The sequence below is a fragment of the Hippopotamus amphibius genome, chromosome 4 (assembly GCF_030028045.1).
Source record: "Hippopotamus amphibius kiboko isolate mHipAmp2 chromosome 4, mHipAmp2.hap2, whole genome shotgun sequence".
Lineage (NCBI taxonomy): Eukaryota > Metazoa > Chordata > Mammalia > Artiodactyla > Hippopotamidae > Hippopotamus > Hippopotamus amphibius.
In genome coordinates, this window is record NC_080189.1 from 65,139,667 (window position 1) to 65,272,545 (window position 132,879).

A 132,879-nucleotide genomic window follows, 5' to 3' on the forward strand; every position below is an offset into this window, starting at 1 on the left:
GACATCCATGGCAAAAGCAGCAATTTGCTAGGAGCCGGGGCCAGAGCTACCTGCTGGTCTTGGAGAGTCCCCTGAAGAGGCGGAGCTCCCTGGGGCCGTGTCTGGGAGCTCTTTCTGCGCAGGCGGAAGCTGGAAGCCTGGACGCCGTGGTCGCCGCGCCAGGTGGGACCCTCCTTCTTGCTTATGAGCACCGAGACCGGGCCCCGCCCAACAGCCTGTAGGCACAGGTGCTGGGACGCCTGAGGCTAAACAACTAACTGGGTGGGGACAGAGCCTCATTCATCCTCAGACAGGCTGCCTCAAGCCTTCCTGAGCCCACGGCTGTCTGTAGACACGCCGCTACACACAGCTCTGCCCACCGGCGGGCCAAGACCCAGCTCTGTTCACCAGTGGGCAGACACCCACCCTCCCTCCAGGAAGCCTGCACAGGACTCTAGACCAGCCTCAGCCACGGGGGGGCAGACACCGGACGCGAGAAAACCACCATCCTTCAGACGACAACAGGCCAGACCCCACCCTGGGACCGGCTGGGCCCCGCCCGTCCCACTCGCAGGCCAACACAAGCTTTGGGACACCCCGGAACCCATTCCCAGCTGGGTCAGGAGCAGCCGCCGCTACCACCAGTGATCTGACACTAGCTCTGGGATTCCTGGGCCCTGCAGCCAGACTCCAGGACCCGGCTCTTCCTGCCAGTAGTCCCGCACTAACCCTAGGACCTAGCTTCACCCACCAGTGGGGGAGCAACAGCCCTGGAGTCTTCTGGACCCTGACCTCACCCACCAGTGAGCCAGCACTAGCCCCAGAGCCCCCTAGGGTTCTGCAGCCAGCTGCCCCGTGAGCAGACCCCACGAACCAGCAGCCAGCAGCATCCGCACAAGGCAGGGGCCTGGCAACCAACTGGGCTGGGGCCCACCAAGCCTACCAGACCACCCACACTGTCCGCCTGCCACAGCAGAAGGACCCACACAGACCTCTTAGGGGAATCCCCAGAGCGTATAGCTTGGGTGACAAGAGGGGAGTGCACTGCAGGCACGCACAGGACTTCTCCCACAGAGGCCACTTCTCCGAGGTGGAGAAAGGTAGCTAACCTGCTACATACATAAAAATACCCATAGGGACTTAGACAGAAATGAGGTTGCAGAGGAACATGTTCCAGACGAAGGAACAAGATAAAACCCCAGAAGAACTAAGTGGAGATAGGCAATCTACCCAAGAGAGTTCAGAGTAAAGATTGCCAGCATGAATTGTAATTAAAACGACAAAAATTAAGATAGAGAATATTAAAAGCAGCAAAAGAAAAGCAACAAATAACATACAAGGGAACACCCATAAGGCCATCAGGTGATTTTTCAAACGAAACTCTGCAGGCCAGAAGGGAGTGGCACAGTGTATTCGAAGTGATGAAAGGGAAAAACCTACAACTAAGAATATGCTACCCAGCAAGTCTCTGCAGGTTTGATGAAGAAATCAGAAGCTTTATAGACAAGTAAAAGCTAAAAGAGTTGAGTACCACCAAACCAGCTTTACAACAAATGCTAAAGGAAATTCTTTAGGTGGAAAAAGAAAAGGCCACAACTAAAAACAAGATAATTATGAAACGAAAAAGCTCACCAGAAAAGGCAAACATATGGTAAAGGTAAGAAATCATCTACACACAAATCTAGTATGGAGGTTAAAAGAGTAGTAAAATTATCTATATCCACAATAAGCAGTTAAGGGACACAAAATGATTAGATGTAAAATAAGATATCAAAAACAGTAATCATGACAGGAGGCGAGTACAAATGGAGGTTTTTTGTTTGTTTGTTTTTTTAAAGTGAAAGAAGGTTTATTCAGAGAGATACACACTCCATAGACAGACTGTCCAAATGGAGGGTTTTTAAAATGCCTTTGAAATTAAGAGGTCAGCAACTGAACCAATCATGTGTATATAAGCGCTGTGCAGTGTTCCAGAGAAGTCATACTTCCCTTGAAGTATTTGCATTATGATTTTTCAAGGCTTAGTCATGTTGTTAGCTGCCTCTTCTATATCTCAAATTTATTATGGAGAGTCTAGAATTAGAGAATTAAGCAAAAAATAACAAATCCCTGATTACTCTTTGGGCACTAATTGGGTTTCATATATCCATTTATCCTGGTAAGATGATGAACTAAATTTATTAAGTATTTTCATTACATTTTTATTATTCCTTGAAGATTTCCAAGCTGTTTGTTTGTGGGCATGCACAGGCTATCTGTTATTAACTACATTAGGCAAAAAGCAAAGAAAATGGTATGTTTACTTTTGATGTACAGGGTTTTAACATTTCAGGGAGATTATCTGCAAGCCTGATAAATGTAAAGCAACATTCTGAGTAAAGTGTGTAATTATTGCAAGTAAACTCTGAGAACCCTGCTATCATCTGCTGTGGTTAGCACCACAAAGCAAATTACCCTACCTTTTGTTTTACATAGTTTGTATCACAGATTGTAATGTAAGGTAACTACATGCTATATTCTTTGCCTGGAACAATTAATATAACCATCAATGGTAGTGGTTTACCTGGCTGTAATTATCTCCATCTTTTATATGGTTCTTCCTTTTTTTTTTTTGGCACACGGGCTTAGTTGCTCTGAGGCATGTGGGATCTTCCTGGAGCAGGGACTGAACCTGTGTCCTCTGCATTGGCAGGCGGATTCTTAACCACTGCATGACCTAGGAAGCCCATGTTCTTCCTTATTAAGTGTTTTAATCACGATGTTACTGAGTTTATCCTTTTGTTGATAATAGCGGAAAATTGACAGTTTTCTCTTTTAGCAGTCCTTAGAGCCCTAGGGATTTGTTTTTTCTACTATGTTGAAGTTGGTTCTTTAGTTTTAAATTGTATTATTTGCATGTAAAAGTCTTCTCATCCCTTCTGAAATCTGCAGTGGAGTTTAATGAGAAAATTGAAATGAATTCTACTAGTAGAATGATACTTAAAAAAATTTTTTCCCCCTACACTTCAAATCTCTCTTGAACTCAGCTACTCTCTGCATCTTACAACACTGCATCTGCCAATGCACCAGCAGTGGTCCTGGATATTTCTACCAGGGCTATGGCTGCAGCTTCCTAACTGTTTTTTCTCCCTCAGTTTTATTCTCCTTTATTCAAATTTCTGTTCAAATGCCACTTCCTCAGAGGGGAATTCTCTGGTCCCCCAGTGGGAAACAACATTCCATCACTCTTTCCATTTCCTTGCCTTCTTTTTCTTTGACATATGTATTTTCTTTGAAGTATATTTATTGACTCTTTCCCCTTTAGAATGTAAAGTCCATTGGTTCATGAACTTTGTTCCCTACTGTATCTACAGCATCTAGAACAGTCCCTGGCATACAGTACATACTTAATAAACATTCGTAATAAGAAAATGAATATTGGTATATGTCAGTGGCTTAACATATTTGTATTTTAAGTGAGAATTTCTAAAATACACTATGTATGGTTCTAATTACACATACAACAAAACTGTGGGGATTATGCTTGTGGGCCCCATAGGACTATAACCAAAGGAGAAAGAGTTCTTAAATGGCTACCATCCTCAGGACACAGCAAGAAGCAATAGACCCAGGAGCTCAATTTTTCTGTGAAAGAAGCCTATTAGCTTATCATCATAGCTGCAGCTTGAGGGGTAGGCTTCTAATTAAACACACATTTAAAGGCCAACTGTAATCCATTCCGGACACCTCAGAGGATGGGTGCTATCTTTACGCTCTTCCTTGGCCACACTCTAGAGTGCCAGTTTTTCCTGGAGGGGAGCTTCTACATGCGTCTGGTGCCTTGGTTTTTACTTTGGATGTCATGTCTTTGTGCCCACTGCCCAAGGGATGCCCTTTGATACTCTGGCTCTGGAAGCCAGGGGGCTTGCATTTCTGGGTCCTACAGGACTGTAATAATCAGAGAGATAGTTCTTGGCAGTCTGCCACTCCCAGGACACTGCACAGAGAGCAGATTGAGACACACCCCAGTCTTTCTGTCAGAGAGGTCCTGGAGCTTCAGCCTGAAGGGCAGGGTTCAGTTGAAGGGAATGTAGGCCAGTGCACACCATCTTTGTGCTCCCCTCTGCCTCATGACATCTCACTGGTATCTCCTAGACAGGAGAGTATACACTTTGTGATTGCCACCCAGGGGACACCTCCAGATCACCTGACACTGGTGGTCAGTGGGGCTTATATTTGCAGTCTTACAGGACTGTATATATTTGCATACTCTAAAAACTACTGCTTGAGGGTCTGAATTCCAACCGGTCTGAATCTAAGTGACCGAGATCCTCCCCTTTGGGACACTGACAGGTCTTGGCACACCCGCAACTACTGGGAGCCCATTCAAAATAAAATAGGTTGCATGGATAACAAAGGTTTGGGAAACAACTAAGGGCCAGGGGAGTGTTGATGATAAGTGTTCAGCCCCTATATGAAGCTACTCCTTCAAGACTGGGAGAGGTAGCTGTTTTATCTAATGCATAGAAAACAACACAGAGAGTCAAGCAAAATGAAGAAACAGAGGAATATGTTCCAAATGAAAGAACAAGATAAAACCTCAGGAAAAAACAAACAAACAAAAAGCAAAAAAAGCCTTAATGAAACAGAGATAATTTACTCGATAAAGAGTTCAAAATAATGATCATAACAATGTTCACCAAGCTCAGGAGAAGAATAGATGAACATAATGAGAATTTCAGCAAAGAGACAGAAAATATAGGAAAGTACCAAATAGAAGTCAAGAGCTGAAGAATGTAACTATACTGAAAAATTCACTAGAGGGGTTCAACAGAAGGCTAGATGAAGCAGAGAAAGGATCAGTCAACTCAAAGACAGAGCAGTGGAATTCACCCAATCAGAGCAGCAAAAAAGAAAAAGGAACTTTAAAAAGTGAAGATAGCTTAGGAGATTTATGGGACAGCATGAAGGTGACTAAGATTTGAATTATAGGGATTCTCAAGTAGAAGAGAGTGAAAAAGGGACAGAAAACTTATTTGAAGAAATAATGGCTAAAAACTTCCCTACCTTGGGGAAGGAAACAGACATCTGGATCTAAGAAGCCTTATCAAAATTCAACGGTGTTTTTCACAGAGAAAGAACAAACAATCCTAAAATTTGTATAGGACCACAAAAGACCCCTAATAACGCAATCTTGGAAAAGAAGAAAAAACTTGTAGGTATCAAACTCACTCATTTCAAACATTATTATGAAGCTATAGGAATTAAAACAATATGGTATTGGCATAAAAACAGACAGGTTAAGGGAATATGATAGAGAACCCAGAAATAAGCCCACACATTTATGGTTAATTAATTTACAACAAAGAAACCAAAAACATACAATGAAGAAAGGGCAATCTCTTCAATAAGTGATTTTGGGAAAACCAGACCCATACCTTATACCACATACAAAAATCAACTCAAAATGGATTAAAGACTTGTATGTAAAACCTAGGATCATAAAGCTCCTAGAATAAAACGGGCTGTAAACTCTTTGACACCAGTCTTGGCTATATATATATATATATATATATATATATATATATATTTTTTTTTTTTTTTTTTTTTTGCATTCGCCACCAAAGGCAAAGGCAACAAAAGTAAAAATAAACATGGGGGAGTACATCAAATTAAAGACCTTCTGCACAGTAAAGGAAACCATCAACAAAATGAAAAGTCCACCTACTGAAAGAGAGAAGTTATAATCATATAGCTGATAAGGGGTTAATATCCAAAATACATAAAGAGCTCATACAGCCCAATAGCAAAAAAATAAGAAAAAATGTGTAGAGTTCTCAATAGAGATTTTTCCAAAGAAGACATACAGATGGTCAACAGGTACATAAAAGATGCTCAACATCACTAATCATCAGGGAAATGAAGATCAAAATAATGATATATCAGTTTATACCCATTAGAATAGCCACTTTTTGATAGTGGAAAGTGAGGGTGTGGAAAAAAGGGAACCCTTGTGCACTATTGGCGGTCATGTAAATTGGTGCAGCCACTATGGAAAACAGTATGGAGAAATTAAAAATAGAACTGCCATGTAATCCAGTAATCCCTACATCCAAAAGAAATTAAAACAAGGTTGGAAAAGGTATCTGCACCCTCATGTTCATTGCAGCATTATTCACAATGGCCAAGACGTGGAAACAAACCTAAGTGTCTCTAGTGGATGAATGGCTAAAGAAGTTACCATTTGTGACAACATGGGTGGACCTTGAGGGCATCATGTTAAGTGAAATAAGTGAGAGAGAGACAAATACCATATGATGACACTTATATGTGGAATCTAAAAACAAAACAAAAAACTGAACTCATAGTTACAGAGAATAGATTAGTGGTTGTCGGAGGTGGGAGGTGGGCAAAATGGGTGAAGGGGTCAAAAGGTACAAACTTCCTGTTATACGATAAATGAGTCCTGGGCATGAAATTACAGCATGGTGACTGTAATTAATAATATTGTATTGTATATTTGAAATTTGCTAAGAGAAAAAATCTTAAAATTCTCATCACAAGAAAAAAAGCTTTTGTAATTATGTAGGATAATGGATGTAAATGAAAAAAAATTAATCAATAGCCAATCAAAACAAAAATGGAAAACTGTGAGCAAAACTGAGGATCGTAAGCCTGGAGTAGTCTCTCAATTAGCTCTGAGAACTGGTGTGAAGACGTGAGGGGGGACGTCAGTATATATGTGATTTTGGTGAAGAGAGTAGGTGCAATCAAATTAGGTTTCCACTGCCCACAAGCTTTGTTAATGATTTTAGTGCTTTTCTAAGTAGGGGAAGATGCAAGGATCCAAGTTTTCTCCTGAAAATATCCATCTGAAGGTTTCTTCTGCCGGTTTTCCCAGAGCACAGAGTGCCTCATTCTGATCTTCACCTTGAATTATTTTCAAGGTGTATTGTAGGTCAGAGACTGCAGTGGCTAATGGCTTGATTTTTGTAGAACTATATGGTGGGCAACATTCTTTATTTTACAATCCCTTCCCTGTCAGTCTTAATGTTGACCAAGGTTTGGGAGGCATTTCATGATCAGTTTGTCCCATGGCACTAGGAATGCTCATTCCCAGGTCAGGCAATGATTGTATTGATAGGCCACTCAATGTGCTATAATTGGACTAGCCCCTTGTTAACAGTAGCCAGATCCTCTGGACTGCTTGTTTTATTAGTCTATTACGGTCTGGTAAATGGTTCCCTCTTGTTGCTTTTTGCCATATCTAGAGTTACACTATTACAATCACTGATCTTCTAGAACTATATATTTGATCAATTGTTCCAAGTTGCCTAATCATCATTAATTGTATCTGAATTTCATCAGTCACACATTTGGTAATGCAAGAAACAATCTTGTAAAATCGGCAGAATACAAGTAGTATAGCTAGTAACATTAATAAGGTCATAAGTAAATATTAAGTTAAGAACTTCCAGAATCTCCCCAGGTCAGCTGACCAGTCTGTTCTGCACCAATCACTATGTTTAAGGGAAATGATATATTGGCCTTGTACATAAAATTCACCAAAGATCTCTACATAAGATGTCTGTATAAGGCAAGCCGTGGGTCATCATGACTCCTTATAGGATTGTGGAAGGAATGTTATCTTCTAAGGAGTTACATGGCTGGTGCCAGAAGGAGAAAAATTGATCTTTATAGTTGAGCAGGTATTTCTGCCGTTGAGAAGCTCTGGTTAACGTGTAGTGCAGATGCACAATGCACACTAGATGGAAGGGAGGTGGCCCAAGTGGGCAGAGAAAATTCTTATGCTTAAAGGTTTCTTATCTTGCCTTAAAATGTGAATTTTTATTTCATTATGGATGTTAACTAGACTTATTGTGGTTATCATTTTGCAATATACACAAATATCCAATCATTGCATTGTGTACCTAAAACTAATATAATGTAATATGTCAAAATATACGTCAAAAAAAAAAAAACCAAACCCAACAAAACAAAAACAATGGTTAGAGAGTTGTTTTACTGTGTTATCAAATGACAAAGGCCTTGTGAATAATGTATTTTAAATATGGATTATAATTTGCATTTAGGTAAACATTCTTATTAGTCCAGATAAGAGTGTATATAGGTTTATGCCTATAGTTCTATGTTAATTTTCTAGGCACTAAAATATTTATTGAGTTTCATAAGTCACATCATTTCTTCTAAGGATGTGGCACCTTCATCTTATGTTCTTCACCAACCTCATTGTCATTAATGAGAGGAGTGATCATACTTGCTTTTATTTCTAGAATTTGAATCTTCTCATGACTTAAGATATTTATTGAAATAATTTTTGTAGGGGAGGGAAAATTTTCTTTTTACTCTACCTATTTTAGGTTCTCCAGCTGGGTCCCTGTAAATCTGACAAAAGACAAATTAACAAGAGAAAAACAAATCAAAGTTTATTAACATGTGTGTCGCACATATGCATGGTTGAACTCAGTGATGAGTAACTCACTGGTGTGGTCAGAACTTGGGCTTATGTAGCATCTTAAAAAAGCAACAATACATTTTTAGAGAAGTAACAATTAAAGGGAAAAGGACTTTGAGTTTCTTAACAAAGCAACAATACATTTTTAGAGAAGTAACAATTAAAGGGAAAAGGACTTTGACAAATTGTGGGAAGGTAAATGTATGGGGGAACTAATGGACAATAAAGTCCAGTTAGTAATGTTTGATGTAAAGGTTCCTCTTGTGCATTTCTGGGCTGTTAAGGGTCTAGAGTTATCACTGATGATTAACTTCTGTCCTTCCTGGTAAAATGGGGGTGGGTGACACCTTTACAAATTCATGTCCTACTTTTAGAGAAATGGAGGAGGGCAGAGAGCTTTTCTTTTTCCTTTTTTTTTTCATTGAAGTATAGTTTATTTACAATTGTGCTAATTTCTGCTGTACAGCAAGTGATTCAATAATAATCATAATTGAATAAGGATTATTCAGTTGTATTATTACATGTCAATTACATTCAATTGTATTATTATTACATATCAATTATAATAATGTTATGTAATAATAATAATAAAAGTAATATTTTATTAATATTCTTTTATTATATATTATATATATAATATATATATTTAATATTCTTTTCCTTTATGGCTTATCATAGGATACTGAATATAGTTCTCTGTGCTGTATACTCATAGTAGGACCTTGTTGTTTATCCATTCTGTATATAATAGCTAATATCTGCTGACCCCAACCTCTCACTCCATCCCTCCCCCAACTCCCTCCTCCTTGGCAACCACCAGTCTGTTCTCTATGTCCATAAGTCTGTTTCTGTTTCATAGATAGGTTCACTTGTGCCATATTTTAAATTCCACATATAAGTGATATCATATGGTATTTGTCTTTCTCTTCTGACTTACTTCATTTAGTATGATAATCTCTAGTTGCATCCATGTGCTACAAACGGCATTATTTTGTTCTTTTTTTATGGCTGAGTAGTGTTCCATTATACATATGTACCATATCTTCTTTATCCATTCATCTATTGATGGACATTTAGGTTGCTTCCATGTCTTGGCTATTGTGAATAGTGCTGCTATGAACACAGGGGAGCACATATCTTTTTGGATTAGAGTTTTGTCTGGATGAGTGCCCAGGAATGGGATTGCTGGATCATATGGTAATTCTATTTTTAGTTTTCAGAGGAACCTCCATAGTGTTTTCCATAGTGGTTGTACCAAATTACATTTCCACCAACAGTGTAGGAGGGATCCTTTTCTCCACATCGCAGAGAGCTTTTCTTGTATCTATTTCTTCTCAATTACATTCATGCTAAAATTATCTTTATGCTAAATTATCTTTTTGCTACACTCCACCTATACATTATCTCAATTCATTTTTTATGAAACTACATAGCCCTTTGTCCTGAGATGACCACTTCCTCAGTTTTAACATTAATTTTCTCATTCATATGACTCTTTATGCTTTATGATTAGATCTATGAAATTTCCTACAAAAATCTTTAGAAAGTATGATTTAGTTTTTTATTATCCTTTAGTGATAATCCAAAAATAATACCTTAGTGGACAGCTATCTTGGCTTTCAGGAAGAATTACCTTCTTTGTTATTCATATAAATTTACCCTTTCTTTTCCGTTTTTTGGTTTTTTTTTTATACATTATTTATTTTATTGGCTGTGTTGGGTCTTCATTGCTGCACAAGGGCTTTCTCTAGTTGCGGTGAGCGTGGGCTACTCTTCGTTGTGGTGCACAGGCTCCTTATTATGGTGGCCTCTCTTGTTGGAAAGCAGGGGCTCTAGGTGTGTGGACTTCAGTAGTTGCAGCACACGGGCTCAATAGTTGTGGCTCACGGGCTCTAGAGCACAGGCTCAAAAGTTGTGGTGCATGGGCTTCGTTGCTCTGTGGCATGTGGTATCTTCCTGGGGCAGGGATCGAACCCGTGTCCCCTGAATTAGCAGGCAGATTCTTACCCACTGTGCCACCTAGGAAGTCCTACCCTTTATTTTCTAATTGCAACTTATTGCAGTTTTTAACTTCCAGCTACCCTTGGAATTTCTGGCCACCTTTTTTTTTTTTTTTTAAAGGATACCCATATTAATAGCAACTTGAATCTGTATAATTGGGCATAAGCAATTACTCAGAACAATATGAATATAAGCACTTTTCATTAGGAATTTCACTCAAAAGTATTTTTCCTCTAATAAAAGCTAGTGAAGAGATATTATGAGGAAGCAACAGCAAATAACTCTTAATCTTTTCTTATTCCCATGAATTATTACGTTACTTATTTAATCACATAATGTCTTGCTCAGTCTTTGAAGTATTATGCTTGAGGATAAAGGTTTTATAACAGCACTATTATCTGTAGTGTTGTCTTACCAAATTAAAAAGTTTTAGTGGGATATGGTGGGATTTTATCTGTACTGAGTGCTGTTACTTACCCTTTCTCTCTGTCCTCCTTTAGAATGTAAGTCAAATCATTATTCCCACTTAGATGCAAAGTAATGCAAATTGAGTTATTTGAAACAAAGCCACCCTAGTGAGCAAGTTCTAATGTTGCAACTGGGGCTGGACAGAATGCTTCCTTGGTCATTTACCTGTACGTCTAAGTCCAAAGTTAACATCCATAGAGGTTAGATACACCTCATCTCAAGTGCCCCAAATGAAATACTTTTATGTTAACCAAACTTTAGCTGGATATTAAAAAGTAAAATCAAATCACAAATTATTTCTTATTTATATTTTAGTTCCCTTCCTAATTTTCAACTCCTCGCCTGCTTTGTCACAAGTTATTCTCCTTTTCCTGTGAAAACCAGTGGAAATATTTTCCACAGTTCAATTTGCCTTTGGGACGACAGCCAGTACTTTTCTGAGAAAAGTGACCTGATGACAGTTTTACTGATCTTGTTTTATTTTTGAAACAGAAAAATAGCAAGTTCCCATCTTTCTTTAAATTTTCTTTTCATGAGTAAGAATGTTAAATGACAGCTGTGTGGACCAAGTTCAGCTTTTCAGAAAATTGACTAATGTATCATCTGATGAAAGTGCTGCTATCATTTGAGCATCACAATAGTTTCCCCCCTCCAAAAAACATTGAAATAAGCATGAAATTTGAAATCTGGAAAACGAAAGAAATCTTTGTCATTTTGTTTAACAGTTAAGTTAACCCTAAATTCTTAAGTATTTGTAACAACTGGACTGAGAAAGAAACCATCTATCAGAGTCCAAAAGGCATAATTGAAAATGGAGTCAGAGTTTATAAATAACCATAGCCACAATCTCACATACCTTGAGATTTGAGGTTTGTGAAAGACCTGAAGGTCCTTTTTCTCATATCGCCATAATACTTACTATCATGATTGTTCTCAGTGTGTTTTGTTATCAATGAGGACTAGTAATAATAAAAAGTATAAAAAGTAACAATTCTTTTTTTTTAATTTTGTTTTTGTTTTATAACAAAAAATATATTAGTTTCAGGTGTACAGCAGAGTGGGGTTTTTTTTAGTTTGCTTTTTTATTTTTATTTTTTATTTTAATTTTAATTTTATATTGGAGTATAGCAGATGTACAATGTTGTGTTAGTTTCAGATGTATAGAAAAGTGATTCAGTTATACATACACATTTTTCCATTCTTTTTCAGATTCTTTTCCCATATAGGTTATTACAGAATATTGAGTTGACTTCCCTGTGCTATACATTAGGTCCTTGCTGATTATCTGTTTTATATATTATACTGTGTACATGTTAATCCCAAACTCCTAATATACCCCTCTCCTTCACCTTTCCCCTTTGGTAAACATAAGTTTGTTTTCTATGTCTGTGAGTCTGTTTCTGTTTTGTAAGTAAGTAAGTTTTGTATCATTTTTTAGATCCCACATATAAGTGATATCACATGATATTTGTCTTTCTCTGTCTGACTTACTTCACTTATGATGCTAATCTCCAGGTCCATCCATGTTGCTGCAAATGGCATTATTTCATTCTTTTTAATGGCTGAGTTATATTCCATTGTGTATATGTACCATATCTTCTTTATCCATTCATCTGTTGATGGATATTTAGGTTGCTTCTATGTCTTGGCTATTGTAAACAGTGTTGCAATGAATATTGGGGTGCATGTATCCTTTTGAACCAAAAAAGTAATAATTCTTGATATTTACCTAATGCTAGGTACATTTTAATGTACTCTTAAATACGTGCCTTCATTTAATTCTTACATCAAACCTATTTGATAGATATCCCCATTTTACTGATGAATGGGTTGGGTCTTGGAGAAGTTAAATTTTCCCTCTGATCACTGAGCTGGTAAATGGCAGAGCTGATATTTGAGCTATGGTCAATCTGATTTCAGTCTTAGCCGAACAATTACATAGATAAATATATTATTTTAAAGAAGAAGAGTTGCCTGAAACTTGAAATCTATAGGATTAGGTTTGATTTTTTTTTTTTTTTTGATTTGGTAATATATTTATTTTAGCTCTGTTTGTTGAGTTTCATTGTACGTATCTAAAATGTTAATATTTGAAGAATCAAGAAAATTATATAAAGGAGATGCGTGAGTTGAATGTGCAAGTAGAAAATCCTATTTGTTTTTTGCAGAGATCTTGGCAAACATTTTAAGGAAAAATAACCTGATAACCTCTGTGACAAACAAAGGCAAGGCATATCATTTAACTCATAGAGTGAAAGTGTCCATTCCTATACATGGAGTCCTATGTTAGCATTTGAAATATGTACTTCAGTGGGGAGTAGAAGGCTCCTTTGTCTACTGCTTAGACATAACCCATGGAGTGGTTAGAAAAGCACAGATAATTTTGTGTCCATCTCTAAAATCTCCATTGTCATTCTCAGAAATGCAAAATTTCCCTCTAGAAAGTATATATTGGTCTTCTCTTTCCAGTAGGATATAGGACAATTCCAAAAAAAAAAAAAAATCACCCAAAATAAAGCTGTACATCTTAATCACACTTTCACTATTTGTTTTAAAGTTGTGATCAAATGCCTGTGGTTCAGAAAAGTAATCTAAAACCCCCAAGGTTCACTGAGATCACTGTTCCAAATGTACAAGAGCACTCTGACACACATTTAGAGGTATACATGAGTATTGTTAGGCTGCATGGCAATTAGGCATAAATGTAATTCTAGTGCCTCTTTTTCAACCATACCAAGATTTCTGAGCCTATGAAGTCAATTTTCCAGTATATGTATTTAAAGTTGTCAGTGTTGGTGGTTTCTTTGCATATCACAGTACTTGTTAGTAATCTCTGACCACCTAGAACTCCTGTGCATTTCAGAACTCCAGAGTTTGGTTTCCAAGAGTGAGAATTTCTTTTTCCAAAAAGTAAAGTTCTCTGTAGTCTCCCACTGAACGTTCCAACTCTATGTCTGTTTCCTTCTCTAACTCCAGGCTTCTAAATCCCAAAATTTCTGAAATGTGTATATATTAGCATCAATATCACCTGAGGTATTTTATAAAAACACATATACTCAGGTCTCTCTCCTGAACTACAGACCTAGAATCTCTATGCATGAGGGAAGTACTTAAACCAGCTTTCACATATTTCTTATGTAGACAGGAGTTCCCAAATCAGCTATGTTGTTTTGGAGATCTTGAAAGTGCAGGTGAATTATACCATGCACCTGAGATATTTGGATGTGTGATCAAGACATATTGGGAAGAGAGGATACCCAAACTGGTGAGGAAAATAGTGAGAAAAATCTCAGGATTTAGCTTTCCATAAGTCTTTCTGAAATCTGTAATGAAGAAATATGAGGCATGTTTGTGTATTATATGTGTAGTGGACATAAAGCACATGGCACAGAGTATTACCGGTAGTAAGTACTCATTAGTTTTTGCCTTGTGATAGTCACTCATTCATTCAACTAATTTCTAAGTGTCTACAATGGTCAAGCCCTGTGTTAAGCACTGAGACTATAAAGATGAGTGAAAGCAGACTTGATTTCTCCTCAAGGGGTATGCAATGCGTTGGAAAAGACAGACAATAATCAAATAAATACAACGTGAATATAGGATAACAACTAAGCCAAAACTAGAAGGGGAAGAGAGGGTGTTAAGAGAATATATCTGAGAGGGATTCTGACCTAAGCAGAGAAAGGGAACAGAATGTGTTTCCCAGAGGAATCCAAAGGAAGAGCGGAAGGGTGGGTGAGCTGGAGTATTTTAGGCAAAGGTATCAGCATATGGTTTACAACCCTGTGGTTATTGTAAATGCCCGTGTTCAGTGATTTGCTTCATAAGTGTTTAGACTTAAACCCTTTTATAGATTAGAAAACTGAGGATAATTAATGTAGACAAAGTCACACATGATTTAGCAGGTGATGAGCTTACCGTTAGATATCCATTTGGTTCCATTTGAAGCTTATGATCTTTCTTTTTCATTTGAACATGAATGTTTTTCAAAGGGTAAATGACAGTAACATCTTCTCAGGCTTTGCTTACAGGAGAGTGTATAAAGAATTAAGTGTATGAAGTTGGGAGTACAAGGGAAAGAAAAGAGAAATATAATTTCTTGCATCACAGTTTTGTTGTGGATTGAGAACCATTTTCCTGTGGGCTGTGAACCAATGGGTATGAATCCCATTGTGGTAGCAATGGCAATGTGGAAGCATCTGGAATTTCCATTCTCTCCCAAAAGAGTAAATCAAAGTCAGCTCTGTATCTCTGGAGAAATTGTAGGTGTTAATGTCACCACTAAAATCTTGAAAGATGAAGACTGATGATTCTTTTTTTTGATTAATTAATTTATTTATTGGCTGTGTTGAGCCTTCATTGCTGCACATGGGCTTTCTCTAGTTGTGTGAGCCAGGGCTACTCTTCGTTGTGGTGCACGGGCTTCTCATTGCGATGGCTTTTCTTGTTGTGGAGCAGGGGCTCTAGGCACGTGGGCTTCAGTAGGTGTGGCTCATGGGCTCTAGAGCACAGGCTCAGTAGTTGTGGCGCACAGGCTTAGTTGTTCTGTGGCATGTGGGATCTTCCTGGACCAGGGATCAAACCCATGTCCCCTGCATTGGCAGGCAGATTCTTAACCACTGTGCTACCAGGGAAGTCCCAGACTGGTGATTCTTATCACATCCCCAGTTAGATTAATGTAGAAGACAGATGAATCCTGGAAGGTGGTAGTGGGTTATTATAAATTTAATCAGGTAGTGAATCCAAGTATAGTTGCTTTTCTTGATAAGGTCTCTTTAGTCAAGAAAATCATTACAGCCCATTGAATCTCTTATGTAGCTATTATACTGGTAAATATTTCCCCCCTTTGTCCAGTAAATTAAAACAGACAAACAAAACAAAACAAAAAAACCAGAAGCAGTTTGTTTTTACCTGGAAGGGAAAACACTACACCCTTACTGTTTTACTTCAAGGTCTGATCAGTTTTCCAGTTTTGTGCTACAATTTTGTCTAAAGGAAATGTGGCTATGTCGCTATCCCACTGAATGTCATGTTGGTGCACCACATTTATCACACCCTGATAATATGAGAAGAAACAGAAGTAGAAGAAACCCTGGAAGTCTCGGTAAGATATCTTTCCAAGTACCAGGAGAAGAGATTAAAACTCTTGACAATATAGCATGCTGTCATTCCTTGAAGTACCTGGGGAATATCAAGATTTCTTCTTCAAAGTGAAAAACAAATAGCTCTTTGTTTAGCCTGTTACCACTAAGAAAGAGGTACAGTTCTTTGGAATTTGTGTGTGGGGCTATGCTTTAGAGGTAACACATTTTACACCTGCATGTGTTCTATGACTCTGAAGGTTTCTAGAGCAAGCAAAGAGCTCTCTAACTGGTCCGGGCAAGCAGTATGCCACTTTACTTTAATGAACTAGCAGATGTTGTGATGATAAAATTATCTGTGGCAGATTGGGAATTTGAATGAAAACAAGTCAAACTCCAAGAGGAGAATCCATAACAGAGAGGAACCAAAATAATTCTCTTTAGGCAAGGAACTATACTCATATTAAGAAGCAGATTCTATTTGTAACTAGTTTGGTAGAGACCTTAGAACCAGGGGATGAAGTGACCTGAGTTGTCCCTCATAAACTGCTACTCTCATACCTGCCTAGCCATGAAGCTGGGGGGTGCCCAGCAGCTTCCCATCATCACATGGGATGTCAAATCAGCAGATCTTGAAGGCACAAGAAAGTTGCCTGAATAGGTAGTTCAAGCTCTTAGCATGCCTACTTCTCATTGCCACCTCTTTGTGAACCTACATTTGTGGCCACTTGGGGAGTTGTTTTGACCTATTTATGGAGGAGAAGATTCAAGTCTGAATTGTGAATGGTGCTGCATGAGATATAGTGCTCTTGAAGGACAGTGGGAAGGAAAATTCTCTAGGTGGGCTTAATTTCATAGATACACTGTTCTTTTTGGCAGAAAGGCTGAGGATAAGGAACTATAAGACTCATGGGTAATGACTAAGATTGGCTGGATGAACAGAAAAATTCATTGATTGGTGACAAAAAGGTCTATGGGGAGGTAAATATTCAGGGGGTGGGGGGGATTTTACTAGAATGGTCCAGAGTAAGAGAATATTTGAGTCTCATGTGAATGCTCATCAAAAATGCCCTGCTCCACAGGACAAGATAACTGTTCTATGAATGACAACAAATCTCTTCTCCAGCCACTCCAGTGCTTGTTTATTGAATTAGTTCATTCAACAAGTCAACAAATACTTACCAAATTTGTATACATTCTGAGCATTGTTTCAGGAAAGAGGTATAACAATAACAAAAGAAAAAGAGTCCTCATTTTTATGGAACTTATAAACTCCTCTGGTGGGAAGAGAAATATCAAAAATGTACATAATATCTTCAGGAGGCAGTAAGTGCTAAGAGGAAAAAAATGAAGAAGTTTTGGTACGTAGAGATTAACGAGGTGAAATTTTAGATATTGTTTAGGGAATGTTGTACAAATAAGGGGTACATGCATTATAGACAGCTTGGAATAGTTAGCAAAAACATGCTTGTTTTGTTCGAGAAGCAGAAGGTGGCCAATTTGACAGCATGCAGGGGGAAAAGTAGAGGAGGCAGAGGCCTGATCATGTAGGGTCTTGTAAACCACGATGGAAGCTTTGGATTTAATTCTGAGATGGGAAGACACTAGAGGATTTCAATTAGAAAAGTAATGTGATATAACATGTTCTAAAAGGATCATTGGAATGCCATGCGGAATAGACTGTAGAGGGTAAAGGGGGGAAGAAGAAAACAGGCTAGAAGTTATCCAATGGTTCAGCAAAAGGGATGATGGATTAGAATAGGATGATTATGGGTAAGGTGGTAAGAAGTGTTTGGATTCTGAATATGTTTTGAAGATAGAACTGATAGAATTTGCTAATGACTTTGATGTGGGTATGAAAGAAACAGAGGTGTCAAGGATGACTCCAACATTTCTGGTCTGAGCAACAGAAAGATAAAATTGACATTTACTGAGATGAGGAGGACTTTATGAGGCACATTCTGTGGGACAGGAAGAAATCATTTTTAGATATATTATTTTTAAGATTCCTATTAAATAACTGGAGATATTGAGTAGGTAGGTAGTTGTATGTGTGTAGAATTCTGGTCTGACTTGGTGATTTAAGTATGGGAATTCCTAGCACATAGAGGAAATTTAAAGCTAGGGATTGGATGACATCTCTAAAGGGAGTGTAGGTAGGGAAATAATGTCTAAGAATAGAGGATAGAGTGCTGGGGCAACCCAGTGATTAGATGTTGGGAGATGAGAAGGATCTCACAAAGAGAAGAAGTTAATAGGAAGAAAATGGATAAAGCGGGGTTTCAGAGGTCAAAATCAGCAAAGTTTCAAGGAGGAGGGTTGATGGTTGAGCAGAATACGAATTGATTACTGACCACTGGGTTTGGCCAAATGAAGCCTTTTAGTTATCTTAAAAAAGAGCTATTTAATATTTCAGTCCAGTGGTGGGTATGGATGCCAGACTTGATGAAGTTCAAGAGTGAAGTTGAGATGAGAAAGTAGAAATAACAAACAATGAAAGCTCCTTTGAAGAGAATAAATAGACTAATGAAGAAAGTGATTATGATGTCAGGGATGGGGACTAAGCATGAGCCCAACAACATGTATGTTCCTGACTAGAAACAGAAGCATGGCTACCCTAATTGTTTAGTGCCATCTGCAATTAGAGGGGCTGACACTGAGCCCCCTATTTGGTACTAACTCTACAGAGACCTGTTATATACTTGTTACAGTTTGATTTTATTGGACTGCTTCCATCTTGAAGAAGGCAGCAATTTGCCCTCATTGGGATAGATCATTCCAGGTTCAGAGTACTTTTCTTCCTGCATCATGCTCTTGCTAGAACCACCCAAGGAATTACTAAATGTGTTTTACATAGTATCCTACACAACATTGTTTCTTTCTAAGGAGGGAAAGAAGTAAGGAGATGGAAATTCACTAGTGTTATCATACAGGTGATTGCCATACTGTTTTGTCAACAGTAGGATGCCCTACTGAAAACTCATGCCAAGCAGGAGAAAATCCTTCCTTTAACTATGTAGCGTGTGTCTGAATCAACAAGGACATATGGTGCTGTTTCTTTCATAACTGAAATTCATGCACCCAGAGTCAAAAGCATGGTTGCTTTCACTGTTTTAACTGTCTCACAAAATCTTTACTTTCCTTCTTGAGGACTCTGGTTTCTGAATCTAGCTTGAAGTGAGAGAATGCTTCCAGAGATACCAGTTGTTTATTTAACTGAAAGTAGAGACTGTCAGCTGCCCATTTCATGCTTCTCTGGTAATGAGGAGAAAAGAAAAAAGGGGGTTAAAATACTTAGCTAGGGTGATTAATTTCTGACCAAGAGGTGTAAAGAAAGTTGCTGCTATTCAGAGGGGAATCAGTCCTCTGGGGAATGCCTACTATCAGTGGTAAAATGTACAGGACAACTAGAACAACTCCATGTAGGATTTGTCTGAAATAAACATTTGGATTATCCTACTGGGTAAATCACAAAGTGAAAATAAATTTTCCCTTAGGTATATTTTGGTTAAAAATCCCAATTCTAAAGCGTTATGGATGACCTAAATCTGTTAGAAACAATGCATTTTCTACTGCTTAAGAGATAAAGGAGAATGTGAATTGTTTTAAAATTGTAAGTTAGGGAGCAAAAAGAAAATCACTTGCTAATGGAGAATGAAACTTAGGGTTTTCTGAAATGTCACTTACAGCATATCACAAAGCAAGGGGAGAAATTAGAAAAAATTGATTTATGATTTATTCCATGTTGGAGTTAATCAGAGAAGTGTCTGATTTGTTGAGTTGAAGCAGACTGATCAATATTTTCACCCTGAATCAATTTCTTTCAGGCATGGAGACACAAGGTTCAATGAGATCTCAAAATCAAAGTATACAGTTTCTCTGTGCTTTAATTTTCCATAAATAAAATAAGGGCAAGCCTTATCTTCGTTATTTGTCATACCCACAATTATGTGCATTAACCCAAATTTTGCAATTAAAAGAAAATTCCAGTTTTGTGACTAGGAATATCTAACTTGAAATCGGTCACATATTTTTTCTTTAAAAAAGTAAAGTATGAGATTAGAAGTCAACAAAAAGTAATTGTTCTCTTTTCAGGTTTCACGTACGTCTTTCCATAAGGCTTACCTGCAACATTTTCAGTGAAGGAAATGTTGCATCTTTTCAGTTATGGTTGGAAGGATTAGAACAGGGATGAGTAGATAAATGTATTGCATTACGGCACGGTAGTACCTTTGGTTTTCCCTTCTAATTTCACTGCCTCTTAGTAGAGCATCACTGTACTGATTAGACAGATAAGTTAGAAACTGATTAAATGATTTAGGAAGAATACAAAGATGCTTTGGAATATTTTATTGCCTTACTAAAAAACTTAGGGAGATTACATGATGAGGTGAAAGGAAGGTGGGGATGAGACGAAGTGACAGAATTTGGGGAAGGAGCACCTGTAGAGTAATTCCTATAAATAAGTTTTGCTAACCCTCTATTACAAATGTTCTCATTTAATCTCATGGACACTCTGCAAGAGCAGTATTACTATTCTCAATATAAGTGAGAAAGTGGAGACTAACAAAGATGAAATAATTTGCCCAACTTACACAGTAAGCGATAATGATAGAAGTTGAACTTAACTTTTCTGGTTTGAATAATCAAAGGTAAAGAAGGATGATGAAAGAGATTATGAGTTTAAGCACATTGCTGGATCTTATAGAGCTGATAAATGGCGCTGGTATTCATTCTTGGTACATTAACTAGGAGGAAGGTGAGAGACCAACTCATTAAAAAGATCCTGCCAAGTAAGGAACTGCAAAATCCTGAATGGTTAATTCTCCAAAGAAGATAAATGAAGTTTACTGATTTTGTGTGTGTATGTGTGTGTGTGTGTGAGAATGCAGTGTGTTAGTCAGAAGGACTGAACGTTAAAATAGTATGTTCATTGGACACAGATTCTCAACAATGGGGCTTTTGGAAACTCTAAGTCCTCAGCTTTGGAGCCGAAAGAAAGAAATTACTTGTCAAGTATAGTTCTGCAAAGATACATTTTCTATAGAAAAATGGACATTCAAAAGCATAGCTTTATTTCACTGTGCTGGTGTAAAAGGATAGGAAAATATAATGAATTTAAGGTTCCCTAGAAATTTCTATTTATACAGTTGTATGCATTGAAAAGTATCTAAGCTGTCTGTACAAAGAAACCCATTTAATTGTCCTAAACCCTCTTTTTACCTAGGCTATTTGATGAAAGAACCCATTTAACATGGAGCATGCATAAGCATTTTGAGAAAAACCAAGTCAAGGGAGCACAATTTGAGGGATTATCCTTCTCTCTAGGATAATTACTTTTTTCAAATTCTTTAAGAATTTCCTGTTAGTTATGTTTTAAAGCCAAGTTCATATAGGAAACTAGATACTTAGTATAATAACCAGAAGGGAGTCAGACAGAATCTCTCTCCTGATATGTACACCATAGTTTAGGGTATACTAGTCAATCTTGAAGTTTCTTTTTTTCTCTCCATTATTCCCTCCTTGTGCCTAACTTCTGCCTATTGTGTCGCAGTTGGTGACCAATACATCAAAGGAAAAAAATAGTTTTCAGTGTACATGTCTACATGAAATGGTGAATTTTGTGAATTTTATGTTTGGTATCAGATTTCTCTGACCTGTTCCTATAATCTGTGAGCCTGGATTCTGGACAGTGTGGAAGACACTAGGGAGCAGTGAGGAATTCATGTGTAATAGGGTTATTAGGCAACTGAATTTCTTCCCATGAACTCAGGGAGAGCTTCCTCTCAGGATGCTCAAGGGTACACATGAGGCTTCAGGACATGATACCAAATGGCTAAACAGCATGGGGGAGGTCTGAAGAGGATATAGTGCAATAGATACTGACAAACTATTTCTTGGGCAAAATACACAGCCAAATGTTTTCAGAGCACATTGGTATACATTAACAGTTGACAAAGACTATATTTGAACTTTTCAGACAAAGAAACTAACAGTTTTTGAAATGTGTATTAAAAACCTTTTTAAACTTTTTAATAAAAAGAGTATCTAGTTCAGATGTTATGAGTGACAATGATAAATCAGAAGTAATGGAGAGCTTGAGTTCATTCATTTGTTCCACAAGTATTTATTAAGAATTAATTATGTTTCTGGCATGGTGCTGGGTGTTGACTTGATCTTTGCCCTCAAGGCATTTTCAGGGTACAACAGACAGAATGGAACAGCCTAGATAGGTGAGGGACATTTCCTTTTGCTATACATTGCCGAAGGAACTGGAAATTAAAATTAGACAGACACTGTATATTATTTATAGATTAATTAATTAATCAAGAATAAACAAATGGGACCTAATGAAACTTAAAAGCTTTTGCATAGCAAAAGAAACCATAAACAAGACAAGAAGACAACCCTCAGAATGGGAGAAAATACTTGCCAATGAAGCAATGGACAAAGGATTCATCTCCAAAATATACAAGCAGCTCATGCAGCTTAATACCAAAAAAGCAAATAACCCAATCCACAAATGGGCAGATGACCTAAATAGACATTTCTCCAAAGAAGACATACAGGTGGCCAACAAACACATGAAAAGATGTTCAACATCACTAATCATTAGAGAAATGCAAGTCAAAGCCACAATGAGGTATCACCTCACACCAGTCAGAATGGCCATCATCAAAAAATCTAGAAACAATAAATGTTGGAGAGGGTGTGGAGAAAAGGGATCTCTCCTGCACTGTTGGTGGGAATGTAAGTTGGTACAGCCACTATGGAACACAGTTTGAAGGTTCCTTAAAAAACTACAAATAGAACTACCATATGATCCAGTAATCCCACTCCTGGGCATATACCCAGAGAAAACCATAATCCAAAATGAAACATGTACCATAATGTTTATTGCAGCACTATTTACAATAGCCAGGACATGGAAGCAACCTAAATGCCCATCAACAGATGAATGGATAAAGAAGATGTGGCATATATATTCAATGGAATATTACTCAGCTATAAAAAGGAATGAAATGGAGCTATATGTAATGAGGTGGATAGACCTAGAGTCTGTCATACAGAGTGAAGTAAACCAGAAAGAGAAAAACAAATACTGTATGCTAAGTCATATATGTGGAATCTAAAAAAAAAAAAAAAAAGGTACTGATGAACCCAGTGACAGGGCAAGAATAAAGATGCAAATGCAGAGAATGGACTGGAGGACATGGTGTTGGGGGGGGCGGGGGGCGAAGGGGAGGCTGGGACGAAGTGAAAGAGAAGCATGGACGTATATACACCACCAACTGTGAAATAGATAGCTAGTGGGAAGTTGCGGTATGACAAAGGGAGATCAACTCAATGATATGTGATGCCTCAGAGGGCCAGGACAGGGAGAGCGGGAGGGAGTTGTAGGAGGAAGGGGATATGGGGATATATGTATAAATACAGCTGATTCACTTTGGTGTACCTCAAAAGCTGGTAGAAGAATGTAAAGCAATTATATTCCAATAAAGAGCTTAAAAAAAAAGAATTAACTGTGTTGCTGGCATGGTGCTGGGTGTTGGCTTGATCTTTGCCCTCAAGGCATTTACAGGGTACAACAGACAGAATGGAACAACCTAGATAGGTCAGGGACATTTCCTTTTGCTATACTTTGCCGAAGGAACTGGAAATTAAAATTAGACACTATATATTAATTATAGATAGTTGTGTGTATTACTTCATACTTAGATTAACAGGTAAATGAAGTTCTCACATGTAGTGCAGTGGTTTAAGATGGCAGGGATTGAGTGCAGACTACATAGCCAGAGTGTCCAAGTTCAAATCTTAGATCTACTACTTAATAGCTGTGTGGCTCAAGTTTGCTTGCACGATGAATTACTGAGTAATGTTTTCAGCCTAATATTTGGTTGTATTCAACCACATATGGTGTCCCTCTCTCTATGCAACACTGGTCAGTCAGTTGCACTCAGGCCCTATGTCTGGATATAGTGTAAAAATGTGTGAGAACCAGAATACCTTCTCTCCTCATTCTGTCAAATATTGTCACTATTATCTCAGTCCAGTTAAAAAGCCATTGACTGAACACATGTTATGTGTCAGGGACTATATTAGGTGGCTATTAGAATAAACTTCTGGTGTTAAGGAAGTAATTCTTAGGAAGCCTGGGATGAGGTACATGTTTTTTGGACTCAAAAGAATAATGAGTGAAATGGTCAACATTTCCCTTTTTCATAGCACAGTTAGTCGCTGGGTGTGGCTGTACTCTTTTTTTTTTTTTTTTAATTTATTTATTTATTTATTTATTTATTTATTTTTTTGGGGGGTACACCAGGTTCAATCATCCGTTTTTATACACATATCCCCATCTTCCCTCCCTTCCTTGACGCCCCCCCCAAGCCCCCCCCACCCTCCCCGCCCCAGTCCTCAAAGGCATCCTCGAGTTGGACTCCCTTTGTTATACAACAACTTCCCACTGACTATTTTACAGTTGGTAGTATATATATGTCTGTGTTACTCTCTCGCTTCGTCTCAGTTTCCCCTTCACCCCCCGCCCCCTCCCATACCTCGAGTTCTCCAGTCCATTCTCTGTATCTGCATCCTTGTTCTGGTCACTGAGTCCAACAGTACCATTTTTAGATTCCGTATATGTGAGTTAGCATACAATATTTGTCCTTCTCTTTCTGACTTACTTCACTCTGTATGACAGACTGTAGTTCTATCCACCTCATTACATATAGCTCCATCTCATCCCTTTTTATAGCTGAGTAATATTCCATTGTATATATATGCCACATCTTCTGTATCCATTCATTTGTTGATGGGCATTTAGGTTGCTTCCATGTCCTGGCTATTGTAAAGAGTGCTGCAATAAACATTATGGTACACGTTTCTTTTGGGATTATGGTTTTCTTTGGGTATATGCCCAGGAGTGGGATTACTGGATCATATGGTAGTTCTATTTTTAGTTTTTTAAGGAACTTCCAAATTGTTTTCCATAGTGGCTGTACCAATTTACAGTCCCACCAACAGTGCAGGAGAGTTCCTTTTTCTCCACACCCTCTCTAACATTTGTTGTTTCCAGACTTTGTGATGATGGCCATTCTGACTGGTGTGAGGTGATACCTCATTGTGGCTTTGACTTGCATTTCTCTGATGATGAGTGATGTGGAGCATCTTTTCATGTGTTTGTTGGCCATCTGTATGTCTTCTTTGGAGAAATGTCTATTTAGGTCTTCTGCCCATTTGTGGATTCGGTTATTTGCTTTTTTGGTATTAAGCTTCATGAGCTGCTTGTATATTTTGGAGGTTAATCCTTTGTCCGTTGTTTCATAGGCAATTATTTTTTCCCATTCTGAGGGTTGCCTTTTAGTCTTGTTTATGGTTTCTTTTGCTGTGCAAAAGCTTTTAAGTTTCATGAGGTCCCATTCATTTATTCTTGATTTTATTTCCATGATTCTAGGAGGTGGGTCAAAAAGGATGGCGCTTTGATGGATGTCATATAGTGTTCTGCCTATGTTTTCCTCTAGGAGTTTGATAGTGTCTGGCCTTACATGCAGGTCTTTAATCCATTTGGAGTTTACTTTTGTGTATGGTGTTAGGAAGTGTTCTAATTTCATTCTTTTGCATGTTGCTGCCCAGTTCTCCCAGCACCACTTATGGAAGAGGCTGTCTTTTTTCCATTGTATATTCTTGCCTCCTTTGTCAAAGATAAGGTGCCCATATGTGTTTGGGCTTACTTCTGAGTTCTCTATTCTATTCCATTGATCTTCCTTTCTATTTTTGTGCCAGTACCATACTGTCTTGATCACTATGGCCTTGTAGTATAGTTTGAAGTCAGGAAGCCTGATTCCACCAACTCCATTTTTCCTTCTCAAGATTGCTTTGGCTATTCGGGGTCTTTTGCGTTTCCATACAAATCGTAAGATTTCTTGCTCTAGTTCTGTGAAAAATGCCATCGGTAATTTGATCGGGATTGCATTGAATCTGTAAATTGCTTTGGGTAGTACAGACATTTTCACGATGTTGATTCTTCCAATCCAGGAACATGGTATGTCCCTCCATCTGTTTGTGTCGTCTTTGATTTCTTTCATCAATGTCTTAAAGTTTTCTGCATACAGATCTTTTGCCTCCTTAGGCAGGTTTATTCCTAGGTATTTTATTCTTTTTGTTGCAATGGTGAATGGGAGAGTTTCCTTAATTTCTCTTTCTGCTCTTCCGTTGTTCGTGTATAGGAATGCAAGAGATTTCTGTGCATTAATTTTGTATCCTGCTACTTTACTAAACTCATCAATTAGTGCTAGCAGTTTTCTGGTAGAGTCTTTAGGGTTTTCTATATATAATATCATGTCATCTGCAAAGAGTGACAATTTTACTTCTTCTTTTCCAATTTGGATTCCTTTGATTTCTTTTTCTTCTCTGATTGCTGTGGCTAAAACTTCCAAAACTATGTTGAATAACAGTGGTGAGAGTGGACACCCTTGTCTTGTTCCTGTTTTTAGGGGGAATTCTTCCAGTTTTTCTCCATTGAGAACAATGTTGGCTTTTGGTTTTGCATATATGGCTTTTATTATGTTGAGGTAATTTCCTTCTATGCCCATTTTCTGGAGAGCTTTTATCATAAATGGATGTTGAACTTTGTCAAAAGCTTTTTCTGCATCTATTGAAATGATCATATGGTTTTTATCCTTCAATTTGTTGATATGATGTATCACATTGATTGATTTGCGTATATTGAAGAATCCTTGCATCCCAGGGATAAACCCCACTTGATCATGGTGTATGATTTTTTTAATGCGCTGTTGCAGTCTGTTAGCTAGTATTTTGTTGAGGATTTTTGCATCTATATTCATCAGTGATATTGGTCTATAGTTTTCTTTTTTTGTGACATCTTTGCCTGGTTTTGGTATCAGGGTGATGGTAGCCTCGTAGAATGAGTTTGGGAGTGCTCCGCCTTCTGCAATATTTTGGAAGAGTTTGAGAAGGATAGGTGTTAACTCTTCTTGAAATGTTTGATAGAATTCGCCCGTGAACCCATCTGGTCCTGGGCTTTTGTGTGTTGGGAGATTTTTAATCACTGCCTCAATTTCCGTACTTGTGATTGGTCTGTTCATGGTTTCTATTTCTTCCTGGTTCAGTCTTGGAAGATTGTATTTTTTTAAGAATGTATCCATTTCTTCCAGGTTATCCAATTGATTGGCATATAGTTGTTTGTAGTAGTCTCTCATGATGTTTTGTATTTCTGAGGTGTCCGTTGTGACTTCTCCTTTTTCATTTCTAATTCTGTTGATTTGCATCTTCTCCCTTTTTTTCTTGATGAGTCTGGCTAATGGTTTATCAATTTTGTTAATCTTCTCAAAGAACCAGCTTTTAGTTTTATTTATTTTTCTTATGGTTTCTTTCCTTTCTTTTTCATTTATTTCTGCTCTGATCTTTATGATTTCTTTTCTTCTGCTCACTTTAGGGTTTCTTTGTTCTTCTTTCTCTAGTTGTTTTAGGTGTAAGGTTAGGTTGTTTATTCGATCATTTTCTTGTTTCTTAAGGTAGGACTGTATTGCTATAAACTTCCCTGTTAGAACTGCTTTTGCTGCATCCCATAGGTTTTGGGTTGTTGTGTTTTCATTGTCATTTGTTTCTAGATATTTTTTGATTTCCTCTTTGATTTCTTTAGTGATTCCTTGGTTGTTTAAGAGTGAATTGTTTAGCCTCCATGTGTTTGTCTTTTTTGCAGTTTTTTTCCTGTAATTGATATGTAGTCTCATGGCGTTGTGGTCTGAGAAGATGCTTGATATGATTTCAATTTTCTTGAATTTGCTGAGGTTTGATTTGTGACCCAAGATGTGATCTATCCTGGAAAATGTTCCGTGTGCACTTGAGAAGAAAGTGTAGTCTGTCGTTTTTGGATGGAATGTCCTATAAATATCAATGAAGTCGAGATGGTCTAATGTGTCATTTAAAGCTTGTGTGTCTTTATTTATTTTCTGTTTGGATGATCTGTCCATTGATGTAAGTGGGGTGTTCAAGTCTCCCACTATTATTGTGTTCCTGTTGATGTCCCCTTTTATAGCTGTTAGCATTTGCCTTATGTATTGAGGTGCTCCTATATTGGGGGCATAGATATTTACCATTGTGATATGTTCTTCTTGGATGGATCCCTTGATCATTATGTAGTGTCCTTCCTTGTCTCTTTTAATAGTCTTTACTTTCAAGTCTAATTTGTCTGATATGAGTATTGCTACTCCAGCTTTCTTTTGACTTCCAATTGCATGGAGTATCTTTTTCCATCCCTTAACTTTCAGTCTCTATGTATCCCTTGGTCTGAAGTGGGTTTCTTGTAGGCAGCATATAGAAGGGTCTTGTTTTTGTATCCATTCAGCCAGTCTGTGTCTTTTGGTTGGAGCATTTAATCCATTTACATTTAAGGTGATTATTGACATGTGTGTTCCAATTACCATTTTCTTAATTGTTTTGAGTTTGTATTTGTAGGTGTTTTCCTTTTCTTGTGTTTCCTACTTAGAGAAGTTCCTTTAGCACTTGTTGTAAGGCTGGTTTGGTGGTGCTGAATTCTCTTAACTTTTGCTTGTCTGCAAAGCTTTTGATTTCTCCCTCAAATCTGAATGAGATTCTTGCTGGGTAGAGTATTCTTGGCTGTAGGTTTCTCTCTTTCAGGACTTTCAGGATATCCTGCCATTCCCTTCTGGCCTGCAGAGTTTCTGTAGAAAGGTCAGCTGTTATCCTGATGGGTTTTCCCTTATATGTTGTTTGTTGCTTTTCTCTTGCTGCTTTTAATATTTTTTCTTTGTGTTTAGTTGTCGTTAGTTTGATTAATATGTGTCTTGGTGTATTTCTCCTTGGGTTTATTCTGTATGGGACTCTCTGTGCTTCTTGGACTTGGTGAATTATTTCCTTTCCCATGTTGGGGAAGTTTTCCACTAGAACCTCTTCAAATATTTTCTCAGACCCTTTCTTGTTTTCTTCTTCTTCTGGGATGCCTATAATTCGAATGTTGGTACGCTTAATGTTATCAGTGAGGTCTCTGAGACTGTCTTCTAATCTTTTTATTATTTTTTCTTTTTCCTGCTCTGTGGCAGTTATTTCCCCCATTCTATCTTCCAACTCACTTATTCGTTCTTCTGCCTCAGTCATTCTGCTGGGTATAGCATCTAGAGTATTTTTAATTTCAGTTATTTTGTTGTCCATTGCTGTTTGTTTTTCTGAGTTCTTATGAACTGTTTCTTGTACTTTCTCTATTTTGTTATCGAGATTTTGTATCATTTTTACTATCATTACTCTAAATTCCTTTTCAGGCATTTTTCCTATTTCCTCCTCATTTATTTGGTCTTGTGGGTTTTTTTCCTGCTCCTTTGCCTGCATGGGGTTTCTTTGTTTCCTCATGGTTGTCCAAACTTTTGGGGTTGCTTGTCCTTGGGTTTTTTTGCGTTATTCTGTGACCAGCAGAGGTTCCTTTATTGTTCGTCTGTAAGCGTCGGTGTGTGTGGAGGGAGAGGGTACAACAGTGGCTCCTTCTCCTGGGAGGGAGTGAGCAGTGGCGCACTGATGTCTCAGTCAGGCTTGGAGGTGCCTGTTGCAGAGGGCGCCGGTGGCTCAGGTGTAAACAGAAAGTCTTAGAGTTGGGCATCTCTCGGGGTTTTTTTTCTTTTCTTTTTTTTTTTTTTTTTCTCTTGGCAGCCTCCCTGCTGCTGGCGTTGCAAGGGGTTTTAATCTAGCCCCACCCGAGTGCCTGAGGGTACTTGTTATCCCTGAGTGCCTTAGGTGGCCCGCAGGGCGTCTCTCCACTGCCTGTTGCAGAGGCGCGGAAAGAGAGAGAGAGGCTATGCGCGTGGCTCCTACCAGCCGCCAGTGAGCCTGCAGCCTCCAGCCGCCATCATGGCCGGGCAGCTCTCAGGAACGGGCACTCCTCTCCGCGGGCCTCCTCCCTCCTGTCCTCTCGGTCCGGCAACAATGTTTCCCACACTGAACCAGCTCTCCTGCTCCCACACTCCCGCTCCTGGACCCTCCGTTCAGCCGCGGATCGATGTCTTGGTCCGGGAACGCTGAGCTGTGCTGCGGACCCTCTGAATGTTTCTCACTCCCTCCCGTCTGCCACAGCTCCGCCGCTTCACCCTCTTTGAGCCCTCGTAGATGCCTCCCTACCGGCTATGTCGGGCTCCCCGCAGTCCCATCCGGTGTCCGAGGCCGTCTGCTGGTGTTCAGCTGGATCTCTGTGAGAATGACTGCGTCCTTCCATGCATTCCCAATGCATCTGTGGGGAGGGATGCACTCCACGTCTCTCTACTTCGCCGCCATCTTTTTCTCCTACTCGTGGCTGTACTCTTGAAGCCTGGGCTTGAGGACTGGAGAGCAGGGTAGTTGTGGGGCCTTGGCAGCCAACGAGGAGCTTGGGGTTGAGCATCTGACTTAGGTTTGGCAGGAAGTGGGCAAGAAAAACTTCATTGATATCCAAGTTTAGGTCTTATTGAAGGGAGAGGAAAGAAACTTGTAGAATGTGTTTTATAAACCTGTTACTTTAATCACCTTTTATACTTTGATTAAAGGTTTTAGGATAAGAGGATCAAGGATGTCAGAAAAACATCATAATACAAGCTTTTTGTTCCTGCCATTTTTCATCCCTTTTAGAAGTCATAATAGCCCATTTCTAGAAGCTGATAATTCTTGAAAGAAAAAAAAAAGTTTAAACTGCTGTTGATTACGCTGACCTAGAAATCTCCTAACATCTAATTCTTGCATGAAAATGTAACTAGCAAGATGACTCCTGCTGGCTTATAATATGCTTATTTAAAAAAAAAGCCCACTTATCAGGCATAGAGCCTTGATATGGATATTTGAACATGTTTAAAATGAATTAATAAGCCAGCTCAGTCTGTCAGATGTCTTCAATTTAAGTGTTCTGATGGGTGATGAGACACAGCATGAGGGCATCCAAAATTGTCTTGTGAAATTTTAAAAAGTCAGCAAAAGAGGCTAGAAAAATTTTGACATTTAGTTCATAATTACTGGTTATTTGGAATTTAAATTTTCAGGTCAAAAAAGTTTTGATTTTCTAAATTTGGATTTTACTACTTAAAAATCAAATATTCCATTGGCTTTTTTTTTTAAATGACAGAGGTTATGTATTTTATCACAGATCACCTGTGGAATGCTCGAGAGGTCAATTCAGTAATAATATAAGCACTTTTACCTGAGGGTGAACAACACTACAAATTTCTCCTTCTAAATACATACAGATAGCTTGAGGCCATTCTAATGTCAGACTTTTAAAATGTGCATTTTTTTCCCCAAATGCACGTTTCAGTTTTCCTGTGGCACAGTGCTCTGGTGCCTGACCTTCTACTTGGCAGCAGTGTTCCATGTAGCTCCTGCACAGGGCCATTACACAGGCTTATTGCTAAAGCCAAAATGGCCTGTAGCTATTTGCAGGTCCATAGCCAGGAGATTGCTAACCCAACCTTGCCTCAGTTTCAAGGCTTATAGGAGCTCTGTGTTGCCGCCTTCGCCTTCCTAGTTCCTGCAGTCCAACTGTACTGTCACCAAGGCTGTGGCATCCTTAATGCTATCAAGCAAGCATATAAGAGAAGTAAATAATTCACAGGAGATGGCAAAGATGATTGTGATGTAGGCTCTTCGCAAATTAGGCAGTACCTAATATGCAGCAGAGATTTAGAAATCAGGTCTGGAGATAGGTTCTTAATGATTCTGTCACCTTTTCTGGATCTTTCCCTAGCATTCTGGGTTTAACCTTGTTCTTAACTTTAAGCCAATGCCCAATTTCTCAATAATTTTTCCTTCCTTGTTTATTGTCTTTCCTAAACTTCTTCTATAGCCTCTTCGCCTGTCCATTTTTGTTTTGTCTCTCAAAATACATCGAAGCATCATTCGATGAGATTTTTCATGGAGCTGGAGCTATATACAGAGCTAGGTATTGAATGAAAGAATCCACTGTGTGATCTAGTTGGAGATACTAGATTTACATGTGTGAAATGTTTAAATAAAAAGGCAGTATCAACAACTGTGAAGGGTCTGAGACTTTACCATACTTATAAGCTTACAAGTTGCCCTGTCACAGTTAGTGTCATGAATACTGCCAGAAGACCTGAGACTCTTAGGTCAGAGAACAAGGACTTCATTACTCACAGAAAGGAAAGTTACATGACCGTTAGTGTATTTGAGTCAGTTCCCCTTACCTTTATGTCCAAAGATACAAATGGGCCAGATGAATGCTTGCACACTCACTGGGTTTTGATACAGGAAAGTAACCCTATGTTTAGGGAATCTGAATTTTTTTTTTAATAATAGGCTGTAAGCATGCCTGCTGATTGCTTCAGAGAGAGACACTCTATTTTCCAGAGCTGTTCGCTGTACAATCATCTTTGAAAGGATAGTCCAGAACAAAGAACAGTCAGTGTCTCTGCTTATAAGATATGTAAAAAATGCAAAAGATCTATGAAGGGTTGCCCCCCAACAGGCAGCATCTCTCAAGATGAGTCACCTAAGCAGTACTTGCTAGAGAAATTCAGAGAAGGGGGCAATGAATTTGATCTTTGATACTAAACTCACACTACTTTAGTTAGTTCAGAAAAGTTTTAGAGAGAAAGTTAGCATTTAGAAATCTTTGAAAGGTGGGTAATATTCGGAAGGATAAAGAAAGGGGCAGTGGTACTTCTTTTGAAGAACACAGTATGAGTATGAGGCTGACATGTTACGAGGATGCATTGAATCAGCCTTATTGCTTGTTAATCATCTGCAGCCATTCTGATTGATCAGTGTCCATTCTGTACTCATTGTTTAGAATTTTAAATAGTAACAGCCATAGTAGATTTATGGTGTGGGTGTAGCATGGTCTCACTGTTGCAGCTGGTTATCCCTCAATTAAGGTTGACAGATAAAGTCCTCTATCTTTATTTGCTAAATCTGGTAACCTTATCTCCAGTATAGTAAGGCTAGGTCTCTATAGTGCAGGAGCTCAAATCCAAACTGTCAATTACTCTTGTACATAAAGGGCAGCCATTAAAGGTACTTGGGCAAGGCATTATATAAGAAGAATTGTGTTTTAGCAGAATAAAAGTGATATTGGTGTGCTGGGATAGATGATGAATCAGATCTTCCTGATTACCTAGAGAATTCCTGTATCTCTACTTTGGGGCATGCAGGGAAAAAAGTGTATCCTAAGTTTAGGAGATGAGTGATTTAAGGTTGGGTTTCATAGAGACAGAGAATAGATTCCATGGGTGTGCACTAATAACATGTAGGGGAACTATGTCCCAAAGCATGGTTATGACCTGTAATTTTTCTACGAGTGTTGATGTGGAATGTGTCACTAGTGATCTAACTGAGCAGTAGAGAAGGATGGAGATGGCTCATACCCTTTTATTCTCTAGACTGCCCTGAATTGAAAGAGTCAGAGGCAGGGAAACTTTTACCAGAGTGGCCAGTAAGGTCTATGATTTCTGTGCATTGTTTAATTTCTGTTAGGATGTGAGCAAAAAAACCAAAACCCAAAAAACCAAAAAAAAAAAGAAAAAAAAAAAAGAAAAAAAGAAAAGAAAATGGGGAAAAAAGGAGTTTCCACACATTAGGATGTAGATTTGGATGAACTTTCATTTACATAAGGGCCATGGGTTTTGGTGCCAGGGGTATTGATGAGGAGAACCAGGATGAATAAAACTGGTAGGAAATTGAGCATGGGGATACATTCACGGCAGAGGGTAGGAGCTGAGGAAGGGAGTGATGAGAAATCAGGATGTCTTACCAGGATGAGGTAATGTACACAGAAATATAACAAGAATACTGAAGGGATAGAGAAGCAAAAGCAAGTAGGCAGGGATAGCTCTATTATTCTAAATATTAGAATGGTGGGGCTTTACTAAAATACCTTTGTCTTCTCTGGGTTTCAGTGGGGGCCATGCAAATGGAATTTAGGTCTTTTGTTGTCTCCATTTGGAGAAAGCTTATGAGCCTTCATGGTAAGTAGAAGATAAAACAAATAATAAGGCAGTTTTATTTTTTCTGAAAAGTGAAAAAAAATAAATCTGTTGACACACGAGATTTGGTTTATTTTTCATTTGACATAGCGAACAGGTGCTGTAAAATATACTAACAGGTAATATTGGGGGTATTCTAGTATAACTGCTAAAAGTTATAAGCAAAAGCAGAGAAAGCGATACTTATGAAAGATGTTGTCATAGAAGTTTTGGCTGAAGCACTGAGAAAATTAATACCATATTTCACAGTGAGGTACAAAACCATGATGCAAAAATTTCAAAGGAGGTATTTGTTCTAACTTTAAAGCAAGATCGAATTTTGGCCATTATATAAGAATAAATAATTACTTTACTGAAACTGTATTGGGAGACTTGACATAGAGCTTTTTATTATTTAAGAGGCACCAGAAAATGTCAGTGGGCCCGACAGAAAAGATCTGGCCCATAGCGTGTACTTTTTTTTTTTTAATTTTTTAATTTTATTTATTTATTTACTCTTTTTTGGGGGGTACACCAAGTTCAATCATCTGTTTTTATACACATATCCCCGTATTCCCTCCCTCCCTTGACTCCCCCCCACCCTCCCTCAAGTCCCCCCCACCCTCCCCGTCCCAGTCCTCTAAGGCATCTTCCATCCTCGAGTTGAACTCCCTTTTTATACAACAACTTCCCACTGGCTATCTATTTTACAGTTGGTAGTATATGTATGTCTGTGCTACTCTCTCGCTTTGTCTCAGCTTCCCCTTCACCCCCTGCCCCCTCCCAAACCTCGAGTTCTCCAGTCCATTCTCTGTACCTGCGTCCTTGTTCTTGTCACTGAGTTCATCAGTACCATTTTTAGATTCCGTATATGTGAGTTAGCATACAATATTTGTCTTTCTCATTCTGACTTACTTCACTCTGTATGACAGACTGTAGGTCTATCCACCTCATTACATATAGCTCCATCTCATCCCTTTTTAGAGCTGAGTAATATTCCATTGTATATATATGCCACATCTTTATCCATTCATTTGTTGATGGGCATTTAGGTTGCTTCCATGTCCTGGCTATTGTAAATAGTGCTGCAATAAACATTATGGTACACGTTTCATTTGGGATTAAGGTTTTCTTTGGGTATATGCCCAGGAGTGGGATGACTGGATCATATGGTAGTTCTATTTGTAGTTTTTTAAGGAACCTCCAAACTGTGTTCCATAGTGGCTGTACCAACTTACATTCCCACCAACAGTGCAGGAGAGTTCCCTTTTCTCCACACCCTCTCCAACATGTGTTGTTTCCAGATTTTGTGATGATGGCCATTCTGACTGGTGTGAGGTGATACCTCATTGTGGCTTTGACTTGCATTTCTCTGATGATGAGTGATGGTGAGCATCTTTTCATGTGTTTGTTGGCCATCTGTATGTCTTTGGAGAAATGTCTATTTAGGTCATCTGCCCATTTGTGGATTGGGTTATTTGCTTTTTTGATATTAAGCTTCATGAGCTGCTTGTATATTTTGGAGGTTAATCCTTTGTCCATTGTTTCATAGGCAATTATTTTTTCCCATTCTGAGGGGTGCCTTCTAGTCTTGTTTATGGTTTCTTTCGCTGTGCAAAAGCTTTTAAGTTTCATGAGGTCCCATTCATTTATTCTTGATTTTATTTCCATGATTCTAGGAGGTGGGTCCAAAAGGATCTTGCTTTGATGGATGTCATAGAGTGTCCTGCCTATGTTTTCCTCTAGGAGTTTGATAGTGTCTGGCCTTACATGTAGGTCTTTAATCCATTTGGAGTTGATTTTTGTGTATGGTGTTAGGAAGTGTTCTAATTTCATTCTTTTACATGTTGCTGTCCAATTTTCCCAGCACCACTTATTGAAGAGGCTGTCTTTTTTTCCATTGTATACTCGTGCCTCCTTTGTCAAAGATAAGGTGCCCATATGTGTTTGGGCTTACTTCTGAGTTCTCTATTCTGTTCCATTGATCGTCCTTTCTATTTTTGTGCCAGTACCATACTGTCTTGATCACTATGGGCTTGTAGTGTAGTTTGAAGTCAGGAAGCCTGATTCCACCAACTCCATTTTTCCTTCTCAAGATTGCTTTGGCTATTCGGGGTCTTTTGCGTTTCCATACGAATCATAAGATTTCTTGCTCTAGTTCTGTGAAAAATGCCATTGGTAATTTGATCGGGATTGCATTGAATCTGTAAATTGCTTTGGGTAGTACAGTCATTTTCACGATGTTGATTCTTCCAATCCAGGAACATGGTATGTCCCTCCATCTGTTTGTGTCGTCTTTGATTTCTTTCATCAATGTCTTAAAGTTTTCTGCATACAGATCTTTTGCCTCCTTAGGCAGGTTTATTCCTAGGTATTTTATTCTTTTTGTTGCAATGGTGAATGGGAGAGTTTCCTTAATTTCTCCTTCTGCTCTTTCGTTGTTAGTGTATAGGAATGCAAGCAATTTCTGTGCATTAATTTTGTATCCTGCTACTTTACTAAATTCATCAATTAGTGCTAGCAGTTTTCTGGTAGAGTCTTTAGGGTTTTCTATATATAATATCATATCATCTGCAAAGAGTGACAATTTTACTTCTTCTTTTCCAATTTGGATTCCTTTAATTTCTTTTTCTTCTCTGATTGCTGTGGCTAAGACTTCCAAAACTATGTTGAATAATAATGGTGAGAGTGGACACCCTTGTCTTGTTCCTGTTCTTAGAGGGAATTCTTTCAGTTTTTTCCCATTGAGAACAATGTTGGCTTTTGGTTTTGCATATATGGCTTTTATGATGTTGAGGTAATTTCCTTCTATGCCCATTTTCTGGAGAGCTTTTATCATAAATGGATGTTGAACTTTGTCAAAAGCTTTTTCTGCATCTATTGAGATGATCATATGGTTTTTATCCTTCAAGTTGTTGATATGATGTATCACGTTGATTGATTTGCATATATTGAAGAATCCTTGCATCCCAGGGATAAACCCCACTTGATCATGGTGTATGATTTTTTTAATGTACTGTTGGAGTCTGTTAGCTAGTATTTTGTTGAGGATTTTTGCATCTATATTCATCAGTGATATTGGCCTGTAATTTTCTTTTTTTGTGACCTCTTTGCCTGGTTTTGGTATCAGGGTGATGGTGGCCTCGTAGAATGAGTTTGGGAGTGTTCCTCCTTCTGCGATATTTTGGAAGAGTTTGAGAAGGATAGGTGTTAGCTCTTCTCTAAATGTTTGATGGAATTCACCTGTGAACCCATCTGGTCCTGGGCTTTTTTGTGTTGGGAGATTTTTAATCACAGCCTCAATTTCCATACTTGTGATTGGTCTCTTCATGGTTTCTATTTCTTCCTAGTTCAGTCTTGGAAGATTGTATTTTTTTAAGAATGTATCCATTTCTTCCATGTTATCCAATTGATTGGCATATAGTTGTTTGTAGTAGTCTCTCATGATCTTTTGTATTTCTGAGGTGTCCGTTGTTACTTCTTTTTCATTTCTAATTCTGTTGATTTGCATCTTCTCCCTTTTTTTCTTGATGAGTCTGGCTAATGGTTTATCAATTTTTTTAATCTTCTCAAAGAACCAGCTTTTAGTTTTATTAATTTTTGCTATGACTTCCTTCCTTTCTTTTTCATTTATTTCTGCTCTGATCTTTATGATTTCTTTCCTTCTGCTCACTTTGGGGTTTCTTTGTTCTTCTTTTTCTAATTGTTTTAGGTGTAAGTTTAGGTTGTTTATTTGATAATTTTCTTGTTTCTTAAGGTAGGACTGTATTGCTATAAACTTCCCTCTTGGAACTGCTTTTGCTGCGTCCCATAAGTTTTGGGTAGTTGTGTTTTCATTGTCGTTTGTTTCTAGATATTTTTTGATTTCCTCTTTGATTTCTTTAATGATTTCTTGGTTGTTTAAGAGTGAATTGTTGGGGCTTCCTAGGTGGTGCAATGGTTAAGAATCCGCCTGCCAATGCAGAGGTCACGGGTTTGATCCCAGCTGCAGGAAGATCCCACATGCCGTGGAGCAACTAAGCCCGTGTGCCAAAAAAAAAAAAAAAAAAAAAAAAAAAGAGTGAATTCTTTAGCCTCCATGCGTTTGTATTTTTTGCAGTTTTTTTCCTGTAATTGATATCTAGTCTCATGGCGTTCTGGTCAGAGAAGATGCTTGATATGATTTCAATTTTCTTGAATTTGCTGAGGTTTGATTTGTGACCCAAGATGTGATCTATCCTGGAAAATGTTCCGTGTGCACTTGAGAAGAAAGTGTAGTCTGTCGTTTTTGGATGGAATGTCCTATAAATATCAATGAAGTCGAGATGGTCTAATGTATCATTTAAAGCTTGTGTGTCTTTATTTATTTTCTGTTTGGATGATCTGTCCATTGATGTAAGTGGGGTGTTCAAGTCTCCCACTATTATTGTGTTCCTGTTGATGTCCCCTTTTATAGCTGTTAGCATTTGCCTTATGTATTGAGGTGCTCCTATGTTGGGAGCATAGATATTTACCATTGTGATATGTTCTTCTTGGATGGATCCCTTGATCATTATGTAGTGTCCTTCCTTGTCTCTTTTAATAGTCTTTACTTTCAAGTCTAATTTGTCTGATATGAGTATTGCTACTCCAGCTTTCTTTTGACTTCCATTTGCATGGAATATCTTTTTCCATCCCTTAACTTTCAGTCTCTATGTATCCCTTGGTCTGAAGTGGGTTTCTTGTAGGCAGCATATAGAAGGGTCTTGTTTTTGTATCCATTCAGCCAGTCTGTGTCTTTTGGTTGGAGCATTTAATCCATTGACATTTAAAGTGATTATTGACATGTGTGTTCCAATGACCATTTTCTTAATTGTTTTGGGTTTGTATTTGTAGGTGTTTTCCTTTTCTTGTGTGTCCTCCTTAGAGAAGTTCCTTTAGCACTTGTTGTAAGGCTGGTTTGGTGGTGCTGAATTCTCTGAACTTTTGCTTGTCTGGAAAGCTTTTGATTTCTCCCTCAAATCTGAATGAGATTCTTGCTGGGTAGAGTATTCTTGGCTGTAGGTTTCTCTCTTTCAGGACTTTCAGGATATCCTGCCATTCCCTTCTGGCCTGCAGAGTTTCTGTAGAAAGGTCAGCTGTTATCCTGATGGGTTTTCCCTTATATGTTATTTGTTGCTTTTCTCTTGCTGCTTTTAATATTTTTTCTTTGTGTTTAATTGTCGTTAGTTTGATTAATATGTGTCTCGGTGTATTTCTCCTTGGGTTTATTCTGTATGGGACTCTCTGTGCTTCTTGGACTTGGTTTACTATTTCCTTTCCCATGTTGGGGAAGTTTTCCACTATAACCTCTTCAAATATTTTCTCAGACCCTTTCTTTTTTTCTTCTTCTTCTGGGATGCCTATAATTCGAATGTTGGTATGCTTAATATTATCACTGAGGACTCTGAGACTGTCTTCTATTCTTTTTATTCTTTTCTCTTTTTCCTGCTCTGTGGCGTTTATTTCCACCCTTCTATCTTCCAACTCACTTATTCATTCTTCTGCCTCAGTCATTCTGCTGGTTCTAGCATCTAGAGTATTTTTAATTTTAGTTATTTTGTGATCCATTGCTGTTTGTTTTTCTGAGTTCTTATGAACTGTTTCTTGTACTTTCTCTATTTTGTTATCGAGATTTTGTATCATTTTTACTATCATTACTCTGAATTCTTTTTCAGGCATTTTTCCTACTTCCTCCTCATTGATTTGGTCTTGTGGGTTTTTTTCCTGCTCCTTTGCCTGCATGGTGTTTCTTTGTTTCCTCATGGTTGTGCAGACCTTTGGGGTTGCTTGTCCTGGCGATAGAGGTGTTTATAGAAGACTGTCCAAGCCTCAGACTAATGTCCAAGTATTGGATTAAACAAATACTAAGTCTAGGAAACACATACATGTATAAGACACACAATTACTGAATCCATTAGGACATAAGGCTCTGGAAAGACCTGACAGAACCCCAATGTGCTATCAGATATTCAAAGCAAAACCCAACAGAAATTGACAACTGAAACAGAACAAATCAGAGACAAAAGCAAAAGCAAACAAACAAACAAATAACACCTTACACATACAAACACTAATCCAGCGAGATTTTGTAAGCTAGGATCAAATATAGAAAAGAGCTAGAGTACCACCAGAGAGCATGGAGATTCTCAGAATGAAATTAGACAATTGTACGAAGAACTAAGATAGAGACAAAAACCTAATTTTAAATACCAAGGTGGTGCGTCATCTGGAGAATAGAGCAAGGAATCTGAGCAGATCGATAGTGTTGCTTATAAGTATGTTAAGATAAAATAAACTTAAAATGGATGGAAGAAAGGGGAACAGAAGAGCATAGTGTGGTTGGAAATATGGAAATAAAAAGAAAGGAATAGAAATGTATAAAAGATAGGGATGAAAGGAAAGTATGAGAGATATATTGTCCATACTACCAAAAACTTAGCTAGATATAGAAGTATATAAAAAGGCAAAAAAATAAAAATAGAATAAAAAATATCATTAAAAAATTATGTTATAAATCTTGTAGATCCCTTAGGGCTAAGATCATATTTAATAAAGAAAAAGAAAAGAGAGAGAGAAAAAAAAATCCAGAACTGCTCCTAGAATGGACCAGTTCAATAGGATTGATACTAATATTTCTGTTTCCTTAGAGTCTCAGCTGTAAGTGTCCTTCTCCTTGACTTGGGTTTTTTTGCATTATTCTGTGACCAGCAGAGGTTCCTTTATTCTTCGTCTGTAAGCGTCAGTGTGTGGGGAGGGAGAGGGTACGATAGTGGCTCCTTCCCCTGGGAGTGAGTGAGCAGTGGTGCACTGTTGTTTCAGTCGGGCTTGGAGGTGCCTGTTGCAGAGAGACGCAGGTGGCTCAGGTGTAAACAGAAAGTCTTAGATTTGGGCCTCTCTCGGTTTTTTTTTTTTTTTTTCTCTGCAGCCTCCCTGCTGCCAGCATTCCAAGGGGTTTTAATCTAGCCCCACCCGTGCGCCTGAGGGTGCTTGTTATCCCTGAGCGCCTTAGGTGGCCCACAGTGCATCTCTCCACTGCCTGTTGCAGAGGCACTGAAAGAGAGAGCGAGTCTATGCCCGTTGCTCCTCCCCCCCGCCCGTGAGCCTGCAGCATCCAGCCGCCATCATGGTCAGGCAGCTCTCAGGGGCAGGCACTCCTTGCCGTGGACCTCTTCCCTCCTGTCCTCTCTGTCCGTCACCTTACTGGCAACAATGTTTCTCACCCTGAACCAGCTCTCCGGTTCCCACGCTCCCACTCCCGAACCCTCTGTTCAGCTGTGGATTGACGTCTTGGTCTGGGAACGCTGAGCTGCGGTGCGGACCCTCCGTATGTTTCTCACTCCCTCCCATCTGCCACAGCTCCGCCACTTCACCCTCTTTGAGCCGTCATAGATGCCTCCCTACTGGTTATGTCGGGCTCCTTGCGGTCCTTTCTGGTGTCCGAGGCCGTCTGCTGTTGTTCAGCTGGTTCTCTGTGGGAATTATTGCATCCTTCGGTGCATTCCCAATGCATCTGTGGAGAGGGATGCATTCCATGTCCCTCTACTACGCCGCCATCTTTTTCACCACCCATAGCGTGTACTTTAAGAGATAGTAAGAGACAAAAATAACTTTTGTTATATGTTGTAAATCATGATTGTTGAATATAATGATTACACAGTTAATCTGGCAATCTGAAAGGTAGAATCTATGAAAGAGAATTGATAGAGTTCTGGAAGTTTGGTGGACAAAACATATGGTATAAGAGTAACATTTGTAGAGTCCAGCATGTCTGAAAAGTCTGATTTAAATAGGCAAAAAGGAAGGCAGTTTTTCTCAAGCACCCTAATACTTTCCAAACTTATCAATGAGTGAAGCTTAATTTTTATAAAGAAAAAAATAAAATTGGTGATTTATCTTTATGTTATATTGGAATTCAGGGTTCAAAATAGCTGAATTGAACTCAAGAATATGTTAATCAAAATGAAAAATATAAAAAATATCATTGGCCGCCATTTGCCCCAGGCATATAAAGTATAAAAATAAGGAAAAAACTTTTTTTTCCTCTATGTATGATATATATCAAGGACTTCACCAAATATAGGACATGGAGAACCTTTAAAATAATTCATCTAACAGACCAGAAAGTGTATTCCAGTTATTTATTTTCTTCTTAAAAACGTTATGTGTTTTCAACTCTTCTAAAATGAAAATATATTACTTTAAATATTAAAAATTCTAGGTTTCTTCTCCAACATGAGGAATCAGATGGTTTGTGGGGAATTGGAAATACTGACTGACATGGTAGCTCTGAATTACCGAGACAGTGACTAGTCCCAAAGAGCAAGTACTCTCTTTGCAGGGTCAGTGCTTTCTGTCCAAAGTATCTTATGTGGCTTATAATGAAAGGAAGGGTGGGAAAATTTCTCCGGGATTGATCTCCTTTTCTCCTGTGTGTCTTGATAGACTGTGACAAATAAGACTGTGTTTTAGCCACAGGAAATGAAGGAAAAGGCCAGTAAGAGGGACAGCAAGCTGGGGAAGTCAGAAAACTAGGTTAAGTCACAGTGGTTTGCCCAAACAGGTTTCAAGCAAGCCACCCACCAAGTAGCACTGCATGGCTGTGGTGAAATCTTCAGAGTAGAACATCAGCATCACGCCCGGAACAGAGAGCCTTTTTCAGTTGGAGGCCAAACGCAGAGCATCTGTCACAAAGTCACTTATAATTAATTCTGCCTTTAAATTAGCAGCTGTCTCAGGACATTCTGCTGGTGGGTGGGTTGGGGATGAAGACATATTTAGAGTGTGACGGATTTGAGGTTGTCAATTTTAGGGTCACCACAGTATCCAAGATTGTGCCTGTCTGAGGGCTGCTCATGTTTATAGCAGTGGTTGTGACCTGTTTTTGACATCTTTAATATTTTTTTGGCAAAGACTAGAGAGACTGCTCTTTCAGTGAAGAATTTAGCCCATCAAATTCATCTAATCCCTCTTTATTTTTCTCCTACTTATATGCACGTAATTTGAAGGGAACCTGATTCCATTTAGAAAAATCATTGTCTAGCTATTCTGGCAATTCCTGAGGTGATGGGTAGTATTTTTCTTTCCCCCACATCACTGTTTAGCTTACTATAGAGAGGGATAGCAACACTACTTAATTCAGGTGTCCTCTGTTGCAGAGTAGAAGACTCTGGTGGCCATGGTGAGAGCAGGCACCACTTTTACAAGTTTTCAGAGGGGATAGATGATGCTAACCCTCCTCACAGCCTTTTGCTTCTGACTGTCTCTCTCCTTTTTTGATACAAATGATTTCTAAGATTGTGTGTTCAGATGTAACTTGCTGGATTCGCACTTGGTGACTTGAGTTTCATACTTGGGTATATCCCATTTTATTTGTTCTTTAGGACATTATTTGAAACAGGTAGTACCTCATTTATCCACTAACCATAAATAAAGAGCTGTTTTGTGAGTTTTCCAGAAGGTAATAATCATAGAAGCTAGCATATACTGAGCTCTTATTACATGCTAGCACTTTGCTGAACGCAAGTGTGGCAGGCAGCCTCAAAGATAACTCCCAATGATCCTGTCTCTGGAATTCATGCCTTGTGTAATCCCTTCTTCCAGGTGCGGTCTGGATTTAGTGACTATGACATGATAAATGTTTGTTGTTTTTAGCCACCAAATTTTGGGGTAATTTGTTACACAGCAATCCATAACTAATAGAACTTTAGATATATTATTTCACCTTTCTAATAATCCAATTAAGTAGATATTGTTATTGCTATTATGAAGAAACACTTTGAGAGTTAACTATCTTGTCCAAAGTAACACAACCAAGGTGAAACAGGGACTTAAAGGTAGACTCCAAAGTTGATTCTTAGAACTGTTAAGCTATTCTGTCTCAGGTGACAGGAGTTTTAAACAGTAAAACTGAAATAAAACTTAGGTTTTTCTCATTAATCAGGATGTTGATGTCATTGATATCCTCTCTGCCTTTCAGAAATATAGGTGCACATTGTTCTGAACTTTGATTCTGGTTGTAGCTAGAAAGGGATGACCGTTCAAGTGGGGTCCATGGCATTATTTCAACCCCCAGGCCCTCTGGTTCCTTCTCTGCCTCCTCCCAAGTCTGCACTCCTGATCCTACCTCCCTATTACGGGCCCCACTCCTATCCTGCTTTGCTCTTGGGAATCAGCCTCACTTTGCTATTGACCATCTGTAGCTCTCAAGAACTCTGGAGAAAACACGTTTTCCCTCTTGTTGAATTGTAAATGTAATCAAACTCATCTTAATGATTATGTTAGATTAAGATGTTCCGTAGAGGTATTGCTATGCTTTGGGTCATATTTTCCCCACATCAAGGACATTAGATTGTTGCTTTTATAATAGTTTTTCTGCTTTGGTGTATTTTTTTTACTCTCATTCATCTTAAAACCCTTTATAACTTGGGATGAATTATATGATTTGTATGGGAAAATAGGGAATATAGATAGACTCTGAGTAAGGGCTAAGGGATGTTTTCTATTGCATGTGCTTGTGGACATATTTTTTTTTTTTCCAGCAGAGGGTACAGGTTCACAGCTTTGTTTTGAACTATAGGACAGCCAAAAATTCATTTGCACCTAAATGGGGTATTTCTCCATTTTTCATTGCATTTCACATTATTTGCAAATATGAACACATTCTTTCTCGTGTTATTCCTGAATAACTCCAGCAGGCTCCTAACTATTCTTTCTGCCAACATTGTATTCCTCTCCAGTCCAACCCCACTATGGCTATCTGAAGAGCTTCTCCAAAACTCCATTTACATCATAGTGTAAACTGATGATGGCCTCCAGCCTATCTTCATGAAATAACCTGAGAACTCTTCCTGTGGTTACATGTAGTTTGTTTAAATAAACTAAAATAGAATGTTTAGATTGAAGACTTGGCTAATTAAAGTTGGGCTTTGTCTATTAGAAATTATCAAATAGGTTTATGATGACTGCACCACTAATTCTGATGTATATTAAATTATGTTCAAGTGTGAAAATGAGCAGGAAAAAATGATTTCTAATTGAATAATAACCTCTAATATAATGAAAGTCATTTAAATGTCAGTATAAATATTTTAATTAATAGTATATTACGTAGCTTGAGGTATGTGAGTAGTCATGAAAGTAACACTGGTGGTAGTGATAGTAGGTAGCTTGATGGAATACCTACAGTGGGACACTGATTGTGACAAGAACCTTATATAGATTGTCTCTTTTGATCCCCCAAAGCCTATGATGTAGGCACTAATACCCTCCTACAATTTATAGCTTATCTTAATTTCATAAATTAGCTTATTGCTTTTTTCAAATTCTAAGTAACTATCGGTCTTATTTTTATCAGTCAATAAAAATTTCGTGTTTCTTACTTATCTCTTACAGTCATGTGCAATACAGTACTTTAGGGAAATGAAATATCTTCTATCATGAAATATTATACCTCTCTAAATCAAGATTTATTATAGCTGTTTGAAGCTTCCACCTGGGGGAATTTTCTGTCATACAAGTCAAAGAACTTCTATTTGTTCTGCCTAGTTTAGCTGTTCTCTCTACTTTGGTGGATAAAATAAAAAGATGTGACAAAAGGAGACATTAATATCCACAAATCCATCTCTACAAAAGTGAAAATCGGTAGCTTTTATGATTCCTTTGGCAAAGGGCTCCTTTTAAAAGGGAGTAGCAATTATAAATAATACTAATAGCTGTGGCTCTAGTAATAGTAGTCCATTTGTCTTAGCACCTTTTTTATGTACTTTTATTTTTCCAAGTGAACCAAGATAGAATAAAGTTCCCAGTGTCTCTATTATAGTTGCAGTGTAAAGATGGGTTGGAAAGAAAAAAAATGTAAATAGTTTTCTTGCCTATTAAAATATACGCTAAAGAGTCATTAAGCATGAGTCATTATAATGCTCTTAAAGTTCCCAAATCTCTGTTATTTCTGAACTTGTTTGATTTAGAACAACGACTTTGAGAGATAACTGTAGATAACAAACAGCAGCAAGATAAACAGACCCCAACCTGTTATAAACAATTACTTTTAGGTATGTGGTCAAATAAAAATCAATCCTTCCAAATACATCCTCCCCCCAAACAAGTCCCTCTTATAGAATCATGTGATTGAAATAATTCAGAGAAAACTCAAAATTAATCTTGGTTAAACATATAAAATGTATTAAAGAAAAAGAATTTTTTTTGCTGCACCTTGTGGTATGTGGGATCTCAGTTCCCTGACCAGGGATTGAACCATCACACTCTGCAGTGGAAATGCGGAGTCTTAACTACTGGACCTTCAGGGAAGTCCCAGTTCTCTCAAATTCTATGTTTGGGTGCACAGTATAAAAGTAATATGAAATAAAAATGTCAAATCGAGTGATGCATTCCCGTGAATGAAAAAATAGTAAAACAACTACTAATTTAGGTACTTTATATCTCCCAAGGATGAATGCCTTTAGTAGTCTCTTTGCTTGTGCGTGCATATGTTTATTTGCCCAATTACTCTTGAATAATCACTGTGTTGTGTTATTTCAACTAAAATCAAGCAGTGACTCAAGGTAGTAGGAAAATAATTCTAATAAATAATAAACAATTTTTGAGTGATTTTGACTGTATTGCACTCAATTAATTTGGTAAATTTAGTAAATCAAAAGGCTCACACCCCTCCAGCCCGTACACAGTCCTGAGAGGCTTATGTGTTTTGCTAATAGTGTGTATTATCAACTCAGAATTAATGGAATTATGCAACATATTTTTCCAACTTAGCCTACTCTTGCAATATCCATATTATCTGTATTTTTATCCGTACTTCAGTCCCTCTCCTAAGCTTCTAGCCTTGGTACCTTAGTTTCAATTTGGATTAACCCTTCATCCTTACTCCCCACCTAGAGCCACAGTGCTGTCAGTGCTTGCTTTATCATGTGTCTCACAGCCACTTTTCATTATTTTGATCTCTCAGAATCTTATCAAACCATGTTCTCAACATTTTGCATAAAATTGCTTAATATAACCCCATAATAAATAGGATAATATCCCAAATCTTTAGGATGGCATTTAAGGTATTTATAAACTAAAGCAAAAATGTTCTGACTTCCCTTTCATTTCTTTCACATTCTACTCCAACTAACTTTACATTTTAGTTGTCTTGGAAAATGCAATCTCTGTCCTGCCTCTGTATTTTTACTTCGGAGATTCTCTTTGTCCTTTCTGAGACCTCATAACCTCCTCAGATCATTTCAGTTTATAATAATCATTCCTGCATTTGAAGTCAGAGAATCTGTTATTCTCAACTTCACTGTTACTCTGTGCTCTTCTTTAGGACAGGACCATACATATATTTCTTTATGTCTCTCCTTTGAGCATATTTTAGGAGCCTTTAAATATCATCAACATTTTTAAAAAGTATTCAGTTGAAACTATTTAGGAGAATTCTATACACTGAATTTTATTATTTCAAAAGACATGCTGTGACACCCTTTCTACCCTTCTCAGACCCCAGTCCCCTACCAATACAGAGGTATATCACTTAGGCTCCCTTATATGTGGATTATGGCACTCAGAGGTTGTGAGGATTTCTGTTAATGGAACATTTCAATAGAGCCCTTGATTCTATAAGCACGTTATTTTGTCTATGTCCATCACAGAATGAATAGCAAGGATAGTACTGTTTTGGTTGAATATGTGTATGGGACAGATTTATCTACAATTAACTAACGTTCAGAGGCTAAAAAAGAACAAGATTTTTGGGAAAATTAGTCTAAAGTCTAAATTAATGAACTTCTTTTGGTATTTATTTTGAACCTTTAAATAGTGGCATTACATTTTTTCCTGGACCTTTGTGTATGGTTTCAAATACTCTGGATATTCTCGTACCTACTAATAAAAAATAGTCTTTCCAAATGTCTCCATAAGTTATCAAAATGTCCCCAAATTTTTCAATATTTCAGAAGTCAAAAATGTATCTTCTAAACAACCTCTTGCACACAGAAAATAATTTGACTACCTGTACACACATAGAGAAAATAGTCGTTGCTCATACTGGCTCAAGGGTTCCAAACGGACCAGATAGATAGTTGATTAAAACAGAAAGTTTAAAAATAGCTTATGTTTAAAATAGGTCTAAGTTCAACTAGACCTAAGAACCTGGACCTAGAAGATAGAAGAAATAGAGTACTGTTTTTGGTTCAGAAATTGTATTGGGTAAGAATGTTCATTCCAGTAAGTTTGTCTGCGTTAGCTATTGAATTTGACAATTTGAAACAGTAAGTCATAATATAACTTAGCAGAAATACTATAATTTTCTAAAATGAAAAAATAGAGGGGATGTGATATATAGATTAAAACAAAGAGTTTCTGTTGGTCCATAGGCTGTAGATTTATTTTGAAATCTTTCCTCTGAATAGTTAATGTGGTGAAGGTGGAAGGGAGGGGGTATGTCACACCGGGTAATGGAAAAGTAGTTCTTGGAAGACAAACTGATCTATGTTCCAAGACCTACCTCTGCCACGTAATAGATAAACATCCCTAGGAAAACTACCTAACTTCTTAGTATATATCCTCATTAGTAAAGTAAGGGTTCTGATATCTCCTTCACGGAGTGATAATGAGGAGTCATTGAAATAACATATGCAAATTACATAGCACTGCACCAGGCACCTGGGCACTTTTGTTACATTAGCTCTTTGTTCTTCCCTTAGTAATAAAAATAATCTGGTTATCAAATAATATTGTGGAAAAAAAGAATTTTATTGTTTTTAAGGACTAGGTATTTATGTACATTACTGTCAACAAAATCATGATATACCATATAAATGTATGAGTTTTTGCTCCCCCATAAGCCTATCCAGTAAGAATATAATGTGAGCCACATACATAATTAAAAGTTTTCTAGTAGCTGTATTTAAAAAAGACCAAAAAAAACCCAAATGAAATTAATTTTAATATATTTAATAAAATATATTTTATTTTAATATATTTTAACCTAATATTTTCAAAATATAATTTCAATGTATAATTAATAAACATTATTAAGGACATATTCTACATCCCTTTTTTGTAATAGGTCTTTGAAATCCAGTTGTTTTTCACACTTACAGCACATCTCAAATCAGAATAACTACATTTCAGGTGCTCAATAGCCCCTATGACTAGTGGCTGCTCTATTGGACTATGCAGACTTAAGTACTTTTTGTGGAAGAGAAAGAGAAAAGGAAAAAACTCTGTAAAACTGAGGACTTACTCCAAAAGAGGTTGTTTTAAACTGATAGAAGACTGTTCATACTGCTAGAAGCTGATAGTGTTAACTGAACAGGGTATCCATCAGGACTTTTACTTTCAAGTGACGGAACCACTTCTGGTTAATTTAAGCAGAAAATTAGATTTATCAAGGCTATTAGTTAGTTAACAACCTCTGTGATTGCTAGAAAACTAGGCTTGGAGGTTACTTAGTCAGAGACAAAGTCCAAATCATTCTGCAGAAAGGGTACATCACGACAGCACTGCTGAGGGACTTCCTAGGTGGCACAGTGGGTAAGAATCCGCCTGCCAATTCAGGGGACATGGGTTCGATCCCTGCCCCCGGAAGCTATGACATGCCGCAGAGCAACTAAACCCGTGCTCCACAACTATTGAGCCTGAGCTCTAGAGCCCATGAGCCACAACTGTTGAGCCCATGTGCTGCAACTACTGAAGCCCACGTGCCTAGAGCCTGTGCTCTGCAACAAGAGAGGCCACCACAATGAGAAGCCCGTGCACCACAATGAAGAGTAGCTCCCGCTTGCCGCAACTAGAGAAAGCCTGTGTGCAGCAATGAAGACCCAACACAGGCAATAAAATAAATAAATAAATAAATAAATAAATAAATAAATAAATTTATTTTAAAAAAAAGACAGCACTGCTGAAAATGAGTATCTCCACTGGAACTGCCTCCATGATCAATGCTAGACAATAGAGATAATGCTAGAACTCTTTCCATTGCTGTTGAAAATGAAACTTTTTCCATTTTCCACCTTTGGGAAATGGATGCAACTGCTGATTTTATTGCCAATATTGAGAGAATGGATTGTGCACATTCCCTGCTTCTTTGCATCCCAGACTCTAAGCCAAGGTCTAATGTGTGTATATCTTATTGGTAGAGCCTAGGTCCTCTGAAAGCTGGGGAAAAAAATTCAGTTCCCAGAGTGAGCAGTAGTCACTGCCTCTCATCAAGATTCACGGAGTAGGGGATTCCCCATGAACAGAGTTGGGTGGGGCAGGGTGATTGTTATAGTCCAAAGAAAGACAATGTCCATCTAACAAGCTTGGGTTTTTCAGCTATTGAGTGGGATAGGATGAGGGCTCATGAAGAAGTTTTTTTTAATGAATACTAAAATATTATATATATGTGACACCTTTTCTTTCCAATGTAAATGTAATACCCATGAAATTTGTGACTTTGTTTCATGCCAAAAATATAACATGAGGGGATTTTAAAAAGCTATGAAATTATGTTTACTTGACCTTCATTTTTTTCTGGAAAGATGAAGTTCTAACATAGCATTTAGAAACCAGAGTAAATGTCTAAGAGTGAATGTTCTTATTTTGATATTGAAAGTAATTTAAATACTTAAGACATTTAGAATGTATAGGAATCTGAGTAGGCTCATAACACCCTTATTCTCTGCCTGAGAATAGAACTGTTGGAGATATAGCTACAGGCAAGATGAAGATGAAAATGTCATTACTTTTATTGCTAGTGTGACGAATGTGGCTTAAATAAAAACAATTAGGTTGCTGATGCTTCCCAGATGGAGACCTACCCACTATCACTGCCTCCCACTCACTGGTTTGGGTGGTTATTGGAGACTCCATCCGACTTGGAAAGCTGATCTACTAATTTCTTCCCACAAAATAGTGGGTGAACAGTGGCTGTGAGCAGTGAGGAATTAGTAGTGCAAAGGCCTAGGAGAATTACTCAACTTAAAATCTCTCTCTATAGGGAATCATGAAGAGTGAGGGACAAATATTCCCCATAACATTTCCAACTTTTTGTTCTCCTAAGCCATTTGGCTTAGCAATTAGCCTAAGGTTTCCTGGGGATGTGACTATGAGTCCCAGAGGAGATCACCACTTATACAGATGTACTCTGACCTTCAGGAAGGCATTCTCTTAACTCTAGCAGGGCTCTGCTGTGCAGCTTCCTGGAACCACTGGTGAGCAGTGTAGACTTTGGTCCAGAAGGCTCTAAAAATGAGTGCGAATGGTACTTTATTTAAATTAATTCCAGGACCTTGCTCTACCCATTTCTTAGAGGTCACCTTATTCTATTTCTCCTCTTATGTAATACCTAGACACATGGCCTACTAAAGCTCACCAGAGGGTATGCAATGAGATTATATAATAACATAAAGATATTCCAATAACAAAATGCCACCAATGTAGAGGGGCCCCAAGTTTGAATATCTGTGCTATGCTATCATCAAATTGCCAGGGGAAAATTAAAGTTCAAAGATTGAAAACACAAAGAAATTAAATTCCAGAATTCTCAAGTTAAATTCCAAAACAATTAAAGTCCCAAATCAAATTCTCTTGTCCTTGTGAGTTTTAAATCCAATGAATTAAAGTACATTATTTTCCCTCTACCGCTTCTTATATAATAGGAATTTTTAAAAAAACATGGCCTTGAGGCCCACTTAGTGGCTGTCTCTTTATACATCTGTCCTGGGTCCAGAAACATTGGCCTATAGTACAGTCCCCAACATAAAGTCATGTATTCCTTTCAGGAAAAAAATCTGTGGCCAGTGACATGATAAACAGTAAGTGGGTTCAAACAACTCCCAGTTAACACCTTATAGATAAGTTTTTTTGGATTACACATTGTTACATTTTCCCAGTTAGAATGAGGAATCAATCTCTCATAAAAATGAGGGTGCCACGATCCCAGGGCAGTGTCTGTAGCCTTTTGCTTCAGAATTTGCCTGGCATACCAAGGATGCTTAGGTCATTTACCGTACAACTGGCACAAGGGACAGCAGTTGAAAGATTGAAATTCTAGCCTGAACTTCCTTGGGTAACGGTTATATTGCAGATAATAACACACCTACACAAAAAAAATGGTACAAATCCAGCAAAATTTCCCAGGCCTCCAGATATCTGAAGGATGTTTAATAAGGCAGTCTCCTCAAATCCTGGGTGTTCTTTTATGCATCCCAGTATCTATCATTGAATTTGAGGGATTATCCAAATCAAGTCCTCCTCCAGTGCAGTGATCTCATCCTTTTGGATCGAAGTCCCATATGGAGTCATTTAAGAGCACCCCATTGCACCGCTGTGAGGCTCATATGCTCCAAGCCACCAGTAAACCCTGCGGAGTACTATGATGTATGAAACAGTCTATATCACATGGGTGGGTCCTAAAGATTATGTGATTGCACATTCTGTACCTGTATTTCTCAGTCTGATAAATTTTCATGGCTGCAGTTCAATATGATCAAACAACTATTACTAAGAAACACATTTCATAATATTTGTGTTATGCTTTCTTTCCTCTTTTTGTAGAGGTAGAAGTCAAACTCTGGAATATTTGAGGCATTATTTTAATGATAACTGAGTATTTTTTTAATTAATTAATTAATTAGCTGCGTTGCATCTTTGTTGCTGCACTCAGGCTTTCTCTAGTTGCGGAGTGAGGGGGCTACTCTTTGTTGTGGTGCAGGGGCTTCTCTTCTCATTGCGGTAGCTTCTCTCCTTGTGGAGCATGGGCTCTAGGTGCGCGGGCTTCAGTAGTTGGGGCACGTGGACTCAGTAGTTGTGGCCCACAGGCTCTAGAGCTGAGGCTCAGTAGTTGTGGCACACGGGCTTGGTTGCTCCACAGCATGTGGGATCTTCCCAGACCAGGGATTGAACCCGTGTCCCCTGCATTGGCAGGCGGATTCTTAGCCACTGCACCACCAGGGAAGACTAACTAAGGAGTGTTATAGGAAACACACTAACTTATGATCCTCTCCCTTTTAAGATAGAAAGAAACGTCAGCTACAGTTTTTGCTCATATATTTGATACAAGGAGAGCTGATGAAATCACACTCACACATACTATCAAAAAGTGTACCTATCTTGAGAGAAGACCAAGTAGAAGGCCCTGAAGACTTGAATATCTTCTCTGAACAGGTGTCAACCAATCTGGGGGCACATTTACAAATGGCATCCTGCTGTCAGCCCCTAACGCCTGGTTGTTTTTTCTAATCTTCATGGGAAAGGGTTCCATCCATTGGGATAATTGTAGCTTTTTAACACATTTCACTGTAATTAGTGAATCTGCATGTCAGTGTTTTTTAGTGTATTCCCTGATTGAATTGGAGACCATTTTAGTTCTCCCCATGACCCGTCAAGGATAAAGAATTTGTTTACTGTAAATTGCACACCACTCATTCCTATATGCCATCTGCCACACTTAACGACACAGAGCTACAATTTTCTAATAATAGCTCTTCGAGCTCAAGAAAAATCGTCAGAGGTGTTAATCATACATGCTAGGGGAATATTTACCTCTATCTATCAACCTTTTACTTCTTGGTGGGATTTTCATTTTAGTGTATTAAGGTGAGATGACATTGTGCTTCTATTAAATAGCGCACAGCCAAACAGGGTTCAGAGATCCCCCTAAGTGGTAGTCATTTAACATAATTTTGAGAGGTGCACTTCCAAGAAAGACAAGTTCCAAACTTAAGAAAGGAATTTAGATTTTTACCATGGCTCTTATTGTCAGGTCACAGGTCAAATCTGGGAAGTTCGCCTCTCGAGCTGTCTCACCTCCTGCTTTACTGTTTCCCCCCCACCCCGCTTTCTTCCCATCTTTTATGGAAATCTTGGGTAACCATGAAATCTATATGTCATGTTCTTAACTTACTCCTCACATTTTTTATTATTCCCAATGGCTCGCCTTAGCTGCCACATTGGAAGGAGTAATCAACAAACTTAATGCATTATTAACCAATAGACCTTGAATGTTAACAAGGTCTTCTTTCAAAGAAATGAGTTGCTGAAATATATCTCTCAGTGGCAACATTGGATAGATACTGGAAGGCTTTATTTGGTTAGGAGTGCTCACAGCCCCTTATACTGAAACGGCAGCCCCCAAATGAGGTATCTGTTTCTGTGGAGTCAGAACGATTAAATTTTTTATTCATAAAAATGAAATAAATAACAACTAAACCACTAGTTCACTACCTCTTTACAAAGTACTATAGTCCATTGCTCCTTGAGAGTTTTGTTTTTTCACTTGGATAATCTTAGAGGACACTGCATGATGGAGGAAAGCCAGCTGGCTGGACTTGAAGGGCAGGTTGAATCCCTTTTTCAACATTTAATATTTATGTTCTCAAATATATCCCCAAACATTTGAGGATATTGATGTTATGACTTTATTTTGTTATCTCTGAGTCATTGCACTGCCAGAGGCCTCATTTAACTAACTGTGATGAAAGAGCAGCATAGATAGTCTGTCCTGCAGAGGACAAGCTGTAAACTTTTCCTTTGAAATTTATCTTTTGTACTTTGATATTTTTGTTACCAAATGTCTCCTGTGCTTCACAAGCTTGTGGATAAAATGAAATTGCATTTGTATTTACGACCACATTTCAATGGCTTTAAAATCTCTCCCAGTTTACTAGCAAGGTTCCCCTCCCCAAATTTTTCTAAGACTCCCCGGGGATGCTTACTCATGACCATGAATCAGTTATCTTAGAATAAATAGAAATTCAGATCTTTTGTTTGGACCCCACTGAGACTGACATCCAGATAACTTTACCTGTTCAGGTACATCCAATCTATCAGGTGCCTCCAGGTTTAACGGAGCCCCATCTCCTTAAGTCCATGAGAACAACCTCAAGGGCCCCAGGAGATTCACAGAGATATGGTTTAGTTAAATTTTCTGTTCCTCCTGGTTCTAATGCCTCACTTGCTGATCCCATTGCTGTCACTGAATCTTTCACTTCTTTGGATGCTTTGTTCAGCCTTGAGGTTTCCCTCAATGAGGAGGAGGACATTACTTCCCTTTGTATCACATTCCAAAGGAAGACACCCACAACTAACTTACTTGGGTTCCAATTTTTATTAGTTATGATGCTTCAACTCTTTGACTGCTCATACACAGAGTCATTTCACCGGACACACCCACAGTGCAAGAATGGCTGAATGGGAATGGGTTCCAAAGTCAACCAAAAATGAAATCCAGAAGCAAAATTTCCATCTGTAATACAGGTCCAAATCCCTTCTTCCTTGTGTTATATTTTCAATCAGAAGCCCTCATTGTTCTTTATTGAAAAAGACATGATTTTATATTTTGAACTTTAATGTTGATGGTGGGTTGGTGAGTGGGAAAAGAAGAATCATGGTCCAAGTTTTTCATCTTCCATGAGACTCCTATTCCTCTACATAAACTTGTGGCATCAAATATATGGGTTGAGGGAGGGTTTTTTCCTCATTTCCTCTCTAGACAAGCCATTGAGGAAAGAATGACATCTCATTTCTATCATTGATTACAGCTAAGCACAGATTTTTTACTCAAGCAAAACTTCTTATAAATTTTTATATTGTTTGTGATAAAATGTTTTGGATTCTTAGAATTAATGTATTAATTTTGAGATATGCCAAATACTTATGATATGAGGATGGAATGACAGTATGAGGGTGGGGGTTGTAATTGGAACATGAAGAATATGTACAAACAACAGTCTCATTTTTTTCTAACTTGGAATAATAGCATTAGCTCATCTTAATGAAAAGCAGCATGAATTTAAGTGATGAAAAGATCTGTAAATTACATGGTAGGTTTTTCCCTTTTCCTTTTTCTAATTACCCATGTTCTCATATTTTTATTCAGCTAACATCTATTTTAATTTTAATTAGGTTATGACTTGAAAATACCTGTGTAAATTAAATACAATCCTTACTCTTAAGGAATTCATGGTCAGAAGAAACCGAATAGCATAAACACACACACGTGCGCGCGTGCCCACACACACACACACAGACACTGCACTTTATCCAGAACTCAAAAATGGTGTGAGATTTCACTTTACTTAAATGCTTACGAAGTGAGCCTGCTGCAGTTTCATTGATGCTGGCATAAGACATGAGATTCCTGGCTCAAAGAAAAGGACTTTATTACTCACGGCATAGCAGGCAGCATGAACTTCATGCTCATGGATTTCCTGCCCACCCCCACCAAATTCCATAGTGGTGATATAAAGTGGCCCAGGTAGATGTGCATATAGTAAGTTGGTATCAAAGTTGAGCAACCTTAAGCTTAGGGTGCTCCCCATGTTATAAAGGATGCTGCTCTTGAACTTGCCTAACCTTCACCTTTTCTTCAGTATTAACAGAGGTTAGGAAAAAAAACCTGCTTTCTCCCCCCATGAAGGGAGACAGTATCTCTGTCTTCAATGGCAGTTTGCCATACAAATATCCTTGGAAAGATAGTTGGAAGCAAAAGCTGTCAACATCATTGCTCAAATGGGCAGAAATGCAAGAGCCCTATGGAAAATTGTTTCTCACCACTTATCTAATAACAATAACAACAGTGTGATAAATTCTGTAGAAGAGTTATGGGTATGCCACAGAGAATGGCACAACCAAGTCTGACTCCTGGAGTCTAGGAAAATGGAGAAATACATTTTAACCTGATAAGAAGGGAAGAAAAACCCATACAAAAAACTTCACATGCATGGAAACACTTACTGCTGCTCCAAGACTGCCCTCTAGTGTGTGAAAAGGCTTCACCTCCCTGGCATTTGGCTTTGATGTCTCTGCAGGATGGGAAAATACCCATGCATCTCTGAGCACTGTTTTTGTTTTAATTTAATTTTTATTTTATATTGGAGTATAGTTGATTTACAATGTTGTGTTAGTTTCAGGTGTACGGCAAAGTGATACAGTTATACATATACATTTATCCTTTCCTTTTCTGATTCTTTTTTTTTTTTTTTAATTTTTTTGGCTGCACCATGCACATGGCATGCAGGATCTTAGTTCCCTGACCAGGGGTCGAACCTGCGCCCCCTGCAGGGAAAGTGTAGATCCTTAACCACTGGACTGCCAGGGAAGTCTCCCTTTTCAGATTCTTTTCTCAAATAGGGTATTATGGAATATTGAGTAGATTTCCCTGTGCTATACAGTAGGTCCTTGTTGTTTATCTATTTTATATATAGTAGTGTGTATATGTTAATCCCAAACCCTAATTTACCCATCCGCCCCCACACCTTTCGCCTTTGGTAACCATAAGTTTGTTTTCTATGTCTGTGAGTCTGTTTCTGTTTTACAAATAAGTTTATTTGTATCATTTTTTTTTAGATTCCACATATAAGTGATATCATATGATATTTGTCTTTCTGACTTAATTCACTTAGTATGATAATCTCTAGGTCCATTCATGTTGCTACAAATGGCATTATTTCATTTTTTTTCATGGCTGAGTAATATTCCATCGTATATATGTACCACATCTTCTTTATTCATTCATCTGTCAATGGACATTTAGGTTGCTTCTATGTCTTAGCTATTGTAAACAGTGCTGCAATGAACATTGGGGTGCGTTAACCAAAAAGTTCATTTGGGTTTTTCCATAAGATGTTATGGAAAACATAACTTCATACTTGTATTTATACTCCAATATAAAATACAAATTAAATTAAAACAAAAATGAGCAAGGGATACGAGGGATAGAATGGTAAGATGTGATGGAAAAACCTGAACGAACTTTTTGGCCAACCCAATATCTTTTTGAATTTTGGTTTTCTCTGGATATATGCCCCGGAATGGGATTGCTGGATCATATGGTCTATTTTTTCTATTTTTAGTTTTTTAAGGAACCTCCATAATCTTCTCCATAGTGATTGTACCTTGTTACATTCCCACCGAGAGTGTAGGAGGGTTCCCTTTTCTCCACACCCTCTCCAGCATTTGTTGTTTGTAGATTTTTTAATGATGGACACTCTGAGAGTGAGAGGTGATACCTCACTGCAGTTTTGATTTGCACTTCTCTAGTAATTAATGATGTTGAGTATATTTTCATGTGCTTTTTGGCCATCTGTTTGTCTTCTTTGGTGAAATGTCTATTTAGATCTTCTGCCCATATTTTGATTGGGTTGTTAGTTTTTTTTAATATTGTTGCATGAGCTGTTTGTATATTCTGAGCATTGTTGCTTTGGAGGTAAAAACCAGCTCTCTGGTATACCACATGGGGATCTATTTTTCTTGGTATTCCTATGAATTTATACTACTACAAGTTTCTCTCACCTGAAAGCTTCCTTGATGCCTTTATGTGGTGAGTTTAAGGGAACATTTTCTCTTGGGACTGAAGAGCAGAGAATACCTTATTGGTTTCGATAGTTACCCCTCACTGCCTATAGATTATAAGTGTATGGCATAAGAGTCTGGCCAAAATAAATGGAATCATGGAGACAGAATTTTAGAGCTAAAAAGTTCCTAGAGTTGTCTACTTGATCCCCTCTTTTTTTTTTTTCTTCTCTATTTTCTTTCTTCCTCAAACACTTTATTGCTTATTATGTATTTATGTTCCATGCTGGGGATACAAAAATGAAGAACAATGGCTTTTTTCCTTAATGTCCTTGCAGAATAGTATAGATAAAGAGACATGGTCAGTCAATTATAAAAAACTAAGATAAGTTCTAAGACAAAGGAAATGGCAAGGTGCTGTGGTTAGGGAGCCTGATTCAGATAAGGGTATCATGAATGCATATTCACAGAACATAATTATTGAGTTGGGTTTGGAGCTGGGGATATGAGGGAAAGAATGGGTAGGGAGGAGGTCAGTCCCTATCAGAGGCTTTTTATGTCATGCTGAGGAGTTTGGATTTTATCCCAGTTGGTACCAAGGAACTTTTGGAAGATATTTTTCAAGGAAGTGATATGATCAGATTTGCATTTCAGAATGATTACTTTGGCAGCAATGTGGAGAATTGATTGAAAGGAGAAACACTGGGGACATTGGAGAGCAATTAAGATATTGTTACATTGACCTAGGCAAGAGATTGATGAGGCTCTGACTCAGTCATTAACAAACAGAATGAAAGGAGTGTCTAGACACTAGCAATGAAATCAATAGAACTGGGAAAAGATGGGGAGAAATTGGAGTGAGCAAGGATTCAAAGATGACCCTGAGGTATGTGGTTGTGTAACTGGGTAAGTGGGCTATCATCAAACAACATTTGGAGAAAGAAAATTTAGAAGCAGTCGAGGTTATCTGAAGTTTTGATATACTGTGACTTCATCATGTCTGGATCACCCACACAGAAGTAATATCTGGACTCGGGTATACAGGTGTGGGAGTTCACCTTTACTCTGCTCTTTCATTACTTGATCAGTATTTATTCCAAGGTTTCATTTCTTTCTGCAGCCCCTTTTGAAGTCATCATGCTTGACCAATGGACAGGCTATTGCAAAGCATCGTGGGTTCTCTACTTCACTGAGCACATTTCTCTCCTCTGAATGCTCATACATCTAAAGGTAGTTCTTTCATGTAAATCTTTGCTTCATATTGAATGTGACTTGAAATTACTGTACGGTTCTCACATCTATTTGAAAGTCACTTAATTCAGTGGTTCTGTGTCATGAAAATGTTTTTCAGTAGAATCTGCTTTTCTTTCCTCTTCTCTGTTGGAAGTGTTTTGATTGTTCCACAAATGCGCATAGCATTCTCAGAACTCTATTCAGCTCGCCCAATACTTTTCGAATCTGTTGTATCTGGAAATTGTAGATTTATATGATGAAAAAAAATAGTTTCAATTCTTTTGTTACTATTTGCTGTTTGTGGAATTTGGTTTCTACATTATATTTATTCAGTGTGAATAATTTAAGAATAGGGCATTTCAATGAGGCATTTTACATACTTAATAAAAACCCAATGATTTTTGCTTTTCATTTCAAAATCATCCTTTGCTCCATGCTGTACAATCAACCTCTTAACAGTTGCAATCTTAATTTTATTGGTAACTTAAGATCTACCTCATCTTTTGTATTATGCTGAATAGCAGCTATAGCCTTACTTTTTAAAAGATTTTTTATCTTTTTGTAAACAGAGTGAGTCTACGAACACATAAAGAAATGATTTATTTCCATCAGAGAGATGAAACTTGATAAGAAAAGGATCAGCCTGAGGTGTATACTTAAGTTTCTCTCAGATATTTTCTGAGTCTGTTCCTTTTCCTGGGCATGTATGGTCATTTTCTAATTTTCCCTATATATGCAGTTGCTTTAGGATGTCCTAATCTTTAATTTCTAGCTTCCAAAACAGGAGAAAGAGAAAAATCAAGTGGGGAGAAAGAGAGCTAACCCTTTAAGTTCCACTTCAGCCCTGGAGCCTGGGGCTTGCCACAATAGAGGGAGATGCAACAGCGGCCACCCAACTCTATGTCTGCACTTCTGTGATTAGAAGCAGCAATCAGCAGTCAGAACACAGACCTCGTATATTTGGAGGACAGGGTCCTTTTTGCCCACCCTGTCTCCTCTAAGTTTTGTGCAGGTTGCTCCAGGAACATGTACACAGCTGCCTGCCATGGGGTTGGTTTTGGGAGATGGGTAACTTCTACTGTACTAAGAGCTGAAACTGACCAAAATTAACTGCAATTTACTGTCCAAGCCTTCCCATGAAATGTCCAGGCCTTCAAGAGACTCCAGAGTTCTAAAATAGTTATATCAGACAGATTCTGCCAGCACAATTATTTTCTTGGTGAGGAGATGGATTCCTGGTGCTTCCTAATCTGCCATTTTGCTTTTTCTCTCTTCCTCCCTTCCTCCTTCCCTCCCTGCCTCCTTCCCTCCCTCCCATCCTTCCTAATTTTTCTGGAGAGCCAGTTCACTAGCATACCACTGGAAAGGCTGCAGATGTGTGTTCCTTGGTATAGGCTGGGTTGGGATCAACTGGGCCAACTGCTCTGACGGCAGTTCTCTAATTAATCTTCTGCACACTGCCCCGTAGCCATTTCCCATTGCTGCTTCAATTCACTGACTCTGGGAGTTATTTTCAGTGAAAGTGTTTTCATTCTGTGGTCCCTAATTATTTTCAAAATCTGGATCTCATTCTTTCCTCGCATAGGGTTTTCATATGTGTCCTCTTTTTTGCAGACACCTGTCCTACCTAAGCACAGAATTGCTTTCTCCCACCCTACTTAGACTCTCTAGTGTTGATCTGTGTCATCAATTTCTCATTATTGACTGGGCCATTTCTATGAGTATGCGTACATACCATAGAGCCTTCCTTCTACCAAAAAACAACAGCAAAAAACTTTGTCTTGACCCATCATCCAGTCTGGCTACCATTCCAACAGCTTATCTTCCTTTTCACATTTCCTACTTATTCTTAATCCTACTTCATTGCTTCAATTAAACTGTTCTTGTCGGTCACCAATGACCTCCATTTCCCCAAATTCAGTGGAGTACTATTGGTTGCATTGCTTCAGAGCTTATTCTTGATATATCTTCTGCCTATTCCACTCTCCCCACGGTGAAGTTCATCTAGACATCTAGACCTATTTTTAAAATACAACTTATATGCTTATGATTATCAGATGTATTTATCTCAACCTGACATTTGCTCTGAGAATCTCCTATAGACAAATATTTAAATGACATCTTTATTTGGAGGTCTAATAAGATTTTCAAACGCTACATATTTAAATCTGAACTCTTAACTTCACTCCCAAACCTATTAGTCTCTTAATCTATCTCAGATCAATTATTTTCCCAGTGACCCAAATAAAACATAAGGGAATTATTTTTATTTTCCCCTTTCTTTCATCTCCCATAAGCAAACCACATGAATTATTCTTCATTCCTCTGTAATATATCTCAAATCTGTCTACTTCTATTCTTCTTCACTGTATTCTAAGCCACTGCTATTTCTTATCTAGAGTGCAGCAAAAGTATCCCAGTTGGCCTCTCCATAATTCCTGCTTTACTAACCAGTGTTTAAAGAACACAAGGGACTTCCCTGGCAGTCCAGTGGTTAAGACTTCACCTTCCAGTGCAGGAAGTGCGGGTGCAATCCCTGGTTGGGGAGCTAAGTTCCCACATGCCTCCCGGCCAAAAAACCAAAACATAAAACATAAAACAGAAGCAATATTGTAACAAATTCAATAAAGACTTTAAAAATGGTCCACATCAAAAAAAAAAAAAAATCTTTAAAGAACAATAGACCTTGCCAATTTGCAATCTCAAAACCTTCAGTGGCTTCCCTGCGCTCTTAGAATAAAGTTACAGCTCTACAGTATGACCTAAAGATCCATACCGGCTGCTTACTTAAATTTCAGTGTTTTTTGTTCCCTCCCTTTTCTCTAGTCAGGTTCTTTTCTGATTTAGTGTAACTATTCTAAGGACAAGTAACATATTGAAAGGGTTACATGATATGTGATTTGGAGCTGAGAACCAAGAGGTAATTTTTTTACCCTGTTGCTGAGGTTACAAACAGCTATGCATTGGGTATGTAGATTAGCAGGAATAGTCAGATTTACCTTTTCCCTTACTTTTTGACCCTCCCTTTCATCATCTGGCTCCCCAAATGCCTATGAAGACCTCTCTGCTGCTCTCTCCTCCATGGCTTACAAGAGACAGAAAGAATGAAGACATGGCGCACGTGTTGGGACGGCCACACCTGACCCCCCACCCTCTTGGTGTGGAGGTAAGATTTCATCACCTGTATCAGTATCTCTTGTCTGTACTCTTAACTAGCACCTGGCTTATTTTTTATACCTTGAAGTTAACCATTCTATCGTTTCACGTACATTCTCTGCTTTTTTCATGTGGTATGCGTTGTCTGTTTTTGGACCGCCTAGGATTTTAAAAAATCCTGAGGAGGAAAAATCTAGGTGCTTATATCAAGTGTTTGTTTGTTTTGTTGTCATTGAAAATAAATTTTGGATAATCTTAGTTACTGACAGTCTAAGTAGATTTTTACGTCCCCTAAGTAGGGCCAGGATTGCTGAATACTTCATAAATATCTGTGCATATCATTCAGCCCTTTCAGGCAAATCGTAATCTCTATGCCGTAGAAGAGGGAGTAGCAGCAGTCATACTTCTTTCATTCTCTTTTACTAAGAATTCTCTCTTCCCTAGCAATCGCTATGCTTATGTGACATGCTCTCTCGTGACTACCTCCCTGACACCCATAATCCATTTGTGATAGTGAATCCTGCTCAGAATCTTAGGCAGCAGCCGGTTTTCCTAATTTCCAGGAATTATTCACTGTTCTTATTCCCCCAGTTTAGGCATATGTCCCATGTCACCCCAGAAGTGGTTGTCATGTCACACGATACGTTGTTACTGACAGTTCTGGAGTTATTTTCCCCTCAAACTAGTGTCTCATGTAGTGATAATTTTGGTATGTTTTTTCTTAAGGTAGAGCAATACAATTTGTCTTTAACACGGTCGTCTTTAAACGTCTGTTAGTAATTTACCATTTACTATTTCTTTTGCACAAAATGCTATTAAGTAACATTGAGTAATTAGCTTTGTACACATGCCAAGGATTTTACAGACTTGTAAAATGGCAGGTCATTTCAAGGATTTCTTTCTTGGTAGAGACATTTATAGGGAAAAGAGAAGTAAGATTAAAAAAATGAATTTAGTTCAAGGCCTAATGACAGTCACCTGGGTTACTAGTTTCTTCAAAGAGGTTTTAATCCATTTTAAGTCCATCAGAAATTGCTTAAACAGTATATCAGTAATGCCAATTTTTTTTCTTCAGATGAGGTTGTATATTACATTACAAAAAAAAAAAAACGATTCTGTCTCGGAACAGATTTGGGACAGTTTTTGAAGTCCTCCTTTTGACTCAAAGATCTCTCTCAGTCAAAACACAGGTTCTCATCGCATATTTGTGCTAAGATCAGTTATTGGATTTTTTAGCCCATTCTCTTACATTTTTAAATAAATGGCAAAAATTAGACATGGGCTAAATTTACACAGTATATATGGAGTCATGCTTACCAGGTCTTGCACAATGTTTTTATTATATATTGATTTCCTTTTCCCACATAATAGGAATATTTCCAAACAGTCTTCTGGCAACTCAGGATCAACATTAGCTGTTTTATGCAGTCTGTGGACCAAAGCTTTAATATTATCTGTGTTCTTTTCAACATGGCCGACTTTTTCCACCTAAGTCCAGTTAAAAGTATTGATTAATGCTCTTGCTCTTGCTTAACAAAACTAGAGCTATTTCTTTCTAAGGACAGAGAATTAACTTCTATTCAGAGATTTCCAAAAAAATCCAGGCTGCGTTATTGTTCCACAACTTCCTTTTCTCTCCTCCCATCCATGCCCTCTCTTCTCCTCTCCTCTCCCTCTCCTCCTCATTCATCTCCTTCTTTCCTCAACTCTTTCTTTCTCTCCTTCCTCACTTCAGTCCTCTACTTTTCACTTCCCTTCCCTACCTTTTATTTCTTTAATTTTTCCTTCTTTCCTTCTCCCTTCCTTCTGTGTTTCCTTACTTGTATCTGCTCTTGTCACCTTGTCTACTCTGAGGCAAGGGACCAAAGAACAGGTAGCTGTTTTTTCTAGGATTACCCACCATCCCTAAATGTAGAGCTATTGTTTTTCAGCTCTAAGAGCTCAAATTCATGATTGTATCTGGCCTGCCAGGAATGATGATATATATATTCTTGTAAGGCTAGAATCCTATTTTTACAAAATCATTATAAATACCATCAGTGGTTTGATTACTTACAGATATTATGTGGTTAGAATCAGTGAACTTTATACTGACATCTTTTATCTAAAATAATTATGATTTTTTTTCTGAGCTCAACTCATTTTAAAACACTCCTGAATTCCAAACATTAGAGGCATTATACTTAAATTCTTTTGAGAATCCAGTAGTCACATTACAGTTCTCATATGAAGAATTCATAAACTCACAGCTTTTTTTTTCAGATTCCATTGGATTTTCTACATAGATAATTATATCATCTGTGAATAATGACAGTATTACTTCTTCCTTTCCTATATGGATTTCTCTTATTTTTTGTTCTTGCTTTGTTGATCTGGCTAAAATCCCTGGTGCAATGTTGAATAGGAATAGTGGGAGCAGACATCATTGTCTTGTTCTGAAATTAAGGTGAAAACATTCACCATAAAGTCTAATGTTACTTACAGGTTTTTCAAAAATGCCCTATATCAGGTTGAGGAAGTTCCTTCTATCCTCAGTTTGTCGAGAGACTTTTTATTAGGAAAGGATGTTGGATTTTGTCCAATGCTCTTCCTGCATCCATTGACATATCGTATGTTTTTTCTTCTCTTGTTGTTTAATATGGTGAATTACATTGATTGATTTTCAAATGATAAACCAATCTTACATTCCTGGAATAAAACTGTTATTCATGATGTATTATACATTTTTTATATTGTCGGATCTGGTTTGCTAAAATTTTGTTTCGATTTTTTGCATGTATAGGTGAATGAGGGATACTTATCTGTGGTCTTCTTTTCTTGTAGTATCTTTGGTTTTAGTATTATGGTAATGCTCTTTCTTTTAGAATGAATTGGGAAGTGTTCTCTCCTTTTCAATTTTCTTGAAGTGTTTCTGAGGAACTGATACTATTGTTCTCTAGATATTTGGTAGAATTCACCATTGAAGCCACCAGGGCTTAGAGTTTCCTTTGTCGGAGGGTTTCTACCTAAAAACTTATTTTCTTTAATACCTGGAAGTAAATAACCTGGATATAGGGCTATCCAGGTTATTTACTTCTTCTTGAGTGAGCTTTGGTAGTTTATGCCTTTCAAGGAATTCTAAGTCTTTGAACTTGTTCAGTTTATTGATTCTTTCCTCTGAACTCTGGTCTGGAAACTCCATCAAAGTACTCGGTTGGGGCAATCATAGGGCTTGCCTCATTCATTTTTCATCTCTCAAGGATCATTGTCTTCCATTGCCTGATGTCCAGTATCTTGAAAATTCTTATGTATTTTGTATATATTTTGTTTTTTCAGGCAGGAGAGAAAATCCAAAATTCTTCATTTTGGCTAGAACCAAAGTTCTTGACCCAGGTGTATTTTTTTTTTTTTTACAAATGTATTGAAAATTTTTAATGAGAAAAACTATTAAAAAACTGATAATTAAAAATTTTAAATTGTGCCAGATAGTAAAATATGTTTTAAAATTTCTGATAAAAATGTTTGCTTTTACTTTGCAAGATATAATTCAGGAGGACCTCAAAGAAAAATGTAGCAATTATGTTTGGAAAATCTATAAAAGAGACTTTTACTTTTAAAATGGACATTTTCTCCCTTTCCTAAAATGTGTACTCAAGGAGCATGTTTATAAATTTCACTGAAGAAAGTATTATATTTTTAATAATGTGACAGATCCACTCCATCAAGTGGTTCTCTTTTAAAGGTAATGTTATATCACACTGCAGTCAACTACAAAACCAAAGATAGCAAAATTCAAATTTAGAGAAGCACGCTTTCTAAAGGAAGGCTATTTAAAGCCTATGACATTTAGAAGGTTCTCACTGTCTCAAATACATTTTACAAAAATATAGTTTCATCGGTTTCATGAAATGTAAACAAACCTACTATTTTCTAACATTTACAGCAAATGATTGAACAGTCGATGCAAAGTTGGATTACTAAATAAACTGAAAGTCAAGGAGTCAATATTCCTCATAAAAATAAATTACATTACAGTACATCATGGTCTTGGTTGTCCAATTCTATTGTTAGTTCCATATTTACTTGGTATATTTGTAAAACCAGTCCTGAATCCTTGGGTTGCTCCAATTCCTGGAACTCCAAGTCCTTGATTAAGCATGCTGCTATAAGGTGTGTGTCCATGATTAAGACCCAAACCATAAGGTCTTTGTGTATTTAGAAGAATAACTGGGCTCACATGTTTTCCAGGGGTGTTAAATGAAAATTCTGGAGGTGGGCTGCTAGGTTTAGCTGGAGTCAACGTGACAGGGTTTGAATCGTCACTCTTTAAAGGAGGCAGTGGGATTATGTGATGATCTGAAAAGTTTAGGACATTGGCTGCAACAGGCCCAGACAGTAAGGCAGCCCTGATCCAATCATCCTTGAAAATCTGAACAGTCAGAGTAGATGCTAGTGTGTACAGCCTGTTGGTCACATGAGCAAGAACCATTTGTTCATTTGCATCTCGTCGAAATCTCACATGAACTGATCCAGCCAATGAGCCAAAACCTAGGATCCAAAAATGCTCATTTCAGACTTCCAAAGCTCCATCCAAGGTAGATACCTCTCTGATAAGTTTGCCCAGCTGACCAATAACATGGGGTGGTATAGTCTGGAGTAATACTTTCCCACAATCATGGGATACACGGTGCCAAATGTCATCAGAGCAATGGCTATGGCTGACGCAGTGTCTACAGCAAAATAATTATTAATTTCAATTAGCATATAAGTAATACAAAGAGCAAATGCTCCACCAAGATCAATCAAAACAAATGGATTCATTTGGGGAAGGAAGATACTGCTAAGTCCTGGAATAATTCCACACAAGCTTCGGCTAAGATCTGCAACATGCTCTTGAAGCCAACTTGTACTAGCAGCTTTAGAAACATAAGCAAGAGATTTATTCCAAATAGAAAGCATCGTGAACAGGTTGAAAGAAAGAGCCACAAAAGTACCAACTAATAATCTTCCCGTGTGTATCTCAGGCTGCTCCAAAAAGCGTTCTGCACTTTCTTTTAATATAAAGAGAATTCCAAGTTGTGCCAAGACTTTGGAGGCAAATACAGCCAGGACTTCTAATATTTCAAATTTTAACATCTAGAAGATATACATAAAAATCCTTTGTACTTTCTCTAACCAAATGAATAGGCAGGGCTAGGTTTCCTCATCATTACCCAGTAACTTATTAAACATGTCGTTAAACTAAAAAGATCAAAAATGGTCAGGTAAGTATAGGCAGTTAAAGCTATACTATTAGTGGAACTGCACCACATTAGCAGGAAGCCAGTACATGTTAAGTTTATTGCACCAAAGAGCAGTATCTTCCAGAACCTTCGATCAGCTGCTACAAGTCTAAATTCCTGCAATAACTTGCCAAAAAAAGATCTTTGTGGTTTTCTAAAGAGACGAATTGTCCCCATGATAAGGAGCAGCAGAGCTCACGCTGGAAGACGCTCTCGACCCAGGTGTATTTTTAAACCCAGGAATAAATTTTCTTAGAAGTCAATTTGTTGGAAGTGACTCTGTCAGCCCAAGTTCATGAACGTGAATATACTTCTATCCATCCTCAAAGGCAATACATTTACTAAATTATGTTCATATTAATAATACTTTACCCAACTGAGGCTAATTTAGGTTTGGTTGAACTTCTCTTTTTCACTAAGAAAATGTGGAGCCTATCTATCCTAACTCACTATTACTAGTATCCCTCCTTTCCAAGGGCCCACCCTCTGTTACAGGGAGAGGGAATCTACAGATTGAAGTACACTTCAAAGGAGTACCAGAGGAAGGGAGGGAATATGGGGGTATGTGTATAAAAACAGTTGATTGAACTTGGTGTACCCCCCAAAAAATAATAAATAAACAAATAAAATTTAAAAACACACACACACACACACACACAAAAGGAGTACCAGAGATGACTGAGTATGAAAAACACTTGGGCAGTTTATTATTTGGAGTTTGGGGACTTATCTTGGATAGATCAACAATGGAATTGTTGTTGTAAAATTATAAGTTTCCAAGAAAAAGAAATAGCCACAGTGTTGGCTAAGTTATTAACCATAGGAGAAATGCATAGTAACTACCAAAGGAATGTTAACTTTATAGAAGAGAGAAATCCCTTATTTTCTGGTGGATTTGCTTATGATTGTATATAGTTATGAAGTACGCCAAAGGAGCTCAATTCTCAATAAACCTTTTTCATAGTACATACATGCAGCAGTTAGGCAAAATCCTGACATCTGGGTAGGATATGAAGAAAACAAAAATATTTTTGTACCGCCTTATATTCAAAACAGACTGTACACTTGAAGACCAGTTTTATGTGTGAGCTACCAGAGCCCACTTTCTCCACTATACATAGCTTCTTTTAAAATTTAATCTTATTACCTCCAAATGTTTTTATTTTATATATATACATGTACTACCTAATAATGAGCTATCACTTAAGCTTAAACCATTAGTTTTAAAATGCAGTTATTCTTTCAAGCACATTTCAAGGCAATATTTCACTCCACTAATTTTATCCTCTTAAAATGAGTATTAAGAAGAACAAATGTGTTTATGAATAAACGAGAGTATATAAGAAAAAATTATTGTGTGGTGACCACGTATTTTTGATACTACTGCTTGTGTCTCTATTTGCCAAGTACTATATCCTCTGTCCAAGGAGAGGTTTCTATTTATTTTAATTACTTGAACATTTCTAAGCCTTAGGTCTTAAAGTTAATTAAGTCTGAAGTCATAAAGTTAATTAAGGGTCTTAGAAATACAATTTAAGTTGACCTTAAAGAACAATAAATCTACTTTGTATTGAACACTTATCCCTAAAATTTTACTCAGATAATACAAATAAGGTAACTCTGTGGATTTAGGTAATTTGTAGTGTTGCTCGAGTTTACAAGAACAGTGCTTAAGATGTTCATTACTTTAACTCAATATAGTTTTAGATACATATTTACATCTCTGCAATCTTAAAAGCTCAGTATAATTAATGATTACTTATCCATCTATAAGACAGATACAATATACGTTGTTTCCAATAAATTGGCTCCCTGTCAGAAAAGAAATAAGGGTCATGCATGAACCAAAATGTTTGCATTTTATCCCACACTGTGACAGTATTTAATCTGTCCAAGTATTACCATAATTAGGAGTGTTAAATATTATAACTTTATATAAAATATTTATTTACAAGTACTTATTTATCAATAATTAAATCTTTTTTATACCAATAGTTTAAAATTTTTTTGAGTAATGGTAAAATCTCAATACAGAAATTTTTCTTAAGGATAGCCTGATGCCTATCTGTTTTTCTTTTGGGGTTTTTAAAATCTTAATCACCAGGGAACCTAACCATTAAATGGAATACATTTACTCCCTTTTTGGAGACTCTTTTGCCTTTCTGTAAGGGGAACATAATTACTTTTCGAACTGTATGTTTGGGCCACCTAAGTTGGGTGTTCTTTTGCTGTTGGTACATCCTCTGCTTGACCACTGCCTGATTCACCTACACCAACTCACATACTGACCTTTCTATATACTTATCCCTGCCTCAGCAAATGATTTTTCTAACCTTTAAATCAGAACATCTCCACCTGTTAGCTTATCAAAGAGGTGGTGACGGGTGTGCCTCTCTGCTGGTTTCCCTGGTAACCAATGAGCCAACCTGACATCAATTCCCCCTATAAGTGGTAACCTCCCCCTCCCCCTGGGAGCGTGGACTACTGCCATGTTCTGCCCACCATCCACTCACATTGGGATGTTGCTCCAGGGCGTTGCTTCAGAAATGTAAGTAAGATCCCCCATCCATTACACCATGATGTTTCTGTCACCACTAACTCCCCTGCTCTTTCTTTAGTCTTGGACCTGGGCAGGTACAGGGCTTGAAGGCCTGTGGGATGCAGCCCAACAACCATTTTACAGTCTAATCACCAATATATGTGCATTCCAGTTGCTCTGCATACTCACCAATATTTGGTGAGTTTGAAACAGATTTATAATTCTAGCCTTTTAGTGTATGTGTGATGGGATTTTATTGTGGTTTTAATTTGCATTTCCCTAATGTGTTATGTTGAGCACCTTTTCATGTGCTCATTGGCATTCTTATGTCTTTGTGAAGGTTTATCCCTGCCTGTTGCCCATTTACTTTTATTTGGATTGCTTTCTTTTTCATATTGAATTTTAGCAGTTATTTATAGATTCTAGAAACCAGAAATTTGAAATGGGTTTGGACTAATTCGAACATCTCTGAGATCTCTGTGTTTACACGAGTTTTCCTAATTGCTGTATGTCTCAAACCAACTCTTATTTTTGCAGATTTTAAAAATTGTCTTCTAAGATGTTATGTTGGCAATGTTCTGATGCACCTTGAATCTCATCCAAAATGGCTCTTTGACAATTGAACTTTCAGTTTTCACTAAGCTTTGAATTTCAGAATTTAGTCTTAAAAAGTAGTAGCCAAAATTTTCCTATTTTTTTGTTAGGATATGTGATACCAGAATGTTGTAAAAATGACTAATACAGGCAGACTTAGTAATTTGCTACTGGTTCTCCAATGTTTTGTATACAGTTTTATATTTTGGCTCAAAAGATAATTTAAATTCTCTATTTTTGAAGAGTGATTTCTAAATTGATTCTGTTACCAAACCAAACTTGGATCTGCTCACCGGTGCAGTAAAGCCAATCTACTGAAACCGGGTCATGGTGAAGGAAAGTGCAAAATTTATTGCAGGGTGCCAAGCAGGGAGTCCAGGCAGCTAGGTCTCTAAAGGTCTGAACTCCCCAATGGCTTTCAGGGAAAGGTTTTTAAAGACAGGGTGAGGTAGAGGGTCACAGAATGTGTGATCATTCTTCTGATTGGTTGGTGGTGAGAATCGGGAGTCAACATCATCAACCTTCTGGTCCCAATTGGTCTGGAGTTTACTTGCTTGTGGTCAGCATACAGTTAACTTCTTCCACCTGGAAGGGGTTTCAGTATCTGCAAAACAGCTCAAAGGAGATGGCTCAGAATATTATCTATAGCCCTTAAGGAGGAACTAAAGGTCCTTGCCTTTTTTAATGGCTAAACTATTATTATTTTATCTTGCCTGACTGTTTTCCTTTGTTTCTGCATTTTCTCACTTCTTTGGTTAAATGTATTCTTTGCAGCTTGCAGAAGGCCTAGGAGGCTACAGTTTTTCTACAAACAAGAGGCAGGCAGAGGACATAGTGGGTCTGTCCCAGGAAGGCCCCATGAGGTCTTTATTTATTTAATTATATTTATTTAATTTAAACTTTAAAATTTCCTGAAATAATTTATTTCAGGAATAGTTGAAAAAACTATATATGAAGAATTCTGTGTGAATTACCCTTCATACTGATGCTGCAAATGTTAACACTTTAATCACACTTACCTTATGTTTTCTCTTGTATTAGGTAAATATGTAAGAAAGTATTATAATTTTTGAAGCATTTGAGAATAAGCTGCAGATCTGTAACACTTTATAACTCCATAAACACTTCAGTGTATATTTCCTATTAACGAAAATGTTTGCTTTTATAACCGTGGCACAATTATCAAAATCAGGAAATTAACACCAGTACAATATTATTATCTAGTCCAAAGACCTGATTCAAATTTCACTAATTGTTCTGCTAATGTCCTTTAAAGAACACTTTAGTGTATAGGATCCAATCCAGAAACACATTGCATTTAGCTTTCCTATCTTTTTAGTTTCCTTGAATCTGGACCAGTTCCTAAATGATTCTTTTTCTTTTATACCCATGATATGTTTGAAGAGTGTAGTTAATTTATTTAGTAGAATCTTCCTCAGTTTAGGATTGTCTGAGGTATCATCTTGATTAAATTTGGGCTATGCAGTTTTGGCAAGAATATTACAAAAGTGATGTTATGTTCTCAGTGTGCACTCTCAGAAGCTCATGACATTTATTTTTTTCCTTACTGGTAAAGTTAACTTTGATCATTTGGTTAAGGTCATATTTGCCAGGTTTCTTCTTTCTATAATTAAAATGTCTTTTGTGGGAAATTACTTTGAGATCTTGTAAATATTCTTCTTGTTAGTGAGTCCAAGCTCTTACTGCTGGCCACATGACAGGCCAATAAATGGAGAGATGAGTTGTTGGGGGCAAGGAATAGCAACTTTATTCAGAAAGCCAGCAGATGCAGAAGATGGTGGACTAATGTCCCAAAGAGCCATCTTACCCAGGTTAGAATTCAGGTTTCTTTTATACTAAAAGGGGTGGGGTGTGGTGGGTGCAGTTGGTTGCCACACACTTGGTGCCAGAATCCTTTGTTCTTGCAGTTTTCTATGTAGGTCCAGTCACAATGTTCCTATAAACCTCCAGCAAGACAGATATTATTCTCTGTTCTGCAACTTTTTACTTCTACATGAGTGGAAAAGTGTTATACATTTAAAGGTCAAGGCCTTGAGAATGAGCTATCCAGGCTATAGGCAACATTCTTAACTTGTAGCAAAAGCAATAGAATACAAAGGTCAAAGTAAAAGAAACAGATCCAATGTGGAGTCAGATGTGTGCTTCCCTATTACATTCTCCGCAACCTTACACCTACCGGCTTTAGTGTCTTGGATGATTCTTGCCTGGAGAAATTATTAATAGGTGGTTGTCAAATGGTGATTTTTCGAATTCCAGTATTCCTTCTACATTTCTTACTTGGCATTCTACTGTAAGGAAGAGCAGTCTTCTTTCCCTCTGTTTATTTATTTGTATTAGTATGGACTCATGGAGCCTTACTTTATTTAATAGGACATAATCCATTACTATCATTATTTATTTTGATACTGAAATTTTCCCTATTTGGCCACTGGGAACTCTTGGGCCCTTTTGCCATGTCCCCGTCCTTCTTTGAGCACTTCCTTACAGAACAATGGAACAGTATTTTAAAGAACCCACACTTGAGACTCATCTTGTGTTTTTGAGAATACTTTATCCCCATTGTCTAAGGCAGACACTGACTATGAGAAATTTTGTTGCTGTTTGATTTGAGCAGTTTTCTAAGGTGATTTGTTTTAATTACATTAAAAGAGACCTTCAGTGGCCATTTATGATAGATTAAATATGGCCGTAGAGTCTTTGTAAGCCCTTCTATCAAGCTCTATCAAGCTTTGATTAATGGGATGTGGCAAGTTCCATTTTCATCTTCTTGAAATTTTGTCCTGAGATCACCATGTAAGGAAGCCATGAAAGGACACCTAGAGAAAAACCAAGGTTCCCAGTGATAATCAGTACTGCCTCACACGTGAGTGAGATCATCACGGATCTTCTGGAATAGCTGACTTTCCAAATGAACTGGCTGCATCAGTGAGCTCAGGTAGAACCAGCAGAAGAATCATTTGGCCAAACCACAGTATTATGAAGCATAATAAATCTTTTCCTTTAATGCTTTAAATATTGGGATTGTTTGTTACTCAGCAATAATTAATGTGCCATTATAAATTCAAATTATCTCCAGTTTAATAATTCCATGCTTTAAAGTATTTTTGGGCTTTTCTCAATAATATACGATTAGGCAAAAAGTCCTTTGGGGTCCCCTTGGCTAGAAGATCTATTTGGCTTGTATTAGATAGCCCCATGGTCACACAAATGATGAACCTTGCAACTAGCAGCATTTTCCCATGGAATACTATTTTTATGTGAAGGAAAAACTTGGGTTATTCAGTCTTGGGTAGTTGGCAGACATGTTTCTGAAGATGAATGGAGTGTCACTTCAAGAAAAATATTTCATAGTACTTTTTTGCCAGTGATAAAATTTGAACTCTCAAGTAAAAAATTTGCATTTTGGAATTGTATCTGCCACTAGAAGCTTCACAGCTTCATAATACTCTTTTGATTTTGGTGATATCAACTAAAATGATGTTTTGATTGTTGGTTTATAATGTAATTTGTCAGAATTTGGAAGATCCCCATAACTCAGTGAATCTGTATTTTCCAAATGACAAATGTGTGATGTTACAAAATTATATATGTGTTAAAGAGATCCATTCAAGCAAATTAAAACCATGGATTTTAATGTGATGAGGTACAAAAAGTTTGTTCATATGGTATCAAATTCCACATGCCAACTAACCTTTTTAAAAACTACCGCTTGTAGACTTTTACAAGTGGTATGCGCTTGTAAGAGTATTCACAATTATACGAAAGGCTATTAAATAATTCCCCCTTTTTCAAATATTTACCTGTGTAAATCCATTACTTAAACCAAAGCAACATATTGCAGCATTTCTAGGCTGAACATAGAGATGGGTATGAGAACACAGCTTATCTTCTATTAAGTCAGATGATAAAGAGCTTTGCAAAACAGTAAAACAATACTAATATTATAACTAAATTTTTGTTCTGGAAAACTTTAGGTCTTCATAAAAAATGGCACTTATACTATATGAAATTGTTTTATTTAGAAAAGAATTATTAAATATTTTAATTTTTTTTGGTTTTTAATTTGCAATATATTAAAAATCAATGGATGTAACTCCCATATTTGGAGTCCTCAGTTCTTTTTAGGAGCATAAAGGATCCTCAGACCAAAAGTTTGAGAACAGCTGCTCTCAGCAAATGGGTAGCTGTGTATCTAAAAGATTCCCAGAGAATTTCCACTGAATGTAAACACAAAGGCCTACAAGTAGCTTCTTAAATATATAGGCAAACATATAGAGAATCCTGAGTCAAATACAGTAATCTAGCCAAAAGGCAGAGAGAAACGTGTCCAAAAATAAACTCTGCAGGAAGAAGACAATATACACTCACGAATTCCTCAAATGTCTCTAAAAGTTCTCAACATAAAGCATTTACCAGAACCTTGAGGTACCATATCTAGTTCCCTTTCCTAGGGGAATCTGATATCCCCTGCACGTCAAATCACATCTCCTATTCTGGAGGAGGTCACTGATAGGACCCAAACTGAAAACCTAAACTAACTTTCTAAGCTCTTACCTGAGATGGCAAAATGTCTTAAAAGCAATCATCTTTTAAAATGGCTGATGGACAATCATCCTTTAAAATGCCTAATTAATAGCCCCCCAAATATGCCAATGCTCTAATCTCTGGAAACTACAAATCCCATGGAACCTATGTTACATGGCAAAAGGGACTTTGCACATGTAATTAAGGTTATAAACATTAAAAGAGAGATTATCCTGGATTATCTGGGTAATAGAATCACATGCGCCTGTAAAAGTAGAGAGTTCCTCTGGCTGAAGATAGAAGAGGTGGGGCCTAAAGGGAAGTCAGAAAGATATGAAGTGTGACCAGGACCTGATGCACTGTTGCTGGTTTGAAGATGGATGGCGAAATATGACAAAGGAAGGAAGCAGAATTAAAGAGCCAAGAGAGGCTTCCAGCTGATAGCCAGCAAATAACAGGCATATCGGTCCTATAATTACATGAACTGAATTTATTCATCAACTTGAGCGAGTTTAGAAGATTCATCCCCAGAGCCTCCAGAAAGGAACACAGCCCAGCTGACACCTTGATCTCAGTCTGTGAGACTCTAAGGCAGAGGAACCAACTGAGCCACACTGTACCGGGACTTCTGATCTAAAGCGTCGTGAGAATATAGATTGGTATTGTTTTAAGGTAATAATTTATGGTAATTTTTTATGATAGCAATAGAAATCTCACACAATGGCCATTGGACTTTGACATGTGAACACTCTGAGAATGAGCCCACGTTTTGACATCTCAGCAGAAACTTCCAGTCCAAGTTCAGATACTGGAAGTTTGGGGCAACACGCAGGATCTCACCAGCACATTTGTGCTGCTGTTCTTTGATCCTACTCACCTGCGGGGTCTTTGTGAGAAAAGCTCGTCTTGATGGGTCCTCCAAAACTGTAGTAAATACTTTCCTGGTATTAATTATGGGCTTGTTTACTTTTAGTTAATAAAATAAAATCAGCATTTTATTACAATGTTGCTGCAACTGAAAAGGTCTCTAGCAGACGATTCAGAGATTTCTCTCGGTAATGATATGTATAGGGGAAAAAACGGGGCAGGGGTTCAATAATCATAATCACAGAGGACCGGACAGAAAGGGAAATAAATACCTAGTTACAGATCAACGGGGAGTCGACTAGGTTACTATTTTCCCAGACTCCTAAAACCAAATAAAATCCATCAGATTATTGCTTACACATTTTATCAGGAATAATAATTCCTTCCCAGATATACACTGTGAATTATATTACACTGAAGGTTCTGTCCAAGTCAAGGGTGGGACACATTTTTTGTGTGCAATGTTTTTGCTCCCCTCTTTACTGAATTAACTCCTACTCACACTTTGTATCTCGTATCGTGTATTACTTCCTCACAGATACTTACAGTGACCTCTCTAACTCCTAGCTCCTTATTATGCTCCCATAAGGTACTTTGCGCCTCCATGAGTCTTTTTACACTTGCAATTTTGCGTTTGTTTTGTTGATTCTTTAAATAATGCTTCTTTCATTTGCTAGACTTTAAGCTCCCAGGGGCAGGGGCTGTAACTATTTCTGTTCCTCATTAGATCCTCAGAGTTCAGTAATGCTGGCCACATAATAAGGGCTCAGTAAATATTTTTAAATGAAGAAATGAGTACGAGACCATTTAAATGTGGTGAAATATATGAATATCCTTAATAGGAAAATCGAGCTGCTTCTTTCTTTCACAGTGTTTTACACCACTTCCGAGGGCCAGTGAGATGTTTGAGAACAATTGCTCTGGTTCACAGTATTCAGAAAATTTGTTGGCCTGATTTAGACAAATTTTGTTCTGGTGAGAAACTGGCCCATTTTACAGCTGGAGAAAATTTGGTCTTTACCAAGCTTACTGAAGTCCAATAGAGGATCAGAGGTGAGATTATTTTCTTAGATTTCTCATCTATTATTTTAATAAATAGAAAAGCATCCTTAGGAAAATAACTTTTTCACCACCAAGTAGCAACGGCAGGATCGTAACAGGAATGAGAGTATGTCTGTAAACTCAATATTTAGTTCTCTTGATTACAAACAGGGTAGCATCCCTGGGTGCTCCACAAAGCTCATATATGCAGGGAGGATGTTGTAAAGCTCTTTGTTTTAGTGGCTTTCTTTTCAGGATATGAAATATTCATTGAGCCCACCATGCCTTCTCCTTTTCTTCTCCGCACTCCATTCTTCTGGTCACCTACTTATTCTTTTAGTGAATAGCTGTAAAATATCATGGTGCTTAGAAAAATCTCTTTGTAAATGTTTTCTTTGCTTCTTTAACCAGGAGCCAAAAATATCATGTGTTTCTGTTTTGGGAGTGTAACAAAAAGAGCTTCTGAAAAATACGTATGGTGTAGCTGAGATAGGATGGCAATATTTTTTAGAGACACGTTTTTATAGAACCAGATGGTCTAGTATATTCTCAAACAAATATGTCACCTATAATTTGATGAATACCTTCCAAAGGAAAATAATTTTTTCAGAGGATAACAGATGGTATCAGTCAAAAACATATCGAGATGCTTTAAGAAAAACTTGATGGCTCAAGTGATTTAACCAACAAGATTTTCTCCAATGTACCGAGCATGTTTCAGGGTATAAAATTTGTCATCTGCAAATAATTCAGCCTCATTTCCAAACTTTACTCCATGGAGAATTGAATGCAACCTGCTTTATATGATACCTATAAAAATGATGAAAATTCCAAAGTTGTTTTCTGGCTTTGTTTTTTAAGTATCTATTATATTATGGTTAAAAGAAAAAAAATACATATATGAGTGTCTTAAAACAATAAACAGTCTATATTAAAATATAAAAATATTTTAATAGGATTGAGCTCCATTTTACCTATGGGAGCATAAAGTTGTGTTAATCACGAAATTTTGTTAGTGTTTTTCTTAAAGCAGCAGCATATGAACATAATAGAAAAAAAAAAGAATTCTGAGGCAGGTATGGATTATGAAGGGATACTTAGAATATGAGTCATTTATTTTGCCCTGGTTTTTGGCAAATAATACTGTAACAGGGTCATGGTTCAGAAACCCCACGATACTGGTATGTTGATAGTAAGTCTAATGACACACACAAGCTTGAGGGGAAGGAGGTACAATGAAAATCAGAATGTTATGTTTCTTCATGTCTCATATCCATATGTAAATTGAGGTGGGACCATATAATTTATCATTTTACTTGTGATATGTTTGTGAAGAAAAGAGGCACTGATTGTAGATATAAAATGAGACTGTCTGGGGAAAATTGGGATATATATTCATCCCAAGAGTACACAACTGGTGTCAGAATGAATAAGTCTATTGCCTTTTGACTGGCATGTTTTGGAGAGTGCTCATACCTTGGCGACTTTAGCCATTGGTAGGTGGGTAACGCCAATGATTGTGTGTTGTCTGGAGTATCATTACCGTTTTTAGACGTTTGTCAAAATTATAGGTAAAGACTTGTTTTTAAGGCCATTTGCAATTCTGTTTCTTAGCATGGACCTCAAATAATTAAATATATATTTGTTTCTTTAAAAATAATGGGATGAAATTCTGCTTATAAGCGTGCTATCATAGACCATGGAAGAGCAGCAATCCCACTATAGGTAATACATTTAAAAAATAAAATAAATTATAAAGTTATGTTTTTAAAGAAATTGCTATATTAGTAAGGAGAGTAGATGAACTGAAACTTCAGAGCGGGAAGAGCTTTTCCTAAATGGGTTCATGATTGCCAGCCATCTTCTTCTCTAGGGGCATTTCTTACTGGGTCCAGGAGGAAGATCAGCCTTAGTCTAAATAGAGGAGTACTGCTGAGGGAAAAACTGGAGCTTTAAAAAAACTGAGATGCAATTGACATATAACATTGTGCAAGTTTAAGGTGTACAGTGTATTTAATTGATACATTTATAGTAATAAGATTGCCATTGTATCACTAGCTAACACCTCTGTCAAGCCATGTAATTATCATGTCTTCTAGTGGTGGAAGTAAGTATGATCTAATCTCTCAGCAAGCTTAGTGTGTATAATATAGTTTTGTTGTCTAAAATCATGTACTGTGTATTAGATATCTAGGACTTATTTATCTACTAGTTGCAAGTGTATACTCTTTTAGAAAATTTTTACTGTAGTTGATTTACAATGTCGTGTTTAATTGCTGCTGTAGAGCAAAGTGACCCGTACATATACATATACACATACATATACACATACACATATACATTCTTCTCATATTCTTTTCCATTATGGTTTATTATAGGATATTGAATATAGTTCCCTATGCTATACAATAGGACTTTGTTATTTGCAAGTACACACTACTAAACAGTATCTCTCCTATCCTTCCCCCCCACCCCCAGCCCCTGGTAACTACTGTTTTCTCAAGTTTGGTTCTTTTTTTTTTTTAGTTTGGTTCTTTTGAAAATTGTATAAGATAGTAAGATTGCTTGAATCCAGAGGGGACTCAAAAGTACAGTTCCTTTTTCCTATGAGACTGCTTGGTGACTGGGTCAACATATCTAACAGGTGAAATTTCCTGAAGTTTCCTCATGCTTAGAGATAGGTAGTGCTAAAGAGAGAAGGCTTAATATGGCCAGTCTCCACATCAAAATACTTGACACATCACTATATTTGATAAATATTTGAAATAGTGTGGAGCAGGAAACTATAGAGCCCAACTCAAAATCCATAAAGGACAGAACAGAATCTCCCATAGTTTTTCAGGATTAAAGAGACAAAGACCTTCCAGAGCCTAAAGCAAAAGTCTAGAATGCCCATGCCCAAGGAACATTTTTGAACTAATGGTAAACTGCATTTTACTGAAACTGCAACCTAGACCTGACCTTGTTAAATCACTGGATTTAAATCAACTTTTTGACTTATCTGCCTAAGAAGAGAAAAGAATAACATTTCTTTGGGGGAAAACAACTCAGGAGGTGCTACAATTATTTTTTGTACCATATAAAACATGCAATAAAAATTATGAGACTATGAAAAGATAGGATAGTATAACCAATAAGCAAGAGCAAACATAGACAATAAATGCCGACCTTTAATATTTCTTGTAAGGCCAGTTTAGTGGTAATAAATACGTTTAGCTTTTGCTTGTCTGTAAAACTCTTTATTTCTCCTGCAATTCAGAATGATAACCTGGCTGGGTAGATAATTTTTGGTCATGGGTTTTTTCCTTTCAGCGTTTTGAGTATATTGTGCCACTCCTTTCTGGCCTGCAAAGTTTCTGCTGAAAAGCCAGCTGGCAGAAATACAGGAGCATCTTTATGACCATTACCTTGAACTCTTTAGTGGGTAGATTGCTTATCTCTGTTTTGTTTAGTTCTTTTCCTAGTTCTTTTGTTTTGTTCTTTACTTGGAACATATTCCTCTGTCTCCTCATTTTACCTAATTCTCTGTGCTCATTTCTTTGTATCAGGTAGGTTTGTTACATGTCTCATTCTTGGTGATGTGACCTTATATAGGAGACGTTTTATGGGGCCCAGCAGCACACTGCCCTCTGCCCGTCAGAGCCAGATGCTTCAGGGGTTTTCCCTATGTGTGCTGTATGAGCCTTTCTGTTGGGTTGGGGCCAATTGCTGCAGGTGCACTGGTGGGTGGGACAGCCTCCAACATAGGTGGCTGTGGGGCTGTTGGTGTTTGACTGCTGTGGGCAGGCAGGTGGGTAGGGTAGGCCCCCAGCACAGCTGACCTGGTGGCACGTGACTGCTGTAGGTATGCTGGTTGTTGGTAGAATGCCATCTTTAAAAAAATGAGAGGAAAATAATGACCAATACAGAATTTTATACACAGTAAAATATCCTTGAAAAATAAAGGTGCTAGATGTTATCTATTATCTCAGTATGTATTCTGGGAGAGAAAAAGGACATTAGAAATGGAAAATATGGTGAAACATGAATAAAGTCGGTAGTTTAGTCAATAGCAGTATCAATGTTTTAGTTTGGAAGTGCACCATAATTATTTCAAATGCTGAGACTGGGGGATCTGGGTGAAGGCTATAAAGAACTCTCAGCCCCATCTTTACAACTTTTGTGTAAATTTAAAATCATTCCAAAAATAAAAATGAAATAAATAAGTTTTTAGATGAAATCTGAGGGCATTTGTCCCCAGTAGAAGCAGACTATAAGATATGCTAATAGAAATTCTTTACACTGAAGGAAAATAATTCCAGATGGATGCATAAAACTAGAGGGAGAAATAAAGGGCAATGGAAAATATAAATATATGAGTAAATATGAAAGGATATGGTGTTTAAAACAACAATAGTAATATCTTTGTGGTTTATAAAGTGAGTGTAAAATATATGACTATAGTGTCATAAATATCAAGAGGCATGTAAATGGAGTTAAACTGCTATTTGTTATTCCAAATATTGCATTATTTGGAAATGATAATAGTACTAATATTAGGAGGATTGCATGATGGAAAAGATGGATATTATAACCTCTAGGGTAACTTCTAAAAAGTAATAAAAATGTAAACAAACAGGCTAAAAGAAGGAGTAAAAGGAAGTAAATAAAAATTTATTGAATTCTACAGAAGGCAGGAGAAGATTTAAAAAGGAGCAGATGGAGCAAAGAGAAACAGTTACTGAGATATTGTTAAATGCAGCTGCATTGGTTATTACATATAATGGAGTAAGCACTATTTAAAAAGGCAAATGGATTTAAAAAATGAAATTTAAATATATGCTTTCTAAAGAGATTTATTTTAAATACATAGATTAAAAATAAAAGAACCAAAGAAGGGTATACCATATAAACTATAACAAAAAGAAATTCAATATGGCTATAATAATATCAGGCATAGAAGACTTTAGTGAAAAAAATATTGAAAGATATAAAAAGGATACTTCATAATGAAAAAGGATCAATGAAACAAGAAGCCAAAACAATCCTAAATATGTCAGCTCTTAGTCACACAGCTTCAAAAATATATAAAAATTGACATGATTAATTATGATTGTGGATTTGCCTATTTCTCATTTTAATCCTGTCAATTATATTCTAGATCTTGATCTGGGTAGTGATTGCATTTAACATTTGTGTCCTGTATATATGTTATACTTCAATAAAATGTGTATGAAAATACACTATGGGGCTTCCTAGGTGGCGCAGTGGTTAAGAATCCACCTGCCAATGCAGGGGACACGGGTTGGATCCCTGCTCCAGGAAGATCCCACATGCCGCGGAGCAACTAAGCCCGTGTGCCACAACCATTGAGCCTGCGCTTTAGAGCCTGTGAGCCACAACTATCGAGCCCATGTGCTGCAACTACTGAAGCCCACGCGCCTAGAGCCCATGCTCTGCAACAAGAGAAGCTAGGGCAATGAGGAACCCACGCACCACAACGAAGAGTAGCCCCCACTCACCGCAACTAAAAGAAAGCCCACGCACAGCAAAAAAGACCCAACACAGCCAATAAAATAAATAAATAAATAAATAAATTTATATAAAAAAATACACTATGGGCCATTTATCCAGAAAAAAATGTTTAATATGGTATATTTCTTTTATATTTTACCAAATTCCTGAAACCAAATAATAAGTAGTCTTATGTAAGAGGTTGCTAGCATGTGCAAATTATGTTTAATAGATAGGAGAGGTCACAAAGCTCATCATAGTCATAAAGACTTTGTGACACACAGTACATGTAAAGGTTCCATTATCCTAAAAACATAGTGAGAAACATGGGTTAAATTGTATTTTAAGATATTCCTCAAAAAATGATCTTCTTTATAAATATTATGGAAACAAGATATTACCATCAATATTGTCAGATCTATGAGGACCCATAAATAGTGGCTAAACTTTGAGGAACTTTTAGATAAGCAAGTTCTGAAATGAGTATTTATTTTGTGGCATCCTGTTAGGCAATGCTATTAGGATAGCTGTTCTAGTATACTTTATATTCTTTAAGTTACTTCAATTTCATTCAGTTCTCTTAACAACTTTCTAAGATATCAATGACCTATATTTTCTGTATGAAACATTTGCATTGGCTGGTGGTTAATAGCTGCCATATGTTTTTCATGGTTGTTGCTAATGATAATTTAGACAAGAATTTGGGAAAGTGCTATGAGAAATTCTTGTCGTGTGTACAGACGGTCCCTGATTTATGATGGTCTGACTTAAGATTTTTCGACTTTGCAATGGTGTGAAATGTTACACGACATATTCAACATTTTATCATAAAATAGATTTTTGTTAGATGATTTTGCCCAACTGTAAGCTAATATAAGTATTCTGAACATATTTAAGCTAGGCTAGGCTAAACTGTGATGTTTCGTAGATTGGGTCTACTAAATGCATTTTTAGGTTACAGTATTTTCAACTTACAATGGGTTTATTGGGATGGAACCCCATTGTAATTTGAGGAAGATCTGTACTTTGTTCTAAGAGCTCTATAAAGTGATTATGAGTCTTATAATCTTTAAAATATTTATATAGTTTTTGTTTAGTATGTTTTGTGACAATTATTACATACTCAGGAAATGACCGGAGTTCACGTTAGTGCTGTACTAGTGAAGCATTTGCAGAATTGGAGTTGGACTTAAAGGAGGTAGGATTTAGACAAAGACAAAGTTACCTGACACAGGAAGAAGAACCAATCATAGTATTATACTGAGAAAGAAAAAATACAATGAAATTCCCTGGCTAAAACTTAGATATTTGTGTAGAAGGTGCCATTTGCTGCCTAGATTCTTCTTCCGGAATGAAGAATTTATTCCCCCAGCTACAGATTATGCTGCTGACAGACGACTCTCAGCTCTCAGCTCCTTTCAGGATTGCCTCAATTGAAGAGAATCAGGCAGCCGAAGTTCATACCCCCTTCCAGGAAAATCTGTATCCAAAGACTGAATGATGACTTTGTTATAAAGGCTTGGCCCCTTGCCCCAACTTTGCACACCTCTGAGAAGTCATCCCAGCTCCAGAATATAGGGCTGACTGAGTTCTTCACTGAGATTACATTGCATTCAAACTTCTCTTTCTGTCCAATCCTTCTTTCTTTCCTTTCCTCCAAGTATGTTGCCTTGAGGAGAAAAGCTAATGTCAGTCTCAGAGTTTGCTTTGCATGAGTAGTTATTTTCATAACTTTCAGCCTGGTTTGTTACTAAATTATGGGGTTATAGGAGAAGGTTATTCACTGCTTGGAACAGAGTCAAAAACTGGAGGACTGTGTCTCTGCCCTGAAGTGGGAGTAGTTGCTATTGGAGGCCACTGGTGGTCACTGTAGACCATTAATAGCAGAGCCAGGGGCATCAAAACTTAACAAGAAGGCCAGGAAGAAAAGGGCATGAGAGAGCTGCTTCAGATATGTGACAGTGCAGCTCAATCCTTAGAAGACATTGGTAGATGCTTTAGGGTAGATGAGCTCCTGCAGGAGTGGGTAAGAATTGACATATTGCAACCTGACCTTATGATCAGAGGCTAGTGATGCCAGATATTCACAGTTTATCAAAGTCTTGGTGAAGACACAGGTTTAGAAGATATGAGGAGGTAGAAGAATGATAAGTGGTATGTCAGAAGTTTCATTGAATATTCAAGAATGACCCACAGATTTTATTTTTCTCTTTAAATAGTTTATTGGCAGTGGGTTGGAAAGGGCAATGGGTTAAAATATACTGACCACACCAGGCATGAAGGAGGCAAGAATGATGGGAAAGAGCTGTGGAGCTCTGAATGAGGCCCCCTCTCCAAGAGTGAGTGTGTGAGGAGGCAGAGGCTTGGAAAGTTTCAGGGAGTATGATGGTCATGTTATATTTCTTTTTTCCTAGCAAACAGAGGACATAAACCATTGAAGATGAGTAGAATTACTAAAAAAAGAATTACGATAATTAGAGGTAGGAAATTCCTTGAAAAGTTAAAAGGAGAAAGTTGAGAGTCTCATAGTAAAAATGACCCATGTCATTTTTTTTTCACAGATAAATATTGGCTTTTTTCTCAACCAGGAAAATTTTAACTGCAAACATGATATTGAGCATCTTGAAAATGACCACGAAATTGTTTAATGAGTCCAGTAGGTCCCGAGCAATGTGTTTGGTATACGGAGGAAGTAAAGCTACAGTCTTCGCCCTTGAGAAGAATTAAGATTTTCTTTTATAGAAAGAGTTATAAAAGAACACAATCCAAGCCAGCACACTTATTGAAAGATGAACAGTATGATGATGTGTCACTGTAATTTCCTAGGTTCATAGACACTTACACTGGAGATTCAATGCTGCCATTGTGTTTCCCATAAATGCTTTACACTTCTTTCTGGGAATTTGAGGGCAAAAAGATGGGTGTTAGTAGTTTGAGCCCTTCTCAAAGTATATGAAACTCCATTCATATTGGATGATTTGCTAGGTTATAATCTTACTTTCCACCATATGTCATGGAAAATTACTCTTTCTCAAGTGAAATGTAGATGTCAAGAGTTTATCTTTCCTTCTCATTTTGAAGAGACAGATGTTGAATTTGTATGATTCCTGAATGCTATTGATTAGGAAGGCTTCCTCTGTTTCTTGTTTTTAGTCTACCACATTCTCTGGTGATTCTTCACACCTCTTGTTATTTGCAAATCAGTGGGGTCTGATTGCTCTGGCATCCTAGGGAGCTTGGTGTTTTAAGTCTGTCAGCATGTTCTCTAAGAAGTTGATTCACACTCTTGACATCTACTTCCTTTTTATTATTCATCTCTAGAGGGCTATCACTGTGGTAGTAGTAGAATTAACACTGTCTGTAGATCTGGTTTTATAGGAATTTTTTGATCTCTCTCGAATTCTTGAGAGAAACAATGTTCTGTATATTCTACTATGTTCTATATATTGGTCAAAACTGTAGACCACTAACTTTTCATAGCTCAGGATGTCTTTCTAGGGATTGCAGGGGATAAATATTGTTTTTCAGAAGTCTTCCAGGTTTGGTATCCCACTGACTTGGCATCCATCATCAAATAGTTTCATTGAATATTCATTCATTAGAGGAGTACATGAATATTGAGGTTCCGGAATAAGCTTGGGCGTCCCATCTCTCTTTAGCATAGTGGGCTGGAAAGGGTGTAAACCTGAATCACAGGATAATAAGAAAACTTACCTTATTGACTGTAATAAGAATAACCTGGACATTAAAAAGGAATCAGAATAAATTTGTAAGCCTGTTCTCTTTTTGTATTACTTGATATCATATCTTAAACAAATTTGTATTTTCTTGCCCACAATTCCCAGTGTGTGATCATTCCCCCAGTGACCAGACATTTCCACATTTCCTTGAGAAGAGTTAGCATTGTTGTGATTGGAATGCAAAGAGAAAGAATCAATGGCTGTTCAGTCTTTGACTTCTATAGTAGGCTTTTGAAACTCACATCAAAATCAATATTTTCAAAAGCCAGAAATTGCATTATGAGAATTGAGTTTGATTAAAAGAAAAACAGTCCCTTGAGAGTCAAAAGGGAAGACTCTGAAAGAAGTAGGCACAGACACTAGGACATAACCAACAAATAGAAAAGAGAGCAGAGAAGGGTCCAACCACCCCACCCACTAGGACACTAGATGAACAACAACTGGGGTATCAGTTAGGAATTTTGTTCGGTTGCATGTAACAGAAATCAGCCAAAGGTGCCTTAACCAAGCATGGCTTTATTTAAAAAGAAGTCCAGACAAAGGCATTCCAGGCTGGCACAGCAGTCCCGTGACATCAACATCCAGGGCTTTATCCTTCTGTTCTGTTATCCAGTTATCTCTGTCTGGCTCTCATTTACATAGTGATTTCATGGTCACAGTATGGCTGCTCCAGCCCCACATCTGTGTCCTAGGTAGACAGAAAATGAGGAGGACAGGGAAAGCAAAACACTCCCAGAAGTATGCTGAGGTATTAAAGGCTGGTTTTGCTACACTTAGTTGCAAAGGAGTCTAGGAAGTGCCTTTTTTATAAAGTGCAGTTTCCTCAAAGAAAAATTATATTGGGTTGGAGGTAATAGAATGAAGGGTGTGATGGGAAATACATTAGGGGGATGTTGGTGAGACCTGGAGACATACGTCCTCCCTGAGGGTACCATATGGAGAGAAACTGAGTGGATATCATTGTGCCAATGCTGTGAGCTTTAGGTAGTCTGTGCAAAGAATCCTCATTTATTTTGGAAGGGGAGGAGCCAGGGAGGACTTTCCATTGACATCTGCCTGAACCTTTTACAGGATATATTTGAATTGCCTCCTTTGGAACTGGCTTTTCCGTGGTTAGAAATTCATAGCCTCAGAAATAGAGGGTGGGTTTAATGACACATAAAGACAAGATGCAGGCCAGGCTAAAAGGGAGAATTGTTCTTCCTTTTCAGCAGAACTCCATGGGGACAAAATTTCCTCCCATTCACCCCTATGAACAAATGTTATATAGACTATATCCTTTGTGACTTAACATATTTTCTTAAACTCTTTAATAGCTCAAGTTTCAGTTTTGAGAAAATTTCAGAGATGGAAAACTGTGGAGAAGGAATGGGGAAAAACTCAAGAGAAATTTTCAAATAAAGCTGTGTCTGAGCTTAATACTGCAATAAATTTAAGAGACTTTCACCAACTATTTGCACTAGAAAAGCACTTAGAAATATTCTTGGACAACTGTTGGGAATGACCTTCATCATTGCTTTTAACCTTTGTGTCTGTGTGTGTGCTTCCCATTACCTTTGTTTGATTTATATTGTTACCAAAGTTGTTAACACTTCTATTGCAGGGACTTGTAGTAATGGATTTTCGTGTGCTCACCATTTTTTTAAAGAGTGTTGGGCAAACAAGATATTTCCTTTCACAGGCTATCCCAGAGAGAACACATTGTAAATAAGTAATGCCTCCTAAAAAAAGATGGAAAAAATGAATGTGTAGATTTTGATAAATATAAACCATTTTTATTTTACTTCCATAGTTTCTAAAGTGAGAGACTAGATATTCCTTCTCCACCCAAAATGCATTAGATGGATATTTCCAGAGGTGTGTGCTTTTATTATGTTATTCATTTGATTCATGATTCATAAAGCAGCTTTGTGCTAAAGCTGGCCAGTGTCTAAGCCAACACACTGACTTTAAAGATATACTTTAGCAATCATTTTCTGTGCTCTGACTAGAGCAGCAGGGAATGCCAACAGAATTTAAACTCCTAGTCTTTCAAAGTAAAATTTGATAAAGAGAAGCTTACCTAATGTATTGTTGGTAAAAGTAAAAGGAAGACAATGACTAAGAAACAAACAAAAAAGAAACAGAGTTGTTCTCTTCTGGAGCTTTTTTTTTTTTTTTTTAAAGGTTAATCTTTTCATTCTTGCTATTAAAATATTTCCCCCACTTTCAGAAAAATAGCATTATCATTGCAGAAAAGGGTAGTCAGATACTTTATTTTTAACTGGAATCAGAATACTATGATTCTGATTACTTATTATAAGTTTTAAAATCTGAGAACCTCATTAGAGTCAGGGGTATATATGGGCTTTTAGTGGATGGGGAGTCTGCCTGTTTATATTCTTGACACAATTCCAAGGGTGCTAGATTCCAACAATCACAGACAACTCTGCTCCCCATTTGTTTTGATGAGCAGAGTAGTTCATACAATACTGATAAATTCTTAAAATGGTTTTTCTTATATAATGGGCTTTTACTCTTCTCGGTAACATAATCAGAGGGGTAAATAATAGCATTTAGAGCAAAATGAAGCACTGTCGCTAAGGGGAGAGCCCACTGTTACCCTTAGCATTCAATCCCTCTAAAGCTAAAAGTTTTAAAATAACTGATCTTTAAAGAAAAATTTAAAAATTCTCCTAACAAAAAATAGCATTTTGGGGGGGATAAGTTTCATGTTAAGCATATATTCAAAAGCTTTAAAGATACTCTAAGCTGTGAATAAGGGAGGAAATATTTTGTGCACAGAACAAGCAAAATTCTTTGGATTCTCTATCTAGGATCTTGGTTAGCAGTTGATATTATCGGTAAAGGATAAGAAATTAGAATCTCATATATTCTATTCTAATTTGCTAGGGCCTGTTAGGAAATGCTCCCCGAGCCTGTTACTTTTTCTTTCTGTGACTTGGGCACCAGACGTATGGAAATAAGTCTAGGGTTTTCCTGATTAGCAGGGAAGTGGCTCTTCATTCTTTTTTTTTTTTCCAAAAATAATAACCACTTTTAAATAATAAATACATAGCATTTTTATCTTTTAATTTTTACAATACCTTATAGTAATCAGAGTGTGATATTATTCCCATTTTGCAGATGTGTATGAAATCTGAAGATTTGAAAAGTTTAAGTGACTCACCCATGCCTAGAACATCCTATCGCTAAGACTGGAGTGTGCTAAAGTCTGGAGTCTCTTCTTGCTGTTAATATTGTGTGGCTTTCCATGCCAGCAAGATTGGATGACCTCCAGAAATTCAGCTGGGCCAACTGGCTTGACTTCCAGCATTGGTTGAGCCCAGCTGCTCACTCACCAACCTGGAGGCAGGAAAGATCAACTCAAAGAGAAACATCTGATTCCTGTCTGGAGTTCACTCCCTCTCTCCTATAGCGCTGGCTGTTTGAGAGTAGGAATTCTGTCTTCTGTGGTAGTTTTATGTCTGGCATAGAGCTCTGGAAAGGGTTCCAATGACATACTTGTAGAAAAAGAGAAAGAGCAATTTACCTATCTCTGTAGTGCTCAAATCACTTAGTTGTGAGTAAGCAATGCCAATTGCATGGAGATTGCTGTGAGGAATAACTAAATCAGTTCACACAATGTCAAAGTGCAAAGATAATGGCATCTGTATAATATTCAATTAAATGCACCATTCGTTGCCTTTACCTCCCCTGTCCTGAAGTTATGTTGATGAAAATTACTTTTGTTATTAGGTGTTCATTTTAGAAGGAAGTGTTCTATATTTGAGAGAGATTGCCTATTTGATTAATGAGGTACTAATATTATGCATATAAAATAAATTAAGAAAATCTCATTAAGGAACACAAAAGAATAATATTTTACAAGTAATAAATACATCACACAGCATCATCTCAGCCTTGGAAGGGTCCTTGGAGGAGTCTGGTGTCCTACCTTATGCACGAATTCCCTCTACAACATCCTTAATGTTATCTCCAGCCTTTACCCAGGTCCCAACGTGGACAAAACCATTTTCTTACAACAGTTGATCAGAGTGCTGGATTCCTGTAATTGTTATAGCTCTTTCTAATACTGAACTGTAATCGGTTTCCTCCAGATTCCACCCATGCTGTTAGTCTTTTAAAAAATTTTTTTTCCTTCTCTTCTGGGGAGTAAAATGGCTCTAAACGTGCTGGGCTGGCCTTTAAACTTAAATTGAAAAATCGATGGGTGGTATAAAGCATATGGGTGTTTAAATATACTTTATGAGTGGTTGTTTGAACTGGATCCTTCAAACAATGCAAAAGGGGTAAAGAAAATTTGAGAATACTCCATTTTTTTTCTCATTTGCTGTATTTTTAGACACCCTTATCACACTGTTTCACTCATCTAAGTAAAATGGGGATCTCGGTTTTGTACTAAACTGGAACTCAAACATCTGTGGGCATGATTGCCGTCTCGTGGGTCGGTCCATGATAAGTTCATTTGTAATAAAGGTAATGGCTGGCAGGGTGTGGGGTGCGGGGGGGTTAGGAAGAACGTGGTGTGTTTTGTTAGGACACCTGACTGAGGAATTGAAGTGTAGAGAGAAGCATGATATTTGCCTGTCATACTGTCCCTACATTAGTCTTTAGAACTGCAGCGAGACGGTGGAGGAACCCTTTGCATGAATGACTCCATTAGATATGGTGTTCTCTCCGCATCTCTTTGAGTTCTGGGGATTTAGTGCTCTGAGAGTTTTTCAATAGTAGCATTTTGGTCTGGATAAATTGTACTGGGTGGAGTTAAACAGGCAAAGAAGATGCTATTTATGATTATCATAATGGGGAGAGAGAATGAACTCAACTTCAGTAAGACAAAAGGTTGGAGAGTTTTTAAGCAATGGCGTGAGCTAGTGGAAAGGAACCAGAGGACATTAGTGGGGAAGTTGGGACACGTGTTTTGTCCATCTCTGGTTGCTAATTCATACTTGTTGAACTCAGGCTCCTACCCTCCTATAGACAGGGAGATAGGTGCCCTATCTTTCTCTATGTTTGTATGTCAGAGGGATAACTCCCAAGCCCTTGAGAAAGACATCCCTGGGTTGTAAAACTGGCAAGAGACTGGGAGAAGATTTACATCTCAAAGGGGCAGAGAAAAAATTTATAGATGCAAGGTTTCCTGAGTAAATGCTCTAAGGAAAGGGAGATCAGGGGGCTAGAGTCAGGAAGAAGCCTGTCTAAATGTTAGTCAAACTGGGCGAATGTTAAGGCTGTCTTGGTCAAGTATCAGTGTTTTTATGGAATGCAATTGTAGCAGTAGCATTGAGAGGCACTGCCCTCAAGTGGTTTCAAGGGAGTGGGTATCACTGAAAAGACAGGGTTGGGAGACTGGTGAGGCTCTCCTGGAACTCCCAGAAGAACATGGAGGGGTTTGCAAAGGACTGAGAGTATACGTAACGTTGGTAGAGGCAAGACCAGTGAAATGTGGGTTATTGCCATTAACGAGGTCCTGCAGATAGCCAACAACTGGCAAGGCCTGGGAAATACAGATTACTAAAGTAAAACATTTTAAGCTGACTTTGAAACTTATTGCATCCTTTTGTCCAGGAGTGCGTGTACTATGATGTGTTGCTTCTCTGTCCTTCATACAAAAGGTGCTGTTATGGAGTGGAAATAATGTTTTTAGGCAGCTAAGAGAACAGAGGGATTTTGTTTGTTTGTTTTTTGTTTTATTCTACCATTTACCAGCTAAATAGTCTTACATGAGTCACTCATACTTCCTTTACCTCCTTATGAGGAAATTGGGGATAATATATCTACTTCACAGGGTTGTTATCAGGATGAAATCAATGCACCTGACATCCTTTGCAAAGCCTTATGAATGGCAAGTATGACGTGTTTCTTTTGACCTCCAATGTCTCATCCCTTACTTAAGCACAGCCTTAATATGACCTTAATCATGTCTCTTCAGGACCATTGTAACTGTTCATAATCAGACTATTTCTCTTATGCTCTGTTTATGCTAACTTATTCTAGTTCCCATTCATTTAAACAGCACACACATGTTCCAAATAGATTTCTTCCCCTCTCTATTCCCATGCTTGATCTGTCTCCCAGCTCACCAAGTCCTGGACTTGGATTTCCATCTTTTCTACAATACTCTCTCTCAGGAGGTCTTTTGTGAAGAAATGGAAGTCAGCGGAAGTCTTGCCCCTCACACTCCTACCTGAATACACATGTTGCCCTTTGCTTGCTAAAATGTCTCAGTGCTTGCTTAGTGATTTTTATGTTCTTTATGCCTCTGTTTGAATTTGACTGAATTGTACTACGTAGCCGTACGTTGCTCAGTATCAGTATCTACACATGATAAATCAATTCAGTTTATGGAATATCTAAAGAAGATGCCAAAGAAAAATTTTTGTTGATAAGAAGAGAAAATCATTATTTGGTGGGAGAGTTAAACATTTGCTTACCAGAAAAAAATAAATTCTTAACTTCAAAGGAATTGCTTATTTTTCCATTAAATACTCAGGATAAAAAAAAATATCTATTTTGAGAGGACTTTCTAATGATGCAGTTCCAGTTACTTTGGCATTTGGCCCTTGTTCTGTAGTAATTTAGTCTGAACAAGACCCGAGTGTGTGCTATTCTTTGGCTTTATGGTCCTCTAACCATAGGCACGGATGGCATTCACGATTATAGATTAAATAGGGCCAACTCTTGTCAGTAATTTGTTAGAAAACTCCCACAGAGATACCTGCGGTGCAGCTGAACAATGATGTTGGTAGTGTGTTATTTTGCTTTAGGAAAAGCTACAGCATTCCAACACGGGGTTCAATGCCTGGTACTGGAAGGCTCTTCTCTATTTGATGTAAATTAAACCTTGAGTACACTCTGCCTGGTATTGCAATTAGCATCTGGGGCCTGACCAAATTCTAATTCGTGCAATTGCAGATTACTTACCACTGGATAAGAAATATACTCCATCGTATCCTTACTTTGTTATATAATTTTGCCTGGGGTTGTGAAATCACTGTTGCATTCTGTCACTGTGTGCAGCCAGTGGGCTTTTAGAAATTTCAGCATGAAAGGCTCTCAAGAAAACATGAAAATCTTTTAACATAAGGTTATCTCCAGGAGACTACTTTTTGGTTTAGTTATGTGATTGCATTTGAACAAATGTATTTTTCTTTAGTTCTACTTAGTGGTTTTTAAATTAATGGACTTTTATGATAGGTTTTCAGATCTTACACTTTCAATTTCATTTTTTTTTTTGAGGGGAGTAAAAGTTTGAGAATGAGATATGCAGTTGAGTTGCAGAATAAAAGTATGATCAATTAGACATTATTTTGCTGATCTGAATTTTTTTGGAAATAAAACAGTAGAAGTCTAGTATTCTTAAGAGAAAATAAAATTTTTGAAAGACAGATGCTGGATAGTCTAATTTTTGATTTACTGATGATATCTTTCACATTTCAAAGAAAGTATGAATTGAGGTACAATTGGATTCTTTGTGAGGTGGCAACAAAGGGTTGCTTGGTTTATACCAGGGTCAGCAAACTAAAACCCAGAGGCCACATCAAGTCTACCGCCTACTTTTGTAAACAAAGATTCATTAGAGCATGGCCATGCCCATTTATGTATGTATTTTCTATCTTTCCTCTTATAGAAAGAGACTGTATGGCTTACAAGGCTCTTTATATAGAGACTATATGGCCTGTAAGGCTTAAAATGCTATCTGGCCCTTTCTAGAAAAAAGTTTGCCATCCTATGGTTTATACCATTAACTTCATCTTGTGGAATCAGAGCTGAGTGCGTACATCCTCAAAACTAGGGGGGAATGAAGTCACAAATTTGACAGGCAGTTAAACCTAGGACTTTCCTATGCCTTGTCCTCTGGCTAGACATTTGTGGCTACACAAGCTTCCCTTGTCTTTCCTGCAGAGCCCCAGCTCTGGTCTATGACGGTGGCACCAGAAATTTGGGGTGAATAGACTATTGTTGGATGAATGGTATGTATTTTTACCTAAACCCTTGAAATTATGTTTTGAACTCAACTGAAACACTATGCGGTTTGCAGCAGCTTCACATTTGAGGCTGCCTGTTTAGAACTGCCCTTGTGCCCTAGTGAGCACTTACACTATACAAGTAGAACAACATACATGTCTTCTTCTATTGTTAGGCCAAACGGATCACACACCCTTTTCTAAACCATTCCTGTAGACTAATTAGAATCTATACCTGCATTTTGGATTAGGGTTACTTACCCCTGCATCACTTAGAAGAAGAGTGAACACCTGGAATGGTTATTCTCCTTTTGCCCCTCCAGAGCTACCCCTTCTCTGTTTGTTTTATCTTGGGTTCCCCCAAAGCAGAACTTGAGGAAAGGGATACATGAAGATATTTACTTTGGGAAATGATATCAGGCAATGGGAGTCAGGAGACTGGGAATAGTAAAACAGAGAAGGTTAAGTTAATTCAAGAGTCGAGTTATTAAATCTGAGTGTTAGTTACTGTTATGGGCAACTGGGGCCCAGTCTAACTGAGAAGTTTTGAAGAACTGTGTGGATCCCATCTCAGAATTGTCTGCTCAAAACATGGAAGAAATTACATTTATCTATTGGTTTACAGACCCATTGGTCATTGGTTGCCCCAGGGACCACTAACTTCCTTACATGAACAGTTTGAATGTGCTGCAGAATGGGTAAGCAGGCTAGTCTTACGTAGGTGTCTCACATAGTGAAGGCAAAGGATTCCTGAGAAATAGGAGATGTGCTGTGAAACTGAGTCTGGGGCTACTGCTGCAGCTGGCTGACCTAGCAATGACCAAGACGAAATGGTGGGCCAAGGGAATATGAGACAGGACCTAAAATATGTGTATTTCACTGCCCTTCTTAAACTGCTACATACCTCAGGGACTGATGCCTGTAGCTTAGATCACCTGATCTCCTTTGCTATCTGGCTTCTCATTGAGTCTTGGTACAAGAGACACGGCAGGAAATCTGAAGGCAGGAGGCAAAAATGGTGTATTTATTTCCCCGAGCTTCCTCCTTCCTTGTGCTGCCACTGGCACAACTCCTATCAGGTAGGTAGCCCTGCTTCTGTGGCTCCAGCTCTCTTCAGGTTTTGGTAACCCCATTCTCTCTATTCCCAAGGCCACAGCTCCTTCCAGAAGACCTTCTCCTATAGCTATAGCTTTCCCTTGGATTCAATAACCTCTTGTCCCTGTTTTCCTTGAAGCCTGAAGTAGGTTTTAGCTCTTTGCTATTGCCTGCTCAAACCACTCTAAATAGTTCTTTCACTGAACTTTTATCTACTTAATTCTTTGACTGTACCTTCATTTTCTGTCCAAACAAAATTGAGATTTTGTTAGCAGTAAAAAAGGAGAAACATCTTTGCGGTTGGCATCTAAGAGTGTCCATTATTCCTGTTACAAGGGCCAGGACCAACAGAAAGCTTGCCACCAGTGTACTGGCTTCAGTATACTTTGAAAAATGGCATAGAGATGAAATTCCTTTTCTGGGATAGCTTTCACCTTCAGTGGTCCCTACTTCCACATTTTGGGTTGTTGAACTGGGAATGCTATATTTTAAATTTTCACTGCATTATTTTTTCTTATAATATTGATATCTTTTCAATGTAAAGGACTTAAGCAATACAAAAAGGCATAAAGGTGAAAGTGAAAATCTCCTATAACTCAACCACCGAGAGATAAATATTAACATATTGGTGTATATTCCTTCAGACTCTCTTGAATGGGTCTATAGAATAAATCGGGACCTCAATTTTATGTTTGGAAGGAAGACACTATAGAAAAGTGGAATGGGGTAAGAAGAAAGAAGAATTAAGTCATCTTGTTGCTGGATAAGCACCAAGTGTGGATGTATCTGTTGTTATTCACAGATGTACAAACAAGAAAAAAGGAAATAGAAGGAAAAAAAGAAAACAAAAAGAACAAATATTTACAGTCCCCTCAAAGAAACCCCACAATTCAAGAATCAGAGGAAGACCATACTTTTAAAAAACACTTTCCATGGTTAAATACTTGTAACAACTTAACTGTCCGTCATGGGGTTGCAGATGAGTGAATTATGTTGGACTCATTCAGTGCTACTTGTTCACTACTTTGAGAACAGTGTTACTTCAGTGAATGAATGCAATAGCCATTCTGTGATACATTTAAAGAAGAGTTTGTAAACATGTAAAAAAGATATTTGTATGAATGCTACTTGTGCACTACTTTGAGAACAGTATTGTTATATGTTAGTGGAATGAAATAAAATATTATATGCTAATATGAAATGATATTTAAGATATATTAAGTGAAAAAAGCAAGGCTTATAGAAAATCATCTCATTTGTATTAAAAACAGAAAACATAAATACACATCTACATGCTTGTATATACATAAAACATTTCTGGAAGGAAATGAGAAATTATTAACAATGTTTGATTATTGGAAAGGGATAGATATTTGGGATAAGAGGGAGATTTGCTCTTAATTACATATATTTTTGTCATGCTTGTTTTTCTTGTTCACATATTACTTATTCAACTAGTGAAGATTTACTAGAGGGGACACAATTACATCTTTAATGTGCATTCAATTAACTTTAAGAAGATACAGAATCTCTGAAATGAGAGAAGAAAGGTGATATTAAAAAGTGGAAAAGGGGTTTCTACACTGTTGTAAGTATAAAAAGAACTGACAAGAAAGGTTTAAATTGTAAAGAAATTAAAACTCTAATGAGAAAATTAAAGTCAATATTAGAAGCAGTACAGATAAGATTCATCTCTCAGAAGTAACTGACTCAGGAAACAGATGGGCCCCCAGGGCAAAGGGTAGGAGTTCGTTACCTGTGAACCGTTACTCTGAAGACGGGAATAACAGGACAATTGAGCGAGGAGGCTGGGCCCTGCCCAGACAGAAAAGAGACCACATATTCCTCATTCTCAAAGTTAGGAGACCGCCCCCCGACTACACATGCACAGAAAAAGTGGAGTGATGCCAAGTGGCCAAACCTACCTATAGACATCTTCGGAGGAATCCATCTTGGCTAAGAGATGCGCTCGCACACATGGGGATATCCTGAGATACACCAAATATGGACTCTGAACCAGGCAAATCAAAATGATTGGTCAAAGGAAATACGGAAGGAATGCCCCATAAGAGTGATTCAGACTGCCACAAGGGTGAGACTCTCTCTCTGAGCCTGCCTGTGTATCTATCCATACGTATTCTACTCTTTTTTTCTAATAAATACTTTCCTTGTTTCACTACTTTCTGTCTTTGTGGGAATTCTTTTCTACAAAGCCTAGGGCCAGGGCCTTGTCACTGATTACTGGCCTAGTGGCTAGGATTCGGTGCTCTCACGTTGAGACCTGACCTCAATCACTGGCTGGGAACCGAATCCCTACTTCAAGCCACTGTAGGCCGAGGTCACCAGAGATCATAACCAGTGACTTGGAAGACATCTTTCAAGAATTCTCCCAGGATTCAGAAGATAAGAACAAAGAGAGGAAATTAACAAGAATGAAGAGCACAGGTGTGAAAGGCACCTGCTCAACCGACAGAAAATCGATCTTCCAAGAAAAGAGAAAAAACTGAACACAGCAAACATCAGAAAATAACAGTATGAAAGCTTCCTGAGGTGAAAAGTATCCTGAGGCAGCACATAAAGCAAATTGGGCAAAAGCAAGACAACACCTAAACATATCCTGGTGAAATTTTTGAATTTCAATAGTAAATAAGGTGTCTTCTGCATATCCGGGAAGAAAAAATAGATATGACTGATTTCAATCTTTTCCAGCATAACGATGAACATTAGATACCAGTGAAGGGTTGTTGGCAGAATTTTGGAGTAAGTAAAAAGAATTTGAGCTCTAACCAGGAATTTCCTATTTAGTCATGGTATCACTCATGTGTAAAGAGAGAATTTTTATTTCACATATATTGATATCTTTATTATGAGGTTTAGAAAATACACCCTACATATTATTCCTGATACAAAAAGATTACTCAGAGATACACTTAAACCAAGAATTTTTTTTGTTGACACATACAAGGTTATTGTAATATTTAAATGGTTAAATCAAAGGAACTAGACTAGCTAAAACAATTTGAAAAATGATAAATTGGGAGAAATCAGTCTACCCAATTCAGTCTCACAACTGTGCATTACTGGCAGAGGGATAGACACATAGATCAATGGACAGAATAGAGAACTGAGAAATGGACCCACACAAATATGCCCAATTGATTTTTGACAAAGATGCAATCCAATGGAGGAAAACCAGCCTTTTCAACAAATGGTGCTAGACATCAATAGACAACCAGAGATATATACCTTTGGAAAGCCAAAGGCAGTCTACTAGTTGGAAATAGAAGTAATACAAAAAGTATGATCAATATAGAAAAAAATGGGGAAAAAAAAAGAGTAGGCATACAAGAGTATGCCTACCAAGCGGTAAGCATAAAATATATTGTAAATAAAAAGGGAACAGAGTAAGACCAAATATATAAATTATGATAATACACCTAAAGGGTTAACCTTTTAAATAAGAAAATGAAGATGTTCAGGTAAGGTTAAAAGCATATATCAAATAAAAGTACAAAACAAATCTGAAAGGTTAAATTAGATGCCATGTAAGAGATACACAAGGAAGGAACATTTCAAAATAAAAGCTAGGAACAATATACATTAGGCAAATACAACAGATAAAAAGCGCAGATAGCAATATTAATATCAAAGAAAATGGAATTTATAGCAAAAACTATTAAATGGGACCAGGAGGTTCTTTTTGTATAAATTTAATAGTAATTAATTTTATGTACTGAATAAAATAACATCAAAATTTATAAAGCAAACTAAAACTATCAGGAGGTTTTAGACACACCTCTTTCAGTTTTTAATAGATCAAAAAGTCAACATAAAAAGAACATCTAAATAAAACAATTTATTATAGTACCTAATAACATAATATAATGACATTTATATTTATAATATACATAGTAAATATACTCTGCAGTATTTTTGTATATTAATATAGTATGTAAAATGATATCTAATAAGATAATTTATAGTATTTTTCATTGACATATTTCTAACTGTTACTAACAGAATATACATTTTTGTCAACCCACAATAAAACATTTTTAAAAATTAGGAAACTACTAATCTATTAAGAAACCTTAATAAGTTCTAGCAAATGAAATTATAATGGATATATTCTTTAGCCCTAATGCAAAATAAACCAGAAGTTAATAAGGAAGCAAACATCTCTGTTTGAGATTAAACAAATTATTGCAAACTTGCCCTCTTTAAACTCTTAAGTCAAAGAGAAGTTCAAATCAGTTTTTAGAAAAAACAATAACAAGGATGACATTAAATAAGAACATTAATGGCATATTGTCAAAGCTGTAAGCAGAGGCAAATTCATAGTTTAAATTTTTCATTATTAAAAAGAAAAGAAATATCAATTAACTCAAGAAATTATTAAAGGTAAAACCAAATAACATGAAGTTAAGCAAATACATACATTTACATAAGCTTCATGAGGACATGGGCCTTGTCTGTTCCGTTCAGAGCTGGGGGCCCACTTGTGCCCTGAACCTAGTTCAGGCAATTGATAAATATTTGTTAAATTGATACGTGAATAAGTGATTCAATAAGTAAATGAATAAAAACATAATTTGTGGAATAAAGACTATTAATAGAACTGAAAATATAAGATTTTCTGAGTACAAATGCTTGTTTACAGGGCAAAAAGATGAGCTGAGCCTAGTGTAGTCTCAGACACACAGGTGGGGAGTGCTGGAGGCCTCACTGTTCATTTCTGGAATGTTTGGCACCTGCTGGGGGCAAAATCTGTCACAGAGGGAGGCTTGCCTCTGGGAAGAGCTGCACTGTGGCAATTTAGTGGCACTGTGAGGAGAAAAAGCCTTCCTTCCCTCTCTTATTGCTTACCTCAAAATCCTCTGAACAGGTGCCGAAGTCTTCCATTCCAACACAGAAATAAAACCTTTGCAATAACAAAAGTGATTGAGGCTTACTTTGAGGTTTCTTACTGACAGCAAAATGTTTCCTGAAAGCACAGTTTGAAATAGAAGTTTGCTGCACTGCTGAGCGTTGAGAAATTGGAGAGAGAGAGTTTGCATTGCTACAGGAAAGAATGTAAGATCATTAAAGACTCATTTGATTACTTTATGCATTTTCCCAATATTAATTCTCCAGAAAGAAAGGAACAAGTAGAATCTCAAGCTAATGACACATTGTTCAATATACTGACTGTAGAGAAAGTCACTTTTCATGGTTCCCTGTTTCATGTCACTCTGCTGGCTTCCTTCACTTATGTGTACAACATCCCCGAGTCTTCTGATGCTGAGATGAAATGATAAATCTTTATCACTGTCAATCCTTAGTCCTCAAAAAATCCTTACTCTTTTGATCTGTGAAAAGATCAACCAAATTGAAATGAAAGCCTTAAAATTTCAAAATATTGAATAATGCTGATAATTACAATTTTTTGGTCCCAGCTTAGGATAAGGTCCCACTCATCTGGCCTTCCACTTAAAAGAGTGCAACATTCTCCTTTTAAATCGGAGTATTTCCCACGATCCTGTTTAGAATCCTAGTCAAACCTAACTTCACAGTTACTTCACATGAAGACTAGTTTGCCTTCTGCTTTTGTTTGGAAGGTCACCTTTATCAGGGCTGTAATTAATTCTTGCCAGGCTAATAGTGTTCCCTGTGAATCTCACAGGTCTTGAGGGGAGAAAATTGATAATCTAATAACCATAGCAAAGTGAGACATCTTCACCTTCCAGACCAGGTTTCTGGCTCTCTCCTTTTTTGGCTGACACAGCTTGGTCTATAGTTATGATCACTCCTAGCTGTAGGGAAAATTAAAAAAAAAATAGTTCATTGGCTTTCTTTAAGTTAGAAGCATCTTCTGTTTCTGTTTTCAAGTACAAAGTCAGATTCTGAGTCAGCCCATCCCTTTACCTGGAAGCAAAGGCTTTTCATGCAATGAGATACAACAGCTTAGCTTGCATGAGATTTTTGGGTAAAGGCCAAATATTCAAAGAACCATCTGCTTGCCCTGCTCATAAATCACAGAAATGATTGCCCTTGATCTGCAGCCATTCCCCATTATGGAGGATATTGGTTTCCAAAAGATGTCACAGCATATTGAAGTGAGATGGTCTCTTCCAAGCAGAAAATTCCTCTTTACCATTACATTATATAGTGGAGTAGAATTATGTCATGTTAGCCCTCAAAGGCAGATAGGATCTCAGAGAAGATGCAGGTGGAGGGGTGGCTATAAATTTTGCAGCTAGCATAAAGGACAAGCCGCTAAATTTTTTTGTGCTTTATTTCAGTCAAATGCTGTAAGAATTTGAAATGATTGGGAGCAAGGAGTTCTATTTCTGAAGATGTCTTTTAACCAGGTGTCCATCTTGTCACTCTCAACACTATTTCTCACCAAGAGCCGAGACAATGGCAGTTAATAGAATGAGTATAAAGAATGACTGTACTGCAAATAGCCCATGAAAGCTAGACACTGTTATTATTTAGCACTTGGAGGGCCATCTGCAGAATGCTTGGCATTGTACAAAGCACAGGGGATGACAGGATGTCTGGCCAATGGCTTTGATGATCTAAATGAGACACAAGCTTCCGAGGAGCTGGCATGGCACAAGCATGGTCCACTCATTTACCCTCTGAGGTAAAAGCCAGTGAAGTGGGCGGATCTGAATTCCACAAAGCTTTGGGAAGTCCTTGGTACTTTCTTTAACACCCAGGGTTCATTCCAGCTGGGCTGATCTGACAGCATGTTGCTGGGTGACCTGCAGGGACATGGTTGCAGTTACAGCCTCATACGAGGTATCTCTGTTGAGAGAGTGGCTGCAGTGACAGCTCTCTCATTCTGAGTTTACCATCTGGACTGAAATCACTTGTGTGCTCTGTACTTATCTTGAGTGACATGAATATTCTGTTGTTATAAGTGATGATATGTACCTCAGCTATGTATTCAGGTTGTCTTCAATTAAGTACTGTAAGTGTGGTCCTCCTTGATTACCATCCTTGGCTTAAATGTGTTTTTCGTGACAGTTCTGTGAGGTCTCATTAAACTGTTTTAGCTCCTGAGGATGTTGGAATATATTATGGCCCACTCTTGGGATTGGGAAGGTGGGGGAAAATCCAGAGTAGGGGAGAACAGGAGAAGGCAGTGGTTAAGCAAAAGATGTTGGTGTTTTACAAGTCCTGGGTTTGTATTCCAGTTCTACCACATACTTTGGAAATACGTGACATGGGACTAGTTGTCTAAACTCTGTAATACTAATTTTCTTCATTGATACTACCTCATAAGAATGTTGTGAGGATTAAAATTACACAGAAGAGTGTATGTGTATATCCACATACACATGTATTATGTATGTAATATATGCATGTATATGTGTGTATATATACAGAGCTCGAATGAGTACTCAGTAGAAGGTAGCTATTATTACTCCCATTTGAGAAAGTAACAATTCTAGGACAGACTTAGGTAGAACAAAAAAGCGAGTGCCTGAAGCAGAATTGAACAACCAAAGTGAAAGGTGATCTGATAAAGAGTAGGGCAGGGTCATTTCCTTTATCTCCAACTGGTTGTGTGTTTCACCAGTTCTTATGGGGCACAGATTGAAAATTCAAATTGAATCAACATTGAGCAGTGTGTGTGTGTGTGTGTGTGTGTGTGTGTGTGTGTGTGTGTACTCATGTGGGTGTGCCTGCCTGTGTGTGTATACTTCAGTTTGCAAGGAAAAGAAATAGGCTGAGTTACTTGAGAAATGGGAAACATTGGAAGTGAGGAAATACAGGGAGCTATCTGCTGCTGTCCTGGGCTTCGAGAGCCTGCAATGAGGTTCACAGCTGTTCAGGTTACAGCGGCAGCTTCAGCAACTGCTGTGTGTGTGAAGATTCAATCATTTGTCGCTCCTCAGAAAGAGATGCCTGTTACACACACCACCCTGCTCTAGTGAGCATAATTGTTTCGGACACCTTTCCCTGCTTCTCTTGACTTTCAGAAGAACTCACTGTCTGCCTTCTATTGCTTCTCTCCAAGGACTGGGTCTCCCGTTTCATGTGGCACTACGAGGTCTTGCCTCTCTGGCATAGCTGATTGATCCAGGGGTGGGCACCTGACCCAAGTTGGAAAAATATTCTTCTTTCTCACTGGAATTACAAAATCAGAATAAATAGCCAGGGAGGAGAGGCTGACTTTTGTTAATAGCCACTCTCCAGAGCAGGACTTCTCAACCCTGGCACTATTGACATTTTAGGCTGGACAGTTTGTCATGGGGGCTGTTCTCTCTATGCACTGTACGACGCTTAGCTGCATCCCTGGCCTTTACCCACTAGATGCCAGTAGCATTCCTTCTCCTCCCGTCCTCTCCCCACCTGCCACAGAGTCACCATTCAGATCTTGCGAAATGCCCCTTTGTGGGGAAGTTGCCAGGGTCAGAACCACTGCTGTCGGGCAGGACTAGAAAACGTGTGGTCCAGGGACTGGCAGCATCACTGTCCCCCGGAAGCAGCTTAGAAAATGTTGGGTCTCACCTCAGAACTGCTGAATCAAAATCTGGTGGTGGAATCCCAAAATATGTGTTTTCACGAGGTTTGCAATGCCTTTTATGTTAGCTAAGTTTCAGAGCCACTGCTCTAGATCTTTGCTACCCTAAGTGTGGTGTGAGGATCCTCAGATCACATGAGAACTTGTTAGGAATACAGAATCTCAGGCCTACACCAGACCCAGGTTCAGCATAATTTGGGAATTTATTGTAAATACAAATCATTTCTAATGGATTTTATGTAAATCAGAAACTCTGGGATTGGAGCCCAGCAATCTGTGTTTTAACAACCCTTCCAGGTAATTCTGATGCAGCTAAAGTTTCAACCATGGCTGTGGATTGGAATCAACGCTAGGATTTTAAAAGATATTGATGCCTGGGTCCCATTCCAAAAGATTTTGATTTTAGTTCATTTAGGGTATGGACTGACTATTAGCATCAGGATTTTATAATTCCCATATGATTTTAATATGCAGACAAACTTGAGAACCACTGTCAAAGAGAGAGAGTCCCTAATCTCTGCTGCAAATGTCCGTGGAGCTCCTATAGTTTCTTCATATCTCCAATCCTCTTTGGTCAATTCTTATTTTAATTTGTGAGCCACCCCTATACCCTTCCCTAGTAAGGTTTTTAATTAAGCTACCTGGAGTCCATTTCTGTTGATCACAACCCTAGTAACCTCAACCAATACAGTCATTGTACAGGAGAGAGAGTGTAGGCAGTAGACTCTCAGGAAATGGGTGAAGCGAGGTATTTGAAATTGGTCGTTGGATTGTGCAGGTACCCCTGCACTTTCTGGGATGGAAAACTAGCAGGCTGCAATCCACATTCAGCCATTAGGAATCCTGCTCAATAAGTATCTTAGTGCCTGTAGCCACTGGGCAAAAGTTTGCCGCTGTAAGTCCTTAGCAGATAACAGTCAAGGCACTGGGACACTGATATGCCAGCCTGGACAAGGGGATTCTGGTCACCAAGGCCATCAAGAGTGAGTACTATCTGTGTTCGTTACATCAATGATGTCAAGGTGATGGGCCTGAGAAAACAGGAAAAGTGAAATATCCCAGATGTTTTGGTTTGAGGAGTAGGAGATAACATCTGCAAAAGTTCTGGGGGTTGGTACTATGATCTTTCTATGGTATTAATGATTTAGAATATGTTGGAATATTATTTCCAGCCTAAAATATGTTTATATACCTGGTGTCCCTGACATGGAGAAGGAAGCACAACACATGGCATGGTGGTCCTCTTCAGATTTTGAAGACAGTCTGTATCATACTTGAAAGAAGTATGTTGTACGTTGTCTCTGACCTATTTACTTAGCATCTTAGTCTGCTTTCATTTAGTTTTACATTGTCACAAATAACCTTGAGAATCTCAGTGGTTTACAAAAATAAGCATATATCTCTCTACTCGCATCGCAGGTTGCCACAGGAATGCTAATCCAGGCTGCAGGGAGGGTTCAGGTCTGCTCCATGGGCCAAAGTTGGAAGAAGGGCACACACTTGTGATGTTCTCTTGGTGCAGGGCAGGGGTGCAAAAGTCTAATTGGTAACACACATCACACCTTAAAGTCTCTTCCAGGAACTGGGAATACTGTCCTGTCCATCCACATTCCATTGTTCAAAGTAAGTCATATGGTGGGGAAGCCCAAAGTCTATGAGACAAGGAAATATACTTTATCCACAATGAACCATGGCAAGAAAAGGAAGAGAGATAATTGTGGATACATCACCTCCGAGTATCTGAAAATCTCCCAGAACAAGAGAAGCACCTTTAATTCTCCCAGGGCAAAGTTCATGCTGCTCTTTCCTCAGCCCTTATAACCCAGCAGCTCCAAAGGTGCTGTTTGGAGACGGAGCTGCATGATAGAGTCTATGATGAGCCCTAATGGGACAATCTAGTGGTGGTTTCTAGAGTCTGAAAGCAGAGCCATGCCCTTCTTTCCAGATGACTCTTCTTTTTAGAAGCTCCCAGCTTTATTTATTTTTTGGACCACACCCTGTGGCATTCGGAACTTCCCTGATCAGGGATCAAACTCACACCCCCAGCAACAGAAGTGAGGAGTCTTAACCAGTGGACCACCAGGGAAGTCTTCCCAGCATTTAAGTGGACCATGGTGAAGACAGACTACCTGGTCCATAGAAAGTATAGTGTTTGAACTACTCATAAGCAGCTAATACCGTTTGATATAACTAGCTTTAAAGCTGGGTATGGCTGGTAATATTCCATCATCAAACCAGATCCTGAAGGCACAGATTATTTACACAATTAGGTCATACACACTCCCGTTGTTCACATTCATGAATTCCTTAGTCCATACCTATGGATGGTCTCATGGGTGGTTCCCTGTGACCACTTGACTAAAGATAAAACTGTCAAGCTTGATTCTCGGTGAAATGCTGACATGAACTGGAATGGTGACAGCTCTAGACAGGAGTGGCCCTGAAAGACAGTGGAAGAAATTAAACCTCTTTGTGGCCAGAACAGCAACCATACTAATTTGCTATTTGCTTTGGCCTAAAATCAGGATAGATCTTGATTTCTCGGCAATTGTTGTTGTCTGGCCCTTGCTGGGGAAGAGCAAGATTAGAATATTAGTGACAAGAAGGTTAAGGAATGGGCTGGTGTGGATGAGCTTAAAGCATGAAAACAATTGCATCTCATGCGTGCAGTTTGCTTTTTTGCTTCAGCTTGTCAATTGGTTCGGTTCCTTGCAACCAAAAGATTCTTAATGAATACACCCTACTACTGAAGTATTCTTCTTGGTTTTTAAAAGAGCAATAAGAGAAGCTCTAATGATGATTTTCATTGAGGCAAATAAAATAGTTGACAATTTTTCAAGAGTATGACAGACATTTTAGTTGTATACTCCATATCCATTCCCCTTCACCTTATTTCTAAAAGACATGCTGATGCTCTTTAAGAAAGCGAAGTACCCAGCTAAAAAAATTCTGCAGCAGGGGATGAATAAAGAGGGCCATAGCTCTGGTAACGTAATGCAAGTAGAGCCTGCTTTCAGGAAAGCCTTCAAAAGGGGACAATCAGCCTTCCACCTCTTTCCCTTGACCCTCCTCATTCCCTGCTTTTTCTTGCCCTGAATGCAGAGTGAGTTGACATTGGAGCTATCTTGTATCCCTGGTTGTACAGTGCAAAGCAAAGCCATCTGCTGAGGATGACAGAGCAGAGGGATAGAAGGGTGTCTTTGTGGAGTCTGTGGACTAACCCTGGATCTCCTACCTCAGGACTTACTCTAATGAGAGAAGAGCTGAACCCTCTTTGATTAACCATCTATATTTTGGGGTCTGTACATTTAACCAAATGCAATCTTTTTTTTTTCTTCCTTGGATTGTTAATCTTGAACTGGCATGCACAGTTTCCCTTTGTATTACAGTTTCAGAATTGAACAAAAAATATTTCTATTTCTGTACAGGTGACAGAGCTATTCAGATGATTTGAAGCTATTGAAAGTACAATTTATGGCTATATTTTTTAAATTACAGGGATGCAAATAACTAATAACTTTTGTGAGGATTGCTATGATTTTAGCTGACAAAAAAAACACACATAAGGAATTTAGGACAAAGTAAGTTTTGATGTGCTAATTTCAGGCACATTTGTTTATCTGCAATTTATTTCCCCCAAACACAGAAATTCCCCCCCTTTTTTTTTAAGTGCTATCCTTTCTGTTACCCATAAATTCTGCCATTACCAGGGAATGTGTTCTTCCCTCTAGTGGTGGTGATGGATTTGTGTTTTACCTTCAACTCTGTAGAACTGTCTCCAGATTTACTTGAGGAATATTCACATTTGCCTCAATAAGCAGTTAGTCCACTGTGAAAATATTTTCTAAGGCTGACACAAGGGTCACGTCTTTAGTTTCTCTTGTCCTGTTTCTTACCAAGGAGTCTTTGAGATTTTGCACACAGCCAGCTGAGGGTTTCCACTATAGTGATACAGGATTTTGTGCAATTTATCTACCATGTCAAAGCATGTGAATATAAACTTCAGTAGCCCCAGGAACTAACACTGCAATATCTAGGCCAACATCCAGACAGAAGTTTGAGGATCACAGTGTCTTCGAGCTAGAGGGGATCTTTAGGACCAGGTCACTCAAGCCCTCACCTCAGAGTTGCCTGGACCAAGGCTAAGAAGGCAGAGAACCCACCCTACTCAGGAACTAGAACCAGGGAGCTGGAAACGGAGCCCTAATTTCCTATTTAGTGCTCTTTGTAGGACCTTGTATGTCTCTTTCCTTCTCTATTCATGTCTTTTCTCCTCTTACTTTATCTTTCAGCTTCCCCTATGTGACCATTTATAGCCAATCCTACTTCTTTTGAACTTTTCCCACTTAAACCAGAAAAGATTTGCATCTAGTTGTTCAGTTATGATGCATTTTCTTTGCATATATCTAAAGTCTCTAACGAAGTCAGAAGCTGACTCACTCTGTGATACCGCTGTCCCGAGGCTCTGACCACATCTTCCTCAGGCGTCTTTGCACTGAGGCTCAGGGCCTCAACAAGAATTCCCTTCCTAGGCATTGCCTTCCCTCCTTGTATTTTAAGACCCTCTATATTTGTTTCCTATGGCTGCTGTGATAAAACACCACAAAGTTGCTGGCTTAAAACAACACAAGTTTTATTCTCTTATGGTTCTGGAAGCCAGAAACCCAGAATGGTTTTCACGGGGCTGAAATCAAGGCATCAGCAGGGCTGTGCACCCTCCAGAGGCTCTAGGAGGGCATCAGTCTCCTTGCCTTTTCCAGTCTCTAGTGGCTGACTATATTCCCTGGCTTGTGGCCCCTTGCTCCGTCTTCTAAGGACATCACTACAATCTCTGCTTCCATCTCCTTTAAAGTGATGAAAGCTGGTGATATTTGCAACCAAAAAGTAGGGAGGGAAACATTTGTGGCATTAAAAGGATAGCTCTTTCTATTCCCTGAAGCACTGTTACTTAATCTCTTGAAGATTCTATAGTTCAAGGTGTTTTAGCAAAAGGAGAAGCATTTCATTAGGAAAAGGCTATCACAGTGAAGGAAGAGGACATGGAGATGGTCCTAGCCATCTTGAAAGTCCCTAATCCTGGACAACATCCTTGGAGTTGCTTTGGAGATTTTATTTAGAACATGAGAAAGCAGCCTTCCAAGGTCATAGAGCAGATCTTTCCTACTTCTAATTTTTCAGTTGTAAACCTCCCTGGAAATAGCCCCAACTTAAGCCGTATTAATGATCTGTTAGCCAGCAGCAGATAGCCAGCCTGAAGGAAAAATGGGGAAGAAAAAGTGCCTGGGGAAGGTGGGCTGGGAAGGGTGGTGGTGGAAGGGACAGTTTTGCCCGAGGTTGGCTGTGCCCTCATCACCACCTCACATGCCTAAAGCACAGGGTGTAAACTCATATTTTTCTTTTTTCAAACTTCGTGAATAGAAATCAAGTTTTGTTTATAACACATAAAGTCCTGCACTTTAGTGGGATTTGAGAGCCTTCTAAATTGAAGAGGAAAACTTAGATGGGATCCCCAGTGTCAAGTCTGGGAGGAGAGGTAGCCCATGTAGTGCTATGATACCTTTCTCAGCCCAAGGACTACCTGAGTTAGTGATGCTTCTAGTGACCCACGTTTCTCAGAGGAAATCAACAATGCCCACCTAATGCAGAATGAATTACGGCATCTAGGACACTGGAAAAGTAAAAGGGATTCTCTCTCCTGTGAACGGAAGGGGTTGGAGGTTTCCAAGGGTCCTCCTAGCAAAAGAGGAAGGAAGGAGGGAGAGAGAAAGAGAGCACGAAGGGGAGAGAAAGGGGGGCGGGGAGAGAGAGAGAGATGGGGAGAGAGAGAGGGAGAGGGAGGGAGACAGAGAGACTGAGAGAGAAACATCCTGGTGGCAGTAGGGATGCTGGTGGGGCAGTGGGGTTGCCGGGGAGAGACTATGACAAAGAGTTGAGAGAGAAGGGGAAAACTTGTAAAGGAAACGGGGCGACAGCACTATACACCCTCCCCAGGAGAAGATGGTCCCCCTGGCAGCACAGTGTGCCCGCACGTTTCCTGCAAGAAATGGGGCCCACTCTTTGCTAGGGTTATTTTTTACATGTTAGCTCAACTGACAAGACATCTCTTAATAAGGGGCAAGAACTTCATGTATTTTTGATAGTGCACCAGTGACAAAATCCCTCTCAGCTTAGCAGAGAAGCACTGCAAGAGCAAATTGTCAATGACAACATCAGTGTCTTTCCTAGGCTTCAGGGATTAAGTGACAACAGCCATGGCCAGGCCCCGACATGGCTTTAGGCATCTTAAAAAAAAAAAGCAACCAAATTAAAGCCACATACAGGAGGGAGAGAAGCCTCCAACCCTGGCAGAGAGACACCTTTGATTAAAGCTCAGTCTGACCTTCCTGCATCATCTCCATGGAAATTGAGACACATTTCCTAAATGGCAGGACTTTACAGGCTCGTAATGAGCAGAAACCAGGATGCTTTGAGTTACATTTCCACCTTCATTCCCGGAGTGGGCAAAGGAGACAGCCAGGGAGGGGCTCTACTGTGTCATCCAAAGAACAATGCAGCTCTCTCTCCCCTGTTCCTTTTGTGCAGAGGCAGAATTATCTGTGAAACAAGCAATTCACTCCTGGACACTTTAGATTGCTTTTCTGCACAGCCGAATTCTTAGGTTATTAGCGTTTAGTGGATGCCAATAGTTTGATGGGAAATCTTCTATTTTGAGGGTGATATGTATTGGTAAATAATTCACTCTGGGAAAGCAACCCAAGCTTCAGGGAATTTAAAGCAAAACCAAAACCCAACGAAACAAATCTGTTTCAAAGTTAATGAGGGTAAAATAAACCAGAGGGTTTTACTTCTAGGTTCTTTGATGTTTCATTAAATCACAATTACTTAAATTGCCAAGTGCCCAAGTAGGCTATGGAGTCAATAAGAATTTTCTGTTTTTTATCACATTAATTTTGTGGGTTCTGAACAACCTCTACCAACTTGGAAAATATGCCCACTGCAACACTGTATTGTTCTTCTCGTGAAATAAAATTTAAAAGAAATTATAGTTGGGTTCTTATATTATTAGTACCCTCCATTTAACTTTATTTTTGGTGTGAATTATAGAACCGAGCACCTTTTTGGTATTTAGTAAAGATTAAAACATTGTAATATAATATTTATATTGGAAGCAAGGTCTCAAAGAAATTACATACATAATTTTTAAGCTTGGAAAACAGTACACCCATCCATCATGGTTTTACTTAAGCAGTATATGTTGCTCTCCGGTTTTGGTGAATGTATACTCACCTAAGAGAGGTAGATAGATTTTCTGAAGGTGAACAGTGCTTGTTAAAGAGGAAAATTCTGCCAGCTTGTGTAGAATGAAACTACGTAATCTCAAACGGCTTCTCCACTGTCCCCATTGTCATTTAACCTGTTCTTTATGCATGTCAGGTCTGTGTTCCTGCAAATGGTGAGCATGTGTCCAATAACATCTCACCTGTGCCTTCATAGGGGAGGAATGTGTTATGTTCACAGCAATGTTCCCAGACGAAACAAACACGTTGTGTTTAGCCTCAGTCTGCGTGAAAAGGAAAAAAATCATCTCGAGAAGGGAAAGGGCACAAAATCCATTCAAAACTGAGGACATGCTGCCCTCTTGTGGAGAGCTGTGGTGCTAACAGTGTGCCCCCGGATTTTGAGCGCTTTTTATTTTCCGGAGAAGAAATGGTTTTAAGTGGTCTGCTTGATTAGGAGCTCAGAACAATATTTGAAAATTCTAGTGGCATCCATATGTATTATTTCACCCACCCTCTGGATGCAGAGGTCATCAAGACCCTCTATTGGTTACTATTTTCACCACTGTTTACAATTTTACTACCTTTACTATTGTTCTTTAAAAAAAAATCTTTGCTATACCTTCCCCCCAAAGAAAATATCCATCCCTTTCCTTCAACTGCCTCCTCTTGCTCCTCTTCACTGTCTTTATTGATCATATCGCTTTCTCTGTAAAATAAACTAATCTGGACGTTTCTGTTTTGTTTTTTGGTTATTTTTAATAAAAAGCAATTCATAACAAACTATAAATGAGTGAAAAATAAGGGAAATATTGGTGCCAAACTGAAGAGATGAAAGAAAAATGAAGTAGCTTATCCCCCTTCCTGCCTGCAAGTGCTTTGTTCAACTGTCCTCTCCCGCATCAACCCTGGCACACTGGCTTTCCTTTCCCTCATAGAAGATCACCTTACCATCTACTGTATTGAAAAAAGTACAAAATAATACATTAACCTGTATTTGAGTTATAATTTCCTTTCTTCATTTACTGATCTATCTGGGTCCATACTCCAAAACCTTCCATTAGCTGTCGGAATTGCCCTGTCCCTGGGCAAGGCTAATTAATGTTTTCCTCTCTCAGGAATGCACATGTCCCCTGGTGTGTTTGTATTTTGAAATTCTGCCCCTCTACAGGATCACTTCCAGCTACGTACAAACAAACACGTGTCTTTCATACTGCAAGCAAAAAATAGAAACAAACAAACAACCCACAAATAAAGCAATACAAAACAGGAGACTCCTGCCCTAAATCCCACACTGCCCTCTATCTCCAGCCCTACTTCTCTGGACATTCCTAAAGAAAAATCTACAGTGCCTTATTTCTTCCTTGTCTACGCATTGCTCAGTCTGCCTGACCACGAAGTTGTAGAGCCTACCACTCCACTGACCCTTTAGTGGAAAGAGCTCCCCCCCGTTTTGCACCATCAAGTAGCTCAGCATCTCCGAAAGCTCATTCCCTAAAGCCCCAATTCCTTGTGTGATTTTCGTGGTTCAGTAAGTGTGGGAAGTGCTGTCTGCTACAGGCCCCCTGAAACAAAGAGTGCAGAGTAATGCCCGTAATGCACTGAGGAATCCCACAGTAATGAAATCTGATCAATTTGATTTAATTTAGGATTTCCTCAACATACATGATTGGTAAATCCTTTTTTGCTTAATATCTATTAAGCACATGGAGAAATAGCATTTCACTGAATACGTGTTTTGCCATACAAACATTCTGGACTTATCCTTGAATATATCTTCTTGTGGGTATTTGCAAATCTTTTTGAGGGATGGATTCAAAGGAGGGATTTACTAAGTCTTAGGCAAATTCAGACATATGGTCCTTCTCTGCGGCTGTACCTATTTATAAAGCCAATGGCATATGTAACTGTTTTCTGACACCATTGTCAAATCTTGATATTATCAAATTTTTAAAAATTGCTGTGTAAGAAAGGAAGTATTATTGATATTTAATATCTAATTCTCTAAACTTTAACAAGGAGGGGCACCTGTGGATTTATACTTTCTCCTTATCTGAGAGTTGCTGTATCTATTATTTGATCCTTTTTGGGGAGGTGGTTTTTATTCTTTATATATGTTCTGGATTCTGATCTTTTGTCTTTTATGTAAAATGGAAATATTTTCACTTAATTTGATACTTACATTTTAATTTTTATAACACGTTTTTGCAACATTTAAAACAATTTGCTCTCTGCAAGGTTTAAAGTTCTAGTATTTTCAAAATTTTCCTCTATACCTTTTAAGACTGCCTTGTCTTTATCCAAGAAAAAAAGTCTACTGTCTTATATTTTCTGTATCAAACTTCTTAATTCAACATTGTAATTCAATCCTTTGATATTACCTCAGCATCTACTTGTACTGACACCTCTGTTCAAGTACATAAGTATTTATTTTATAGATTTATTTTACAGCAAATTTTAAAGCATGGTACATAGAGATTCTTGATGAGGATACGTTCAGGTACATATTTGGGTACAATATAGAAAGACAGTTTGGATGACAAAGAAAATATTCACTTTCCTTTGAAATAAATATTTAGTTAGGTAAAAAGATATCTAGTCAGTAAATTTAAGTAATGGGCTAGATGCTAATGCTTATATTATCCTATTCCACATTATTGATAATATGTTATTCAATAGCATTTTAAAAATTTAGACAGTTAAGGTTTATCTAAATTTTGATTGTTCTGATTATTTGTTAGAATTTAAAATTTATGTCCTGAAATTCAGTCCAACATTCATGAAGATGTAACTGGCAGTTGCCTGACATCCTTCTCTTTCTATATTCATGACATCTCCCTGTTTTACTAATAAGAAATACAAATATTGTGCTAGATGAAGTCTTGAAGGAGCAAGACTAAAAGGATTACAGTGTTTCGTAGAAGAATAAAATAAAGAGTCACTACCTTCTTGACCCAGCAAATGAATGCCATTAGGTGATTTCTACCGAGTTTTTGCACAAGCAATTCAGTCTCAATTAGTGATTTCAGTGCAAGGATAAGAACCAATTACAGAGACTCAGGGAGAGTCCTTTATCCTTGGGTGCTCAGGTGGTTTAGTGCTGCTGATGAGTTTGTTGGTAGCATTCATGAAATAACTGGAACTTAATTTCATTCCCAAACCAGCACTGAAAAGAGTAAGGGTCCTAAGAGGAAACGCACAGAAAGCCACATCAGACAGTGACCTGCCATCCCAAGGCCTGACGACAGGAGTGGGTTTCTGCTGCACATCCTCCCCCTTCTGAGAAAACAAGTGCTTCTCAGTTTTAAGTCCTTGCAGGGCTACCCTCTGCTTCCAGCTTTTACTTCAGCCCAAAGGCATCAGTGATCTCAACTGCTGGGGTTCACAAATGGCCTAATTTAAATGAGTAATTTTCTTTGGAATAACGAGGTGAATCATTCAATTAGCATGAATTAAAGTAGTGTCTTGGGAGGGGAGAAGAGAGAAAGATACATGACCAGTCTGCCATCTCGAATTGCAAATTTTTATCTTTGTTTATCTTCCCTACTTCTTACTTTCTGTTTCTTGCTATGAATGTGCACCATCATGGTGAAGATGGTTTGGAAGCCAGAGAAGACGGCAAGGCCACACTGAGCCTGGTCCACCCACCGGTGAGGACTGACTCAATGCGGACCTGATTGTGACATGGGGACACTGTGCAAGGACGTCGCTGGCACAAGTCAGACCTGGACATGAGCACGGGCAAACACGGGCACTTGCACAGCAGCGAGTGCTAACTGTTGTGACGTAGAAGCTGACAAAACATAGTCAGTGTTGACTCTGATCAGGTACGCTGTCATCACGCACAGTTCCAAGAGCTTTCCAGAACCTCTCCTCAGTCTGGCTGGAAAACCAGGGTCATCGTTGCTGCCCTGTAAACCACCTACCTTCACATTTCATCAGATACATCCCCTCCTTCCAGGAAATGTACTCAAGAATTAAACTGCTTCTCTACCCTGATTATAGGATCACCCTTAGGAGGAGAATTGTCCTTCTATTGTCAGAATGAAAAGGACGCAAGATAGTCTACTCTTCAGGCAGGTTTCTGAGTCCAAATACATTTAGGAAAAGCCGTCTCTGGATGCAAGCCACAGTTAAATCTGGGAACTGTCTTAGCTGTCATCAGAATATCACGATCTATGCCAATATGGTGGTCTTTCTTTATTTTGCCCAGTTTATCTTTCCCTCTATTTCTTTTGTGTATTCTTATCTCAGGGCTTTTGCGTGTACTGTTCCCTCTACTGGAATGCTTATCCTTCTCCTTCTCCTCCTCCTTGAGGTCTCTGGTCTCCCCCAGCACATCTCCTTCTCTGGCTAGTCATTTTTATTTGTTTACCATCTTCTGACATATTGCATATTTTACTCACTTATTTATAATATGCCACAGATGCAGGGGTTTTTAAAGAAAAACAAGTTTGTTCACTGCTAAATTCTGAGTCTGAAAGAGTGCCAAGAGGATAGTAGATGCTCAATGAATGTTTATTTTCAATTAATAAGTAACCCTTCATTCTGATGGCTCTGAACTGTCCACTGTTCCCTCTGCCTAGTCCATGACTCCTGGGCCATTGCTTTTGCCCATTATCACAAGTCCAGCACCTGTCCACCCTTCAAGGTCCCCTCAGTGTCACCTGTGCATAGACTCTACTGATTCTCCCCGGTTATAAACAACATCACCTTTCTGGCCTCCCTAGAACATTTACAAACAGAACTTCTTTCTTTTTTTTTAAATTGAAATAGAGGTGACTTACAGTGTTGTGTTAGTTTCAGGTGTACAGCAAAGTGACTCAGGTATACATACATGTATATCTATTTTATTCTAGATTCTTTTCCTTTACAGGTTATTACAAAATATTTAATATAGCTCCCTGTGCTGTACAATAGGTCCTTGGTTATCTATTTTCTATATCGTAGTGTGTATATGTTCATCCCAGCCTCCTAATTCATCCCTCCCCCCACCCTTCCTCTTTTTTTAAATTAATTAATTAATTATTTATTTATTATTTTTTGGGGGTACACCAAGTTCAATCATCTGTTTTTATACACATATCCCCGTATTCCCTCCCTCCCTCGACTCCCCCCCCCTCGAGTCCCCCCCACCCTCCCCGCCCCAGTCCTCTAAGGCATCTTCCATCTTCGAGTTGGACCCCCACCTTTCCTTTTTGGTAACCATAAGTTTTTCTGTGTTTGTGGGTCTATTTCTATTTTGTATGCAAATTCATTTGTATCCTTTTTTTATTTAGACAGCACTTTCTAAATGGTATATATACTTATTTATATATGCCTTATCCTTATTGCTACATTATAAGTAGTTTGAGGAAAAGACATATTTCTTATTAGAGTGAGTGATCCTAGAAGCATAACATACTGCTTTTCACAGAGTATATATAAAGTAGCCCAGAACTTAAAGCTGTGGGCTGTGCAGTCAGATAAACCTGGATTTGGTATTTGACTGCTCCTCTTTACCTGTGATGGAGGGCTTTGTGGTCTCTCACACCCACCCCTCGGTTGTGGGTCCTGGATTATGATTCTGAGATCACGAGGCAGGGTGCTCTCCACACACTACAGGTCACCCTTTCTTCCTCCCTTCCTTCTTTTACCAGATTATAGCTCTGGAGAACAGTGACTAACTTTATATCTTAACCCAACAGAGTGCTTAGGGCAGAGTAGAAATTCAAGAAGTATTTATAAAAGGAATGAAATAGCAATTGTGAGAACTGAGTTTTTAACAAATGAGTATGTTCATCCTCTAGATACTGTTCAGTGATGGTACAACGATGGTGGGACTCAGAAAATGCCCCACTGGGACCAGCCTATTCTCTGCTACTTCACCCAGGGGAGAGCGCAGCAGAGGAGTTTAGGAATGAGCTCTCAGCTACTGACTCGCTGGATAACCTAATGAATCACACCATCCTTTGGGCGAGGGTGGGGGAGCTCAGTTAATCATTGGTAAAACAGGATTGTGGAATGCACAAGTTATAGTGTTGCTTAAAATCTGGATCACCTAGTGCCTGCCAGGGACAGCCACCGATGTGTGCTGAATGGAAAAGTGACTGGATCATTACTAGCAGGAACAGAGATAATGGTATTAATTGATATCCAAAAATTATTTACTTTGAATTGACTTGTCATACTCTAAGACATTTCAGCGTTACCTTTTCAAGGTTGATTAGTTACCTCTCTTTCTTCTTCAAAGATTTTTTTTTAATGTTTCTTGATTAAAGAAAGCAAAGTATGAAAGGGAGTGAGTTATACACTGAAATTGCACATGTTCAAATAGGGGAGATAATTTTTTTTCCATTGTTAGTATTATCTGTGATTTTTAAATATATCCCCTTTGCTTGTTTATATTCCCTCATGTTAGTATTTTCAACCTCATTTTACCTTCTCATGGTCTTATTTTTTCTTAGGGATTATTGTTTAGAAGTTACTCAATTTGTTACATGTAGCGTCCCACGTCTGCCATCTAGTGGAATAAGGTGTTTAAGACAACTTTTATAGTGATAGTTGCAGAAACTTAAACCAGGCACAGCGTTGCTCCGAACAGAAATTACTGCTTTCATCAGCGTTCAAAGCAGTGCCTGGACTCCAATTTACCAAATTTGTGAAAATTGCATTTAATTTTCTAAAATGGTTTCTGGATATATATGTTTGCTATTTTATTAAATTTTGCAGAGCTTCTGAAGAGTTGAGTAAACAAAGGTAGCCCTGTTATATTCACTATGAAAAGTGTGATAGTGAAACTAATGACAGAAATGATGTTTAGGAGAAAGGCTAAAATTACAAGGAGGTGTCTTTTCTGAGGACCATCAGAGATCACAGCCATTTTGTCCTAGAAAAAGAAAATTACAAAAACAGGTCGTTAACCTCGTTAACTGCATGGCAGGGAGCATTTTAGGCTGTGACAGGTACTCTTGAACGACAAAGGGAACATGTAGCTGTTTCTACCAAACAATATAGTAGCAGATGGTTTTACTTATATAGTTTACTCATATTTTTCTGCATAGTTGAGTGAAGAATATATTAGTTGTTTTTTACCATCACTGAGATTTTTCGAATATAGTCTCTGATTATAAAAGTAGCACAGGTTCCTTACAGATAATTTAGAAAATTCAGAAATATATTTAAAAAAAAAAAGACATCTGTAATTTTCCTCTCCAAAACACATATAACCACTTTTTTCTTTTAAGAACTTTTATGGAGATACAGTTAACATACAATAAACTGCATATATCTAGAGTGTACAATTTGGTATCCCAATCTCCCAACTCATTTTCCCACCAACCCTCCCCGCTTTCCCCCCTTGGTGTTCATATGTTTGTTCTCTACATCTGGGTCTCTATTTCTGCCTTGCAAACTGGTTGATTTGTACCATTTTTCTATATTCCGCATATACGTGTTAATATACGATATTTGTTTTTCTCTTTCTGACTCACTTCACTCTGTATGACAGTCTCTAGGTCCATCCATGTCTCTACAAATGTCCCAGTTTCATTGCATTTTACAGCTGAGTAATATTCCATTGTATACATGTACCACATCTTTTTTATTCATTCATCTGTTGATGGACATTTAGGTTGCTTCCATGACCTGGCTATTGTAAATAGTGCTGCAATGAACGTTGGAGTGCATGTGTCTTTTTGAATTATGGTGTTCTCTGGGTATATGCCCAGGAGTGGGATTGCTGGGTCATATGGTAACTCTATTTTTAGTTTTGCAAGGAACCTCCATACTGTTCTCCATAGTGGCTGGATCAATTTACCTTCCCACCAGCAGTGCAAGAGCGTTCCCTTTTCTCCACACCCTCTCCAGCATTTACTATTTGTCGATTTTCTGATGATGCCCATTCTAACTGGTGTGAGGTGATACCTCATTGTAGTTTTGATTTGCATTTCTCTAATAATGAGTGATGTTGAGCAGCTTTTCATGTACTTCTTGGCAATCCGTATGTCTTCTTTGGAGAAATGCCTATTTAGGTCTTCTGCCCATTTTTTGATTGGGTTGTTTTTTTGATATTGAGCTGGATGAACTATTTATATATTTTGGAGGTTAATCCTTTGTTTGTTGATTCATTTGCAGATATTTTCCTCCATTCTGAGGGTTGTCTTTTCGTCTTGCTTATAGTTTCCTTTGCTGTGCAGAAGCTTTGAAGTTTCATTAGATCCCACTTATTTATTTTTGTTTTTGTTTCCATTACTCTAGGGGGTGGATCAAAAAAGATCTTGCTGTTATCTACGTTGAAGAGTGTTCTTCCTATGTTATCCTCTAGGAGTTTTATAGTGTCTGGCCTTACATTTAGGTCTTTAATCCATTTTGAGTTTATTTTTGTGTATGGTGTTAAGCAGTGTTCTAATTTCATTCTTTTACATGTAGCTGTCCAGTTTTCCCAGTACCACTTACTGAAGAGGCTGTCCTTTCTCCATTGTGTATCCTTGCCTCCTTTGTCATAGATTAGTTGATCATAGTTTATCTCTGGGCTTTCTATCCTGTTGCATTGATCTATATGTCTGTTTTTGTGCCAGTACCATACTGTCTTGATCACTGTAGCCTTGTAGTATAGCCTGAAGTCAGAAACCCTGAGTCCACCAACTCTGTCTTTCCTTCTCAAGATTGCTTTGGTTATTTGGGGTCTTTTGTGTTTCCATACAAATTATAAAATTTCTTGTTCTAGTTCTGTGAAAAATGCCATTGGTAATTTGATCAGGATTGCATTGAATCTGTAAATTGCTTTGGGTAGTACAGTCATTTTCACAATGTTGATTATTCCAATCCAAGAACATGGTATGTCCCTCCATCTGTTTGTGTCATCTTTGATTTCTTTCATTAGTGTCTTATAGTCTTCTGAGTACAGGTCTTTACCTCCTTGGTTAGGTTTATTCCTAGATATTTTATTCCTTTTGTTGCAATGGTGAATGGGATTGTTTCCTTCATTTCTCTTTCTGATCTTTCATCATTAGTGTATAGACATGCAAGAGATTTCTGCATGTTAGTTTTGTATCCTGCAACTTTACCAAATTCATTGATTAGCTCAAGTAGTTTTCTGGTGTCATCTTTAGGATTTTCTATGTATAGTATCATGTCATCTGCAAACAGTGACGATTTTACTTCTTCTTTTCCAATTTAGATTCCTTTTATTTCTTTTTCTTCTCTGATTGCTGTGGCAAGGGCTTCCAAAACTATGTTGAATAGTAGTGGCGAGAGTGGACATCCTTGTCTTGTTCCTGATCTTAGAGGGAGTGCTTTTAGTTTTTCATCATTGAGAATGAAGTTTGCTGTGGGTTTGTTGTATATGGCCTTTATTATGTTGAGGTAGATTCCCTCTATGCCCACCTTCTGGAGACTTTTTACCATAAATGGGTGTTGCATTTTGTCAAAAGCTTTTTCTGTAACTATTGAGATGATCATGTGGTTTTTATCCTTCAGTTTGTTCATATGGTGTATCACATTGATTGATTTGCATATATTGAAGAATCCTTGCATTTCAGGGATTAAACCCCACTTGATCATGGTGTATGATCCTTTTAATGTGTGGTTGGATTCTGTTGGCTAGTATTTTGTTGAGGCTTTTTGCATCTAAAGTCATCAGTGATATTGGTCTGTAGTTTTCTTTTTTTGTAGTATCGTTCTCTGGTTTTGGTATCAGGGTGATGGTGGTCTCATAAAATGAGTTTGGGAGTGTTCCTTCCTCTGCAATGGTTTGGAAGAGTTTGAGAAGGATGAGTGTTAGCTTGTCTCTAAATGTTTGATAAAATTCACTTGTGAATCCATCTGGTCTTGGACTTTTGTTTGTTGGGAGATTTGTAATCACAGTTTCAATTTCATTCCTTGTGATTGGTCTGTTCATATTTTCTATTTCTTCCTGATTCAGTCTTGGAAGTTTATACCTTTCTATGGATCTGTCCATTTCATCCAGGTTGTCCATTTTATTGGCATATAGTTACTTGTAGTAGTCTCTTATGGTGCTTTTTATTTCTGCGGTGTCCGTTGTCACTTCTCCTATATCATTTCTCATTTTATTGATTTGAGTTCTCTCCCTCTTTTTCTTGATGAGTCTTGCTAGAGGTTTATCAATTTTATTTATCTTCTCAAAGAACCAGCTTTTAGTTTTATTGATTTTTGCTAATGTTTTCTTTGTTTCTATGTCATTTATTTCTGCTCTGATCTTTATGATTTCTCTCTGTCTACTAACTTTGGGTTTTGTTTGCTCTTCTTTCTCTAGTTTCTTTAGGTCTAAGGTTAGATTGTTTACTTGGGATATTTCTTGTTTCTTGAGGTAGGATTGTATTGCTATAAACTTCCCCCTTAGAACTGCCTTCGCTGCATCCCATAGGTTTTGGACCATTGTGTTTTCATTGTCATTTTTCTCTAGGTATTTTTTGATTTCCTCTTTGATTTCTTCAGTGATCTCTTGGTTGTTTAGTAGCGTATTGTTTAGCCTCCATGTGTTTGTGTTTTTTACAGTTTTTTTCCTGTCATTGATTTCTAATCTCATAGCGTTGTGGTCAGAAAAGATGCTTGATACGATTTCAATTTTCTTAAATTTACCAAGGCTTAATTTATGACCCAGAATGTGATCTATCCTGGAGAATGTTCCATGTGCACTTGAGAAGAATGTGTAATCTGCTGTTTTTGGATGTAATGTCCTATAGATATCTATAAAATCAAGCTGGTTTATTGTGTCATTTAAAGCTTGTGTTTCCTTATTAGTTTTCTGTGTGGATGATCTGTCCATTGGTGTAAGTGGGGTGTTAAAGTCCCCCACGATTATTGTGTTTCTGTTGATTTCCTCTTTCATAGCTGTTAGCATTTGCCTTATGTATTGAGGTGCTCCTATGTTGGGTGCTTATATGTTTATAATTGTTACCTTTTCTTCTTGAATTGATCCCTTGATCTTTATGTAGTGTCCTTTCTTGTCTCTTGTAACATTTTTTATTTTAAAGTCTATTTTATCTGATATGAGTATCGCTACTCCAGCTTTCTTTTGATTTCTATTTGCATGGAATATCTTTTTCCATCCCCTCACTTTCAGTCTATATGTGTCCCTAAGTCTGAAGTGGGTCTCTTGTAGACAGCATATATATGGGTCTTGTTTTTGTATCCATTCAGCCAGCCTGTGTCTTTTGGTTGGAGCATTTAGTCCATTTACATTCAAGGTAATTATCAATATGTATGTTCCTATTACCATTTCCTTAATTGTTTTGTTTTTGTTTCTGTAGGTCCTTTTCTTCTCTTATGTTTCCCGCTTAGAGAAGTTCCTTTAGAATTTGTTGTAGGGCTGATTTGGTGGTGCTGAATTCTCTTAGCTGTTGCCTGTCTGTAAAGCTTTTGATTTCTCCACCGAATCTGAATGAGATCCTTGCTGGGTAGAGTATTCTTGGTTGTAGGTTCTTCCCTCTCATCACTTGAAATATATCATGCCACTTCCTTCTGGCTTGCAGAGTTTCTGCTGAGAAATCAGCTGTTACCCTTATGGGAGTGCCCTTGTATGCTATTTGTCATTTTTCCCTTGTTGCTTTTAATAACATTTCTCTGTCTTTAATTTTTGTCACTTTGACTACTGTATGCCTTGGCGTGCTTCTCCTTGGGTTTCTCCTGCCTGGGACTCTCTGTTCTTCCTGGACTTGGGTAGCTGTTTCCTTTCCCATGTTAGGGAAGTTTTCAACTATAATCTCTTCCAATATTTTCTTGGGTCCTTTCTCTCTCTCTTCTCCTTCTGGGACCCCTATAATGAGAATGTTGGTGCATTTAATGTCTCCCAAAGGTCTCTTAGGCTGTCTTCAGTTCTTTTCATTCTTTTTTCTTTATTCTTTTCCGCATCAGTGATTATCACCATTCTGTCTTCCAGATCACTTATTCACCCTTCTGCCTCAGTTAATCTGCTATTGGTTCCTTCTAGTATATTGTTCATTTCCGTTATTGTGTTGCATATCTCTGTTTGTTTGCTCTTTAATTCTTCTAGGTCTTTGGTAAACTTTTCTTGCAACTTTTCAATCTTTGCATCCAGTCTTTTTTCAAAGTCCTGGATCATCTTCACCATCATTATTCTGAATTCTTTTTCTGGAAGGGTGCCTATCTCCTCTTCATTTAGTTGTTTTTCTGGTGTTTTATCCTGTCCCTTCATCTGGTACAAAGTCTTTTGCCTTTTCATTTTCTGTATCTTTCTGTGGCTGTGGTTTTCAGTTCCACAAGATGAAATACTGTTGATACGGCTTGATACTGCTGTCTGCCCTCTTGTGGAGGAAGCTATCTAGGAGGCTCATGGGTGCTTCCTGATGGAAGGAACTGATAGTGGGTTGGGCTGGGTGGGTGGAGCTCAGTAAAACTTTAATCTGATTTTGTGGGCGGAGCTCAGTGAAACTTTAATCTGCTTGTCTGTCAATGGGTGGGGCTGTTTTACCACCTTGTTGGATTTTTGGCCTGAGACTACCCAGCACTGGAGATTAAAGGCTTGTTGGTGGGGCTAATGGCAGACTCTGGGCGTGCTCTTGCCAGTGAGCACTTCCCAGAACCCCTACCACCAGTGCCCCTGTCTCCTTGGTGAGCCACAGCTGTCCCCCACCTCTGCGGGCAACCCTCCATCACCAGCAGGTAGGTCTAGTTTAGTCTCCTATGGGGTCACTGCTCCTTCCCCCTGGGTCATGGTGAGCACACTTTTTTGTGTGCCCTCCAAGAGTGGAGGCTTTGTTTCCCCCAGTCCTGTGGAGGTCTGCAATCAAATCCCACTGGCTTTCAAAGTCTGATTCTCTGGGGATTCCTCCTCCCATTGCTGGACATCCAGGTTGGGAAGCCTGGCCTGGGGCTCAGAACCTTCACTTTAGTGGGTGGACTTCTGCAGTATAACTGTTCTCCAGTTTGTGAGTCACCCACGCAGCATTTATGGGATTTGATTTTAACACGATTGCGCCCTCCTACCATCTCACTGTGGCTTCTCCTTTGTCTCTGGTTGTGGGGTGTCTTTTTTGGTGAGTTCCAGTGTCTTTCTGTTGATGATTGTTCAGCAGTTAGTTGTAATTCCGGTGCTCTTGCAAGAGGGAGTGAGCGCATGTCCTCCTACTCCACCATCTTGATTCTCTCCAATATAACCACTTTTTAAAAATCATTTTGATGTATTTCCTTTCAGCCTTTACTCTCTTCATAGATGTAATATATTTATAATTTTTTTGTGACAAAATTTTAATTTTGTTTAATTTGTTTGTTTGGTTCCACTTTTCTGAATTAATATTACAAGATGAACGTTTTCACCAGGTGATTCAAGGACACGATTTTTTTTTAAGCTTTTTATTGGAATATAATTGCTTTACACTGTTGTGCCAGTTTTTACTGTACAACGAAGTGCATCAGCTGTATTTATACATATATCCCCATATCCCCTCCCTCCCGTGACTCCCTCCCACTGTCCCTATTCCACCCCTCTAAGTCCTCACCCATCCTCGATTGATCTCCCTGTTTTATGCAGCAGCTTCCCACTAGCTATTTATTTTACATTTGGTAGTGTATATACGTGAATGCTACTCTCTCACTTCATCCCAGCTTCCCTGCCCCACCCCCGCCCCGTGTCCTCAAGTCCATTGTCTACATCTACATCTTTATTCTTGCCCTGTCACTGGGTTCATCAGTAACATTTTTTTAGATTCCATATATTATATATGAATTAGCATACAGTATTTGTTTTTCTCTTTCTGGCTTACTTCACTCTGTATGACAGTCTCTAAGTCCATCCACCTCACTACAAATAACTCCATTTCATTCCTTTTTATGGCTGAATAATATTCAAGGACACAATTTTTAACAGTCATAAAATATTTTTCATAATTATATACAAAAGTTATTTAACCAATACTAATTATTAAAAACATAGTTTCCAAATATTTTGCTCTTAGAAATACTGCCAGCTTGAACTCCTGACATGTACGTGTTGGTGAGAATTTGATTGTTTCCCAAGTACAAATTCCCTTGAAGTTTAAAGTTTCAAGATTATGAAATATTTTAAGGCTTGTGATTTACAGAGCAAAGTTACCTTTCATAAAGTTGTAATAATTTTTTTCAGGCTAGCATTGTATGACAGGATCGCTTTCATCTCACCCTTGTAATATCATCATCATTTTCATTTGATTAGATAAATGTAAAAAGAATATCTCACTGAATGATAATTTGCATATCTTTGATTATTAGATGGATTGAATTCTTTTATGTTTACCAGATATTGCATTTCTTACATCATTATTTTGTAGTTTCTTTTTTTCTTGTGGTATTTTTCTTGTTGATTTGTTAGAGCTATTTACAAAGTTAGGCTATTAATCATTTTTCATCATATACACTGCCAATAATTGCCACAGCTTGTTGTGTGTATTTTATTTGGTTTGTGAAGTTAAACTTTTTTGCATGGAGTAAAATTCATCAAATTTTTACTTTATGCTCCATTTTATGTTCCTTTATGCTCCTTCAATGTTCAGAGATGTCTCTTTTATTTTCCCCTTCATCTTTGTCTTCTGCTTATGTTTTTCCACTTCCATTTTTTAGAGGTCATGCCTTTTTGCATCTTTTTGAAGATATTCTTTGGAAATAAAAATTATTTTCATTTGGTTCTTTATTAAACTGTTTTCCAATATAATTTTCCCCTTATTCTTTGGGATAAATGAAGCAGCATCTTCCATAGATCATAATTAGTGTAAATTTCTCTCCACTTGTAGAAAAGTTTTTATTTTAATTTTCAGTACTATTATGAAGTGTTTCCTTTTTTTATTAGAATTTTAATGCCACACTGGAAGACACTGGGTTATGAATTTCTTACCATCCTAAACAATACATCTATTTAATATCTTTTATTCAGTAAGCATCAGGAGAGAGGGAGAAATGAGTGAAGTCTGTGAGAAATGAAGATAATTCTAAATGATACTGTTGACCTGAAACAAATAGATTGCCAGCTATTTGTCCAGCAAAAATGGGTTTATTCCGGATCAACAGAGAATTGCAATTTGGAGTTTGCAACCATAGAGAGCTATGTGCAAACCCCCCACAGCAAGGGAAGAACACTTTTTGGAGAGAAAGGAAGTTGGGAGGGGTGCAGTAAACCGAGTCCACAGCTTTTCAATGGCTGATTCCTGGCCAGGAAAGAAGAGGAATGTTTCTTCTTCCAGTTGGGCTCTGCTATCATCACAGGGTGTGAGAGCTCCCCCTTCTGGTCTCCCAACTCTATTTAATTAAACTTTCTGTTTATTAATTTTTTATAATACTAATTCGTCTCTAATACTGACAACACAGATATGCCTGCCTTCTTGCTGGGATTGTGGGTCAGGTTAATTCCTTTGATAACTTAAATATGGAATTGCAAGGAAATTGAGGCAGTCAGGATGGCTGGTGTTTTAACCCTTTAAACATTTCTCCCACCTACACCTTGCTCAGTGGTTACTAAACCATAGCATCTCATTTTTCTCCAGTCCCTACTCACTGATGTGAAAGGTTAGTGAAATTGAGGAGTGTGACATTCCAAGCCACAGTGTGCCCTTTCCCTGTGGTCCATCTGATAACATGAACTTTCTGCCCTTTTGTGGTAGGAAGGTACCTTGAAAGACACTGCAGCCATGCACACTTGTTAGTGATTTTACATTATGATCCAAGATGAAGGCAAATGAAAGTAATGGCCATCAATTATCTTTTCTGTTTTTTTTTCCTCTTCCCCTCCTCCAGTTTCTCCTATAACAACACCATAATCTACAGTTTAAATGCATAGGAAGTGAAACAATAACTTATGGCACCTCCACACAGTGGTAAAGTGGTTAAGAGCCAGGCCTTGGTCAGACCACCTGGCTTGAGTGCCTGATCCACCATGACTAACTGTGGGTGAGTCACTAAACTCTTGCTGTGCCCCCCTTTTCTCATCCTTAGTGTGGTTATAATTCTACCTGCTTCACTGAGTGGTTGTGAGGATAAACTGAGATAACCCAGCTAGCGTATTTAGAAGAGGGTCTGAACACATTGTAAGAGCTCTAGAATGGTATTGGGTGTGTATAGCATTGATCTCCTTTAAACAAAATACTCAGTGTGTCCAATTGGGAGCTTCGTCACATCAAGGATTACCTAAGGGATGATGAGTTTACAGTCTTCCACCAGGGAGGGGTCTTTATAACTATTTTCAGATGTTAATTTCGGGGGAGCAGAAGTTGAAATGTTAGAAATTACAGATGATTTGAGATCAGAGATATATACATTTTCTCCCTAATAATAACACAAGTCTAGGTATGTGGGGTTTGCCATTACAGCAGCCTCTTTGAACTAGCATAACTGAAAATGGGGAGAGAGTTAGGAGAGTTCCAGCTGAACGTCAGGAACCAAGGGACCTAGAACCTTTCCCTCAGGATTTCCTTCTTGCTTGTCTGTTGCTTTACTTTTCCCTCTCACTGTCAACTGGCTGTCTCTGCTTCCCAGGCCACAGGGTCAAAAATGCTGCTTTCAACAAGTTTATACATTAATGCTCCAGCCACCAGAGCAACAGAATGAATCAATACTGCATTCCAATGTTAGCTCCACCCACCCCTCAGACCAGTAGACTGGGGCCCCTTATGTGAGTATGCTTCCCACCCCTGGTCCCATCAACTGTGACTCCTTAGGGCTGGGAGTTTACACAGAAAGTGTCCACTAAATGATGGTTTATAAATCTCTGTTGGGGAAGAGAAACTACAAATGCTAGAAATTATAATGAAGACAGTTTAGAGAAAATAAGAGCTCTGAAATAACTGTTTTATTTATTTGTGACATGACTTTATACCTTACTTGCGGCCACAGAACTTTGACGAGAATAGGAAGTGATTGATTTACAAAAAATTTATTTTACAAAATAATTTGGAGGGGGCACATCTATCAGTAAAGCAAAAACAGTACAGCTGTGGTTTATTTCAAACCATATTCACACTTGACTATTCTTAAAATCTGTATTTATTTAAGGAGAACTATTTCTATAGCATTTAGAACTGATTTCTTCTAAGACATTGCTCCTTGTAGCTGATATTCAGCAAATGACTTTTTTATAGATTTAATTTATCCTGCAACTATTGACTGAGATTTAGAAAACCCTAAGTAAGCTGTGTATTCACTGCAGTCAGAGATTAATGTCTCTGTTCATCATACAAGACCTAAGACTGAATATAAAGTTACCTGTCCTTGTAAACAGATAAAATAGGGAAGTGTGTTTTTTTCTGAAGTAGCCTTTTCCAATTCTTGCTTCAGTCACCATTAACCTTCAGGCACCTGGTGTTCTCTGGCGCTCCCTTGTGGCTGTCAGGAGATCCCAAAAAACTAGTTTTCAGAATCGCTGAAAATATTAGTTTCCTTCATTTTTGAAAGTTCTGTATTTCAAATTGCAGAAAAATTGAGATTAATAAATAGCCACTTGCATATTCACCAGTTAGATTTAAGAAATATTAACATTTTACCGTTTTGCCTGAGACCTGTCTAAATTTACATACAGAGTAATGCACATATCTTAAACATAAAGTTAAATCAGGTTTGGCAAATACATGTTTTCCTGTAACCCACACTGCTAACAAGAAATAGCACTTTTCCATTACTCTAGCAAGCTCCCTTATGTCCCTCCCCAGTGAACTACAATCCCAAACCCCCAGAGGCAATTCTGATTTCTATCGGAATTATTTTCTCAGAATTATTAGTTGTCATAATTTTATGTAAATGAAATCATATCGTTTGGATTCTTTGGCTTAGAATAATATTTTTGTGATTCATCCACAATGGTGCCTGCATTCATAGAGTATCCCTTTTAAAAAAAAATTTCTGAGTAGCATTCTCTTGCACAAATATACCAGTGTTTGTGTATCCTTTCTCCTATTGATGGACATTTGGGTTATTTGTAGCTTTTGGCAATTTTGAATGTGAACATTCTTGTACAATTCTTTTTGAGGGCATATATTTTTGTTTCCCTGAGTAAATGCCTAGGGGAAGAATTGTCAGGTCGTAGGGTAGATGTATAACATCATAAGAAAGTGCAAACAGTTTTCAAAGCTGATGAACCACTGGGTGATCAGGCCACCCAAGCTGGCTGTTTTGCTCTCTGTACATTCCCTGCTCCACCAGTGCCTGCTTTACCTACTCACGTGACTGATCTAACTATAAACTTGCCTCTGCCCCAGTTAGTGATTGTTCTAACCTTTCAATCAGAACATCTCCACCTGTTAGCTAAGCAAAGGGGTGTGAGGGGCGGGCCCCTCTGCTCGTTTCCCCGGTAACCAATGAGCCAACCTGACACCAATTCCCCCTATAAGTGGTAACCTTCCCCTCCTGGGAGCGTGGACTGCCGCCGTGTTCTGCCCACCGTCTGCGTGCACCGTGGGATGTTGCTCCAGGGCGTTGCTTCAGAAATGTAAGTAGGATCCCCCATCCATTAAACTGCTGATGTTTCTGTCGCCGCTGACTCCCCCTCTCTCTTCGGCCTTGAACCTGGGCAGGTACAGGGCTTGCAGCCTGCGGGATGCAGCCCAACAACTATTTTACAATCTAATCAGCAATATATGTGAGTTCCAGTTGCTCTGCATCCTCACCAATATTTGGGGCCGTCAATTTTAAACAAATGTATAATTCTAGCCTTTTAGTGTATGTGTAATGGGAGTTCATTGTGGTTTTAATTTGCATTTCCCTACTATGTTAGGTTGAGCGCCTTTTCGCGTGCTCATTTGCATTTTTGTGTCTTCCTTTGTGAAGGTTTATCCCTGCCTATTGCCCATTGAATTCTATTCGGATTGCTTTCTTTTTCATGTTGACTTGTAACAGTTATTTATATATCCTAGAAACAGAATTTTGTGACATAAAGATCAGAAAAGAAGTAAAACTGTCTCTTTTCAGAGGAGAAGATTGCTTATATAGAAATTCTTGAAATCATGTAGTATGGGTCTTGACATTTTTATTTTTTCAGGATTGTTTTGATGATTCTAGTTTCTTTGTATTTCCATATAAGTTTTAGAATCAGCCTGTCAGTTTCTTCAAGAAAGCCTTCTGGGACTTGATATCGTATTGATTTTATAACTTGCAGGAGAGGGAAGTATCAAGTCCTGGGACCCACAAGAGCCCTTACGGTGGACTGTCAAGCGAGGGTTCTTGGCTTTGGGTAGGGAAGAGTTCAAGAACAAGCCAGAGTAAAGTGAAAGCAAGTTTATTTAGAGGGATACACACTCCATAAGAAGAATGGGAAACCTCTCAGAAAGCGAGCGTGGCCCCAGGGCATGGGGTCATTGATGTTTACGGGCTAAGTAATTTCCTAGGCTAACAAGTAGGGGGAGTATACTTGCTGTTTCGGGGAAGGGTGGGATTTCCCAGGAACTGGGTCACTGCTCACGTTTTGACCTTTTCTAGTCTGTTTCAGAACCGTCATGGCATAATGGGGAATGATAGTATTACAGTGAAGATATAAAGAGATAAAGATCAATGATGGAACTATCCTCAAAGCCACTTTGGTTTCAGCTGGTTCCAGCTGGGCTTTATCACATCCCGATAGCTAAGCCTCTTCTTCATTATTTACCTTCTGTGCTCTGCCTCTTTCCCTCCTGTTGCAAATCAGTTTGGAGACAATCGATATCTTAATATTGATTTTTCCCAATACATAAACATAGTATATCTTTTCACACATTTTGATTTTTAAAATTTCTCTTAGCAATATTTTAAAGTTTTCGGTGTAAAGATTGTGCACATCTTTCATTACATTTATCTCTAAGTATTTTATTTTTTGATGCTATTATCAATGATAGTTTTCTAAATTTTATTTTCCATTTGTTTGTATACAGAAATACAATTAAATTTTATAATTAACCTTGTATTCTGTTATCTTTTAAATTCGTCTACTAATTCTTATAGTTGTTTTCCTAAATTCCCTGGGAATTTTTATGTAAACAATTGTATCATCTGAAAATACAGTTTTACTTTTTTGATCTTTGTATGTTTCATTTTTTCTGGCTCTATTGCGATATCCAGATTCGGTATAATGTTAAATAGAAGTGATGAAGCCAGATATCCTTGCGTTGTACCTCTTCTTAGGAGAAAACTGTTCACCATTAAGTATGGTGATAAATGTAGGCTTTTCATAGATGTTATCAGTTTGAGGAAGTTTCCTTGTATTCTTGATTTAATGAGAGTTTTTTTTTTTTTATCACCAACAGGTTTTGATTTTTAACTTTTTTTCTGCATTTATTGAGATGATTTTGTACATTTTCCTCTTTAATTTGGTGAATTACATTTATTAATTAACAGATATTGATTAACCAACACTGCTTGTTTAACACCTTACATTCATGTGATAAACCTGATTTTGTCGTCATACATTATCTTTTTAATGTATTTCTGGGTTTGATTTGTAAATTTTAAATGGGTATTTATATGCGTATCATGAGGGATATTGATATCGATTTTCAACTTTATTTTCACTGTTATTCTCAGGTTTTCATATTAGTTTACGCTGGTCTGGCAAAATTACTTGGATATGTTCTACCATCACTTTATTTTTCTGAAGGATTTAGTGTAAGATTGCTACTATTTCTTCCTTGAATACTTAATAGCATTCACAGATGAAGCCATCTGGGCCTGAAATTTCCTTTGTGGGAATGTTTTAAACTATAAAGTCAATTTACTTAATATATAGAGAAATATTTAGAGCTTCTATTTCTTCTTCTGTAAGTTTTGATAATATGTGTCCTTCAAAGAATTCATTTATTTTGTCCAGGTTGTTGAATTTGTTGGTATAATGTTGATGATATTTCTTGATTATTATTATTTTTTAACATTTTACTTTTTGGTAAGAAATTGTATGTCAGTGTAGTTTTAACTTGCACTCTTATAAGCTAGGTTGAGTTTTTTTCATGGTTTGAATGGCGTTTCTATTTCTTTTTCTGTGATCTGTCTCTTCATTTCTTTTGTCCATTTCTCTATTGGGTTGTTCATTTTTTTTTTCAATATTGAGAAGATCCTCATATATTAACCATAATAATCCTTTGTATTATAAGTTGCAAATATTTTTCTCATTTATCTTTTCACTTTGTGGTGGTTTTTGCCATGCATTTTGTGCTTTAATGTAATAAGATACACATATCTTTGTCCTTATCGGTTCTGGTTTTTGAGTCATAATTAGGAAATAAGAATTGTGGGAGTCATTGTGTGAGAAAACCTCTGAGGATGTTTGTGCCTGAGATAACTTCTTTTTTTATTACTCTCTCATATTGGAGTGAAAATTTGGCTGGATATGAATGGCTAGGTTCAAGTTTCTTTTACTTTGAAAAATTTGATTTGCTCGTTTTGTGT

The 132,879-nt window shown here is 38.0% G+C and overlaps 1 long non-coding RNA gene and 1 pseudogene across 1 annotated transcript; one reads left to right on the forward strand and one right to left on the reverse strand.

Moving 5' to 3' along the window:
- Positions 1–1,466: 1,466 nt before the first annotated feature.
- Positions 1,467–65,985, forward strand: LOC130851625 (uncharacterized). Its single transcript, XR_009053234.1, has 3 exons — positions 1,467–1,636; positions 62,515–62,622; positions 65,928–65,985. It is a non-coding gene; the product is annotated as an uncharacterized LOC130851625 (long non-coding RNA).
- A 645-nt stretch (positions 65,986–66,630) lies between these two features.
- Positions 66,631–68,059, reverse strand: LOC130851623 (zinc transporter 6-like; annotated as a pseudogene).
- Between the last annotated feature and the right edge of the window lie 64,820 nt (positions 68,060–132,879).